The sequence below is a fragment of the Musa acuminata genome, chromosome BXJ1-4, assembly GCF_036884655.1.
Source record: "Musa acuminata AAA Group cultivar baxijiao chromosome BXJ1-4, Cavendish_Baxijiao_AAA, whole genome shotgun sequence".
Taxonomy (NCBI): Eukaryota; Viridiplantae; Streptophyta; class Magnoliopsida; order Zingiberales; family Musaceae; genus Musa; species Musa acuminata.
The window spans coordinates 3,717,735-3,839,630 of record NC_088330.1 but is presented as its reverse complement, the minus strand read 5'-3'; the positions used below and the strand labels follow the sequence as shown (position 1 = coordinate 3,839,630).

The window sequence follows — 121,896 nt, the reverse complement described above, 5'->3', positions numbered from 1 at the left end:
TTTACTACTTGTGAATATTACCCAGATATTTACCTTATGATCGGTCCACCCGTGGAGGCCACCTTTTTGTCCATAGCGATGCAGGTATATGAGGCGAGTAGACAGAAATGGTGGAAAATATGTGTCCGAGATATTTCTGCCCTTCGATCTAAGTGACTCCGAGTGTGTGCTAAACAGTCAGGATCCTGTCCAAAAATCCTTTCAAAGATAGGTTCGTCTCGGACCAGCCACATTCTAAATCGCTTTCTGAGAACCATCGATCACTAGTGAACCGTTTCGATGCGAGTTGATGCTCCACGTATTTTATGTATCATTTGAGAGGATCCGAAAGAAGAAATGGGTTCTTATCCCAACCATCAATTTATTAATCGATTTATTTATTTATTTTCGTGAGCGCCGCTCTCCGGCTTCATCCCCGTCTTCTCCGGCATCTCCTCGTTAGGGTTCCTTTATCGCCCGAGAATACTTCCTCTTCCTCCTCCGTCTTCGCTTCCCTGACATCGATACCTTCTTACGAAACCTGTTCCCCGCCCCAATTCTTTTTCTATCGAATGCGCTCCCTCTGATACCCCACCGGTTCCCGGCGGCCCGAGCGATGGACGGCGTCGGAGGAGACGGGGGCGGGACCCAGACGGCTGCGGCGACGACCGCGAACGCGAGCCTGAATGGCGGCGCTCCGCCCCCGTTCCTGAGCAAGACGTACGAGATGGTGGACGATCCCGCGACGGACGCCATCGTTTCGTGGGGCTCCGCCAACAACAGCTTCGTGGTTTGGAACACGACCGAGTTCGCGCGAGACCTCCTCCCCAAGTACTTCAAGCACAATAACTTCTCCAGCTTCGTGCGCCAGCTCAATACCTATGTACGCCTCTTTCTCTCTTCTTGAAATCTTCTGGTTGTCTCCTTCAATTCGTTAGAAATTTTCTTTTCTTGGTTGTTGGATTTGATGCGCCCGAGTTTGGCTGAGTCGATTAGGGTAGCACGGATTGTAAACAATCGATGGTTAAAATGGGATTTATGGATTAAGGCCTTATTTTGTTCAATGAAGAGATTATCCTCAGAACTCTGTGGTTTTGATACTCTCTGGGTGAATTGGGAGCAGCACAGGATGGATATGGAGAAAGCCTTGATGACTGAATTGAAGAGGAAGCTTAAGTTGATCCATTAAAAGGCCTAGGTAGAAGGCATAGATGCACAGGTGGATGCCTAAAGAAAAAAGTGCCTTAACTAAGTCTAAGAAAATTACTTGACTTATTGTACTACTCAAAATGATTATGTATCTTACTTGAAATACTTGAAGTAATTTCCTACTTAAAATGACAAGTTTCTTAATCATATAATGTTTGCCAAGGTTAATTGGGTTAAGCATTAATGACTGCTTATAAAAAGTAACAATTAGATGGCTGTTTAAGAGAATAAGAAGATCTGGGGGTCTCAGCAGCCACCTAATCATCATCTAAGTGCTCCAACCATCACTTGGCATCAACTCAAAAAGCATATGGAACCTAGCTGGTGAGGTAGTGAAAGTGATTACATGGTTCGCTTAGCTTTCAGATGAATATACATGATAATTGTTTCAAATTGTTGTAAACTTAATTAGTTACTTGTTATAGAGATACCATTGGGTGTTGTATTCTTTTTCTGTTCCTTTTAGATATTTCTGTAATCTTGTTCTTTTTCACAAATCTGTTGTTTCTGATCTTATCACTGATTTCTATCTATAAAAATGTTATCTGTCAGTGATAGACTATTAGACTCCTTGAGTAATTTTTGTCTTCTTCTTAATGGTGCCAAATGAAGGGTTTCAAGGTGATACAGATAGCAATTTAGCCAGATCTACATGCTATATGGAACTTCTCAATGGTGTAGATATTTGTAATTCTTTCAAATTTGACACACAAGATATACTTCTTGCTTTGCCTCTGAGAATCTTTATAGGTTTTATTCCTCTTCTTAATGAAACTATATGATACATAGTTTTTCTTGCCATAAAATATTCTCCTGCTTGTGTTAACTAAACATCATTGGTATCTTTAATAAAAGAATTGACCAATTGTCGAGGGTTAGCGAGAAATACTACATCTTGGAGGTGCTCGCACATGCATGGCCAAGTTAAGATGAACTTTCCTATTATTATGCTTTGTAGAAAAGCATCAATCTTGATTTTGTGATGGAAGGAACTTTTTGGTTCTTGTTTCAGATTTTATATTATAACAATGGTCAATTTTTCAGACCTTGTAAATTAACTATGGAATGAACATGACTGGTGACCTGCTGTTACCAATCATCCATTAATTCTCTAAATGGACACCATCAATCATCCAACTTGCCCATCACACTAAATACCAAGGATTGTAATTTCGTACCGTACCGAAGTTTTAATCTCAGCTCGATATGGTACGGTACGCTTTAGCGTATCACTCGGTGTGTGTGCGTGTGTGTGTGCATGCGTGCGTATAGTGGGCGGACCGGTACGTATCACGTATCGATTTGCTGGCGGATCGGTACGTACCGCCCGATACGAGCAGTATTATTCGAAATTAAAAACCTTGCTAAATACTTTGAACACTTATCCATGACCTGTATAAACTTGGTCAATAAATTTTCTTTGCTCTGAATCTTGTTCAATGATAGTTACAGGGTATAACCAACCTATCTTATACCGATCTTAGGTGTATTCTTTAGAATCCAACCAAAGTCTCAGCATGTTGGCTTTGGATTGTTCCATCTCATATCCTTAAGGGTTGGGCAAGAATGTTTTAATCATCATCATCTGGTTGGGTGAATATTGTTGGAGGGGAATTTCTTGGTCATCTATTGGTTTGAAATCTTTGTGATTGTCTTTCTGTTTTTACTCTCATTGTTCATCAAAGCATTGGATTGAAATTGCCATTCTATTGGATAATGGTGACACTAGAGAGGTTAGGTAGCATTAAGGAGACTCCATGGGGTCACTTTAGATGATCCCAAATCTTTTACTGGTGGAGAGTTTAACCGTCATATGGTTGGTTGAGATGACTACCTTCAATCAGCTGAACATCAGGAAGTCGAGATCGCATCGTAGGTCAACAGTGGATTGTCAACTAAGAACTTATATTTTTTACGGTGTTTGTTTTAAGAGTTAACTTTGTAGTCACAAGAAAATCGATCATATTGTGGAGTTGGACAAAATCTTGAACGAATTTGTTGGAGGAAGTCATCAAAGGAATGAGCTTTTCTAATATGGTCCAGCCTGAACAAGGTAAAGGTCAAGGAACATTAGTGAGATTTCATCGTTGATCAAGGTTCTTTTTACAAAAGCATTGGAACTCCATAATGATGCAACTATTGACATCCTTACTTGAAGATGTTATTAGGGTCACTCTCTAGCAAATTGTTGTGGTTAAGTTTGTCTTGACTCTCAAGCTGGAAATAAGAGATGCCTAGGGTTTTCATTTGCTAATCACGTGCACCAATGTTGGTCTTGTAGGATGGATAGATTGGTGCCAGAGTTTTCTATGTTCCTAGTGGAGTAGCTCTAATTTACAGGGAGAATGCTGGTGAATCTGTGTAACTGTTCTTGTCTTATATAGATGGGTCTTGTTTGGTGAAAGAAGTGTCTAGGGGGTGGTGTCCCATGTGTCCTTGAAAGCTTCGTCATGTTTGGATGTTCAAGAAGTACATATTATTTTCTCACCAATAATAAAATGGTAGTGGAGGACATTAGTGGTGACCAATAAGGTGTAATGGCCCCTTGTCCATGTAATTTCCTTGTAGGATTCCAGTTTGACATGAATTTCTTAAAGAAGGCCATGTGGATCTCCATGAAACTTGTGTATGTATCACAAATAGCCCACATCTTATCCAAACAAATTGCGATAGGTTTAGAAAGTGTTCCAATAGAAAAGGTGAAGTAATCAAACACTCCTTTTTGGGAAAAAAAGTCTTTTAGACTTGATAAAGACATGCCAATTACATATATGTTTGTATCATATTATGTACACCATGGTTTTAAATCTCAGTAGTCAGTACTAGACCTGGTTTGGAATTGGTATGAGTCCGATACATACTGATGAACTAACGCAGTGTATGCTGGCATATATGTTTTCATCAATGAAAAAAAGGGAAGGTGGGGTGGGGGGAGGAGAAGGAGAAGAGGAGTAGGATGAGAGGATCAATGTAGGAGGTGTAGGATATTGTTTCAACAGGCTTATAACAAGGTCCCTTTGTCTACAAAACATATTGTTATGTGGTGTCATTTGTTTCAACAGACTTAAAACAGTTTGGTGTCTTCTTAAGGCTGTAAATGTATGCACTTTTTTTTTTTCTGAGTTTCATTTGTATAATAAATGGTATATAAGGTGGGTTTTGGGACTTGCTCAGATTTTTGCATGTTGTTATGTTCAAAATGGTTGGATCCAGGGGTTTTAATCTCATGTACCAGTCTTGTACTGGTCTGTATCAGTGTACATGGCGTGAGTTGAGGGACAGTATATGTACATAGGTGCATACTGGATTTCAAGGTTAGCCTAAAAAAGGACTGGAAATCAAGAAAAAAACCCCATTTTTATGGCTATTTGCAATCAAATTAAGTTGCTCGGACTCATATCGGTACATCCAGTATCGATACGGGTCTAGTACTTCAGATTGAAGTCCTTGTGATGTTCCTACTACCAAAATAAATGACGTGAGTTGATGGACAGTGGTTCGGGGTTCTCGATCTGATGTGATTTATATTGATATAATGCATTTGTAGGACTTTGCAGGAGTCAGCATGAAACAGCTCACATAACATTCAATACTGTTTGGGTGCTTTTTCTAGCCTCCTAAAACTCCTCCAACGGGTTACCCAATGGTTAGTTGGGTTGCCTCATTACTTATGTATGGTTATCCCCTGGTGCAGACCTGTACAGGGTTCTATCCAGTTATTTAAAAAGCGTTAGGTGCCAAAAGGCACCAAGATCCCAAAATGCTCAAGGCGCTAGGCGCTTGCCCGAGCGAAGCGAGGTGCTTTGATAGTGGAACTTTCGAACATGGAGAAAAGAACTATTAAGAGGGGGAGAAAAAGTTACCGACAGTGGAATTTTTGGACGACAGCGATGGTGGTGGAGGAAACTGCAAATGGCAACAGCGACAACGGTTGATGCTAGCCGCGACAACGAAGGAAGCCACGAACGGTGACTTCGTGGGCGGCAGAAGCTTCAAAGGTGTCCGTCGGTGGTGGAGGAAGCTGTGGTTCTCTCCCTCAACGGTGGAAGGAGTTGCACATGGAAGCAGCGACAACGGAAGGAAGCTGCAGATGAAGGCAAGGTTGTCGGACCTGTCCGTCGACAACAGAGGAAGCCTCAGTCTGCTGTGTCCGCGGCGGAGGCAGCAACAAAAAGCATTGGTGGCGGAGGCAAAAGCTACGCTAGGGTTGATGGCTCGAGGTCGTGCGGTGGTGCGGGAGGCGTCTTTTGCGGGTAATAAAGTGGCTAATTGGTTCGATCGAACCAACTAGCCACTGTTGAATCGAACCGGACTTAAAGTCTAGTTCGGTTGCTCCATTTGAACCGGGCGCCCACTTGAGGCGCCTGGCGCCTGGGTTTAGGTGAGCGCCTAGGTAGCACCTCACTGAAGCACATCGCTTGGCCCATCCTTGAGGCGCTCGGGCGACGAGCACCTGGGCGCCTGGGTTCAGGTGAGTGCCTAGGTAGGACCTCACTAAAGCGCATCGCTTGGCCCATCCTTAAGGCGCTCGGGCGGCGAGCACATGGGCGATTTAAACCGTTGGTTCCATCGAGTGGTAAGCTTGGTACCCCACTTGTATCGGCGGTACCAAGTTGGTAACAGTCAGTATCATGTATGCTGGCCCTGTATAGGTCAAGTTTGTCTACCCCATGTATCGGTCCTCCATTGGAGTGGTGAAGACTGTATGTATCACATTGCTGGATGGTTTGGTTAGATCGTTTTTAAGTCCTCATGGCTTGTTGTTGTTGAGAATGTTGGATCAGGGTCTACTTGTGAGTGTTTATGCATTAAAGAACTAAAAATTGTTTTTTCTCACTCCTTTTATTGCTTATGCAGGGTTTTAGAAAGGTTGATCCTGATCAATGGGAGTTTGCCAATGAGGGGTTCCTGAGAGGTCAAAAACACTTGTTGAAGAACATCAGTAGGAGAAAATCAACCCATCCACACAATCAACAACAACAGCCTCAAACACAGAGTAGCATTGAGGTGGGGAAATTTGGGATCGAAGAGGAGATTGAGAGGCTCAAGAGAGACAAGAATGTACTCATGCAGGAACTGGTTAGGCTGAGGCAGCAGCAGCAGGCCACTGATCAGCAATTAAACACCTTAGGTCAGCGCCTTCAAGGTATGGAGCAGCGGCAGCAACAGATGATGTCATTCTTGGCAAAAGCCATGCAGAGCCCTGGCTTCTTAGCCCAGTTGGTACAGCAAAATGACAGCAATCGACGCATAGTTGGAGTAAACAAAAAACGAAGACTGCCTAGGCAAGAAAATAAAGTGGATGGCGAAAGTGCTGTCCACGATGGTCAAATAATTAAATACCAGCCCTTAATAAATGAAGCAGCAAAAGCAATGCTGATGCAGATTTTAAAGTTTGATACGTCTCCTAGGTTGGAATCTTTTGGCAACTCCCAGAACCTTTTGCTTGAGAATTTTTCTTCACCTGTGGAAGCTTTTGATGGCAGGAGTTCTTTAAAGAGGATATCTGGAGTTACTCTATCTGAAGTGCCTGCAAATACGGGCTTTCCATCTTTGCCTACGAACTCTGGGTATTCAACAATGCCCTCTTCTGTGCCATCTGACGTTCAATCTTCTTCCGTTGTAGCAGATATGGTTGCAACAACTGAAATGCCTAGTATGAATACAGGGGCTGGGTCTGTTGCTCCATCACATACTGCTAATGGTACGTTGAAACTTTCTGAGGGGCAGTCTGCAATGCCTAATGGATTACATAGCTACGTAGGACCTACTGGAGGAAACATTCCTATGAACCCGGAGTTCATGGATCAACTGGCAGGAATTGATACTGAAAAGTTTTCTTTTGATACCGATGTGGATATCTTAAATGATGATGAGAAGCTTCCAAGCATAAATGATCCTTTCTGGGAGCAATTCCTTACTGCCAGCCCACTATTAGGAGATGCTGAAGAGGTAGACTCAGGCATACATGAAACTGAGGAAATGAGGCTAGAATCAGGGGATGACTGGGACAGTGCTCCCAACATGGACCACCTCACAGAGCAGATGGGACATCTCACATCGGAGACGAATAGGCATTGAGAAGGCATGCCTTGGTGTAGTTGGTGGTGGAAACTGGGAAGCAGTTGGTAAGTTGCATAGCTGTTGCTGCTCAATAGCGAGTCAAACAGACGTGTAAGAGGCTCTGTTCTACTTTGTATTATCTTTAGGCAGTTTACTATCCTGTTGCTTTTGCTGAAGAGAATTTATATAGAATGTAAACTTACGTGTTGGATCACTCTTTGTCTTATATATGTTCTTCTGTTTTGAGGCCTCCTGGGTCCTGTATAGCATCACTAACCTGCTAGTACCAATTGGTCATTATTTTGTACTGTGCTTCTCCACGGTACAAAATGGACTTCTATATTGGGTTATGACTCGTGAAAAATACATCTCCAACATCTGTCTTTTATATTGATTATATCTTCTTTGTGAATCACCATAGCTCCTGTATAACAATTCGGTGTTATGGATCACTGCTACTCCATGATATATCCATTTCTACTCTTAATGCTAACTCAGCTGAGCTGCCCTCATGAAGAACAGGTATGTTTCTACTGGAGCATCCAATGCTTCAAGTGGTGTGGGATCAAAGACAGATTATGTTGCTGCCTAGCAAGAACAAACAATATGATCGATACCTCAATTGGGCCATCTCTATAAGACTTTAGATCACGTCCCAGTATTAATTCTTTGATATTCTAATTTTCATGGAGTCACACCATCTACTTCATCAAACACCTCCCCGGTAATGCATTCGGACACTCGAGAAAGAATTGGATTATTGTGTCATGCATCCTCTTTGTTATGTTCTGCATAACTATGTGCATTGAGGTCTTCTGAAGGACTCGATTCTTCGATCATTTAACTGCACATACAATATTTAACTAAATAGAAAGTATATGTTGTTATGATCATTATAACGGGTGATCTATACAACATAGATATAACGGACGATATATTAAACCATCAAACAGAACTTTGTTGGTGGCATCGGGGCAGGTCTGGAACTAGACGACAGATCCCGTTCGAGTCATCAGTCGCCGCCGCCGCGCCGCCGCCCAGTTGATTAAAGCGAAGAGGAGAACAAGGAAGTCACGAGAAAAGAGGAAGAGAGCAACGGAGCGGAGTAATAGTGGAAGGGGAAATGGTGTTGTGGGAGATGACGGTGATCACCGCCTACTTCTTGGGCCTCAAGCGAACCTACCGGCTCGCTCTCCGAATCCAACGCCGCCTTGTCTGCCCCAACCATCCCAGGATCCGCCAATTCCTCTACAGGTTCTCTTCTTTTACGTTTGTTGTAATCGTTCTTTAGTTTCCTCCGGAAGATTTAAAATGAACAAAAATCTGTTTCCCCCCCCTCTTTCTGCGGCTATTTCGGAATACCAACCATGTAAGGGATGGCTGTTGATCGATTCTTTTATTATATGAACAAGAAATTTTTTTTAGATTACAATTGTTGTAGTAAAATGATGTCGTCTTTTTGCTTAAAAACCTTGACTTTTGATGGATGGATGGATGTGAATTTAAGGAAGAGTAAGAGATGATGTAAGTGCTTAGTCTTAGCCGTGGTAGTGGTTGATACATGTCCTTAACAATAAGTATTGCTGTAGACGTCGTCTGTTCAGATGCACATTACTTCTTGATGGGTCTCCAACTGAGGTTATCAAATTCTTTGAGACGTATAGTTCGCCAATTATAAGGTTTCTCCTGATCATGTAGGTTTCAATTGAGAACACAAGTCTAAGGTTTTACTCCAATAAATTGATCGTGTATTTGAATGTTGGTGTTCGGTGTGAATCCAACAATAGCTATTAAAAGGATTATGGTTAGGTTGAATAAGTGGTGTAGATTTATGCTATGTCATTCTCTGCAAACTTAGGACTCTGCATTTTAGCATTGCTGGGGAGTTCAAATGGTTGAGGGTAGGTTTGGTGGTTAGTATGGGATATGATATAGCCAACCCCTCATTCTGAAAAGGAAATCAAGGAGTGTACTTTATGGTCCTTTTGAATGGCCTTGCTGATGACTCATGCTTTCTCTTTAACTTTAAGATGGTAGCAGAATCCTGCCTATTAGGATAAGAAATCATTCAGATTCTTTGATACATAATTATTGGACTTTGTTAGGCCTTTCATATTGGTGACAAGTACATCTAAAATTATCAGTAAATTCATCAGTTTAAGAGTCGTGCAGTAGTTCAGGGGCACTAGTAATGAGGATTGGTGACATACTGTATTTGATGCTTTTGCTTTGCCAATTGAGTCAAATATGCTTCTTGCAAAATTATATATCTCTAATGGTTGAGGTAACTGCTAATAGGCTTGCTCCGATATTTGCATAGAAGATTGTTCTTTCTTGGTCATTCTAGTCATTTTTTGGTTTCAGAGTTGTTAAAGGTTCAGTGCATATTGAGGCTCCAAGCTCTCTTACAAGCTAGGCATGAGGCCAAGGAGAGGAATGCACCTTGGTTAAAGGATGTAAGTTACCAACTTCCTAGTATCCATATTAGAAGTTGGGGACTATAGGATTTGGACGCAGGATTCGACTAGTAGTTCAATTGTAGGTCGCTAAGGTCAAATGTACAAGGAAGACATGCAAGACTATACAATGCAGGTTTCAAGATTTTGCTTAGCTGGAGAAAAAGTTGACACCATAAGGTAGAATTCACTATCTGAATCAAATTATGAATATCATTAGGTAGATTTAGCATCGAGAAAGGTTTAGTTTAGTAAACTGTAAAAGAATTTTGTAAAGATCTTAATTGGTTGAAGGGAATATTTTGTAGTCACTTATTTTTCCTTCACAGTTAATATTCCTTTCATCTTCGTTACATTTCTTTACTGACCATATAAAATCTCTTTGTTTTAAGATTGTCTTTCCACTTAACAAAATTTATCAATTGCAACATTCTTTTGCTGTTAAATGTTTCTTATGATAAATTTCTTTCAGCAATTTACTATTATGAAAAATTCCATAGTTAGGGAACCATCACAGGGAATTGACAAGGGCCTGAACTTGAGAAGGTGATGACAGTTCAGGAAAAAGCCTTGCCTCTTCTAGGGCTCCAAACAATTATCACATTAGTGAGAAATAATTTCCAATGTCCGTCTTGTCTTACTTCATGGATTCAGTTTGATGGTCATTTCTGAGTTGCAAAATTTACAAGATATTGCCTTTCCTGATAAAATAATATTTTTTCTTAAAAGCCTAGTTTGCTCACTGAGTGGTAAATTAGCCAACTAGATGTTCTTGAAGAAATTGCATAATGTATCGTTTGTTTGTTCTAATTGTAAAATCAGGATATTTCTTTCTTCCCAGAAATTAAATTTTTTTCAGGAAGATTTTAATCTGAGCTTTTTGTTGATTCTTGATTTTCACTGCAACAATTAATCTTAATTATTTTCTTGTATAGTAGGGTAAAAGAGGACTGATATTGGTGTATTTTTATTCTTTCGAAAAACGTATTAGTGTATTTAGCAATATAAAAGGAAAACTTGTAAAGTGAGATATTAAGAACAGGACAAGAGTATGAATTGGATATTAGGAATGCCCTGTGTCATTTGAATAATATGCCTTTGATACTGAAGTTCTGGTCCATCTGCAATCTCATTTAATTAAAACCTAGAACATCCAATGAATGATATTGAAGTTCTAGTTTGACAAAATCTTCTAGATGGAATACTGTTCTCCTTTTTCCCCCATTTGATGGTGGCAAGAGTTATTCATATTTTCATTGAAATGCAGTTGTTCAAATTTCCTTAGTCTCTAAGAATGCTATTGAGCATGCTAGCAGGCACTCGCCTTTGTTGTTTGTAGACTATAGGAACTATCTTTATTGTGCCTCTTCTGAATAGTTATTAATCGAAAATCATTTTTATGACGTATCATAGTTCCCAAGTTTGTCTTTTGCTTTTCTCAGGCGCACACGAAGTGTGTTCGATGTGGCAGTCAAAGTTCACAAAAACATACAGCAAAGGGACAAAGAAGTAGGTAGGAATCTGGGGAACTGGATCCTCCGTTGGCTCCATCGCATGAAACCTTCAGCAGAAATATGTCCACCAGTTCTGGAGGAACTTACCAGCACGAACAACATTTCAAAGCATGCTGCAAGTTCTAGCCAGCCTCTTGGGGCAAAGGAGGCCAACAACAAGGGCCCAAAAAAATTTGATGGACGAGTGCTATTCACTCCCTTGAACTCAAGGTCGACTTCCTTTCCATCCATGTCCATGATGCTGCAGCCGAGAAATTCCATGGACTGGAATTGCCAACAGAGGCACATATCCCGCTCCACACCTTATGGTATATCATTCCAGCAAAGAAGAGGGTTGGCAGGTGTTTTCCGAGATGATATTTCTCAGTGGATGCTGCACTAGTAAGAAGCCTGTCTCCCCTTCCACCCTACCATGGTCAGCATCCTGTGGCTTAAACTCCTCTCTACATGATAAATGCCCGGTGGATGATTGAGCAGGGTTACTGTCCATGCTTTCAACAGCAAAAAACATCAAGCAGCAGCTTTCCATTAATATAGACACAACTGGTACCAATTTTTTGATGTTGGTTTTCCTGAAGACATTTTGATCACAGATCATCTGTGAGTTCCTGATCAATCCATTGGTTTTGCTCGGTGAACAGTCATGATGTGATACACTCGTTTGCTGCATAGATTTCTACATCTATTAGTTTCAAGCTCTCATGGTTGCAATTCTCTTCATGTTGGTAAATGCTGATATTTTTCTATAATTGTTTCGTCAAATATATATACCTCTTCTTATTACTATGTCTTAACATTGAATTGTCGGTATAATTCTGGCAAGAACAGCAGGATTTCAGGTACAAACAAAGAGTGTTGCCATTTGGTCTCAAACAGTGACGATCTCTTAAAATTAGGCTCTTAACAGTCTCCTTTCAGTTTGAGATTGAAAGGAAAGTGATGGTCGAGGATGAGACGACAGTAAACGTCAAGCAGATTCTGGTACTTCAACTCACAAGTGGTTGATAGCTCAGTTGGCATCCATGGAGGATGCAACAGTTTCAGATGCCAGTAATGAAGTAGCTGCTTCATCACTTAAATTCTCTATCGAAACATGGATTAAGCTTCTGCTTCTGAGGAGGATTCCGTCGAGCATTCCAAACCTCGCTTCTACAAATTCCGTGAAGTGAGGAGGATCACTTGTCTTGCATATTATGTATTATACTATCAGATCAGATTTTGTTTCTACAAATTTTTCGATTAAAGTAACAAATGCTGCCACAATGTGTGACTTAAAAAACCTTGCTTTCTTTTCTTGAGAGCTTTTTTCCTCACTTTTACATTCATTTATCACTTGCTCATCAGGTCGAAAAATAGAAAAAAAAATCAATATAATTATCTACTACACATTAGCAAATAATAATAATAATAATAATATTTCATTTTTATGATCTACGTAAAACTAAGTTCCCATCACACCGGATGATGACATGTTCGAACGACGGCACCGCTAGGTCCAAGGAGCACATCGGACACGTGAAGTGCCCGACGAGCCATGGGTTAGTGCACCCGACGAAAACCTGTGGCCACAGCTCGATAGCATCTGGAGGGGGTCGTCGTTGTCAAACTCAGTCAGGCACACAATGCATTCTAGCCCAACCATCCCCTCTCTACCACCTGTGGCTTCGATGTGCCTCACTACCGACAACATCACCAGCGCAGTCGAGTCAAGCCCCCTTACCATCCGCTGTTAGCATAAAAACCATCTTAAGCTTCTGTAATACAAAAAAAATTTAATTTTAAAATCTGAAATCAAATAATAATTTATCATATTTATGATATATACCTTTTTGATATCATTCAAAAATTTTTTATTTGATCTATAGGTGCACGATTGTCCAATCCCTTATTTGATCTAAGGAGAACTAAACTCGTATTATTTTCTCTTCTTATCTTGATAGAACCGTTATGAACGATGGACAAAAACAAATGGGAGATGAGAGAAGATCAGAAAGCTATAGCGATATCGATCTAGAACTAGACATGTCTTCTCCTCTCTTCTTATTTTTCATAGGATCACTATAAGCTATTGATTAAGGACAAAAGAGAGATGAGAGAAATGTAATCTCTTGTTTGCTAGTTTACATGACTAAGGAGAGATAAGAGATTCATAATCTCTCAATAATATCACATATCCCTATCTCGTCTTATCTGCATATCTACATATTTATGTATCTACCTCCACATTAAATCCCTAGGAGATCTTGTTCTTCTATAGTCAAGAGCAGAGGGTTTAGGATAATTAAATAGAAGAGTTTCTTACATCAAGATCATCTCATCTCTTAAGGAATTCTGCCATAATTAAACTTTTTTTTCTATTGGTCGATTACTGTAATCAGAATCCAATCATATCTATAATATATTTTACCTAATTAGATAGAGTAACATAATTTAATAATTTTCCACTTGACTTATTAATTGGTAAGATCAAAATAAATAAATAAAAAATTATTTAAAAATAATTTTATTTAATTAGATTCTAAAACTTTGAAAAAATATTTTACATGTGCCCATAAATTTTATAACAAAGGCCAATAAGCCTAATAAACATAATACTATATTAAGTCTTATTACCAATATGAGTCATTAATTGATAAGATGAAAAATAATTAAAATAAAAATTTATTTAAAAATAATTTTTATTTAATTAGATTATGAAATTAAAAAAATATTTTACATGTACGTACGAATTTTTATAAAACAGGCTAATAAGTCAAATAAACATAATAATACATAAGTCTAACAACTAATGTGAGTATAATGATTATATATCATTGATACCATATTTCTGTATTATAACACTGTTAGTCCTTCCGATTAAAAATGACCCTTATAATTTATCTTGTTAAGAGGTTTTTATCTAATCTATAAATGCATCGTCATCAATCCAAAAGCTCTAACAATATTAATATGGAGAATCAAACTCGTCTTCTTTCTCTTTCTATCCTTTTCCAAAACTGTTTTGAGTAATGAATTAGGGATACTGGGAGAGATAGAGAGAAAATTTAATCAAATCTATAATAGATCTTAATACGATATAATCTAATATTTTTTCTTTCTTTTATCTCTCCTCCTCCTCGTAAGATGAGTCGAGCGGGTGAAGGGAAGAATGAAGAGGAAAGTATCTGCCTCTATAACGAGTCTCGAGTTCCCAGGAGGTTCTATACTTTTATAAACGAAAGATTTAAAATAAATAATTAGAAGCATCGGCTAACTAGCGGGCGAGAATGAAGAGTGAGGTGAGGACCAAAGAGCATCTGACGAAAGAGAAAACATGGGGATGGATTGGTCGACATAGAACAGAGGCTTGCCATAAGGGACGGCCGGAGCCGTCGTCATCGCCGGGGATGGCCGGCGACAGGGCCGTCTCCGGAGAACCAGTCATGGCCGGCGCCATGGTGATAAGCGTCCTTCGTTTCGGCGGCGGGATCGTCTCCAAGCGCGGCCCTTAAATGGGACCCACTGTCGTCGACCACTAACCCCGCTCGTCGGGCGTGGGTCCCGTCAGGCGCCGGCCGGCCTCAACCAAAACCACACTATGCATGTGTGGGAGGCCAGTAAAGACCACAATGGGGCCCGCAACTCCTCCTCCAATTAGGAAGGGTACGTAACGGCGGGCGATAAAGCAGGAAGTCACGGACTTCGTCCATCGACACTTGCAAAGAGAGCGACATGCAAGAGTTACCGATGCGTGCCATCTGCCGCTCCTCTTTAATCCCAGCCTTCCACTCACACAACGTTCATCACACGTACGACTCCTATAGCTACGTCAAAGGATCGAAGTAAGGATCAAGATTAAGATCACGTAACTCTTTGGATGCTGTATGTTCTTCCTTCTTTTGCTTGGACAAGGAGTCGAGCTAAAGGGAATAATAGAAAGTCATTAACTCTATAACAAATAATAAAGTGTGAATTATGCTAAATGACATGAACTCTTGCTCTCAGTTACCAAGACGTAAACAGAAGAAAGAAGAGATTAGGTCGAACACATTGAGGAAAGGCTTGAAACAAACAAATCACTCCAAGGAGACGATGATGCCGTGGGCGATGCTGGCCAACCTGCCGAAATCCTTGTCCACTGCGGCCAAAGTAAAGGATCCCTTGGCATCCTTGAAGGATTCCTCGCACTTGTCCGCCGCGTTGACGGCGCCGCCCACCAACGCCGACGCCCTCGGATAGAGCCGGTTGGAGAGGTTGTCGAGCGCGTCCTTCATGTGCTCGACCGCGTCCCCGTACACGTCCAAGCAAGCGCCGAAGCACCGTTTCACCTTGGGGTTGGTCTCCAGGTCCATCAGCTCCTCGATCTTGGCTTCGGTGCTGGCCGCGTGGTCGACGGCCAGCCTCGTCGCGACCACGGCGATCTCTCGCAGGTCGACGGACCCGGACAGCGACGTCACCTTGCCGAGCGACTTCACGCAGAAGTCGTAGCCGACGGAGGCCTGCTTGCTGGCGACGAGCTTGCAGGCGTCCTCGACGGTGGCGGGGCTGGTGCAGGTCTGCTGCTGGACGGCCGTGGGGGAGGCACCGGAGGTGGTGAGGAGGACGGCAAGGTAGAGGGAGAAGAGAGGTCTCATCTTGCGGAGAGGTAAGAGGAGAGAAGGAGCTGATGAGGAGGGGAGGAAAGGGTAGAATGAGGTACTTATGAAGAGTGTGGTGGAGACCTCTTCTTTGTGGGGGGAGAGAAGAGCATTGAATCGTTCATAACTAGCGAGTCTAACGTTCGATGAGTGAGGGTGAGAGAGAAGGAATTGAAGCTCGTAGTGGCCACTCATGGACGCCATTTCAGCAAATGCTTGCGCGTGGAAGCAAGTTTCTGATTGGGTTTTAGCTACATAAATGGCACATAATTGCGGTGATCGGTTTCATGGTCGTAATATAATATGATTCGCATGCTTTAGATATTAGTAGTTTAAGAGATAGGAGAAGAGGCAGAAAGACTTTAGTGTATAATTGTATTATTGACTCATATGATATCGCACGAAGTTGGATTGAGAGCTTCGTCGGGCTCGTGATTTAGATGGATTGGGTCAAGCCGAGCTCGGATGGTTCTTTCCCTGTGGCCCAATTGAGGGTTCCCATGGGAAGTTATTATCGTTAGCTAATACATGTCGGTTATCTAACGAGGAAAAATCGATGGATTTTTTTTCTAGTATTTGATATTTTAATTGTCTCGTATATTAATTATTTGGATCAGAAGACTCGAGTAGTGGAGACTCGATAGGTTTTCTTAAGACGTACTCGATAAATATTCCTCCAATGCTTAAGTCGATAAAGTTGAAAGAGTTGATGTTTTCAGATAGCCTAAGGGTTAATTAGCTACGGAGACTAGCGTTGAGCCTTAGGTTACAGAACAATCTCATCTGAGTGATATTATTTTTACTTTTGAACTTTAAAATTATTTAATTATTTAATCATTTTAAGTCATACCTACATGAAAAAAAAGAAAGTAAAAATAAGAGAATATGTATACCTATAAGAAAAATAAGGTCACATACATCACTATCTATACATATCTCCTAAAAAAAGTCAATGATATTTTGTAGCTAACATAAAACATGTATGGATTTAAAAAACATAAAGAGAAGAAAATATTCAAATAATTCCTAACACTTTCCAAGATATAATCGAAGATTGTGCATGAATTTTGAGACAGATAATAATGATCTCAATATAGGAATTAAAAGATGAAATCCTACCTCAATCATGTGCAAGAGAGATTTATATGAACTTAAGGAACACAAAAAACATATGGAGGCACATTGATTACCAGCATTAATCCGACTGAGATTTCTCATCCATGGAGAACTTAAGGAGCAAAGTCATCACAACTCAAGACTTTATCCAAAAATAAATTTTATTTTTTTTAAATTAAACAGCAGCATCATCTAATGCTAAAAAAGCCAATTGATTAATCAGCACTATCTAAAATTGTGGTCTATGAATCAGCAAAGGCTCAAACTGAGTTGCAATGGCAAGCAAAATAGGTGGATCAGTCAACCACTGTTGTTGCTATCATACCAACAGTTAGGTGTTGGAATCAATGCAAACAAGGACTGACTTCTTCTTGGGGCTGGTTGAGGAAGAGTTGAATTGAGGTTACACCAAAAATTCATGACGAACAACTCAACACATCATCAAAGTTTTGACATCAAGGAAACGGGAGAACAAGTAGTTCATGCATTAAAGAATGGGGCTTAGATTCATAGAACAATGTTTGACTAATTCGGTTCCAACTCGATTCTGGTTTAAGCCGAAGTTAAATTTATATTCACTACCTTCCGAGTTTATATTTTGTTATTGATTATCTTCATGGTTCTTTTAGTATCAACATCTGATCTTATTTTACGACGAGAAAAGTGGCTTAAATACTATTATTCTTAACGTCAACATCTTCATGCATTATGAGAATGATTCGATATATTTTGTGGGAGGCCATCGCTACTTCTCACATGATAGCAGATGGCGTAGGAGTGCAAGGAACAACTATTACACGGTCAAGCTTGTATGCATGTCGACCTCAACCTAAGAAGAGCCAGGAAGAACACAGTACAATAATGGAGAAGATAAAACGATGGTGTCCGACGACAGCCGCATCCAATGCGTGGCCTAAATAAGGCCTCGATTTCAATTATGAGCACCTTTAATTTTGGAAATACTTAAGGATCCAAAGCTTTTGGTGGTCAATTCAAGATATTGGGTGAAGGACCAATCAACGTCGTCCAAATTGTGAATAGCAAAAGGATTATAAATGTGTTCATATGTCAATTCTTTCGTTTCCCCATTAATCACTCCATTGAGAACCACCCAAAACCTATTTATTCAGGGGAAATAAATACAAAACAAAAACGTCGGCAGAAAAATTTCTGCATATATAATTTTTTTCGTTATTGAATTTATATTCCACATGTTAGGTTTGAACTATCATATCATGATAGGATAATAAAGAGATTTATTAGTTTGTGATTTATACACGAGATTGGATGTATGAATATGTTCTTTACGTATAATCATACAACTCGGCTCATATTATTAAGTTATCTTTAAGTAAATCCTATTTTTCCCAGAAAATTTTCACCCATCGCTTCTCTTTTACCACTGCATCACTTGCACATTATTTTCTGGTACTTATCTTTTGATTGAACCTTAATAACCCTTATATAAGGTTATTTTTCTCAAGCGATAGTTCAGATATTAATTTATATGAAAAATAAATTATTTTGTTGATGCTATGTTAAGTTAAGTTTTGGTTGTTCAAATTGGATGTTGATTCACTAAGATCTTTCTTTTGCACTTATCTTAAAATGATTTCAACTAATATCATCTTACTCTAATCTAATCGTGTCGAACCCTTAAAATTACATCGGGTACTTCTAATGCTACTCCTTTGATACCTAAGTTAATAAAAACTCTAAGAATTTGAATTATATTCTTAAGAAAGAGAGAGTTTGCTTTCGGAATGCACCTAATGAGATTTTTTATAATAAATTTTGAATATCATAGATGATATATTTTTGTAGAGTTAATTACAATCGTAGTATGTCAAATTTAAGATATAACAACATTCGACCCACTCGACCTTACACTAAGGTGTGATTGCACGATGCTAAAGAGTCGGTCACATAACAATGAGGTGTTAGTTACGTTATAAGATGTGTCAATTACATAATGTCGATCATATGTCTACCCTTATATCATATTGTAATCAGAGTTTTGATGGTATAACGAATCCCTAATCGATGTGCCCTAACAATGCCGAAGCCAAGTATGTCAATTAGATATTTAATAGATGGAATGATTAACTTTCACTATAGAATGATTTGTCTGAAACAACGACATCCATGCTTAGAACACATAATAGATTGTGTAGTTCATCATTATTTGGTTGATGCAGCTGTGTATGTGGGACCGGAGATGAGATTCAAAAAATGATATGACTATTTTGGGTAAATGTTCATGTAATGGATTATATTCTATTTTTTCTTTTAGTCTAACTCTATTAAAAGAATATTCATGTATAAAATGGACACCAAAAATAGGACTAGTCTCGTCTTGCTAAACATTAAATGAGCCCGATAATATATATTAGATTTGATCTATGACTTAATGGATCTAATCAATTTGATCAAGCTGGTCGTAGATTATAAGATCTTCAAAGTAGAAGAATATGACGCAATTATTATACTTAAGAGATCAAACAATGAGGACATTTTGACATCAACTAGATTGAATTGAACAGTCGTTCCAGGAGATTCACAACTCTCCTAACCAGAACTGAAATGACAATGACACCTTTGGTGATGATGATGATGATAACAATAGAAACCAAACACACACCGGTGTGCCAGTGGTTTCGCTCCAGCTTGACCGATCTCTCATCTTCGAGATCAAGGATGAATTCTCTTCGAGTTCAAGGGTCACACGCAATGTCACTAATAGCATTCAATGATAAGTTCTACCTTTTGAGATTTATTTATAGGTGTTTAAATCTTTACATATTATAGATTTTATTTGTTTCTCAAGATATAAGTAGTATATATATATATATATATATATATATATATATATATATATATATATATATATATATATATATATATATATATATATATATATATATATATATATATATATATATATATAGGGGAAGGCAATTTACTTGGTGGTTTGCAAAGATTAGGAAAAATTAAAAGAGTTTATTATATAAATAAATATATCATGTATCGCAAGATTTTGACATGAGATATGAAGACAATTTTAGTGGTCGTATAGCGTTTGTATAGCGAGAAAAAAATTTAAAGTTTTATATGAGAAAATATACAAGAGCCTTAGCCTACGTTTAATCTAAAAAAAAAATCTTGTAATTTATGATTCTCATATAGTAATAGTCATGAGTTTTCTTTATCAATTTTATTTATTTTTTATTAATTGTTCTTTTCGTATAAAAGTATTCTTCCCCTCACCTATAATGTTTTATTGTATGAATCTTGTTCCATGGCATTCCTCCTATACAACAATGATCTAAAAAAATATCAATTTAAAATCATAAATAAATTGCTAGGTAATTATGCAAGTAATTTTAGATCTTGGACATTAATCAATAATTTTTTTTATTATTGTTGCAAATAATATTGATGTCTTATATCATTGTAAATTATTAGATTAAACAGAACCCTTTTCCTCCCGGCACACATTGTGATAGGGCGTATTTTGGGTCCGTCACAACCGATGTCACACGTCAGGTCAGAATTCGTACTAAGCCGTTGCTCAGCACATCTCGGGAATCCTGAGACGGCGTCGCCCCTAAGACACAACAAGTCGGAATCCGTACCAAGACATACTTTGACACGTCCGCCATGCCAACCCATGTATGACCGACCCTCGGACGATAGTATAAAGACCTCTGGTCGACGTCCGACTCAGGGGAAAAAAAAAAAAGGGAGACAACTGACTTACTCGTTGGAGGGGCCAAAGTCGGGGATCACCCAACGAAGGCTATTTTTGCAGGAAGGCAGCCCAACCTCGAGAGTCGTGGACTGGCGCCCCATGGCAAGCCATCGACCAACCCACCCCCTGATTCAAGGATCTAGTCGGCTTCGACAACCAGCTCAACCGATAGGAGGCTCATGACATCGACCCGTGGACCTAGTGTCATGCTGACTCATCAGTCACGACATATTGGTTCACCAACATACTATACTGTCTTAGATACAGCCTTTGATGGTAAAGCAAATTGTGGTCGATGACATGGTTTTGCAAAGCCATCGTGATGCTTATTAATGTGATTAGGTCGTCAAATGGACGCTCTACCTGTCATCCAAATTCATGTCCCACTCGAGCAAAATGATACTGCATAGTCCATTGTCGATCGAACCCCGCCACCTAATTAATGCAGATGACTCCAAGCATGCCAGGAACTGTGTGGGTCATCATCAGCCATGCAAGCAAATCAAGAGACGTGTGTAACACGCAGCGTATACTCTTCCACAGTCTTACATGCTCGAGATTAACATCTACACAGCAAGGGAGCTCTATGATTTGGACACGAATTATTATTAATAATACTAAGATGGAGGGATAAGAAATCTTAATAAAAGAAAAAAATGGTTTAGTAATTGAATAAATATCTCATGTATTTTCTATTTTCTAGTGGAAGGAGGAATACAAATTTTCAAAGGATAACTCAAAGGTCATATAATTAATTTTATATGATGAAGAACTTGATTTTCTCCATAGATTGTTGAATCACATTAATTTTACATTGACTTTTTGATGTATTATTAATCATAAATCTTTGAATATTTTTTAGTTTTTCAGTTCTCCTCTACCTGTCAACAGTAAAGGGGAAGAGAAAGTGATGGCGATGTCAGCCAAGGCAAAGACTCTCTCGTGTTGTGGTGCAGCAAAGGGAGGAAGAAACAGTAGCAGTAAGCTGGAAGAAGTTGAGGGTGTTTAGGTAGTAACTCGCTGCTCATTTAGTGCTGAGAGTGTGTTCCGTCCAATGATCTTTGCAGTCTGCTTTACCGTCTCACAAGTTCTTCAAGGTCGGGCCGGCCATATGAAGACAATTAATATACTAGGAGAGAGAGGACCACTCGGCGCTAGATTACGAAATGTCAGATAATTATCAGGTAAGACCCAGAGAAAGTAATTTACCGATGAAAATGCAGGAAATGAATGAGATAGAGGACCAAGGTGTGAGGTTTGTTCGGGCATCAGACACCGGCCCCAAAAGGACAATCTACTTTAATACACGCTTTAATGAGGATTAGTTGGGACGGAGGACCACATCTCTCTCTCTCTCTCTCTCTCTCTCTCTCTCTCTCTCTAGTATCAAAAATATCTTGAATCCCAATCTCTTGTTCCTTCTTCTGATCAAATTGTGAAGAAGGCCAACAGAAGCCATCTGAGAAAAGAAGCATCGAGTGGAGGAGAGAGAAGGAAGGGAAAGAAGATCTCGTGGTAGGAGCCGAAGGGAGAAGAGATGTGTTGAGTGTTGTAGTAGTAAGGAGGGGAGAGAGGAAGGAGTCGGAGAGGTTTACATGTCAGTCAGAGTTAAGGAAGCGATATCTTACGTACTGTTTTCCTTTTCCTCCCCTTGCTTCTTCTCTTCTTTCCTTGTAGTTCGAAGAGAACTATGATCTTTCATTCAGAATAATCTAACTTGTTGTAGAGGAGACACGCAAAGGTTGAGATCTGTTTATGAATCATCCGTAGAACTTCTTCATCATGGCTCAGGAATACAGTCAGTTCTTGCTGGGAATCAATCCCTTGATACAGGGCTTGGAGCATAACCATGAGCTCTTGGGCATCCAATCAGGCGTGGAGATGCTGGGGGTTCCATCCAAGCGCCAGGGTTCTCACTTCATGAAGAACTTCGTCCACCGAAACCTCCCCGAATCGTCCAACGGGAACTTTGGGATGGGGTCTGCAGTGAGCACATGGCCGGTGGATGATTCCTCGTCGATCTCCCTTTTTAATTGCCAAGAGGGCGAGCAACTTGACAGGAAGCTTTCCTTGTCCCACTTCAGTGTGAAGTCTCCTGATGGAATCGGGCTGCCCGACTCCTTGCAGCAGCAGCAGCAGCAGCTCTTCGTGCATGCGAGGAGGGAGCACTACTTGAAGAAATCCAAGTACCTAAAACCAACACAGGAGCTTCTGAGTGAATTCTGTAACATACAGGAAGGACATAACTCAAAGGAGGGACCCAAACAGGGAAGCCGCCGGGAGGAAGGGGACCCTTCTTCGTGGCAACAGTCTCTATACTCCATGAACCATTTGGAGCTCCATAAGTTGAAGGCAAAGCTCTTTTCCATGCTAGAAGAGGTAGGTCGCTTCTTCCTTTTTCTTCTTCTTATCATTGATTGTGATCTCTACATCAGTTATTATGATCTTAGTGATCCAATTAATTCGTCTAAGAACTGGAAACTGTGAAGCTCGATCATGTGGGACTGCACAATTAAATGGATCCCACCATGCTTCTCACAGTACATCTACTACTAGTTTCTTCTCAGAAGAATTGCTTACTCCTATGATGTGTTATTTCTATTAGTACTACTCTTTTGTGCCTCTAAATCGCGTCGCCGATTTGGATTCAGGTGGACAGGACGTACAGAAAATATTGTGAGCAGATGAAGGCCGTGGTCTCATCGTTCGAGACGATGGCCGGGGAAGGAGCAGCTGATATCTACTCAACGCTGGCGTCCAAGGCTATGTCGAGACACTTCAGGCGCCTCAAGGACGGCATCGTGGACCAGATCAACGCGGTGAAGAAGGCGATGGGGGAGACGGACCCGAGTGCACCAGGAGGAACCCGAGCGGAAACACCACGGCTGAAGCTGCTCGACCAGTGCATTCGACAGCAGAAAGCACTGCAGCACGGCATGGTGCAGCAGCTGCCATGGCGGCCGCAGAGAGGCCTCCCCGAACGCTCTGTCTCTATTCTTCGGGCTTGGCTCTTCGAGCATTTCCTTCACCCGTTAGTCCTCAAACCCTTAAATCGCTCATTCTCTGCTGATGATAGATGATGAAGTTCTAATGTCTTTCTTATCCTACTCTGTCTTCCCTCTCTCACTAGCCTTATTAGTTGTGCTTAATTAAGAGAAAAAATCTGGAACATTTGTTCTCAGGTATCCAAGCGATGTTGACAAGGTCATATTAGCTCGGAAAGCTGGACTGTCACGAAGCCAGGTACATCTACATGCATTTCTTTTGGTTTTCCTTTTCTGTTGATGCCACATTATAAGTGCATATTCATCAGCATCTGTGCATGGTTTGGATTGCAGGTCTCCAATTGGTTCATAAATGCAAGGGTGAGGATATGGAAGCCAATGGTGGAGGAGATGTACTCGGAGGAGATGAAGGAACTGGACGCCAAGTCCAACCAAAACCCTAACCCTAACTCTGCCCTCAGCCTTGTCCATAAGCCTTTCCTCAACGACTCGGAATCACTCTCATCGATCATAAATAGCAGTCACCATGGAGTTCATCAACCTCAGCAGCAGCGGGTCTCCGGCGCAGACCACTTTGGAGTCGTCGACTACGACGTCTTCTCCTCCTACGGCAACTTTGCGAGTGACGACTTGAGGAGGAGCGTGTCGTTGACGCTGGGGCTACAGCAGCACAACGGAGGAGGCATGAGCTTATCCTTCTCTGCAGCCTCTCAACAGCCCCTTCACCATGGCCGACAGGGTGAGCTCTCCATGTTAGATGGGGAGGCACAAGGCGTTCCCCGCAGGAACTTGATGGGGACTCAATTGCTGCATGATTTGGCAGGATAGAAAGAGGAGGAGAGTACTACGATATGTTGTTGAGGCTAACTGAGAGCAAGAATCGATTCACTGCAAGTAGTATAGATTATATATATGGATCGTATCGATTGATCCTTACATGTTAATGCCAGTGATTAGGCAGGCCTACGTTGACTATTCTTATACATCAATATCTCTTTTGACATTTGGAGATTCACTTACAAGAAATCACTGTCTTATATTTATTTTTACATTAGCATCATATTGATCGATACGATTAGGCTTTGTGGTTTCATACAACTTTTCATTGTGTCTGTGTTCCTTTTTCTCCATCCTATACGTACATTTTGGTTTCTTTAAGCTTAGTGCATGGTGATGGTTTGTTTCTCTGCCTCTCCACCTTCACTTTCATTTCTTTTCTTGGCCTTTAGCCATTTCACAGCTTCACTTGGGCATACATGAAGCTAACAACCAGAAGAAGAGAGGAGGCAACTCATCCTTTCATGGTGTGCTGTTGCAGCATCACCATCTCCACCAGTACCTTTTCACCCAATTCCATCACGGCCGACACATGCAGCAACTTCTTGTTGAGTTAAAATGCTGGGCAAACACAAGCTGCAAGTACTAGTGATGACTGAAATGGTGCCAAAAAAGCCATGTGCTCCAACCCCACCATGCATGTCCCCATTCTTTGTGGCCATGAATGCTGTGTATCTAAGTGGTCATGGACCCTCATTAATTCCATAGTTAGGTTATGCCATTCTGTACTACTTGGGGTTGTGCTGCAAGCCATTCGTGTTCATCCTAGATTCTACCTCACTCCAAAGCTTTGGCCTCTGGTGAAGACATGCCAGGTTGGAATGGCCCAACATTGTCTAGAATTAATGTGAGATGTGTACCAACCTTAAATATTCCTGGCTAATCCTCCAAAACCTATTGTCACTGCACTTTCCAAGCTTGAGAATTTTGTTTTTGTAAAAGAAAATCTTCAAAACAAGTACACAGAGATTATTTGTGGTATAGATTTGGTGAAACTTGGCTCATTCATTCTCATCGGTACCACCAACAAAGTAATGGAGATTGAAAGAATGTGAAAGCCTGATCACTATGCCAAGCATCTGTTCTGGAATAGTGAGACCCAGGTGTTTTTTCTTGCTTCCAACAAGTAGATAAAATGAATGGTATGAATCTAGTACAAATATTGACAACTTAAACATGGCGGAGAAGATAAATGTTTTCAGTGCATGAAAAAGTAATAAAGAAATCACCATCGAAAGATCCACAAGATTTAAATGCTTAAAGATCAAGCAAATAGAACACATAAAAAGGATTTTTAAGACAGATAAATACAAAAGCTAAGACATATATTAGTTTCATACTAATATTTTAACATAAACAGTTATATTTTCAAAGAAGATTCGGGGAGAAAGATCTAATAACAACTGCTTCCAAGTAGTTGACAAAGGAAGATAGCACATGAAATAATCTCCCATGCAAACAGCACAAGCTTCTCAAAGAATACATTTCCGAGTAGGCAATTAAAGCACTTTTTTGGATTCAGGCTATCCAAGTTATCATATTTCCTCAAGCCATGAATCAATTTGCAGAAGTCCAACGAGTTGCCCAATGATTAGACTTCACTGGTTTAGCAGGCTTCATTTCAAAGATTGGTTCCAACTACAAATGCCAACGGCAAATATAGAACATACAGAAAAATTCTAGCGCACTGGATCTGGATTGAACTTCAATGATTCTCTCCAAATAAGTTCTTTAATATCTTCCTCAGTATTTGATGGATGTTCAAAATCAAAACTGAATGGAGTTGGGCAAACAGGTTCATCATTAATGTCATGAAGCGACGCTAAGTATGGATGGTGCAGAGCTTCGTCAACTGCCACAAGAACATACACGAAATGGTAGTCTCTCTTGAAAATGAAGACAGCAGTCTAAAGCTCAATCAAAAATCACTTCAGCTGCATACCTGTAATTCGCTTGCTTGGATCAAATACAAGCATTTTCTCTAGCAAATCAATGGCTCCATTAGACATGGTGGGAAACTTAGCATGCAACTGTTGCTTTGGGTATTGAGGGAATTGTCTCACATATCGTCGGGCATTGTCACTTCGGAGAAATCCAAGGCTCGAATCATCAGGTGAACCTATTAGCTTTCATCATGAAGAATTTCAATGTCATGTCAGATTATTGGCTACAAGAAGTTATCAATTAATTCTACAGGACCATAAGACGCCAACTATAGGTGCTTAAGTATTTAAAAATGATTGAATTTCAAACACAAGCTAAACTGATTTTTCAGAAGCACATTATTTTTCTGCAGTTGTCACCAATAATATCAATTACACCACATCTACCATAATGGAATTTAACTGCAGCTAGATTACCAGAAGGAGTACACCAAGTGATGTAGATATTATGAATATGAGAAATTCTTCATAAAAACAGAGACCAAGAACTTAACAGTATGCCATTGGTTGGCTGGTGTTGACCAGTACAAGTCAATTACACTGCCATGGGCGTGTAAGCACACTAGGCTTGTTACAAATAAATAAAAGTACATGACATTGGTATACTGCTTTGGTAAACATTCAGCCACGGATATGGTTGCAAAAGATGGACTTCAGGTACTATCAAAGAAGTGCACTTGTCCAACTGAATAAAAAGGCATATATGCCTGATGGTTGCATTTCAGATGTTAATAATTGTTTTTGACCTTGTTATCAAGAGTTAAATAACCTTAGCTACATATGATAGCATCAAGAAAAACACAACCACCAAAATGTGACCAATGATAAACTTTCTATCAGAAAGTTTGGAGTAGAAAATAAATTGTCACTATGGTTAACGTGTTTACGTGAAGATAATTCAAACATATGCATACTTTCCTGGTTTTTCTGATGTACATGAATATGCACAAACTGCAAACAGGAACAGTCATGGCATATCTGTTAAATAAACTAAAAATGAACAAGCACTGCAATTGGAGGTAAATGGTTCATTAGTTGAAACTAATCAAAATACACAGTCAATGTTTAGCAACCACTTAATCATTACAAAGAAAAAAATTGCTCTTAGAGAGTCGAGGCACTGTCCTGACTCAGAGAGAACTTTTGTTGTACAGTGCACTAACACTCTAACAATATGAGGAAAGTTAAATACCAACAAGAACCATGACCTTTATCACTATGTAAACCATTATCTGCAATAATATTAAGTTGGTTGATAATAAGCATATCATAGGAAAAGGTAAATCATCTCCAAACATTCAAAGCAAAAATTTTATTCAACCATGGAATACATTCAACGAGTGTACCTCGGTTATCAGCCTTAACTGATGGACATAGTCTTTTCCAGGAAATAAAGGTTCTCTAGTCACAATTTCACCAAATATGCACCCAACCGACCAGATGTCAATAGCAGCAGTGTACTCTGAACAGTTCAGCAGCAGTTCAGGTGCTCGGTACCATCGTGTGACAACATACTCAGTCATGAAATCCGTCTCAGAAGTTGTCCTTGCCAATCCAAAATCTCCAATCTTAAGGTCACAATTTGCATTTATAAGCAAATTGCTAGGCTTCAGATCACGATGCAAGACATTCGCTGAGTGCACATATTTCAGGCCTCGAAGTAATTGATAAAGAAAGAACTGCCAAGGATATTTAAGTGTCATGGAAGTCAAGATACTATTAGATAAGAAAATCCGTGTGATATATCAGACTATCATGCAGCACATGTAAGAAAACTAAGGTTCTTTGATACTGTGAACAAAACTATTTACTAATGAAAACTAAATAGATGGTTGGTAACTGAAGTTTGCATTAGCAATTTATTTTTAGAATAGCAAGCATTGTTACATCTCGAGCCTAGAAAAAAGATCCGCTAAGGAATTCTAGGTTAACAAGCTAGAAACCTTGAACATGTCAATAACTGAATTTTGACAGTTAATATTACAGTAACAAACATGTACTCTACTATGCATTAGAAAACTTTTCAAAATGCAGTACAGGACAAAGATTCAAGAAAAGTTCATGTAAATTCTACCAAAGTCACAGACAGATCTAACGTAAAAAGTATCATCTGTAGATTAATTAATATTTTTGTCAATGGGTTTAGGTCATTCAAGAGAGCCATTGAGGTTTACATCTTATGTTTCCACAGATACCCGTCATCTCATTATGCATCAAAATACCATGTCTTTTCCTTGACCTTTAAACAGTTTGCTACAAGCAAGAATAAAGTCATTGGAAAGCTGTAGAGATGACACACATCATTGGATTCTTAAAGTTACCAGAGATATGCACTCAATTGATACTTCATAGCATAAATTATGAGATTTAGCTCTATAATATATGCCATAATCATTCTGAATAGTAGTTATTAGGAGATTACCATCTCTGTTTGATGTTATAAACATTCCAAAAAGTAGTTCTCCATTTTGTGTAATACTTTCGGTACAATGCAAGTTTCATTTCATCCTGCATGATTTCATCAATATTCCATTTGACTATATTATTCATGAGAAAATCTGAAATAACTAAGCTTATTGAGCCCGTGAAATTTTTTTTATTTAGTAATTCATCTAATGTTGCTTTTTTTTGTCTTTTTGTCCTTCTATGTGAGTTTCTTTTGACATCCAATTAATTTAGAAATTCGAGCTTTGCACTTCACATAAAGTTTATAGTTTCTTTCCAAAAAGTTACATATGGACAACAACAAAAAATTGAGAAATATTAAAATCAAGGGAAAAACACTCGATGACAAAATGGATTGAGATTACAAGTGAAGGAGACTAATAACTGGAACAATATGTCCATCCAAAGTCCAAACACAAACATTAGGGCTCTGAGAAAAACTATATGTAACCCATTAGAGGATCAAAATATAAGATTCGCTCAAAAATATTGGCAAGGAAATGTTTCACTTGATATCCATACATGATATTTAGACATTCACAATAAGAAAAAACATTAGAATATTATATAAAACTCATGAAGAACTGCATTCCTTATTCAAGTTGGTCCAATCCGCAGAAATTGCTAGTAACAAACCTGGCAATGGTTGTCAGTCAATGGTTTGCTGGAACGTATTATCTGATGAAGATCAGTATCCATTAACTCGTAAACAATGTATACATCATTGAAATTTTCCCTGTTTGGAGGGCGTATGATGTCCTTTATTGCAATAACCTGTAATGGATAATAGTTATCACAATGTGCAAGTACTATAAAGTATAAACTATAAAGGCAACGCTGAATGATAACAATTCCATCAGTCAAACACATATGCTGTCTCAAAAAAATTAAATACATATGTCCTGGAAAGATGAAGATCCTCTTGGGAAACATTGAACTTCATTTTAAAAGTGTCAGATCAAATGCAACTATTCAAAGCATAAGAGAAATCTAATCTGACCAAACTGTAGCAGTAAGTAATAGTACCAAATGAACAAGATTTGCCATAACCATACATTACGCATAATTGTTTCCTTTCTTAAACTATATCCTCCAAGAAAACAGATAAATTATATGTATCATATTGAATAAAAAAAGATCCTCTTTGTATTTCCATCATGACTAATAAAAACAATAAGAATTCCACATTTTTTTCTTTTTAGTTTTAAATCTTTTTTCAGTAATTGAATTTTTTTATTACCAAGAATATTACATGAAGTACAAAGTTAAAATACAAAAAAAAGGGAAAAGAACTCAAAACTCTAACACAAGGATTACAATTCCCTCTATCCACCAACAGAAGCTACCAAAGATAAAGGCAATCAGAAGTAGCTCCCACCCAATAACATAGCAACAAGCTTCAAACAAACATAATTCAGAGTCTATGATTACAAAGTCTCATGTTCAGTCTGTTATCTTCAACAGATTCATTGGAGAAGCTTTTTTCATCCTCATTCATATCAGACATCCTGGTAAACTTCATTTTCTACACATCAGTGATTCTCTGAATAATTTGTATCTCAGTGCTTCTGCAATCAGAGAAACTAGCATTTCTTTCAGACAATATCAGATGGCCTACACAATTGCCAGTGCACATTGCTGCATCCCCTTGCTTTAGTGTCTTTTCTTTGATGTTTCTTTTATATCAGAAAAATCTGATCCAAACTCATGATTTATCTGCTATGTCCCTCTATTCTAAGATTTCATTCCAAATTTTTAGCTGAAATATTAACATTGAAAGCTAGATGCAATCTTGTGAGACAAAGTTTCATTAACCTACCCAACAGAGCTTGTGTTACAAAGGTATGATTTTGAAGCTTGAACCGAATCATATGATTTTGAAGCTTGAACCGAATCATATGATTTTGAAGCTTGTGTTAACAATAATTAGTGGCAACTTATTAGGAATTGAACAAAGGATAATTTTTTTAAAAGCTGAAAATTGTGGAGCTCCATAATTGCAAAGAAAGATAATGACTGAAATCCATAGACAACCTGATGGAAAGACCAAGAAACATCTGACCATAATTATTCCTGGGTTGTAAAGATTGGGCATCATAAAATAAAACCATAATTATTTCTGCTGGTTTTATCTGAAGTGCAGAATTAAGTCATTTCAACGATGGACAACAATTATGACAGGGCCATCCATCATCAACCATCACAAAACCTGTTTTACTTATAGATAACTTGTAATTGATATTAAGGAAAAATGAATGAGGAACAACAATGCAAATTAATGAATCATAGCATAACTAGAAACAACTTCAGAGAGAAAAACTAAAATCAAGGAAAAATGAATGAGGAACAACAATGCAAATTAATGAATCATAGCATAACTAGAAACAACTTCAGAGAAGCTAAAGGAAAGTTGAAGTCATTTTCATGCTTAACTTACATTCTCATGGTTCATATGACGAAGAAGCTTTATTTCCCTTAAGGTTCTTTTGGCATCAATTCTGTTATCAAATGCATTGCTAATCTTCTTTATTGCAACCTCTTCATGGGTCTGAGAATTCACTGCAGCACTAGAGACAAGGGAGAAATAACTCCTATTTAGTCTTGGAAGTACCAAATATTGATTAGAAGAATTAAGCTAACAAAGTCTTCAGCAAAGTAGATGGATTATCCTGTGCTGGCAAAATGAAAAAAAAAAATCTAAATTAATTCAGAATTATAATTTTGATTCCAACTTGGTTGAAGGGTTATGCAAAGTATGTCAATGTAAAAAAAACACTCAAAAGCAAATAAGACAAACAAAGTTTGAAACAATGTACCACTTCTAGGGAAAAGCCAAAAGGTAAAAGAATGCTGCAAAAAGGTACCATTTATGTCTGCAACACAATGCTTTTTCTTCCATGCCCATGTGATGAACATCTTACCCACTTCAAAACTGTAGCCTGATCGGTCATGTATATACACATTAAGAGTAGTATTTCACTCACATTAGATGGCTAACAAACATTTGGTGTATACATGCAACAATTAACAGTATCACCCTCTTTCCCTATTAATATCAATTGGTATCACAGTATTACGGCTATACACTCCAAGTTGTTAGAAGCTCAAATCATAAAAAGCACCTACAGTCTCTTGGAACCTACAAGTAATGTGTAAGTACAGAAATGTATCACAATGAGATATTTTGTGTAGAAGTAACAATAGAGCCAAGGAGAAATCAAGCAGACGTGGAACAAAATATAGCAGCATAAATAAGAAAATTAAGATCACCCAAACATATGGCTACTTTGAAATGCAACAGTAGTAAAAAATGGAACAGAAAAAGAAATGGAACATACAGAAACAAGAAAAAGCCACAAATAAACATTAATTTTTATGTTTCAAGTTTGATATTGAAGATGACTGAATTGAAAATTTTTTGGCACTTATGCAAAATAAAAGGGAGAGGGTTGACAGCAACAACAGCAGTACAGCCAAGCAGAATAGTTGAAGTGGTATCCAGAAATAGCAGCATACAGCAAGATAGGAACAAAGCAGTAGTCAAACAATAAAAAAACAAAAAAGAGGAAAAAAAGAAAAGGCCATTAATAAGCAGATCCTTAATTGTATTCTGTTTCAAGTTTCATTTTGAGGATGACCTAAGTACAATTAATTCTGGCACTTCTGTGATTATGGGTCACAACCAGTGATTTCGTTTCGGCCATATTAAATAAAAAAATGACTCTCAGTAAATAAAGAAAAAAAGAAAATATTTTTTATGCATCACAGGACGTAGAGATACCATTAAGCAGAATTCTACTATTTTGATTATAATTTATGAACACAAAAGTATAAATGAAAATGAAGCATAGGGCAATTAAAAATATTACAATAGGATAAGTGCCCAAGTTGTCCACAAATTCACATGAGGTGTGCAAAGGCATCCAGGGGTTTTGGAAATGAATTAAATGATTTGGCCAGAGATGCACATTGGATGTGTATAAAATTGTTTTTTGTACACATACTTATGGAAATGGATTTTTGCATGCAATAATAAATCCACATATATTAACCTTCCCTAGTCTCCACATTTGATAAAGCCTCGTGTACCCAACAGTCCTTTTAAGAGGGTGAAGCTTGGTGTCGATGGTAAGGTTTCTCATTTGTTGTACATATAATACTGTTACAAATTCAAGGCTGCGGCATCTTTATGTCTTCTATCTTGGAAGTCTTAGGAGAAGAGGCCAAAGGACGAAATATATTATTTGGATTTAGAAGGAACAAAGTTTGGAAAGGATAAAAAATTGGAAGAAGCATGGAAGTATTTGTGTGAAGGTAAACATCTTGTCCTTGTCCCATACATCAATCCAGTTCTGAATTCAAGCTGTTGATTAAACTGATACATTTTCAGTTTTAATCAATGTAGCCAACCAAACATTTCCCTGCTTTGGCTTTGAACTTGAGAGAAACATAATTGAAGCTTAAAATCAATTCCAAAACGCAATGCCAGTAGCCCTAGTGATAGAGAAGAATAAAGAAAAAACAGAATATGAGAGCAAAAGAGCAGAGAACAAAAGAATGAACAAAGCTTAGTAGAAAGTAGAAACAACATACAAGTGCAGTGAATTCAGTGGCAATGCTAGATAAATCACCTAAAATTGAAGAAACTGAATCTGGAAACCAAGAATCACACATATTTTTTCCTCCATCAAGCACATGGCACATTATTCAAGCATGCCATAGAACCTGATACACACGGAGTGAGTCAAGTTGTAAAATGTGTGCCTTGTTGTGAACACCATGTGCCTACCGCACATTGCTCATGGTCGTAATGGAAAAACTTGTACCTCATTATCCATAACTTCCACTCAAGGCACATGTCAGGCATGTCTCTCATTAGACAACAGACTGGTCTTCGTGGTCATCACAGATTTCATGTCAACATAAGATCAACTACGAGCTCAAATATTCCATGGTAAATGATAGCAAATTTTCAATAGGAGCAATTCAGGTAAAATCAAGCAAAATGAGTTTCCTTTCATACTTTCATTTTAAAAGCTTAAATTATATTTTGTTTTCTTGAATATATATATGACAAATTGGGAAAAGAGTGCATTGGCTCTTCCACAGGCTGACCTCGCATAACTAAAGTAGACAACATAAAGCTCAGGATCAGGATCCACTATAAACATCAGTCAACTAAAAGCAGCAAGGAGCACTAGCGGGATCATGAAGATGGCATGTAATTAACGTTGCAGTAAAGGTTTGACATTGAAAAGCATACCCCATAATATAGGTTGCCTTATAAAAGTGTGATCTAAACGAGAACCCTTTAAGCAAACTTCATTCCAATCATCTCAAGACTCAAGGTCATCTTTCTTGTCTTATAAAAGTATTTTCCTATGGGACGATATAAATTTCAGATCGCCTCAAGCCACTACTAGTTTAGTGTCCATCTCTCTGCTACAAGAAGTTCTGCTCGGTCTTTTTGGATGTCTCAGACATGATGATAAGTCGGAACTCCAAACCGCTGCGTCAGAAATCATTCGGAACCCTACCTATTCTTCTTTTTTTTCCAATTTCAATCCAGCACAAAGTAAACACAAGAACCCAATTGGAACTCGACGCTTCTCCAGCATGTGCCCGCCAAAAGCAATTCGAAACAGATGGAAAACTACAAAGATGGAAACTTTTTGGCTCACCAGATGATGCCGCAGGCGCCGCGAGCGATGGAGCGGAGCGGGGGAACGTACTTGGCGGTGACCTCGAAGAGGTTCCCGAACACATTGTACTGCACGTAGCGGCCGCCGTGCGTCGAGACGCCCTTGATGTGCCCCTCCCCGGTGGAACCGGACTCCATTCCGAGGATCTCCTCACTGGGCTCCTCCTCCCCCTCTTCCTCTTCCTCCGGAGGGCTTTAAAAGGGAAGAAGAGATAGAAGGGATGGTAGAAAGGGAAAGGTAGGATCTTGTGAAGAAGGAGGAGAGGAGGAGGCAAAAGGCGGGAGGGAAGGAAGGGGAAACCCGTGAAATGGGAGTTGAGGAGTGCTTTCTTCTCTGCTTCGGTGGCTGCCTCTTCTTGCGGACGCTTGTCATCGCCATCGAAGATATCTCTCGCCCCTCTCGCTCTTTGGGCCTCACGGTGTACGCCTGAGACCAGTTGTGAGGAAGCAGGGGAACGTCGTCTTAGTTAAGTCCGTTTGGGGCTTTTTACACGCCTATCCTTATCCATTGCAAAAATATCATACTTGCCCCTGAATTAATATCATACATTGAATTCATCAAATAATAGTCATAAAATCCCTCAAATATTTAAAAAATAATGTAATGAAATTTAGTATGATGTTGGAGTACTAATAAGAAAGTTTAAGATGGTTTGGACTTTGGAGCAAGTTTATTAAACAAAAAAAAGGATTCGATGACATTATTAAGTAAAACAACGAGAATCAAGGAGGTCTTTATTGATTACTATTGCATTTGTAATAGCTCGCATAATAACATCTTTATTCGATCACATAATCTCTCCCATCTTATTATTGTAAAACAAAATTTTTTAAGTAATATTGTATTTGTAAATTCTAATCAAAATCGATGAGATCTTTCCTCTAATCAACACATTCTAATCAAATGTCAAAGGGACTAGCATTCTTCTACGCTCCATATAGATCATGACGAATTTTGATACATCAATATACTTTAAGTCAGACGATACATCGACTACCAACATTGATCCTTATAATTTATCATGAATCACCTCATTTGCATGTATGTGCTTGCATAGTTTGAGATGAATGACAGTGAATTGAATGGTGACATCATTGCAACGAAGGGAAGAAAACTAGACACTCCTTCCTCTCTTCTTAGATGTCTTATTTATTTATAGACAAAAACAGAAAATATATGATAAGTTATTAGGAGAGTTCCTTCGATATCCCATAAGGAATCCTACTATAATATAAACTTATTTTCTATTGATTAATATTTATCATTAGAATCTAATTAATTATATTATATATCTTATCCAATTATAAATGATCATATAATTTAACATATAGAGCTCAACTTGAAATTTAGAAATGCCATACCGTCTTGAAGAAAAAGAGACGACATGGAAAGAGTGAACAAAACAATAATAAAAATTAGAGCGAAAGAAAGGATTATTTGAAGCGGTGAGTGAGTGAGTGTATTTTAAGGAGAGGTCAGAGCAAAAAGATAAAATAGTTAGAAGGACGAAGAGACGAGGGATTGATTTGGATTGATTGATTTATTTGAATAAATTTAGAAATTTTTGAAAAAAAAATTAGTTAGATGGAATTAAATATAAAACTAAAATTTATTAAAAAAAAGATAAATTCTGAATAAAGGAACCTAGTCCACTAAAAATAAATTAATGGGAATTTTCTGGATAAATATTTAAACACCAAAAATTTCATATTACTTGTATGGAATCCAAAATGATACAAAATTACCAAACAATATTGCTAATACCATATATTTAGGTTTTACCATGAGCTTTTTTTTTCATATTATTACTAAAATATTTTTTGTAAAATAAAGAAAAATTAATCGATGTTTGTTAAAATTGATTGACTCTTGGATCGATTCAATAAAAGTTTAAATATTTGATTTATTCCTCTTAAATCCTAGATTATCCTTTTTTTTTCCAAATTATATCCTGCTACCCTCATTCCCAAATTGCCTTCATCTCCTATTTTTTTTTTTCTGCTCCTCCTCCTTATACTCTACTAGATTAGTCGTTATACCGTACAGTAATTCACTGAATATAATAAAACTTGTTGAATCTCGTATTTTGATGATGAAACTACTAGATATATGTTTATGATTTAATCTGCGTTTTGAGTGACGCAGGATGCTTTGATCAGGATGAGACAATTAAAGCAGGAAAATCATGTTGTGCCGGAGGAACATGTCAGAAGATTGGACGTCGGGCCGGTGGATCGGTCGACGTATCGACAGAAGGCTTCGGGCCGTGGACTCGGGCATCGGGCCAAGTAGAGCGGGTATTGTGCCAAGGATATCGGAGTTGCGGAGTCAACTGGCCGATTGGGCAATAGGCCGCAGGAGAGGACGATGCGCCGAAGAATCAGACGAAGCGTCGAGGGACCAATGACATGCCGGACAACTTGGTTAATTGCTTAGGATTAATTGTCTCGATCGAAGTTTTGTTTTAAGTGTGCAGGATTAACTACGATGAAAGATAGACAAGCAGCAGGAGTTGTGCCGGAGTCAAGTTCATGATCACGTTGGGAGTTCGAGAGTTCGACGGAAGTACGGACGGTCGTCGGAGGTTCTGCGAGAACAGATCCGAGAAGTCCAGAAGCTTGCCAAGCGAAGCTCGTCGGAACTCGCCAAGTGGATCGTCGCAAAGTCCAGGAGTTTGCCGGAAGTCCGCAGAAGCATCACCGAGGGTTCATCGGATGATCGACGGAAGTTCGCCGGAAACTCGCCGGAAGAAGCGATTGACGTACCGAAGCAAAGCTGCAGAAATTGTCTTAGATTTAATCGTAGTTAGCACGGTGATTAAGTTAGAAATGGGAGGTGATCCCATTAGCTTAATCCTGGGGCAATTGGGCCCCTGAAGAACTCAAGTTGGGTCGAATGGTTCAACCCATTCGAACCCAAGAAGCTGTGGGAGGTGCAACCGCCCAGGCTAAGTCTCCCAGCGAGACTGGGAGGTGCAACCGCTCCAGCCAGGCGGTGCAACTGCCCAGGGCTCAGTCTCCAAGCGAGACTGGGCGGTGCAACCTCCTCTGTCAAGCGGTAGCACCGCCTGAGCTCAAGTTTCGAGCTCTGCCTGGTGATGCGATCACCGAGCTCAGTCTTCGAGCTCTAGAAGAGAAGTACGACCTCTCTGGCCAGGAGATGCACAGCCTAAGCTCAGTCTTCGAGCTCTGGCAAAGAGGTGCAACCACCTCTGGCAGAGAGGTGCAACCACCTCTGGCAGAAAGGGGCGATCACCTCTGGCAGAGAAGAGAAACTTCTCTGGTCAGGAGATGCACCGCCTGAGCTCGGTCTTCGAGCTCTGGCAGGAAGGTGCAACCACCCCTGACAGAGAAGGTGCAACCGGCTGAGCTCAGTCTTCGAGCTCTGCCAGGCGGTGCCACCTCTCCAGTCGAGAGGTGCAACCGCCTGAGCTCAGACTTCGAGCTCTGCCAGGCGGTGCCACCTCTCCAGTCAAGAGGTGCAACCGCCTGATCCCGGAATTCCGGGATTTGATCATTTTGAGCTCGAAATTTGAATTGGGTTGGGGCCTATAAATACCCCACCCATTCAGCACTGAAAAGATACAGACCTACATCGAAATCCTGATCTTTTCTGTGATTCTAAGAGCTCAAAAGTGTTGTAAAGCCTTTAAGTCTCCTCCTTCTGTTCTTCAAGTTTTCAGTTGTAAAGTGAGGAGAGAAAGGTCTGTAAAGGTTGTCTCCTGAGCCTGTCAAAAGGAGAGAAACTGTAAAAGGGAAGTTTGGCCTTCGCCTATTGAAGGAAGGCCCCTAGTTGACGTCGGCAACCTCGTCGGTGGAGGAAGCCAAAAGTGGAGTAGGTCAAGGCTGACCGAACCACTCTAAATCTCTGGTTTGCGTTTATTTTTGAGCACTTTATCATTACTGCAAACCTCCTCCATTACTACTGCTCTCTGCGCTCTCACGAACAAGTTCTAAGTGCTGTTCTTCCGAATCTGCATTCAGACGTAAATTCGTATTTTCGTACATTACAGTTTACGTTTACGTTTGATTCTGCAGAACTGTCTTCCGTGCTTTTACGAAAGAGTTTCTTTGCAGTTTACACTTACATTTTGATCCTATTGATAACTGCAAACTGTCCTCTACAATTTTACGAACGAGTTTCAACATTTAGACGTAAAACTGCATTTAGACGTAAATCGGCTTTCCTCTCACAATCATCAGTTCTCAGTTCACGTTTACGTCTTGATTTCAACTGCATACTGCCTTCTGCGAGTATACAAACGAGTTTCAAAGTTTAGACGTAAATCTGCGTTTAGACGTAAATCTGCGTTTAGACGTAAAACTGCGTTTAGACGTAAATCTGAGTTTAGACGTAAACTGCGCTTAGACGCAAAACTACGCTTAGACGCAAACTGTGTTTAGACGCAAACTGCGCTTAGACGCAAACTGTGTTTAGACGCAAACTGCGCTTAGACGCAATCTGCGCTTAGACGCAAACTGCACTTAGATACAAACTGAGAATTAGCTTTTGCATCATAATAGCTTTTATTGAACGAACGCAGCTTTTGGTTTTTAATCGCTGTAAGATTTCCGCTGCACTAATTCACCCCCCCCCCCTCTTAGTGCTCTCGATCCTAACAATTGGTATCAGAGCGGGGTATTTCTCATTTCGGATTTACACCCGAGAGAAATGGCCCTTCAAGAGGGCTTTTCGGTCTTTCGTCCACCGTTCTTTAACGGATTGGACTACACTTACTGGAAAACTCGAATGAGAGTTTTCTTGATTTCTCTAAATCTGGATTTATGGAATATCGTTGAAAATGGTTTTCAACTTCCCTCTAAACCGACGAACGAATGGTCGGATTTAGAGAAGAAGTATTTTTCTTTAAACGCAAAGGCTATGAATGCCTTATTTTGCGCTTTGGACAAAAATGAGTTCAATCGGGTTTCTTTGTGCGAAACGGCTTTCGATATTTGGCGCACTCTTGAAATCACGCATGAGGGAACTAGTAGAGTCAAAGACTCGAAAGTTAATATTTTACTGCATGATTTCGAGCTTTTTCATATGAAACCAAGCGAAACCATTGTTGACATGTACACCCGTTTTACGGATGTCGTCAATGGTTTAAATTCACTTGGTAAAAGCTTTTCGGATTTTGAACTCGTTAACAAAGTTTTGCGCTCACTTTCTAAAACTTGGGATTCAAAAGTAACTGCTATTCAAGAATCGAAAAACTTGAACCAATTTCCACTTGAAGAACTAATTGGTTCATTGATCACATATGAAATGACGTGCAATGCACGTGAAGAACTTGAGAACCACCTTCCAAAGAACAGGAAGGATTTGGGACATAGAACATTTGAAGACCACTCGAGCATAAGCTCAAGTGATGGTGAACTTAAACTACAAATGAAACGAAAATTAAAAAGCAAAAAGAATCAAACTACTTGCTTTAAACGCAAGAAGAAGAACAAAAACTGGGATGAATCGAGCTCCTCCGAAGAAGAGAAAGTCAACAAAAGCAAGGCGGCAAACTATGCCTTAACAGCCTACAATGATGAGGTAATCGAAATCCCCCTAATTTATTTTGAAATTACTTGATGCTTTCATGATGTATCTTTCTCTTTTAGTTTAGAATTAATTTTCTTAAAAATTACATGTTTAAAAAAAAAATTATTATCATACTAAGTAATTTCAAAAATGATAATATTGCATATTTTATGATAAACAAATAAAATGATCTTGATTGAAAATATGAAATCATGGTTAAGAAGTAATAATGTGCATTACGTTAATTTCCATTGTTATTTCTCGATTTTGATTAAAGATCATGTTTGATTTGAAGAAATGCATAATGATGAAATTAAATATTTCGATTGACAATTTCATGCATGAGATATACATGATGATTTTTGTGATTGATGGTTTTATGATGAAATTCATTTTACGATCCTAAACGTTGATGCATGTTTTCATTTGACATAAATGAAAAGGCATGCTAACATGAAATCGATCACTTAAGATGAAACACTTAAAAAAGGGGAGAAATATATGAATTGATGCTATAAACACTATGCTATGATTATCCCATGCTTGCATCACCAAGAAATATATGATTGCTATCATTGCTATATGTCCTGTATCAAGATATCAAACAAAATCTTGCTTCACAGTTTTACGCATTGATATCTTACCACATGATGAAATGCTACAATTGATGAACACTTGAAATGTAATCCTCTATCTTATTGATTTTTCAATAAATCTATGCTTGTCATACATGAATTTATTGAATGTAATTTTGAGGATGATTTCAGATTTGACAAATGCTTGATTCGTATTTACGATATAAGATACACTTTAAATATGAATCATGCATCAATCATGTTAAATGCTTCAATCATTTTCTATCTCTAGAGTTCTCGATTTTGATGAAATACAAGTGATAAATTCATTTATGATATCTTGTAAATCACTTGAATTATGAATGAGTTTTTTTTTATGATGCGTTAAAAGAATCACTTAAAAAGAAAATGCTTTTCCCATCTGATCGAGATTAATGATTTCATGATATTTTGTGAATCTCGAAATTAATTTTAATGACTTGATTATGAATTTCAAGTTAATGATTTGATTTGAATTATAATCTTGATCTTGCAAAATTGAAGTCACAAATAATATCCTGTGGTATTCATGAATTGATACTCACAATATGAAAGCATTGATATTCATGACTTGAATTGGATTGAAACATTGTATGCTTAAATTAATCATTCTCCTATGTTTCAAAAATTCCTTAAATGCCTTATGTGATGATTGAAAACTAACTTGCTTTATGATGAATCACGAATCATAACTTGATCTATGATGCCTTGAAATGATTAAAATATTTAATACTTTTATGCTCTACCCCCTACTTTCTTCTTGTTTTCAATGATAAAATGGGGAGAAGTTTTGATCATGCATGGTAGGATATAATTTGACAAAATTGATACCATCATGATATGAAACATTTATGATGTGCAATTATGCATGCAATACTTGCTTTCTAATTATGATGTGATGTATTGCATATGATGTAAATCATGATCTAAAATGCTATGAGTGCCAAGTTACACATTTTGAGAAGAAATTGCTATATTGAAACATTAATGTAATTATGAATGGTGATATGATATCATGCATGTAATACTTCAACTTATGATAATGATGCATGCAATGATAAAATATTCATGATGAAAAATTGTCTTGACATTCATAACTTGATTATTCATCCTTTGTCATGATTTTGAAATCGTTGTAAAAGGAAAAAAGAAGTACAAAACTGTATTCTCTCTTCCTTTTTTTACAATGACAAAGGGGGAGATAGCTAGCTTGTACAAGTCAAGAAGATGCAAAAACTTGACTGCTTGCTTGCCTATCTTAAGTAGCAAAGATTGCTAACTTGCTCATTTCAAGAAGAAAAATTGTCTTCTTGAACGTCACTATCTTGAATATCCTAGTTGAAGCAAAACTTGCAATTTGCACATTGCAATAGGAAGCAAGAATCATGAGCTTACACAAGAAAGCTATCTTGTATTTGCTTTCGAAATTTTTGCTAGCTTATATATTGTGAAACTTGTATATCGTAAAAATTGCTAGCTTGTTGGTCTAAAGAGAAGCAAAAAGTTGCTATCTCAAAAGAGGCAAAAATGCTAACTTGCGCATCTAGCAAAGTGAGCAAAATTTTCAAGAAGCAAGAGTTGCCTTCTTGAACATCTCTAATTTGCTAGCTTACATGATGTAGAACTTGCTATCTCATATGCTATAAAACTTGCATATCTAAAACTTGATAGCATGAATGTTCTAAGCATGATGAAATACTTGCTAAATCTTCTAGCTCCAAAGATTGCATTATGATAAAACTTGATACTATGTTTTTCATGCAATGAATTGAACCAATATCACAAACACTTGATTGTGGTACTTCTCCTTTCTGTTGATGACAAAGGGGGAGAAGTATGTTGATGACATGACATGTGATGCATAAGTTTATGCATATGTTCATGTTGACGTGTTGCAAGTATTCATGATGAATATTGCAATGACTTGAATTCAGGTTGAATTCAAGGTTCTATCAATATGGCATATTGATAGGGGGAGTTTGTTTAAACTCCGGGAGTTAAGTTTAACTCCGTCATCAAGTGGTTGTCATCATCAAAAAGGGGGAGATTGTTGAATCTCGTATTTTGATGATGAAACTACTTGATATATGTTTATGATTTAATCTGCGTTTTGAGTGACGCAGGATGCTTTGATCAGGATGAGACAATTAAAGCAGGAAAATCATGTTGTGCCGGAGGAACATGTCAGAAGATTGGACGTCGGGCCGGTGGATCGGTCGACGTATCGACAGAAGGCTTCGGGCCGTGGACTCGGGCATCGGGCCAAGTAGAGCGGGTATTGTGCCAAGGATATCGGAGTTGCGGAGTCAACTGGCCGATTGGGCAATAGGCCGCAGGAGAGGACGATGCGCCGAAGAATCAGACGAAGCGTCGAGGGACCAATGACATGCCGGACAACTTGGTTAATTGCTTAGGATTAATTGTCTCGATCGAAGTTTTGTTTTAAGTGTGCAGGATTAACTACGATGAAAGATAGACAAGCAGCAGGAGTTGCGCCGGAGTCAAGTTCATGATCACGTTGGGAGTTCGAGAGTTCGACGGAAGTACGGACGGTCGTCGGAGGTTCTGCGAGAACAGATCCGAGAAGTCCAGAAGCTTGCCAAGCGAAGCTCGTCGGAACTCGCCAAGTGGATCGTCGCAAAGTCCAGGAGTTTGCCGGAAGTCCGTAGAAGCATCACCGAGGGTTCATTGGATGATCGACGGAAGTTCGCCGGAAACTCGCCGGAAGAAGCGATTGACGTACCGAAGCAAAGCTGCAGAAATTGTCTTAGATTTAATCGTAGTTAGCACGGTGATTAAGTTAGAAATGGGAGGTGATCCCATTAGCTTAATCCTGGGGCAATTGGGCCCCTGAAGAACTCAAGTTGGGTCGAATGGTTCAACCCATTCGAACCCAAGAAGCTGTGGGAGGTGCAACCGCCCAGGCAGGGAGGTGCAACCGCCCAGGCTAAGTCTCCCAGCGAGACTGGGAGGTGCAACCGCTCCAGCTAGGCGGTGCAACTGCCCAGGGCTCAGTCTCCAAGCGAGACTGGGCGGTGCAACCTCCTCTGTCAAGCGGTAGCACCGCCTGAGCTCAAGTTTCGAGCTCTACCTGGTGATGCGATCACCGAGCTCAGTCTTCGAGCTCTGGAAGAGAAGTACGACCTCTCTGGCCAGGAGATGCACAGCCTAAGCTCAGTCTTCGAGCTCTGGCAGAGAGGTGCAACCACCTCTGGCAGAAAGGGGCGATCACCTCTGGCAGAGAAGAGAAACTTCTCTGGTCAGGAGATGCACCGCCTGAGCTCGGTCTTCGAGCTCTGGCAGGAAGGTGCAACCACCCCTGATAGAGAAGGTGCAACCGGCTGAGCTCAGTCTTCGAGCTCTGCCAGGCGGTGCCACCTCTCCAGTCGAGAGGTGCAACCGCCTGAGCTCAGACTTCGAGCTCTGCCAAGCGGTGCCACCTCTCCAGTCAAGAGGTGCAACCGCCTGATCCCGAAATTCCGGGATTTGATCGTTTTGAGCTCGAAATTTGAATTGTGTTGGGGCCTATAAATACCCCACCCATTCAGCACTGAAAAGATACAGACCTACACCGAAATCCTGATCTTTTCTGTGATTCTAAGAGCTCAAAAGTGTTGTAAAGCCTTTAAGTCTCCTCCTTCTGTTCTTCAAGTTTTCAGTTGTAAAGTGAGGAGAGAAAGGTCTGTAGAGGTTGTCTCCTGAGCCTGTCAAAAGGAGAGAAACTGTAAAAGGGAAGTTTGGCCTTCGCCTATTGAAGGAAGGCCCCTAGTTGACGTCGGCAACCTCGTCGGTGGAGGAAGCCAAAAGTGGAGTAGGTCAAGGCTGACCGAACCACTCTAAATCTCTGGTTTGCGTTTATTTTTGAGCACTTTATCATTACTGCAAACCTCCTCCATTACTACTGCTCTCTGCGCTCTCACGAACAAGTTCTAAGTGCTGTTCTTCCGAATCTGTATTCAGACGTAAATTCGTATTTTCGTACATTACAGTTTACGTTTACGTTTGATTCTGCAGAACTGTCTTCCGTGCTTTTACGAAAGAGTTTCTTTGCAGTTTACACTTACATTTTGATCCTATTGATAACTGCAAACTGTCCTCTACAATTTTACGAACGAGTTTCAACATTTAGACGTAAAACTGCATTTAGACGTAAATCGGCTTTCCTCTCACAATCATCAGTTCTCAGTTCACGTTTACGTCTTGATTTCAACTGCATACTGCCTTCTGCGAGTATACAAACGAGTTTCAAAGTTTAGACGTAAATCTGCGTTTAGACGTAAAACTGCGTTTAGACGTAAATCTGAGTTTAGACGTAAACTGCGCTTAGACGCAAAACTGCGCTTAGACGCAAACTGTGTTTAGACGCAAACTGCGCTTAGACGCAAACTGTGTTTAGACGCAAACTGCGCTTAGACGCAATCTGCGCTTAGACGCAAACTGCACTTAGATACAAACTGAGAATTAGCTTTTGCATCATAATAGCTTTTATTGAACGAACGCAGCTTTTGGTTTTTAATCGCTGTAAGATTTCCGCTGCACTAATTCACCCCCCCCCCTCTTAGTGCTCTCGATCCTAACAAAACTAAGAAACTCAAGTTATCCTAAAAAATATAATATATATAAAATTATCCTTAATCCATCATAATTAAAAATATTATGTAAAATATCTTATAATAATATGCTAGTAGTTCTAGATAAGTTTGGATTATTTTGTTAAAAATTAACTAAATTTATACTTGATTACATATTTAACCAAAAAAATATCATTCTTGAAAACTTATCGCCCAACTCAAAAGAAATAAAAATAAAATTATTATATATTTTAGAATCAAGTACTAGTAGTTCTATAAAAGTTTAAATTGACCAGATGAAAATTAACTTGATTAAAATTCAACATAAAAATATTATATTTTAAAAATTAATCATCCTAAATTCATACAAAATAAAAAAATGGTAATAAATGTATTAGCATCTTACCCTAGTAGTTTCAAAAAAAATTGGATAAATTTGATGAAAATTCAAGAAGTTATGCTCGATCATGTATTCAAAAAAAAAAAATCATATTTCAAAATTTAATCATCCTAAAATTATATATATAAAAAATAAATTAGCATCTCACCCTAGTAGTTCTAGGATACTTTAAATAGATTTGATGAAAATTTAACAAGTTACATTCGATCACCGATTTAACCAAAAAATACCCTGATATTCACCCTAAAATCATACGAAATAAATAAAATAATGCTAAATATCTTAAAATGACATACAAGTAATTATAGAGAAGTTTGAATTGATTTAATAAAAAATATCTTGGTTAGCTGATAGATTCAGTAAAGTCTCGACCTAATCTATTATCACTACACTCGACCGGATATAAAGTGATTTGATCGGAATCACTTAAAACGAATTGGCTCATGGATTTGTGACTTGAAATAGCATAATTCAAGGGTATTAATAATTTTTTTTAAAATTTTTTTTAGTAAAAACTAAATAAAATGGGTATCATCTGGTAAAAGCTTAATATTATAAGCTTTTTCTGGTAAATTGTCACTAATATTTAACATTCCAGGTATCGGACAAAATAACATTCCGGGTTTATATTGGGCCGGGCTTCATTCTCTTTTTCACTTATTGGGCCTCCATACATGAACACTTTGGGGGTTTATTAAACGCCGCTCGCCTTTTCCTCAACCCATCAGACTTGGGGGTTATTTTGATCTGCCTTCACCGGCGCTGCTGTACCCGGCGAGCGACTTCGGGAACCCTGACGCCTTTTCGAAATGATGCAGGTTGGTTGGAGGCGCTCCGGGCGGCGATTCCAAGAGAAATCGCCCGCTCTCTCGACCTTGAAATCCATCTATCCTTTGTCTTCGTCTGGTAAACTCCATCGATTTTTTTTCTGGATATCGCCCTCCTTTAATGCAATCGTCTCTGCATTGTTGATTCTTTTTTATGGGGTCAAAAAACGTAAAAATTGGTACCATTTACTGAAAGATTTGTGGGTGTAGAATGTGGAGTCGATCGCCCTCGTTATGGATCTACGGTTGCTGTGAAGGGAACGGGTCATCTCATCCGCAAGGGAACCGGTGGACGATCTTCTGTCAGGTAAATCATGCGCTTTCGTGTTCAATCTCATGCGGTGTAGAACGATTTTGGTTTATCATCTAGTGATTGTTTTTCCGGTAGTTTATGAAGTGGATTGACCTAAATTTGCTTCATTTCATGATAATTATGGTGATCCGGATAACGTTGCTGATTTGTAATTGTTGCGTTTGTTAATGAAACTACCTGATTGAGTTTTTATGATGTTTATGATTGATAAGGCCAAAAGTATCCTTTGTAGTCTGCAACATTGTTCTTCTGGAGTGCAAGTTGTACTGGAATTTTACTCTGGATAGTTTGCTGTCTTGTAATGTCTATTCAGTTGTTGTTTCATGATCTAATTTGATTGGCCATCATGGCAGTGGAATTGTTGCTACTGTGTTTGGAGCTACTGGATTTCTTGGCCGTTATGTTGTCAGCCAGCTTGGTGAGTTCTGACTTGATTTTCTCTCTCTTCTTTTGATGGTACATCATTTTGGTTTTCTTTTCATTTGCTGGACCGTGTAATGTCTCAACGTGATATGACTAATGGTTAAAGATGATCAATATAACAAAACATCATTACAATTCTTATTAGGGAAATGGCTGATTATTGTGGTTCAGACTATTATGCATCTTGACTATAGGTTTTCTAGGAGTCTTTAAGATTTTTGGGCCATTACTGTCACCTTAAGAGGTGGAGACCAATAAGAACCCTTCATTAGTGCCTATCATGAAATATGTTTTCTTCTTCCATGTGCAGCTAAAATGGGCTCACAAGTGCTGGTTCCTTTTCGGGGATCTGAGGATTCTCACCGGCACCTCAAATTGATGGGCGACCTTGGTCAGGTATGAGAGCTTTCAATTAGATTATCATAAAATTTGCTTTCTACTTAACATAATTATTTGCTCAAGATCTTATTTCTGGATTGTTTCATTTTGCTCCCCAGATTGTCCCTATGAAGTACAATCCAAGAGATGAAAATTCAATTAAAGCTGTAATGGCAAAGTCAAATGTGGTCTTCAATCTAATTGGTTAGTATAACTTGTGCTTTCTGTGGTGTTAAGATCATGTTGGAGGTTTAAAAATTAAGCAATCATAGTGGTCATTTGATGTGACAGGAAGAGAGTACGAGACTCGAAACTACAGTTTTGAAGAAGTGAACTATGCCATGGCTGAACAACTTGCATTGGTATGTTTTTGGAAAGATTTTTTTTTATCAATTATAGCAATGTATTCTCGACCATTTCAGGCTTTAGCTTGGTTTTTTCTATGCAAATGGTCTTTGGTGATTGGTCTACCTTGTGAAATTGGGAAGAGATGATCTAGATCATTTGGGTGGCTGACAACTGATTAACAATTTTCATTTTGTTATGTTAACTTTAAATTACGATTAATGACACCGAAGAACATTTAGGATCAATTTTTAGATGGTATACTAACTTCTATACTTCAGTATTATCAAAGGGAATCTTACAGAGCTAAATCAGTTTGTTAAAGGTAGTTTGCAACTAGTCCTAACCGATTTTTAGTAAAAGTAAACCAGATTATATCAAATCTAGTTAATTTCTTTGGTTTGTTGATGTTAGATATATGTTCCCTTCTTCATATGTTGGTTGATGCTCAAATCCCTTCCCCGAGGCCTCAGTTTGGACTCATCTTGGTTACAGCTTATGTTTGTTGCCAACTACTAGGACCAAGAGCATTAGACTATAGCCGTTGCTAATGACATTTCTTATTTTCTTAAATGATACTCTGTTTAGGGTTTCCTTTTTCTTTTCCCCTTGAAAATGGATGAGATCTGCGGACACCATCATATGCTGTGTTAGCACTTGTGACTATGTTGGGTTGTGCTGTTATAAAGGCTGGGCAGTGTGTGTAATTCTAGGAAGACTCTCACGATTCTATGTACTGAAATTCTACAGTCATCAAACTAGGTGGCTCTTTGATTCCCATATCATTTTGAACTTCAATCAGCCGACATTTTGCTTGATTCATAATTATGATGTTGGTGTAGGAAAGTCTTAATTAGGGATGTGGTACTAATCAAAGGGGTCATGGGTGTTATTCTACTAATGAAAATCTTGAAAGGCATGCTTATCATCATAGAAGTTCACGTTCAAGAAATATTTGCCACAATGGAGAACATAGGTTGCAATCGGCCAGGATGATTGATGCGTTGGCTAAATTGGAAATTTTGTTTCCAGTGTGACATTAAACAAGTTAGTGAGTGGTTTCTTGTTACGGGTTTGTTGAACCATGGTAGTGTATGGGCCTAAATTTGTCTCAAAAGATCAGAAAACGCAAGGTTTTCTCATGTCTTAAGATTGCTGAACTGATATGGTACTCTTGTATGTAGGATTTGGTTTTAAGGGTCTGTACTCATTCTAAATGAGTTATTATAGGACAGTGGGTGTTTATCTTGCAGGTTTTAGGATCTTTGTAAATGGGTTTGGGTGGAATTAAGTAAATGACTTGAAGGAATAACTGACTAACTGCTAGATAAATATTGTTGATCCTCTTCAGGGGTCATTCAAGGGTTTATTAGGCTATGATTTCATCGGGATAAGGTCACTCAGGGATGGAACATGTTTTGGAGTTTGGTGGTGCAAAAGAAATCCAGCAATGAAAAAATTGATGCAAACCATAGGCTAATTATTTTTGAACTCCATGGTACTGTGGCCTCGTTTTAACACCAAATTTTTTCAAAAATCTCATTTTTGAACTTTGATTCCTAGTGATTTAATATCTTCCAACCTATAAAATAGAATTCATAAATAAGTTATGAAGCACAGACACTTCAAAGTGATTGTTTTGTCCATGTTGTGTTTGACAGATAAATTGGTACTTCTCAGATGCTTTGTGACACTTATCAGATGTTTCCATGTATGTATGTTTATTGGCTTCTGAGGTTTACCTGCACCACTATGTTCTCTCTAAGTTCAATATTCTTGTTGCTTCTCTTTGTGTTTCGAACATGAGTTGTATGATTATGTTTTATAATATGCTTAGTCTTCCATTTTTGACATTGCTTCTTTGTGGTAAATCGTAATTGCAATATAAAAATAAGATGCTACTTAAGTTTGTCGTGGACTGAATTTTTTTTCTTGTGCAGATTGCTAAAGAACATGGAGGTATAATGAGATTCGTACAAGTTTCTTGCTTAGGGGCATCTTCTTCATCTCCTTCCAGAATGTTGAGGGCAAAGGCTGCAGCAGAGGAGGCTGTACTTAGACAGTTCCCAGAGGTAATAATCATACTATGTCTTCAGTTAGTTTTAATAGTTAATAGAAATGTGTGATCATACAAACATGAAGTCTCAGATGCAACATTAAATGGTTTTCCTTGCATTGTCTACCTTTGGTCGTCTTGTTTTTCTTTAGTTTGTTATGGGCTGCTTCCTGTTGTAGGGATATTATTGTGCCTGATAATGCCAAAAAACTCAATCTAAGATTTTGGCTATGAACTAGGATAGGTTGGGTATGGATCTTGTGTGATTTGTCTGTATATAGTTGATTATGTGTACAAATCATATGACCAAATATTAGAAACTAGCTTTCTAGGATATCTTCGATACAAAATATGATTGTTATATTGTTTGATATTAAAACCACTGAAGAGTCTGATAAGCATGCAACTTCTGGATACATAGAATACTTTAAGAATTTGGTTGATGGGCATAAATTACAGATTCCAGACTGTTGAAAATTTTTGTGATTTTTTTTTAATGGTTTATAACTTGCACTAAGCTTATTGGTTATTTGGGTTCCTTTCTTCAATTTTGATAAATTTATGATTTCTTGTTGGATGTATGGCCTGATACTTTTGTCCCTTCCTATCTAGTTTTATGTTTATTAATTTTTTTTTCTTCTGAAAACAACTAAAAGTGATGTTAAGTGCAAAACTTAGTTTTTCTTGACTGAGTACTCTTGTTGTCATGACAAAGCATATATTAGTTTTTAATATCACACTTAGAATGATATAATATGGAATGTTATCTTATAAGGATTGTTGTTTTACAACTTGGGGCTGGTTTGCTGTGTTTCTGGTGTGATCCATTTATGCCTCTTGCACCAGCTGATGTAAATCAAATATTGGCCAGGCTATGTGTCAGTGCAACTGGCATTTGTCAGCATGATTTGGCATTTGGGAGCCTGTGCAACCAGGGTCCCGATGCTTGGCATCTTCCTTTATTTTTCATTTAAAATTTTTATTTATGATTGTTGTGTTATTTGAGACAGATTCATGTTTAGCTTTTAGCTATTGGATGTGATGTTCTTTTTTTGATCAAGTTAGGAATGTTTCTTTGACAAGTATATCAGAAATTGCATGAAATTCTAAAGGTTCTTTTCAAGGTCGTAATGTTTCGATCTGTCAATTAGTTCAGCTATAAGAGTTGGCAAACTAGCTTAACTATGTTCTGTCTTATAAGGAAACCTGAAATTTATTTAGCAATTTAAATTATTTTGGGATAGTTTTCTTGTACTGATGTGTTTTTCTTCATACGAGTTAAAGTTTTGGAATTTTTGATGTGGCTCAATTGTAATTAAAGAAGAATAATTAATATGGACAGTTGTGCATTCTTCACATGGTTTTAATTCTTGTTCTGTTGTAGATGATGATTAGTTTATTATTTCAATCTTATGCCATGATAAATGGTATTGAAAGTTTATCTCTAATCTGTGTTGAGGTTCCTAATTTTTTCAGTGGGAGAGAAGGCAACTCTCATTATTCATCGGATCGCATCATACTTCATTTTGAACTAATAAAGTTATGTTTTATTTTCAGGCCACAATTATGAAGCCTGGAATTATGATTGGTACAGAAGATAGGATTTTGAATAGATGGGCACAATTTGCCAAAAAATGGAGCTTTCTTCCACTCATTGGAGATGGATCTACAAAGTATTTTACATATCTTATTTCAACTGAATTTTTTTATGGAGATAGCTATTGTCATGAATTATAATTTTTTTCCCATAACAAATACAAACTTCATTATGCCTGTGAATTACATCAGGTAATCAATGTCTGCAGGATTCAACCAGTTTACGTTATTGATGTGGCTGCTGCAATTATGGCTTCCTTGAAAGATGATGGTAGTAGCATGGGAAAGGTTTATGAGCTTGGTGGACCAGAGGTTTATACTCTACATCAACTGGTAAGTATTCTGCATAAGTTTTTAATATTTTTAGATGCATTGAAAAGATGTTATGGCCTTTCAATGTGACATACTATAAAAGAAAATTCAAAAATACCTGTTTGAAATTCATTCCCCCATAATTCTGTTACTTCGTTTGAATAAACTACAATCGAATTTATAGTTAATACTAAGATTGGAGTGATTGCAGGCAGAACTGATGTATGACATGATACGGGAATGGCCACGATATGTGAAAATTCCTTTCCCTATTGCAAAGGTATGAAAACACTAATGTTGATGCGTTCCTTGTTTTAGAAACTTTTTAACCTCATCTTTAAGAGAGCTGTTATTAAAATGTCTTGATTTGTCAGAACAACCAAATGAGCAAATCTTCATATAAGGTATCTGCTTAGGCAATGTTTGGGTAATCTTAGGTTGCACATGGAGGTCTTAAGTTTTCTTCTTTTGGTCCCTGTAAGACCACTTAATTGATAGCAAGAGTATCATTTGGTGACTAGTGCTTTTCCATAGCAAGTAGTATCTGGTAAAGGACTAGAGCATATACCAAGATTTGGAGTACTCCGTGGAGTATGGGTTGCTATAATTACATAATATCAAAGCCAGTTGAGGCTTAGGGAGCTTTTTTAAAATTATTATTCTTCCATCATTTGAATCATATAATCTTGTGAAACACATTACATTAAGAGCTATAGTCTTCCATTGTGGAGTTGTTTCTCATAGATGTGAACCTTCTATCACAGAAATTTTGCTTTCTTCTGCTCTTTGTAAGTTACAAGTAATTAGAATATAGTTAGCTGCTGACCACCAGAGTCACACTAGTGTTCTTAGTGAAATATTCAGTGGTCTTAAAGGTTTTTGAGCATAGACATGGGTTGTCAAAACCTGTCTGGATCCCTTGGGATTTAATGACTATAATGAAGCTTTTATGTATTTAGATAATCAATTGAATGCCATCTCTGAATATCTAATTGCACAACAGCGTGTCAATCTAGGCCGATAATGCACAGACCAAAGAATGTAGCTTCTGAAATTGTGGGTGACAATGACCTAGAATGTATAGACAATACGTGCAGACCAACATGAGAGTGACATGGATGGTCATTACACCTACTGTGTGGTGGGATCAAGGGATTAAAGTGGACGAGGGAAACTTTTTGGAAGTATGTAAATTTGCAAACCAGCAACTGTGGTTGCTGTTTCCAACACTTAACAAAGTTACCTCGAAGTGGAAGTATCCAATCCTTTATCAGCCGTTTATTTTCAACAAGTAGAACATCAACAGATATTTTCCTGAAATTCATCCTTAATTGCCTATGTGATCAATATGCTAAAGGTACTTCCATTGGTTGTGTGAGGCTGTAAACAGTTGATGCCATTGCTACCAGAGATTAAAGTATTGGCTGAAACTTAAAGTTTCGGCTAATGCTTTTCTTTCGATCAAAGCTTTGGGATGTGGAACAATTGTGTACTTCTGGGCAATGCATTAAGGCTGAACCAGATGGTGAATCAATCCTGCTCAGTAATACCCAGTCTAGGTTATCGGAAGAGGTCAGGGGCTTCTATATTTTCTGAGTCCTAGACCCTTAATTCACTGCATGCAGCGCCCTACTTAGTACTATACTGCAGAGATGGCTGCCGGCATTATTCATTGTGCTTGCCAGAACTCACTGGACCTCTCTAAGATGGGGAAGAGATGGAGACAATATTTTTGTTTTGGATCGAGATTTAGCTGCATGAACTTTTTCTTCTTTCTTGCCTTTCTTTTCATGGTGGCACAACAATCAGGCAAACAGAGCTGACATTCTGGCTGCCAGTAAACACCAACTGTTTGATTGATTGCTCAAATTGCAAGTACAATTTATTGGGCCTTTTTTGTTATAGCTTGTCATTTTCTCTTTTCTACAAGTATCTATGAAATTCAACTCCAACTGAATCTAACATCTGCCTGCTACTACTACTGATATTAACTAAATAGAACAACATGGGCATTTAAATATACTAAATACACATGGGACAAGTTTAGAGATCATAAATGGAGGTACTATCTAGCTACGTTAATTGGTCTTTAAGGCAACAAAATGTATTATCAGGTGCATAAATTCATGAATGTTAAGCTTGTTAGGAGTCGAAATATCATATTAGTAAAGCCCTTGCTAGGTAGATACAAATCGACACAGTAACTTGACTTAATACATTATCACTTCTGCAATTCTCATCACACCAGCCTATACAGCTGCCCCAGTCACAACTTTATGCTTGCAGGTATGTATTTTTTTGTCTGACATGTTTTCACTGGTTACAGGCAATTGCAACTCCTCGAGAATTGTTGTTAAAGAAAGTGCCATTCCCTTTACCCAACCCAGACATATTCAATCTGGATCAGATCAACTCTTTCACTGTGGACACTGTAGTCTCAGATAATGGTAATATTAATATTATTAACATTAAAGCCATAACTGCCATCATTCTCATACATGACCATCTTGTTGTCTTACAGCTTTGACATTCAAGGATCTCGGTATTGTTCCTCACAAACTGAAAGGCTACCCTGTAGAGTACCTGATATCGTACCGCAAGGGTGGACCATCTTTTGGCTCTACAGTCAGTGAAAGAGTAACAGCAGAGTAAAATTGACCAGCTTTTGTCAATTTTAAGCCTTGGTCGAATTGACAACAATATATAAAGGATGAAGATTGTTGTAAGAACAATTTCTTGACTTTGGCTGTCGTCCAAGTTACCTATTTGGTGAGATATATATCAAACTCAAATCAAGCAGTGACTTTGCCGCTCATCGCTTTCCGGGAGTGGTGCTTTCATTAGATTAATAAGTGGCAAGGGTAGTTGTCAAAACTTCATTCCTTTGTTGCAGAGAAGATTACATATTTATAACTTCTCGTTCATCTTGTTTTACCCTTTTGAAGCTTGTACGCCAGTGTTTAAAGCCATTCTAATCAGCATCATCAGCTTTTACACATTTCGTTAATTTGCTGGTGTGTGTTGGCAACGAGTGGATCAGCATCATTCTCTCGATTCTTTATGCTCTTTAATCGCCTGTGTCCTGTTCTTTTCTTGGCAGTTTCCATGTTACGCATCATCTTTAAATATAAAGCACAACGAAGATTTCTAATTAATGTAAAATAGAGTTAAATGTTGCTGACGAATCCCTAGTTTGGACTGAATCACGATTGAAGTGATCCTCAAATGATGTTTCATGAAATGACGAGGCTTGGAGTTTCAACGTTGTTTTACTGACTGGCAATTTGATCGAGATCAATTGCACCTACATATTTGTTTGTGTTTGCTGTATAATACAAAAATTAGTGCAAGGTATGCATATGATTAATTCTTCTTTTTTATGCTTATTTTACTACAGCAAGCATGCCTGTCGAACTTTTCGAACAGTTAGTAATCAACTACGTATAGCACCCTAATAGCCCTCCAATAACCACTGCTGTAGAAGGTTGAGGTTGCTCTGTGGATTAGATTTGCACAAAAATACCCGTCACTTACACTCCAGGCTTTAGAGGCCTTCGGTTCCATTGCGCTCTAACGTAGATTTCTGACGAAGACGGCATTACCGTGTCATCATCAGTCTCACTCTACAAATTAATGGAGTTCACAGATATAAAGCGACATCTCCCCCCAAGCGGCAGAAAGCTCTCCTGATGTACTGTATTTGTTCTTTGGTGGCTTTATCTCGTTACAGGAGATTGTGCTGCTGTGGCGTGGTTGTAGTGAAAAGATGATGAACAAAGTCCGTTTCTCTCTGTTATTTAGTCCCACATCCAGAGAACGGTGTGGTTGAGGTAGTGAAACGAGTTTAAAAGGAGACCTGTGCCCGTCGTTGGAACATACTTACCTGGACGGGGTCTACGGGCGATCAAAAAGGCTCGTGGCTTAGGGTAGCGGTCTCCATTGCACATGGGAGGCGCGCTGCTCTACCATCTCCCCAAAGAGGGAGAGTGGACGTCATAATTTGTGGTAGCGGGGGTACGCGTTCGCGCGGCCCCTCCCCAATCTAAATGCCAAATATTCTTAGTTGTTATGCAATTACACATGCATGTTAATTTAATCAAAATCCATCATTTTTACTTGAAGTAATAATCAAAATAGATTGTAAAATATTGTATTGTTCGTGTTAATCATTAGCTAAGTTGTTTAAAATAACATCATTGTCTCCTCGAAACATACGAAGCATCTAGCACCTTCTTGCAACGTGACTTTTATGGATTGGAAAGGTTGGTTCCCAATCAACCAATTTCATGAAAATGTCATTACCGTATCATCAGCAACGATCGATGTGCTTTTAGTCCCACATCGACTGCAATAGGTGGGCAGGGGAGGCAAGAGGTGTAGAAAAGAAGACTCGTGGCCGACGAAAGACCATACTTACCTGGACGGGGTCGACGGGTGATCAAGAAGATCCGTGGCTTAGGGCAGCGGCCTCCACTGCACTTGGGAGACGCTCTGCTCTACCATCTCCCCAAAGCGGGAGAGTGGACGTCATAATTTGTGGTAGCGGGGGTACGCGTTCGCGCGGCCCCTCCGCAATCTAAATGCCAAATATTATAAGGTTCGTGGTAATCTTTAGCTAAATTGTTTAAAATAATATCATTGTCTCCTCGAAACATACGAAACATCTATCACCTTCTTGCAACGTGACTTCTATGGATTGGATTAGTACAAAATCATCATGCAGTTAAAACTCCAGACTTGGATGCCTCCCGTAAGGTAACTGGGTTCCCAATCAACCAATTTCATGAAAATGTCATTACCGTATCATCATCAGTCGTCTCTGTGTCAGATTTGTGATCGTAGCTAAGAGAGTGTGCGGTGAGTCCGAAACATAACCCAAAAGCAACGCAACGATCGGTATGCTTTTAGTCCCACATCGACTACAATAGGTGGGCAAGGGAGGCAAGAGGTGTAGAAAAGAAGACTCGTGACCAGCGAAAATACATACTTACCTGGACGGGGTCGACGGGTGATCAAGAAGATCCGTGGCTTAGGGCAGCGGCCTCCATTGCACTTGGGAGGCGCTCTGCTCTACCATCTCCCCCAAGCGGGAGAGTGGACGTCATAATTTGTGGTAGCTGGGGTACGCGTTCGCGCGGCCCCTCCCTAATTTAAATACCAAATATTCTTAATTGTTGGGCAATAGCACATGCATATTAAATTAATCAAAATTTATTATATTTTACTTGAATTAGAAGTCAAAATAGATTGAAAAATATTATATGGTTCGTGTTAATCATTAACCAAATTGTTTAAAATAATTTCATTATCTCCTCCAAACATACGAAGCATCTAGCACCTACTTTTTGCGTGACTTTAATCAGATTTGCCTCTAAATAATCAACATCTACTATAATAGTATATGATTAATATACACATACAAAAATTACTAGGAGGTATATAAAATTAATTTTTGCTTATTTGTGCTTGTGTTACTACAACAAGCATGGTCATCTTTAAACTCTTACTAACCATCATCTTGGCACAGACTTCATATAGTACCTCAATAGCCCTATAATAACCACTGTTGAAGAAAATTAAGATTGCTCTATGGATCGGATTTGTACAAAAGCACCATGCACTTAAACTCCAGACTTGGATGCCTCCAGGAAGGTTGGTTCCCAATCAACCAATTTAATTAAAATCAACGATCGGTATGCTTTTAGTCCCACATCGACTGTAATAGGTGGGCAGGGGAGGCAAGAGGTGTAGAAAAGAAGACTCATGACCAACACAAAAACATACTTACCTGGACGGGGTCGACGGGTGATCAAGAAAATCCGTGGCTTAGGGCAGCGGCCTCCATTGCACTTGGGAGGTGCTCTGCTCTACCATCTCCCCAAAGCGGGAGAATGGACGTCATAATTTGTGGTAGCGGGGGTACGCGTTCGCGCGGCCCCTCCCTAATTTAAATACCAAATATTCTTAATTGTTGTGCAAATACACATGCATATTAAATTAATCAAAATCCATCAATTCTACAGTAATAATCAAAGTAGATTGAAAAATATTGTATTGTTCGTGTTAATCATTAGCTAAGTTGTTTAAAATAACATCATTATCTCCTCGAAACATACGAAGCATGTAGCACTTACTTGCAATGTGACTTTTATGGAATGGATTTGTACAAAAGCACCATGCACTTCAAACTCCAGACTGCCTCCAGTAAGGTTCGTTCCTAATCAACCAATTTCATAAAAATGTCATTACCGTATCATCATCAGTAGTCTCTCTGTCAGATTTGCGATCAATTGACTTCGTAGCTAAGAGTGTGCGGTGAGTCCGAAACATTACCCAAAAGCAACGGAACGATCGATATGTTTTAGTACCACATCGACTGCAAGAGGTGGGCAGGTGAGGCAAGAGGTGTAGAAAAGAAGACTCCTGGCCGGCGTAAGACCATACTTACCTGGACGGGGTCGACGGGTGATCAAGAAGATCCGTGGCTTAGGGCAGTGGTCTCCATTGCACTTGGGAGGTACTCTGCTCTACCATCTCCCCAAAGCGGGAGACTGGACGTCATAATTTGTGTTAGAGGGATTACGCGTTCGCGCGGCCCCTGCCCGAACCAAACATCAAATCTATGTCGTCGTTTATAATGCATATCCATTTCGAATCTTTATAGTCTCTCAATGGTAAGTCAACTCTGGCCCTTGGATTTGTACGGCGCCAGTCCTTCCTCGACTCCAGGAAGTGTTTGTGCTTCGTCTCGCAGCAGGAGGTGTCGGTAAGGAATGCGGCGAAGTCGGTGTCTTTGTACAGCTTCGGATGGTCTTTGTCGACGAGCTCTGGCGACAGGCGGACCACTCTGTCGAAGGAGACGCTGTGGAGGGACGCCATCGACAGCCGCGACTTGGATGTGTTGACGAGTGCACGGTGCAGGACTATCTTGTACCTCCGGTTGCTATATATCTGAACACATGAAGCTAGTTGACCTAAACGAGACTGCGATAGGAACTTGTCAAGCATCGGTATTGATTACATACCTCCAGGTGATCGCCGACGTTGACGATGACGGAGTTGGGGAGAGGCTCGACGGTGATCCACTCGCCCCTGTGCAGCACCTGCAGGCCCTAGAGCTCGTCCTGGAGGACGAAGGTGAGGAAGCCATAGTCGGAATGGGGTGGCATCCCGAGGGTGAGATCGGTCTCAGTGCACGCCGGGTAGCAGTTGATCGCCATTAGTTGCGATCCATCGTCGAACTCTTTTAGGATTGCAGGATCCGCACCGAGGCTCTCGGGGACGGCCGCCATGAGGACCAAGAACAAGGACTTGATGTGCTTGGCATATGAGACCACTGCATCCCTGTCATTGACTGCGTCAGATTAAGAAGCAGGTATGCAATCCCTCTCGTTGGCACCTTGATGAGAAAGCAAAGTGACGCAGAATGTAAATAAAATAAAAAATTACTATTAAAAAAGATGGTAGTAAACTGACTGACAAAGAAGAATGAGAAAAATTAAGTGGAGAAAATTTTTACAATATCTGAAGATATTATTTTTTTGATAATTTTATAGACTTAGATAGATCTTTTTTTATACTAGTTCTATATCTTAAAAATTAACTAACTAACAATGTGAGATTATTAAAAAAAATATAAAATATAAAAATTAATAATATGAGATTAAAAAATGATAAGTGATAACTTTAGACTCTTTTGAGAATAGTTTTCTTCTGTTTGTTCTGCATTAATTCATTCCATTTGAGAAAAACTCATCATCGAGTTTACGTTTGGATATAATGGATTCTCACTTAGAAAGTAATCATATAAGTCTCGAAGGTTTTTGAGATTCCTAGGGACCATATAACAATCACATAGATATAACAATCACATAGATATTGTTATTGATTTTTTTAAGACTTTATAGGGACCATACTTCTTCGGCTTTGATTTTTTATAAATACTTAGGAGAAATCTCTCTTTCCGTAAGTATACCATAATCATATATCCTTTTTTGAACACATTTTCTCTCATATGCTTATCAACTACTTCCTTGTACTAAACATTAGTAGCTTAAACTTTTCTTTTTTCAAACCGTCAGTGATAAGAGCAACAATACTGTTAAAGTTTCTAATTACAAAGTAGTAAGACTATGAAAGCTCTTTACATATGTGACAATGGGTAGGCCACTCTTGAATGATATGAATCTTTTCTTTATCTATATAAATCCTATCAACACTCACAATGAACACTAAGAAAATTAGTTAATTTGTCAGGAAGTCACACTTCTTCAAATTGATATATAACTTATTATCTTGAAAAATAGTTAAGACTTGTCCTAAGTGGTCCATATGTTCTTCTCTATGTCCGTAGGTTAAAATGTCATCAAAGTAGACTACTATAAATTTTTCGATGAATGATTAAGCACATGATTCATAAGTCTCATGAATATACTCAATGTATTGGACAACCCAAATGACATAACTAACTATTCATATAAGCCTTCTCTTGTCTTGAATGTAGTCTTCCATTCGTCTCTAGGCATTATACAGATTTAATGATATCTATTGCGGAGATCAATCTTTAAGAATATCTTAGAGCCTTGTAGTTAATCTAACATATCTTCTAGTCAAGGCATGGGAAAGCGATACCTAACCGTGATTTTGTTGATGACCTCGCTATTTACGCACATCTTTCAGCTTTCATCTTTTTTGGGTGTCAGCAAAGCTAGGATAACACATGGGCTCATAATTTCTCAAATATGTTTCTTTCGTATTCCTTTTTGGGTCCATCCGATAAGGTAAATTTGGTAGACTTACTTCTATAAAGTCAAATCAATTTAGTGTTGAACATCTCTCATGGATAAAAGTCCATCTAGTAACTCTTTAGGGGTGATATCTTTGAATTCTTTCGATATCAATCTTAACTCTTTTATAATCTTTACGACTCTTATTCCTTTGTAATAAGAAACATACTTTTGTTTCTTAGTATTAGCAATGAATTTCTTCAATAAATTGAAAATCGATAAGAAAGACTTCCCCTCCACTTTAGAAGTATTAGATTCATCTAACTTTTTATTAGTTGAACGAATGATAATCTTTTTCTCGTTCTACTAGAATACATAAATATTCTTTCTTTCAAGATGAGTTATATTTAGATCATACTACTATGGCCTTCTAAGTAGTACATGGCATATATCTATATCAACTACTTCATATATAACTTACTCCTTTTAGCTTTTCCTAATCGAGAGAGTAACTCTACAAATCTTAATTACAATGCTTGTATGGTGTTAGATAAGCTTTTATTTATAATTTTCAACACCTTACCCTTGATTTAGATATAATATTTTTATAAATTCCATTGTCTATGATCAATGTACAAATTTTTTTTTATTAACACTATATCGAGAATGAAATATTTTCTTACGTCGATATGGATCTTCTTGCTTTGATATGAGTAATAATCTTTTTACAACATATACAACGTGTTCCCCTTCTCTGATATTTGTGCCATGTTTTGTAGGTTGCATTGATTTATTCATAACTTGCTTCTCTTTGTTAAGAATATGTCATGTTGTCAAAGTAGAAAATTGCCAGGTAGCAATTGGAGGTCGAGTCAATAATATCTCAACCTTTAATGTCATATTATGAGCTTCATCTACTATCTATATTAGACTTAAAAACATTTTATTTTTAATAATAAATTTCAGTCCTACCTTGTTATCTGTTGGTGTTGATATGTAATATTTGGTTGAAAGATATAAGAATTTATCAGCATACTCAATTATAGATAAGTGCCTTGGATATAGTTTTGATATCGTTGGAATAGTAGTTATTCTTTAGGGTAATAATCTTCCTTTAAAAAATTACTTCATTTTTTAGAATTGTTCAAATAATGTATCTCACCAAATTAGATACCAACTAAAATAGAACAAAAATAAAATAATAAATTATTATTAGAAAGGATTCTAGTAAAATGACCTTATAAAAGAGAACACGATAAATCAACTCCATGAAAGAAATCTTTATAATACTTAGAGAGGTGTTTATTTATACTAATCGTAGATCTTGAAAATTAGCTAACTAATAATATGAGATTATTGAAAAAAATATAAAACATAAAAATTAATAATATGATATAAAAAAAAGATAAATGATAACGAATAATTTTCTATTTGTTCCGTATTACAAAGGGGTGTGGGGGCTATGACCTCAAGTCCATGGGAGAAGTAGGCCACCATGGAAGAACACTGTCGAGGGGATGGCAGCTGAGCTGCAAGAAATCCCTCCAACAAAACACGCGATCCTTCGTCTGGTTGAAGCTCGTCCCGTACGTCACTGGCCCCCTTACGTCGGTCTTCATATACTTCGCTCTCTCCTCGAAACGAAGCTCGAAGAATCTCTTCCCCACGTCGATCATTCTCCTAGTGACTTCACCGGCAATGCTGTGGTTCACCGTCTGCATGCAGTGGTTCACCACCACAAACTATTCACGTATAGCTGCAAATTAAAAGGTCATTACCTGAAAGAAGCCATACTCCTTGCAAGTTCGGTCTAACGTCGCGAGAACTTCGGTGCGATCGGGCGAAAGCAGCTGACCGACATCGATGACAGGAAGCTTCAGACTTGGCTTACGAGCTGCCGGGGTGAGTTGAGGCCGGTCGGGGAGGGGCAAGACGTACTTGCTGGGAACCTTTGTAATGCCATTGTCACAGAGGTGCCTCACCCGCTTCATGTAATTGGTCTCGCATCTCGCCTCCCCTCTTGCCTTGAACCGCCATGTCCATTTGTGTTTCCTTTGTATTGATGGTGTTGAGAGTGGTGGACTTGTTTGGTATATAAGGGAGAGGAGGAGAAAGGAATGGAGGTCAACCACAGAGGAACGAAGACAACTGTTAGAAATGCGGCTTTTGGGGACAGCACAAACAAATACAAGTCACCTACACATTTGACTCGTGGATTTGTCCTGCGCTGGATAGTGATAGAACTTAAGTCTTCACAACGTACAAACATCGAGGAACAGGAGATAAAAAGAAGAGATTGCTTTGGGGGAAATCCTGCAAGAAACAACAGTAAGCCTGTTCTTCTAAGGTTGCAGTGGGAGGATCATCCACCTTTGTTATCACACTTCCAGTGTAAGTTCTTGACATGCCAAGACTTGCATGCAATGTTAGAGTTTGACCTGTTCTTTGTAGTAAGAGCTTTATTTTGAGTAATGTCACAAACAACCAACCAACCAACCACTGGAGGAGACAAAGGAAGGAAGACAACACATTATGACTTTGCTAAACTAGTATATATATATATATATATATGTGTGTGTGTGTGTGTGTGTGTGTGTGTGTGTGTGTGTGTGTTTTGAATGAAAGATTTGCATTCTAATGGGATGTGAAGGATTCATGAAAGAAGTAGGAAGGAGTTGACCTTTTAGAGGACCATACAACACTGTCGTCATGCTTTGAATTGACCACATCCATATCCCATTATTCAAATTAATGGCTATCAATCTACATGAGCCTTCTAAACTGGCCTTTTGGCATTAAATGGAGCCAACCCATGCTGATGCTTTCTTCTTCCATGACCAGAGACAATGCATTATTTTAACATTCTTTTCATAGTAGGATCAGAAATGTTAGTGGCTGTGAGCCAGCAAGGCTGTGTGAGAGTAGGATCATTATTTCCTTATAAAAGATTGCACTAGATGTTTATTTGGCAAAGCCCGTTATCTTAGTATACGTTCATTTGTCTTATAAGTTTGGAATAAAAATATATATGAAGAAATTACTTTATATATGGCTGATTTTATCGAGGAAATATTCCTTTTATGTGTTATGCTATTATGAATTACTTAGTTGATTTTGACTGCAACTTCATGTGTCTCTACAGATTGACCATAGATTATTATTCTTAGTAACTCTTGTTCTAACATAAAATTTTGACATGATAGTATCATACATACACACACTAGAGGTATAATTTTTTTGTTGGGGCATATATGATATTTAATATGACTTGGATGTCACTATCTAATTTAATACGATTATTTGAGAATTATATATATATATTATATTTTTCACGAAAAATATAACAAACATAGAGACTCATAATTTTTTAAGAAAGAAGTGAGATGCGTTTAATATTAGAAAACTATTTTTCTAATTTTGATATCTATTTCCAATTCAATTTTACATGGAAATGCAAAAGGAATGTTCACATTTAATGGTAACAACAAGTTAGCACTCGATGATTAGTGTTTTAATTTAAATTAAATTAGAGTTCTTCAGGTCAAACTCATATTTCAATTGATTTAAGATTAAATATTCTTGATTAGTGGTTAAGATTAAAAAATATATAATGAGTCCAACATCCTGTATAGTTAGTCATTAGCATAAAGCCAACCTAGTATTAAATATAATAAAATACTAAACATAATAAACGACTAATAAGAAATGATTGAGTATAGATAGAACAAAAGATAAGTGATATCACAAAGCCATCAACTAAGTCTCATATACATATGAGATTTGACTTTGGGTTTGAAGACTTCAACTCGAGTTGGCTGATTATACGTAGTCCCATAATACGAGCGAGAGAAAAATTGATTTGACCTGAAAAATCTTAGTGATATTTTACTATTAATTGGGATATAAGAATTGTGAGCTAATGCTTCGTACCTAATAAGAATAATGATTGAATTATTTTATGTCATAACAAATGATATCTGATGTAACGAGAGTTTGAGTAGAAAATAATTAGGTAGAAGATATTACAATTTATTCTCTCATGCACAATGTTAGATTTTGATTTTGATAATAATTATATTTATTTTACGATAATATTAAAATATTTAAAATAATTAATAGATGTATTGTCACTAATTTGAGTGTTCGAATTCAATAAATAATTATTTTATCTGATTAAATTATAATAAATAATATGAGAGTCGATATAACTATATCGATAGATTAAGTAGAAATTATCTATTTATTTATAGGGCTAGAAGGAATGTTACAACTTAGCCTCGTATGCACAATAGATTTTGCCGCTAATTATATTTTTTTGATAACATGTACTATCATTAACTTCAACTAATTATGAGGATAATGATAGCACTATAATTAACAAGTTTGGATCGATTAATCCATCGGGGTCGGATCTAATTGATGGATTCCTCCGTCCCTAATTTTGCCTTCTCAAAGCTTGAGCCGATGAATCGGACGGTGAAAGGTGATGGAAAAGGGTATTAATTGATTTTGAATTCGAGTCAAACGTGGGTCGAGTGACAGATGACTGAATACGGTATTGGTTCAACTCGGTGACCGGAGACTGGGGATGTCCGTTGGATCCACCGGGATCACAACAACGGACGGAGGAGATACGCCACAACCGAAGAGATGGAGAGTTTAGATGAGACGACTAAGTACACAAACAATACTTGATTACCCCGCAAACACGAGACCTACCATCCGCGGGCCCCATCCAACACTGGTTCGCTAAGGGTGGGTCCCAAGTCCCATCGACGACCACGGTACCCGTTTCCACCCACCATTATATCGTAAGATCGGCCAATACTCTTATTTCCCACATTTATCTTATATATATATATATATATATATGTATATATATATTATCCTTCGCGTCACGAGAGGGTTCCCCTCAATTTCTCTGAGCGGCTTCTGATCTCCCTCGATGAAGAGCAGATCAACCCTGGTGTTCGATTCTCCTCTGGTACCGAAGAGCAGCCGGCGACCGAGAACACGTAAAGCCCGCAGGAGTCCTCTCCAAGGTTCACCCGCCTTTCTCCCCCTTTCTTTTCCCTTGGTTCTCCACTTCCATGATGTCAATTCCAGTTCTTCTCATCGCATGTCATGGATTCTCCTTGATATTTTGTTCGGATTATTCGAAAGGTACTAGTTTTAAGCTGGAGTTTGATGGATTTTGAAAGCTTGGTATGGCTTTGACAGATTTTGGAGGAGCATGATCTCTTGGATTATTTGTTAATTATATGAAAAAAGTGTAAATTAATCTATACGATTATTATCTGAACTCGCTATTTTGAACAGAAAATGCCAATCAAATAGACTCCAATTTTTTTTTTTTTTTTCAGAGGATACAAGTTCTATTAGTGCAGGAAATACAGTGTGATGCTTCATTTCGATGTTATAGCTTGGACTTTGGAGTGGTAATGTGATGTTGCATAAGTTTATTGGAAGTCTTTTAAGTGGTTTCCATTACAATTTAGATCTAAATGTTTGTAGGTTAGAAGAGCTTTGATATATACCCCACCTGGTCGCCTAAATTTTGGGTTAAGATGATCTTTTGACATGTTGTCGGTGTCGTATGGCATCAAGTTATGTTTCTTTGACAAAGTATTGGTATTCCAAATGTTCTTACAGTTCCTCTTTTTCTCATGAACAACATACTTGCTCGTACCTTTGTTTAACAGCCATTGCATGAATCTAGAGTAGTGTCTTTATCATTCCTAATAATTAGCTACAGGCCATTCGGCTAAGTCAACTAAGCGCTAATGCCTTCATTTCTTCTTTGTTGTTTCATGAAGTGTTATTCATCTCTTACCTTTGTTTAATAGCCATGGCATGAGTCTAGGGTGGTTACTGCAGTATTGCCTGATTATTAGGTATCAGGTTCGAGTTTGTGTAAGAGCATCTTGTAATGGAAAAAAATTAATTTTGAAAAAAAGAGTTGCTTTTTCTTTTGTTGTTTTTCAAAATACTTTATTTCCTGATTTGTTAGTATGTAACTGTACATTTATTTTAGCATTCTTTTATTGACCTGTCTACTCTATTTTTTGCTGGAAAAACATTGATCAACCATCTACGGGTTGCTTATATGTCAAAGAGATAACCAAAAGTCAGAATTTAGTTTTTCTTGTCTTTTATGCATTTTTTATTCATGAATATTTGTAACTTAAGTGCCCTAAAGCTCTATAAGGTGTTGTGTCTTTCTTTTGCTTGGTAAGTCAGCTGTTGTATCATCTTATAATTTTAGAAGAACCTTGGAAGAAAAAATATATTAACTTTGTATTTTGATTGACAGGTTCTTTATCTGAATTATTAAACAGCAAGGATGGTTCTGCCAGTGGCATGACAGATATTAGCCTTGAAGCCAGCATTGGACCTCTCTCTATTGATAATGAAAAAATACCCAACGTATTGAAATGTAGCATTTCATGGGATGGAAAAGATAGAGAGACAATTTTGGAGTCTGTAGAAGTACCAGTACTTGAAGTTGAATCAGTTGATCAAATTTCTTTAATGGATACCTGCAAAACTGTTTTTGCACGTCAAGCATGGTAAACTTTTGTTTATAATATGACAGTGTAATTCTTCTGATTGAATACCTTCTTAACTTATTGCCAGTTCTTTCTCCTTCTAGTTGCTTCTCATCTATCAGATATAGGGGTAAGATCTTAAATTTTTTTTCTTTTTAAAGAATTATAATGACTAATAGGCCCTGGATGTGTAAAAATGAGTTCTTTTACACTTCTTATTTCATATATTTTTCTTGACATGTATGATTTTGTCATTGATCAAGATTTTTCAGAGTTTTTTATTTTTTCATAGCTTAATAATATTTTGGCTCTAACGATGTTCAAGTTAATGTGTGATTTTTTTTAAAATGCTTGTTTACTCCAATTTAATAAGATGGTGTACCGTTGCTTTTACTGTTTAGCATATTTGTAATCTAAAGTTTCCTCTTTGATGCAGTAAAAATGGATTGAATTCAAATGATCGTGTTTTAACCCACTCGTTAGCAGGACCGGCACCATTTACTGTAGATGGATCTTTGTGCCCAACTGGGAGGAATGGAGATTCTTGGTTAGCTCCAGGAAGTACCGTATGGGCTAAAACTGCATATCATGACTGGTGGCCTGCAGAGGTTCTGATATGTTTACTGTTTATTTTGATGGACTCTGATTCATTCCTCTTTTTCCTGCTTTTGTTTCTTTTCTATAGTCAAGCCTCAGTAATATTCTTAACTACTTTCTTAAATGCAAATACTTAGGTCATGGATGAGAGATCTCTTGAGTGTACTAAAAACAATCATATTGGACATATTCTAGTGCAGCTTTATGGGAGCAAGGAACAGTAAGTACAGTATTACCAGGTGTAGGTAGTTCAAGTTCAAAACAATTTGCTTTGGAATTGTCTTAATGATTGCTAAACTTTGAATCTGCTTATCTTCTCTCTCTCTCTCTCTCTCTCTCTCTCTCTCTCTTTTCAGTGCTTGGCTAGAACCAGCTAGAGATCTGTCAGAATTTGATTATGTGAGTACTTATTCTTCACAAATACTTTCTTAAATACCGCTTTGTAGTTCATCTCAGTATCTCACACTATCACAAAATTTACCTTCTGCTTTAACATATACATCCATCTATAAGAGGATGTGATTTTGGATCTTCAATAGCTTTAGCCTAGTTGATAATGGTCTATATCAAGTTTTCTTGATAATCGTCCATATCAAGCTTTCCAATTTTGCATGCAGGTGAGAACCACTATTTTTGAGTTATCCTCAATGCAAAGTTTGGAAATGAGGCCTTATTTGACATGTTCATGATGAAAATTGATCATGTTACTGTTAAATACTATGAGATGTTCCTGTGATATTAATGCTAAATCCTAGTCTTGTGTAGATAAACTTTTGATAGTTTTCCTCATTGATATTTGCACCAAAAATGTTTATATGATGCTTACATGGTGCATCATTGTTGCTGCAGATGTTCACTGTTTGACATGCATATCACTGATAAGTTATTCAATCTAAATCAGGTAGAGAGATGAAGATATTTTATCCTCAAAATGAGATTTAATCATTTTTCATGCTGCATGCAGACGGGCTAGCTAAATGTAGACATGAAATTGAATGCTTTATAAGGGACCAATTGACTCCAGTTTTCTTCCATAACCCAAAATAAATAATGAAGTAGTCCACCTGGAAAGCTGATAACATCAAAACTGAATGGCGCTTCCATGTATAGTACTCTAAAACTGATATATGATCATTTAACTGATTTTAGCTGGCAAATGAAGCAGTGATTTAAAAAGGCACTTGGGCGCTCGGGCGAGGTGAGGCCAGGCCGGAGCGCCTCGCTTCACTTCCAGGTGGCGTGCTTCAAAGAGGCGTCGCCTGGGTGCTCGCCCGAGCCCAGGCGCTGGCTTCGGGCGAGCGCTTGGGTTAAACCAGGCGACCGAACCAGGATTTTAGGTCTGGTTCGGTCTCCGGTGGTTAGTTGGTTCAATCGAACCAACTAAAACCGATATCAGCTGTCGTTGCCCAACCCTAACCCTGCTCGTTGCCGTTGTCGCTCCCGCTGCTCGCCGTTGTCGCTGCTCGCTACCGCTGCCGTTGCCTCCTTACACTCCCGCTCCCATTGCCGCTGCTGCTACCGCTTCCTCTTTTCTCAATCAGCACCCCCTTACACTCCTCTTCTTTCTCCTTCTGTATACTGTTAACAGTATACAATATATTGTTAACAGTATATTAATAATAGTATTTATATTTATTAGATTAATAATATATTATTTTGATTTTAATACGGTTAATTTTCTTAATTTAATAGCATATTTTTATTTAAAATTTTAAATAATTATATTTATTAATTATATTATATATTTTTATATTTTAGCGCTTCGTTTCGCTCGGGCGAGCGCCTAGCGCCTCGGGCGTTTTTGGACCTTAGCGCCTTTTGGCGCCTAGCGCTTTTTAAATCACTGAAATGAAGTAATGAACCAAACAAAATCAAGATAACAAACTGCACTGACAAGTTCAGTTTGGTTTTCATTCCTTATTCTGTGGTTCTAGTTACAATCAGTTTGGGAAGCGGAAAACCAAACTTGGATCTTTTCCATTTGGAATTTAAGAGAACTGTCAAAACCAACAAGCCTGCTATGATATAATCATATTGATCTGTATATGTATAGATTTATATTTTATGCTTATATGCTAATGTTTGTATAAACATGACATTTTTTAGCACTAGCAACATGACCAACCTAAGCCAAATAGGTGGTTTAACTTCACCTATTTTTCCTTGGTCTAGTTCAGTTCAGTTTTAAAATTCTGCAACCAAACAGATTTGGTTTTAGAGTTCCTCTAATCCTAAGTAGACTGAATATATATACCAAACAGGTGTAAGCATACTAAGTTTCTGTTATCTGTTCCATTTTTGGGCTTAGAATGGTTGGTCTTTTTTCAGCCTCAACTTTTTTTATCCCACATTTCTTTATAGACAAATTGCAACTTTTGATATTCTTATATCTAGCATAGTTTCTCCTACTCAAGTTTTTATGCTCATTGGATTATGCACTGTTATCTAAATTAATCTTCATTCTGTTCAGTGCTATGAAGAAAGAAGCAGGAATCCCTTGCAAGCATTTCAAGATGCTCTTAAGCAGGTTAAGATTTATCCTTGTAGCATCTTCTCTTATTTGGATATTTGATCCCATCCTGGTACAAGTTTGATTCTATCAATTATTCAGGCCTTGTGCAAACATGTGCACACAAGCCCCAGAACACTGCTAGAAAGATGTTTAGACAACCCGAAAAGTTCTTATCAACATGACAAACTTGGTATATTCTTTTTCCCTGTTCTTATTCATTCATTCATCAAAGGACTAGTTCTGAAATCTCATATTTTCCGTGTCATCATCTGATCCATTTGCAAATAATCTGTTAGGTACATGGCAAACTTCAAGTAACACAAGTAATAACTCTGCCGATGAAGGGAGGAGCCTAAGGAAAAGAAAAATGAAGGTCCATTTTGATGTAAGCTGGAATCCTAATAATTATTTTTGGCTCATGAAATTGTCTTAGTGCAAAGCATGTCCTTCATGCTTTCTTGTTGAGACATTGAAGAAATGTTTAGCATTTATGTCAAAATTTCGTTCCTTTTTCTTCAGGAGTTAACATGTGCAGAAAATCCAAAGAGAAGAAATCGACGTCTTCGAATAATGCGGTACCTTGGACTCATGGCTCCTGTTGGATCTCCCTTCTCTCTTCAACATTGAGATGCTTGATAACTAGCTTGTCCATTGATTTCTTTTTGTTCCTGTTTCAAGTAATGCTTGGTCTGGTCATCTTTACCACGTAATATGACGCGGCAAATATCTGTTAATAGGCAGAGGTCCTTTTGAGGTCCATCGCCTGTTGTGAGGCTTGTAGTGAGATTGATGCATTACTTGATCTTTGATATTTTGATACCGAATTATGTATCTATAGCTCAAATGTTAGACATTTAGTTAGATCATGAAGAGAAATAAATGATGGTCACTACTTGGATATTGATTAGTCATCAGCTTGAGCAATCTTTGATCTGTGATGACATATTGGTGGATGTCGATCTCTCTTGAAATCTTATTGATCGCCGCAACAAGTAATTCTAGAAATCAGCATTGGGCACGATCTTAAATCGGCTTCCTCCCATTTGGCTCTTTCTACATCTTATGCTAATGTGAATAGTCTATTCTACGAGATAGTGGAAGTAATTACTTATCGAGGCATGTTATCAATGTTTTTTAAATTTTATTATTATTCTGTAAAAAATTCATGAGGATAATTTTTTTTCATGTATATATATATAGAAGGAAAGAAGTATGCTCTTTGGTTGGTCACTTGCGCAAAATTAATGTGGATTGTCAATTGGTTACCTGATATGTATGCACCGTTCTACTCAGATGATTGGTCAAAGTTATATTAGTACTGATAAGATCATTTAGTCCCACGTTGGTTGAGGAGTATGAGAATCAAGGGTTCATAAGTCCGTTATGTCTTCCTTATTGTTAGAGATAATTTTTGGAGTTCATATGCTCCGAAAAGATAAAACTATGCAGGTACGTCCAATGCCCAAATCAAACAATTCCTCATGAGTTTACGAGTCGCACTAATGGCATACCGACCAAATGGTCCATTCTCAAGTATTTATTAGAGTAATTGAAACTTTTTATTAAGAAAAATACATATCTAAGGCATATTGATAACTTCTTGTAATAGTTATGTTACCCAACATGTGACTAGGGATCGGAGTAAATCAAGATCTACTTCTAAGTCACCCTCAGAGTACCTTTTGGAGCTCACATGCTCTGAAAGGATAAAACACCATGCAGGTATGCCCAATGCTCAAATCGAATAATTCCTCATGAGCCTACGAGCTACACCAATGACCGACCGACCAAATGGTCCCTTATCAAGTACTTATTAGAATAATTTAAACTTTTTGTTAAGAAAAATACATATCTAAGGCATATTCTTCTATAGGATAAGTTCTTGTAATAGTTATGTTACCCAACATGTGACTATGTATCGGAATGAATCAAGATCTACTTCTAAGTCATCCTCAGAGGTGTCTTTTGGAGCTCACATGCTCCGAAATGATAAAACTGTGCATATACGCCTAATGCCCAAATCGAATAATTTCTCATGAGCCTATGAGCCACACTAATGGCCGACCGATCAAATGGTCCCTTATCAAGTACTTATTAGAGTAATTTAAAATTTTTGTTAAGAAAAATACATCTCTAAGGCATATTGTTCTATAGGATAAATTCTTGTAATAGTTATGTTACCCAACATGTGACTAGTGATCGGAGTAAATCAAGATCTACTTCGTTAGTTCTCTAAAAATATGTCAAGAATTAATATCGAGACCTTAAAATTCTATGTTATAGTGTACCTCTTTGATACTTAAATATAGAATGAATGCCAAAGTAAAATAACACTATATTCATTGGTTGGTCACTTACCTAAAATCATTTAGGTCAGATCAATTGAGAATTGTCAATTGGCACCTGTATGCACTGTGGTACTCGAATAAACTTGGTTAAAGTTATATTAGTACTTATTAGAGTAATTTATTTTTTTTTAAATACTTATTTAAGGCATATTCTTCTATAAGATAACATCTTATAACAATCGTATTACTTCACTTGTGACTAGGGATCAAAGCAAATCAAGGTCCACTTTTAAGTCTACCCTTAAAGGAGGTGTTGAGAATTGATGTTGGGACCTTCAAATTTTAAATTGGAGCATGTATCTTTGATACTTTTAAGTTAGAATGAACTCGTTGATAATCGAATCATATGCTAAAGTAAAATAAGATAATATTCAATCAAAAGAGTGTTTCGTTACTAAGAACACACTTTTTTATAGTATAATAGATGATAATTTGGGTTATGGTTATGATAAATATTGAGAATGGTTAACATTCATTTGGTCATCAATGAACTATAAAATCATACGTTAAACTTGAGGGATACAAGTAACAATACGTTAACTTAATTTTCTATATCATAGTTACAATTTGATTATGTCTGTCACATGTCTGAGTCGACCTTATGAGTCGAATTCATGATATAATTAGTGTCATGTTATTTGTCTTGTAGGGGTTATAGGGGTGATCTCACGTGATGTATCAATTAAGGTATCGATCAAATAAGAATGGCTTGAATAGTTGCTTAGTTGTCGTATCTATGTTGTTATAAAGTACATTTATTATTATTATAGTACACTAAGAGATTGCACAAGGATGAAAAAAAGATAGGTTGTTTATAAAAAAATAAAGAAAAAGAAACTTGAGTTTATATTAAGCTATGTCATTTATGGGGTGAAACGATGCTTTGGACGATAAAGGATTGCTTCGAGTTTGTGCCACCACCGATGACATTCTCTTTGCCTCCGAGTGCTAGAGCCTTGGATCCTCATCATAGGTGGCTTAGCCTTACTTGCTTGAATGTCTAAACGTCGACTCCGACTCTAAGATCAACGTAAATATTATATATTATTATTTTAATTATAGAGATATTAATTATATTAGTGATTATCAATATCCATGTCGGTATCTAATTTTTATTATTAGATTATATATAATATATATTTATTAATAATAATATAAAATAAAAATATTATATTTGAGAATTAAATCTAATACCAATAATTTTTATTCTAATATTAATAATAAAATAATTAAAAATTAAGAGAGAAGATATGAGAGATGCGATGGAATAAGGACGGCAAGCCCTCCTTGTCCCCGCTCCATCCGTTGACATATCTATCAAGAGTTCTTCGACAGTAGCCGCCGGGGATGCATCTCCTCGCCATGGCCGCCGCCTGCGCCAGTTACAACCTCAAGAGTTCCTACCCTGGGGGCTCTGTTCGGAGGTGGTTCACCACAGATCGGAGGAGCACACGAGACGGACGCCACTGATCTCTTCCCGTTATGCTTGACCGAGACTTGTCATGCTTCCTGTGGTGAGCAATGATTGGGCGGCATGCCGCTAAGCTGAACCACAGTACATATTTGTTCTACCTAAAGAACTGCACCTGTCACAAGTTAAACAGGACCCGATCGGTTCTGCAGCACGAAACAATTCAGGGTTCCTTCTCCACAAAAATGAGGTCATCGGTGGGGGAACGGCGGCTTACAGTTCCCATCACCTTTCCATGTCAACCCAACTCTTAAATTAAATGTCTTTTCATGCTTCATTCGCTTCAGCACAACACGATTTGACAGTATCCGCAAAATAATAAGAAACATGCAGACGTCATATAACATATGCATCAAATCGACGAAAATTAATTGCGTCATTCCCTTGACTTCAATCCAGGTTTAGATTAAGGTTAAAGAGCACGAGGATTAAATTCCACCAAAGGATACGGTGATGCGTCGACCCAAAAGTAAATAGACCCTTCCAAAGCCATCACTCTGACTCATCCAGATACATCGAACCCAAATCCAAGTCTCCTCTCTTTCTCTCTCTTAATCCCACGTAGAGAATCCTACAAAGCTCCTCCCTCGTGCGGGGAGGATTCCCTGCAACTTGATTCCCAAGTTCAGTCATCATCTTTGGATTTTGACCGTCCGATGATGAACGGGTCGAGGCAGTCGTTGGAGAGGATCCTGATCCGTCCTTCGTAGCCCACCACATCCCTCCCGGTTTAAATCCCCACGACGCCCCATAGCCGTCCTCCATCGCGCACTGTGATCGCTTCATGGAGGAAGGCGAGCGCAAGGAGGGGGAGACCAAGTACCGGGGGGTCCGCCGTCGTCCGTGGGGGAAGTACGCGGCGGAGATACGCGACCCCAGCAAGCACGGCGCCCGCGTCTGGCTCGGCACGTTCAACACCGCCGAGGAGGCCGCCCGGGCCTACGACAGGGCCGCCTACGAGATGCGCGGCGTGCTCGCCGTCCTCAACTTCCCCGGCGAGATCCATTCCCGACACGCGAGCTCGTCGACCCCGAGCAGAGCTCGCCAGAGCGAGGGCGCGGCCACCGGGAGGGAAGTGATCGAGCTGGAGTGCTTGGATGACAAGGTGTTGGAGGAGCTTCTGGCGTCGTCGGAGAAGGGTGACGAGAAGTGAAGCGAGAGATACCAGTCTTTCTTGTCAGCTCTTCTGCTGCCTCCGACAGCTTTGCTTAGGTTACATGAAGCGTGAGAAAGATCATGTTTGCATTCCATAAATATATGATTCAGATTCGAGCAAATTTAGCTGCTCATCATGTGTTTTCATCGAAGTAAGTCGAGGGATTTGAAGACTGGAAAAAGTCAATGGACTGTATTGACTTCTTCGAGAAGCAAAAGAGAATTTGGATGAGGGTTTCAAGGATTTAGGTTTGACGAAGAGGTCTTCGATGGTTTTGAAGAGATCGGATGCAGACAGTAAGTATTTGGGTTTGGCTGAGTTCAATCAGGAGTCTCTTGTATCAGTTAAACAATCAAAGTGAAAGCGACTACCACTCATTTGTGTAGAAACTAAAAGTAGCAGGCAATGATACAGTAAAGAAGCAGAGACTATAACTAATAATGCTTCCAAGTTCAAAAACAACACACCACAGCAGTCATCTCAATTCAATCAATTCATAGCTCATCCTTCAAATGGAAGAGTTTAAAGCATCGGATACATGCATAAAATGGGTTATTGCGTGTCCTTCGAAGCTCCCTTAGCAAGGTTTTGTATATATTTATTTACACGTCGGATCACTAATACCTAATACTTAATATATGCAACCAATTATTCGGGTCTCATTCTCAGTCGAAGAAGGTTCGCCACTGTAACATATTGCGAATACAAAGAAAAGGCTCTGACTTTTGATTTGATCTCTAAGAAGCACACAATTTTCAGGAGGGAAACTGTTGCAATATTGAATTCAACCAAATCATCCTTCGTCATTTTGAATGTTTGACCAACTTTTTCTTATACCCATATGTTTCTAAAGTCGACGCAACCCCTTCCCCTCTCGAATGTTCGGAAGCCAAACTTTCTTCCTTCGCCACTTCGAATGTTTGACCTCTCTCTCTCTCTCTCTTGGGGTGAAAAACCAACCAATCATCGGCAACAGGTACACATACCGCCCAAAGCAGTGCGCGTACCACACACGAGAATGACGACCCCCGACGGTAGTCAAAGTTTGACTTGTTGACCAGTTTAGGTCTAATCGTCCGTGACTTTATGATTAGGCCTCATGTTATATATACATATATATATATATATGTATATATATATATATATGTATATATATATATATATGTATATATATATATATGTACATATATAAATATATATGTATATATATGTATACATGTATATATATACATATATATACATATATACATATATATATATATATATGTGTGTATATGTATATGTATATATGTATATGTATATATATATATATGTATATATATATATATCTATATTCTTTTAATATTTGAAATAGAATTGTTTAGATTAAACCAGTATCTAGACTATGGGAATTTTGTAGAATCAATGAATAAAAGTATTTGCTTTCATATTTTTCCTAGTAACTTTACGTATCCATCTCAACATTTTATCTCGATAATATAAATTATATATATATAATTTTTAATTATCCAACATTCATATCTACAAAATACTATCAGTTTCATAATTATCTTATAAATTTTTTTTTTTAATCATAAAGGCATTCGATGATACACATGATTCATGATGTTCGCTCATCATTTTAACTATTTTATTTTTACTGTATGAATGATATCTTAATCGATCTTTCTATCTTATTAAATAATTGAACCAAGATACCTAAAAAAAATTATTAAATTTTTTTTTTATTCATCCAACTTGATTATATTTCTTCTATTTATTTATAGAATTACTAAAATTATAGTTTATATATTCAATTTTAGTCATATTCAATCTAACATTTATTTTCTAAAATTATCTCCATAGCTCAAACTTATATTTAATTCTGTCGGGTTCTCGTCAACTAAGATAATATTATTGATAAATAACATAACTTAAAGGGGGTCTATCATATAAGTGATTAATTAAGTTATCCAAAGTTAAGGACCCAATATATATCTTTGAAGTAATCCTACATTAATAAGAAGCTCACTAAATACTCTCTATAGTTCTAATGCTTATCATATATATCTTTAATAATATCAATATAATTAATAAATATATTCTTTTTTTCTAAAATCCATCATAATAAATCTCTAATAAACCTATGATACTTTCACAAAATCAATACAAATCATATACCATAATAATTTGTTATTAAGTTATAACTCAATAAATAAGTTATCGAGTTTTAAGTTATATCTCAATAACATAAAACTCATAAATGATAAATCAACATCATTAATCAATTGTCATATGTTAGTTAACTCATAATTAACTATAATGTTGCTTGAATCGATCCAACTGATTTGAACTAGACTCAGTTCAATCAGAACCTAATTGAACCAATTTATGATCCTTATAAGACTAATCCAGAATCACACTCAACTAAGTCTAACTTAGACTTAGTTAGGTCCAATTTGAGTCAAACAAGTTTAATATAGTTTAAATTAATCTGAAATCATCCTAAACTAAACTGATAAAAGACCCGTTGATGCTGTGGTGTTAGCTCTAGCCCACATCTTTATTGGGCCGCATCTGGGCCGCAGGCGCTAGGCCGAGTCATCTTTGGCAGGCTGCAATGGGCCACGCATGACTAGGTTGTGCCATCGACTAACTCTAGTCCGTTAGATTGAGCTAAGCCCATACTGCTACTGCACTCGCGTGAATCTTGTTCGGAGCTCGAGTTGAACCGATATCAAACCTATGTCGAACACGTCCACTGCAGGTCGTCGCCTTAATTGGGTCTAACCCAGTCCGACCAACGGTCTGACTTGCGTCAGACATGAGCTGATCTAATCAGATTACTGCCCTTTTGTTATAACAAAACTTTAAATTTTCAAAATAAATCATATAATAGCTCAAAAATTCCATAATAATCAACCAAGAATTCCAAAGATTATAAATAATTTAATTGAATATATAAAAATAATTTATAATATCATAAAACTATTTTCCATGAATTAAATATCCATAAATAGTATTTCCAAATTTTGAAAAATTAATAAATCATTAATAATTCAAATAAAATCATAAGAACATATTTCATGTTAGAGAAAAATATATCCTGAATTATTCAGAACAGATATATAGTCAATAAGATTCCAAAACTATTTTCCATGAATTAAAAATATTATTCAAGCTAGTAATTCCAAATTAATAGATATATTACTAAAAATTTCAGAATAAATCAAATAAAATTCTGGACAAACAAAATTGTTTATTCAAATAAAATGTAATAAATAAGGATTCAAAATCTATCTTCATGAATTAAAATTAATATTAATTAATAATTATATATAAATATTCCCATAATCATTACAAATATATGAAAAGCTTAGAGTTGCCGGAGGAGCTTTTAATCCGATACTATCATTAGTGACCTCTCTACCAATTACCAAAAAAGATAATAATATTTAGGTATAGAAAGCAACGATATTGTTTAGTGGACTGGTATTACCGTCAAAAGCATTCAATGATGGAAGACGAAAGTTGGTCGAGATCGACTCTTGAATGTCATTGGTGAATGATGATTGACTTGATGTGGGGTTGGTCGACCCTTCCTCTCTAGATTATTGGAATTCTTATCGCATTTCTTTTATGTGCTGATCCATTTGTCATAGTTGGATCCTCAATGAATTATTTGTCGAATTTACCAACTATATTTGAGATTCAAATGGAACAAAATGGTGGTGTGACGATCCATTGAATTTAGCAGTTGGGGAACAAGGTACTTGCTTGACCCCTCTCGAGAAAGTCTTATCTTGACCCACAATACTTTCACTTATGAGGGCAATAGCCAACCTTTCCATACATTGATGCATCAACCTTAGCATAAACGTCAATGAGATATTGGCATCTACTTAACAACTCGGGCGTAACCTTGAGTCATCTTCTCATCTCCCGTTGAGGTATTTTTAAACCTCACCCAATAAGTACAAACGCTAATTGGTATAGTGCAAATTGTTACTTTGCTCTTGCCACAACTAACCCAACAAGTGATGCTACCACTTCAACCGCAATCAGCAAATCAATTAACACCGGCACCAACGCCCATCGGGGTTCCCTCACCCGATGCGATACCAATATTTCAAGAGCGCTTGAGACTCATTGAGTGGTTGGTAGGTGGAGATTCCTGAGACATCAGACCTTTCTTCTAGCACAAAAATGTTGAGAGAAAATATCATTGACATATTGGTTAGCCCGATATGGTTTAAACCCATATGCATAGGATTGTCCAAGGTATCTCCGAAGTGAAAACACTGAGCTCCTTAGGCACCATTTGCACGAAGATCGATGATGGAAGAGGTTTTCCGATTTAGTCCCTCTAACGCTTAAATTAAAAACTTAAGGTATATAAATGCGAACATGAGTAGTCAAAGGAAGTCCCATCTTTTGCTTTTATATCTGATTGTAAAGAGTACGAAGGAAGTTTGTTGGTATCTTTCTCCTCATAAATAATAAGAAAAAAGTTAACGTCATAAATAGTAAGAAAAAAGTTTCTTCTTATCCTAGCTCATTGATCATTGGTGTCGTGATCTATCATATAATTAACTGATAATATATTCTCTATCAGATTAGACCTTCATCGTCTTTATCAACATACTTATAATCACTAGACGATGGATGGTTAATGATACAAAAATGGTGTTTTAAAGTGTAATTGTTATTTTATGGCATAGTGTACTATCATGGCAAATTTACTGTTAAGATGACTAAATTTACATGGCAAATTTTGTTTACCCCACAGCAAAAATTAACTAAGCAAAAAGTGAAAGTGAAATGGAGTTACAATGCCATCGGTGTCTTCTTGTTCTCTTTCTCGCTCTCCCCCTCTCTATCATTCTGTTTCCCTGGCGTCGGTGGACAGCGGCGGTGGCGCGCCAACAGTCGTGCCATTCGTGAAGCGCTGCAGCTGCAGCATTCGCGCGTAGCACCCATCCGGGTGGTGTTTGAGAACGTGCGAGTGCGACCCCTGCTCCACCACCCTCCCCTCCTCGATCACCGCGATCACGTGGGCGTTCCTTATCGTCGCAAGCCGATGCGCCACCACCACGGTCGTCCGTCCCACGCCGGACCGCTCGAGCGCCTCCTGCACGCTCCTCTCCGACTCCGCGTCCAGCGCGCTCGTCGCCTCGTCAAGCAGCATCATCGGCGCCTTCTTCACCAGCGCCCGCGCGATCGCTATCCTCTGCCGCTGCCCCCCTGAGAGCTGCACCCCGCGCTCTCCCACCCATGTCCGGTAGCCATCCGGCAGCCCTGATATGAACTTGTCCGCGTTCGCCATCGTCGCCGCTTCCACCACCTCCGCCTCCGTCGCTGCTTCTCTTCCGTATGCAATGTTCTCCAAGATCGTCGCAGCGAACAGACATGGCTCCTGCGGCACCACTGCGATCGCCTGCCGCAGCGACTTCAAGTTGTACTTCCTGATGTCCTTCCCGTCGATGAGCACACGCCCCGACGTGGGCTCGTAGAACCGCTGAATCAATGAAATGACGGAGCTTTTCCCGCACCCGCTCGGGCCGACAAGTGCGAGCATCTTCCCGGCTCGAGCTCGCAGGGTGAGGTCGCGGAACACAGGCATGTCCGGGCAAGACGGATAAGCGAAGTCGACATGTTTGAGCTCGACCTCCCCACGGAGGCGGTCGGAGACGGGAGCGGCGTCGGGATCATCCGGCTCTACTTCGGTCTTACGGTCAATTACTTCAAACACTGATCGCATGGCGCGCCCACCCTTGATGAAGTCAGGTGCCAGTGTCAGAGCCTCCGCAGCACCATTAGCTGACACCATGAGCACCATGAAGACGCGGATGGTCTTGGAGAAGTCGGAGAAGCCATGTTTCACCAGCCATGAAGCATACCAGAGGCCGAGAGCATATGAAGCATAGAGAAGGAACTGGGCGACACCGAAGCTGCCGCCTGCTACCTGGCCCTTCCAGAAGCAGCGCTGGAGCGGGCTTTGCAGGTTCGCTGCAAATAGCTGGGTGATCTTTTCCTCCGAATTGAAAGCCGCTACCGTGCGCACGTTGGCCACTGCCTCGCCGGCAATCTGCGTGGCCTTGGCGTGAGCCACTTCTAAGTCTCCCGAAAAGCCCTTCATGAACATTTTCTGCATCACAGTTTTCCTTGATTTAGTCTTGGACGTTCATATGAACTCTAGCCTTATATTCAGAGAACAGAGATGTTATACTACCTGCAGAACTGTGGCAGCAACCACGACAGGGAAGACGGCAATTAGAACGAGAGCTAGCCGCCACTCGAGGACGAAGCCAGCGGTGAAGGCAACAAGCATGAGCGAAGTGTTCTGCACGATGACGGAGATACGGTCACCAATCGCAGACCTCACGTTGTGAGCATCCGCCGTGAGTCTACCGGCGATCCTGGCGCTGCCGTTCTCCTCCCTGTCAAACCACGCGATCTCATTCCGAAGAACAGAGGTGAGCATCTTCTCCCGAACCCGTTTGGTCAAATTTTCCCCGACCACATCCCAGAAGAGATGCTGCATGGTGTTGAAGAGGAGAGCAGCAGAGGACACACCGAGCATGAGGTAGCAGTACTTGCCGATCTCCCGCCGCATGTAGTTGTAGTCCTGAGCATAGTAGGCACTAAGAACAGCACTGAGGACGTACGCAAAGAAGGCACTCATGGAGCCGCACACCATGGAGCCGATCGAGCCTAAGAGCGCGTAGGTCCATTCCGGTGAGTTCATCTTGGCGAGGCGCAAGAACGAGCTGGCCTGGTCTCGGAATGCAAGCTTCTTCGTCCGGTGGCTCGGATCAATCGAGATGCTGAACTCGGACGTGCTGAAGTCGGAGAGACGGCGGGAGTACGGCGACCGGCCGTATGATGAGTTCCGGGTAATGATGGGGGAGCTCACCGAGTTTCTCGCACTCGAAGGCCTAATAGAGAAAGAAACAAGGAAGTGAGCGGAGCAAGTTGATCGAGTTCACCTACAATGAGTTCGACGTACCTTGCGCTGCTCCTCCTGGCACTGATGAGGGCTGCCTCATGGGCCTGCTCCTGCATCCGAATTAGCGTCGCGTAAAGACCATCATCACCGTTCGCCATGAGGTCTTCGTGCGTTCCGATCTCGGTGACGCTCCCTCGCTGGAGAACCGCGACGAAGTCAGCCTTGCGGATGGTCGAGAGGCGGTGGGCAATCACGAGCGTGGTGCGGCCGATCATGAATCGATCGAGGGCCTCGTGCACGAATTTCTCGGACTCGGAGTCTAGAGCGCTCGTGGCCTCATCTAGGAGGAGGATTGCAGGGTTCTTCAGCATTGCTCTGGCAATGGCGATGCGCTGCCTTTGGCCACCGGAGAGCTGCAGCCCCCTCTCCCCCACCTGCATTTTGAATGAGAATGAGTTGGCCAGCCAGTCTTGTGGTGGCAGTGAATGAGTTACCCAGATTACTCCAAACAAGCAGAATGTAGGAGCATAAATGGCTGAAGACATTACAAGCAGAGATCAGGAACAGCAAACGAAGAAAGCAAAGCCTACACGAAAGGACAGCGTTCTTTTCCAGTAGACAGGAAACAGACCTGGGAATCATAGCCATCTCTCAGCTTCACGATGAAAGAATGAGCATTGGCAACTCTGGCAGCTTCTTCTATCTCTGCCTGAGTGGCATCTTCCCTGCCCAGAAGAAGGTTCTCTTTAATGGTGGTTGCAAAGAGGGCAGGCTCCTGGCTCACAAGCCCAATCTGTTGCCTGAGCCATCTCAGTTTCAAGGTCTTTATGTCATGCCCATCGAACAAAATTTGACCTAAGAGATGAGAATAATGAGCAGCTGTAGGTAGCAGATTTATGAATTTAAACAGTAGATTGAGGTTTTACCTGAAGTGGGATCATAGAACCTCTCAATTAGGGAAACCACGGTGCTCTTGCCAGAGCCGCTGCTCCCAACCAATGCAAGAGTCTTCCCCGCAGCAACAGTCAGGGAGAAGTTGCAGAGCACAGGGACGTCCGGCCTCGACGGGTAAGCAAAATCCACGTTGTTCAACTCCACAAGCCCCGTGATGGCACCCAACTCGATCCCGGTGTCGTTCTCCCGATCGATGCTCGGCTCGTGCTCGATCGTCTGGTATATCTTCGCCGCTGCCACTTTGGCCTTCGCAAATGCAGCCATGCTCGGAGCTGATTGCCCCAGAGCTCTGCCAAGCATTACAGTTCCATGATAAGAGCGTTTGCAGAGAAGCAAATGAAGGTAGGAACGCCTTTGTCTTACAGTCCTCCAATCATGACGGCGAACATGGTAGAGATGGCAAGCCCGCCATTGGTGTGGTGGTGGCGTACGAGATGCCCTCCGTACCAGAGCAGTAATGCATAGCAGCAGAAGACGGTGAAGTAGGTTGCTCCCAATCCCAAACCCTTGGCGAATCCACTCCGGTAGCCAATCTTCTGAGCGACCCTCAGGGCGGAAGAGTAGGCCTGGAGAACGCTCGACTCGCCGACGAAGGACTGCACCGTCCTGATTTGCGCCAGCGCCTGAGATCGACGAAGGAAATGAGGATCGCGTAGGGACCGATGAGCAAAACTCATCGAGAGGGATATGAACATGAGGAGAAGACCTGCTCTGCGATGTTGCTGGCTCGAACCAGAGCATCCTGGCTCTTGGAGGAGAGCTTGGTCAGCGTGAAGGTGTGGATGCCGCCGATGATGGCGATGAGGGGGACGACAGCCAGCGTGACGAGCGCTAGCTGCCACGCCGCGGTAAAGCCCACCACGAAGCCGGACACGAAGGTGGCCATGTAGTGGATGAAGTTCCCCAGCTGCAAGTAGACCACCACTACGCATATCAACATTTCGATAGACTGCAGACTATGTAAATAGACGCGCACCTTCTCGCTGATGGCGTCCTGCACGATGACCGCGTCGGCGTTGATGGCGTAGACGACGTCGGAGGTGCGCACCTCGGTGTCGAAATAGCGCACGTCCTGGTTCAGCGCGGCCTCGAGGTATTTAATCCTCATCTGTGTGGATTGCCGCTCCCCCGTCCACATCCAACAAGATATCTCTGTTAGCAGTCAACAGTTCCACCCTCATCAATCCACAGTCCATCCTCTTTACGGTACAGAAGGCGGTAGTATGAAAACTCACCAGCCCAAGAAGATGCCCATATCGCCGCCCCGACCACGAGAAAGTAGAAAGCATACTGCAGAATCGTCAACAAAGATCAGGCCTACGAACACAATCAAAATGAAAGGAACAGAGACGGAAGTCGTGGTGGAGGAGAGAGAACCTTGACGACTTCTCGAACCATGGTGTCGGGATCGCCGGCGTTGGACCCGAAGGAGTTGACGAGATTGGCGAAGAAGCGGAGGAAAATGGGGAGGGAGCAGCCATGAACAATGGCCCCGGCGGTGCCGATAGCCATCAGCAAGCAATCCAGCCCGTCAGCGAAGCGAAACAGCTGGCTGAATCCCACCGTCGGGGCCTCCGGCGCCGGCTTCACGTCTTCCTGCCTGCTAGCCACCGTTGCCGGTTGTGGGTCTTCCACCTTGACGTTACCATTAGCGGCCTCCATCTCACGGCCAGAGGCAGAAGAGCTACTAACAGGAACAGCAAGAGAAGCAGCTAAGCTCGTAGCATCAGCAGCGGCGACAAGCCCACCACCACCTCTTTCCGCCACTTCTATCACCAACTGGTTCGCCTGATGATGGACTTCAGGGTTGGCAGCAGAATGGGGAGGGGAGCACAGGTGGAAGGCCTGCAGCTCAGGTTGGCGCCATTCCTCCACCACCACCCTCCGCTTTATCATCTCCTCCTCATGCCCATAACCCTGCTGTGACATTGTTCGGAGCAGACGCTACATGCAATGAATTTGCCACCCCGACCTCTCTCTCTTTCCGCAGTATGCGTGTTTAGTCCCCTGTCTCTGCTGCCCTCTTTATTGCTGCCATGTTTAACTACCTTTCACAGATTACTCGAAACATAAATCTTTCTTTAATCAATCGTAACTTGCAGAAGAAGTGTGGAATGGCATTAAGTAATCTTCTGTTCATAATCCTTTTCCTACAACGAAGTTAGGGTGACTGTAGCAGTCAAAGGAACAGGCTGCGTGTTGTCCCGACACAAGGACTTGTGCGGCCTGAAATGGTCAGTAACTCGGGAGTGAGTGTTTTGACCGAAACTTGTGGGAGCTATTTTTCCTGTGTGTTTTGACTTCTGCTCGACCGAGGGCAACCTTTTCTTTAAGATAAGAAGACTAGGGATTGAGGAAGAACAGTGGTCTTAGTACTCACCATTGACTGTAAGCCTGTGTTTCTGCTGCCATGGGTCAAAGGAAGAGAGAGAGACTGAAGACATATGTGTCAAGCAAGCTCAATTAAAAACTGGAGCAGAAGAAGCGTGAACACTACTACTTCTCAAAGCTTCAGTCTTGTGCTAAGCATGCATGCGTTTCTTCTCCTCCCCTTAAAAGCGGCCATTTTTAATACTCTTTTTCTTGTACTGATCTCCCCTGCTTGTTTCCTGCTACAAGACTTCTTCTGTATAATTAACGATTTCGATGAGTGACACGTACATCATAACATAACAAGATTATCTGACCAGAAAAATGGGGAAGAACCAATTCTCTAGACTATGAACCAACATAACATGACCCTGATGTAATTGCATTATTTCATCATCGACAAATTACCACAATCTTTTCTTATTATCACAAAAAGATTCGATCAATTTTCCGGTTATAATACGATATATGAACCCATCATGTCCACGTGTACTAAATTGACTCGAAGGTAAGACGAAACATTGATAGCAATGCGAGGGTTGTCGGTGTTGCCACCAATGATTTGATGGCACGTACGTGGGAGTGGCAATCTCGTACGTCGAAGCCGTGATTTGTGGTATTGTTAGGCCCGACGTCCGCATCATGGCCTTGTGAAGATTATGAGAACAAGGATTCGTGACTTAGTTGATGATCGAATGCAAAAATTGTATGGCGAATCGATGACATTTTGAAGACTCGGAGAAGATAATTGAGATGGAGAAGGTGCATTGAACAAAGCACAAGTAATCTCTTACATTGGGCATGACAGGTTTGGATACAAGAAGAAGTTGGGGGATTGGAAAGAGGACATTCCATAGTGCTGTGCTGTACAAGAGTCAATGCATGTCCTGGTGGTATTCTCTTTCCTTTGTTGATCATCTTGTAAAGAGAAGTGATTTAGTGGTAATCATGGAACTAAAAGAACAAAAGTACAAGATGCTGCTGCACTGTGAATGGAAGATGATGCTCATGTGAAGGAAAGCACTGATCAACACAAGTAGCACTTAAGCAGTTGTAAAGCACAGTCAATAGATCCAATCTTCAAATTATTGCATGCATTAGCCACACTAATCTTTGATTAACACATAATTATCATTTTTGGCAGTACTTCCATCATCTTTGTGGTCTGGCAAAGAGCTCCAATAACAAGTCAAAAAGAGAAAAGGAAGATTTCTTCTCGCTGGAAAACTGAAGAAGAGGGCATGGCATCCACCATGTCTCCATTCTCTTGGATCTGAGGTGATCTCTTATAATTTAAATAACCAGCATCATCAGTGGGACAGCGCTCAAAGCACACTCAAAGCTTCTGAAGAAAAGTGCAGCACATGTGAAGGACACTATTATTTGGTAGCTTTGTCTTTCTCATGCATCAGTGTGCACAAGTCTTCACTTGTCTTTTGATTTCATGGTGCCTTTTCTCCATGGCTTACAATGATTACATGGTGAACTGACAGGGTTTTGTTCATGTGTGGGTGACCTAAAAGTCAGTATTCATGGATCAATGCAATTTCAGGCTGTTTGGTGTACTGGTCAAAGCATGTCATTTTCTCGCATGGCTGATATGTAAAGGTGCACGGCTATCATTCAGTCACATCAATCATAGTCCATAGGTTCAAACTGTTTTATGGTAGAGACAAATAGCAAGATGATTTCAGATGTAATGTGGGCCTGAGAGGTGAGAGATTGCTTCAAGTCAATATGAATCATCAAGTAGGAAAATATTTCTTACTCGGGGAAGGCAACAGTAGTCGTCTTCTTCCTTACGGACCAAAAAACACAGGCCATTTAGCAGTAGGATCATGAAAACAATCAATAAGCAGGTTCAAGATATAATACACATCAGTTCACTTCATGTCCTCATGACCTAACTAGGTTGAACTTAGCTCAAGACTTGGCCTTTCCTCTTAAACAAATGCATGATCACAGCTCCCACTGGCTTCATCCGACTCCTAAAGCTCATGAGACAAATGCCAAGTGATGCTGTTTTTCTTACATCATGTAAGCATGACAACCTTGTTTAGGTTGTGAAACCACCCCATTGCTCCACACTGGAGTGCCACATGACAGTCATGAAGAAGAAGGTTCTTTTCTAATGTGTGATTGACAGTGATACTAAATCCACAGAGACATCGTCTTTATTTACTTTAGCTGCAGCACATAGACCCTTAGCTTGCTCGACAAGGTGAGACATCCATGATGAGAGAAAATATATCGCAAGACAAAAAGTGCGCAATGTGATCAATGATGGATGATGGTTGTTTCTCTAGTGGAGTTGGTCACCATGTGAGTAAGTAGAGGCCACCATTGCACACCTTTAAAGTGCCTTTGGGAAGATGGGAGGGTTTTTGTCCCTTGCATGTGGACGTGTCATTTTATTCTTCCACTTCCCTTCACTGCTCTCCTTATCTTATGACCTGCACTGCACTGGCACGAGAGGGGATTGAGCTTTTAGGTGGAACTGCGTTACAGATCTAAAGTACTACAGTTCAATGGTAGCTTCTTCTTTTCTTTTTATTGTTTTCCCTTTGTTTTCTTTCCAATGAGAGTCTTTGGCCTGAAAGCACTTCCATTTCTTCTTATCTTTTCCATTCATGTTCTATATAGTCTTTGAGACATGTTTTTATGGGATCTGCAAACACAAGCTTGTGTTATAATAGGAAAAGCCTGAAAAGAGACTCTTTTATTTTATTTTTCGATGATTCTCTTAAAGAACTCTTTCGATTTTATTTTATTTTTTCCCGACGTCTTGGTTTTTTTGTTTTTCTAACAGAGTTCAATCATTTTTTTTTTTTTTGTGGTTGAAGAGAGAAAAATTAAAGTTAGTATACACATTATACAGTTCTATTTTTCTAACAGAGTTCAATCCCTGTGGTTCTCTTCTTTCTTATTATTTTTATGTTTGGTTCAAGAACAGTTCAAGAAAAGAACATATCCCCCATTCTTCTTCATGTAGTTAGTTCAAGAGAAAAAGGAAAGAAAGAGTGTGTAGATGTTCTTCATATCTAATGTTTTGTATTTGAGAATAGAACAGTTTGTTTGTCCTACTTAACTTTTTCTTAATAATTGAACGATCTTCTTTATCCTACTCAGCACTCATTCGTATCTATCCATGCAAAAGTTGCTAAAGATGGTTCCATTGTGTGATGAAGAAAACCAATCTTAAATATTCTATGATTGAAAAACAAAGTCATCTTCGAAATATTCTATTGCATTGAATAAGAGAACAATAAAAATTTATTACCCCTGAAAAATGTTGTTTAGCTAAACAAGAATCCATACACAATGGAAATGTAAAGAAGATTACCATATTTTTATAATGAGAGCAAAGTATTTTGATTTTGTTTTTTACTAATAATCTTTTTCAATATGTCTATTTTTATAATGAAAACAAAGAGGAATTCTTTGTTATCTTCATTCGAGGTCTTTTGATTTTTATTTGATCGACCTTATCTCTTACCTCTGGGATCATCCATTAATTTAAAGATCTGTTTACTTTTTATTCATAAATTAAAACCTAACCCATTAATTTATCAATAGATAATGTATTTGTACATTTAACTTCTTCTATAATAGTAAAAATCATATCAAATTTAGAAAAAAAAACTTCATAAAACCTTTTCTACTACTATTTGATATTTTAAGATTTTACTATAAAACCTCGTTTGATTCACAATAAAATAAACTTTTTAAAAAAAATCAATGATTGATTCAAAATCTTTCATCAGAAGAGTTTTAAATTCACAACAAAAGATTTGAAGTTTTTACCTTGTTTGTACCTCCAAGCACATTTTAATATTTTTTAAGCTTATGTTAATATTGATGCCAACATAATTCGAGAAAATATGGACTCATCTATTACTTATTATAATATATAGAGAGCTCTTACATCTTTATACATATTTTCATTCATTTGATCTTTTTAATCATTAGTAATATTGAGATTTTACATATCATACTCAACAAAACTGTCAAATACCAAATTTCATAATCCTTATGAAATAAACAAAGCTCATTTTAATAGTCCAGGATTAATTTTTTACCTTTAAAGATTGAAAAATAGAGCTCTTCTTAGATTTGATACCACGCTTGTTGATTTTCTTAAAAAATTAGAAAAAAAGAGAGAAGATAATAGAAAAAAATATAATTTATATTAATCTACAACTCCTTCGACTCATCCAAAAGCACGTATTTATATTAATCAAAAGGATAAATATAATTTTTTAAATAAGAAAAAAAATCAATCATAACCTAATAAACCTTCTTATCCTCATCTATGTATAAAAAAAACTAATAACTCATATCTTAATCTAAAATTTCATTTTTATTACTATTTAAATTAATTTTATAAAAAAGTGACCTCCTGAATCTAGCAATCATGAAATTGATCAAGAGTGAGAAAATAAGGCCCTCGGTTAGGGAAGTGCTTTGGGTTACCACCACCTCCATTTTGGGAGGGTGGTGAAGTAGGGAAGGTGAACTTGAGTCATTGTTAGCGGATTAAGGAGGCTAATATGGAGGTGTACATCTTTGACTGCAAGCCAACCAGCGTGAGAGCCAACACATCGAACGGTAAGAAGGTGTCAGTAAGTGGGGAGAAGGTGAAGCAGTCCGACCTGTTCGAGATCCAACACAACGCCTGCCAGGAACCTCACGGAGTGGGTAGTAGGTGAAGGAATGACCATACGTTGGAGATAAAGAATGCGCAAGACCCACTCTGCTCACCATCCTCGCCAGGTAGGAGGAGACGTGGAGAGGGGACGACCATGGGCAAGACTGCAAAACTCCAACCCCTGCATGTAGCTTCAAAGCAAACACGGTGTGGGATGGGAAGCTCTTCGCTAATCTTTGTCGAGAGATCTATTGAGAGAAATAAACAATCAGGGCTATCAATGATGGTTTCTGTCTTTGCTTGTGGCATTTCTTCTTGGCTTAGGAGAATGAAAGGCCTCCCGGAAGAAGAAGAAGAGATAACTCGCAAGAGATTCTTATTGATTTTTACTTGGGTATAAATAGACACGTGTATTAAATTTAAATGATATGTTGCCTAATATATCATTTATCTATTCACACTATGATCACACTTTAAATGATGTGTTCATTCTCAATCCAGTAATACTTGGCAAGGATCATCGGTTTTGGTATCCGACCTATTTTGATAATCTATCGAATCGGTACATATCGATCACAACTGATGTATCATATGTCGATATGCATGATATTTCGAAAAGGAAGTAAAAGAGAGATAAGAGGAAAAAACAATTGAGGTAGAAATACTAGTGGTGGAAGAAGTGATAGAGGAGAAGGAAAAGTGATGGCGGAGAAAAAGAGATAAAGAGTGTTTTTGGAAGAAAATGGAATGCAGTGACAATAATAGCAGTGTTGCAGTTGTAACGTCATGAAATAATGATACCAACAATAATAACGGTGAAGCAGCGATAGTAACAATAACGATAATGTTATACGTGCGAGCTCACGTTTAATTATTATTATAGATATAGATCAGATCGTTCAAACTAGTATATATCATCCATTTCGTATCATTTCAGGTGGTACAACCATCACTAATATTTGTAAGATAAATATTAAATAAGATCACCCAACGAACTTCTTTCCATGCTAGCTCTAAGATTAATGGTTATAATAAAATAGGCTCTAAAATTAATAGCCTATAATGGAGAGAATACAATCTCACCTCTCGTATATATAAGATTTAAATGATGTGTTGCCTAATGCAAAGAAAATATTTTCGCACTGTTCTTATGATATTCACATTATATTCATACTATACAAATATTCTTTCGTACTTAATCAAGATATATTCACACCTTGGTAACATAAATCTTTTCTCAATCGATCAACACCTTCTTTCTAATTGATGTTTCTATCTTAATAAGTTCCCATAGGTTGGTGCAACCATTGGAAAATGTGAATCTTAGAACGAAGTTGAAGAAACTTGTAATTATCTTTGTTTTTCTTAATTTATAAAGCCTTATATGCTACATATTTCACCCATCATTAGTTTTTTCCTAATTTATTTACCCTCGCTAGTCACTAAATGCTTCCTACTATTAAAACACTTGATATAAAATAATATTTTTAGAGTCTGGGAGAGATTATGATAGGTTATTTCTTCTCTTTTTAGGATGACGAAGAATCAATTATGAATTTTATCAAACTTGATAAATAACCTCAAAATGAATCCATCCGTAAAAAAAACTCATGGCATAAGTTACTTAAATATTGAATTGATAGGTAAGGCCTCTAAGTCTCTTTTAGTGAATTGGAATCCAAATGTGATCACAAGAATACGGATTGAATTCAACCAGAACTTGATTGACCCATCCGACAATCCTTATAAGACTAGTCTAGAATAATCCTAAATTAATTTAGTTTGGACATAGTTTCGTCTAATTTGAATCAAAAACTAGTTTAGATTAATTTACAATCATCATCAAAACCGATTCAATTTAGATTCAGGTTAATTGGGCTCAAACACATAAAACATGTTAAAACAGAGTTAAAACTCATAAATGATCTATTAATAACTTAAAACTCATAAATGATATATTAACATCATTAATATTCATAATCATACCTTAATTAATCCTTAACTAGCTTGAACCCTAATTGAATCAATCCAATTTATTCGAATTGAACTGAATTCAATTAGAACCTCATTGACCCATCCTACAATCTTTATAAGACTTGTCTAGAATTATCCTAAATTGATTTAGATCGGATATAGTTAGATCTAATTTAAGGGTCAATTGATAAAACATGTTAAAAGAGAGTTACTGAACGAACCAAAGCCTGAATACGGAATTGTAAAAACTTTAATGCTGCGAGCCAACTGATTCGGGTCTTATAGCCTTGGATTCGGGCTCAGTCAGTGTATAGGTATCGGGTCAAGTTCTCATCCAGCCCACTAAGACTCACACACACACAATGCACATGAACAGGGACTCGACAAGGACGACGATTGGGCTGGCTGTACGCTGAGCCGTAGTCGGAAGGCCACAAAGGGGCCACACCTGAATGGGTTGTGCCGTCAGCTCAATTATGGTTTGTTGGACAGAGTCGAGCCCGAATCGCTGCTACACCCACGTCGATCCTGTACTGAGTTCGAGTCGAATCAATGCTTAACCCACGTCGATCGTACGTCGAACCTATCGAGCCACGGCGCATATGAGTCTACCCACTAAGCCGACCACTCACCTTGACCCCACCCGGGTGAATAAGGTGCTGCAGGTCATCGACTTGGCTAGTCCTTCACCCGCACAACTTCACCGCCATCGCCCGTCGCTCGCCGCAGCCACTCGCGTGTTGCTCGCGACAATCGCCCACATACAACTGCACCTCTTCGCTCGTGAGCACCGAGCCCTTCTCCACCTTCCCTTTCTCCTGTAAATGGAACTTTGGAGAACCAGAGCAGGGTAAGCGATAGAGAGAAGGAAAAGTGAGAAGAATAGAGAAGTAGGGAGAAAGACGTTTGAATGATCGAGTCATAGCAGGATGTTGACTACATTCAGTGGCACCCAAGTATCTTCATCATCGCAGCGTTCGCTGCTTGTGCTTGAGCTGCCGCCCGCACGAGGGGAAGTTTCATGCTGCGTTCCTCATTGTACGGCTCCCACCGCTACCCGCGCCGCTTCACCGTAGTTGCCCTCCGTAGGCCGTAGCCGCTCGCGTGCTACTCGCTGCAGTCGCCCACCGCAGCCGCACCTCTCCGATCGCGGGAAGCGAGCACTCCACCTTCCCTCGCTCCTATAAATGGAGCTTCTGGGAACAACAGCAGGGCAAGCGATGGGGAGAAGGAAAGGTGAGAAGAAGAGAGGAGAAGTAGGGAGGAAGACGTGAGAAAGATCTCCCACTGCTCCAACCCAAATCCAACCAAGAATTACTCGACGTTGAAGCTTCTTCTCCGGCGAGACTCCGCCGGTCGGCCACTGTGCTCTTGGCAACAACCGCAGAGAAGAGGAAGTTGACCGTTGCTGTGGTCAACTGTGATCGACTCTGGTCAACACTAGTAAAAAATTGGTCAACAGGGGTAATTTTATAATTCTATGTTATTATCTGTTTTTGCTATATTTAGTAATTTTTTGGGATTTCTGGAAAAATCGTCTCGTGTTGACTTCTTTTTTGTACGATTTAATTTTTTTATTAATTATTCATAACCTACTAATCTTTTCAACATAATTTTTTTCAATTAAATTTTATCTATTTCCTAACTTAAAATGAGTTGATTTAAGTTTAAAACTCCTTTTTAATCATCCTATCATAAAATCCAATTAAAAAAATAAATATTCTGTTTAAGATGAAATATATTCATAATTCTTAATTAATTTTAGAATTATTCTAAATTTAGTGATTTTGGGGGGATTGCAATTAATATTATTTGGTTCTATTTGATCTTACTTTGGTTGCTATGGATGTTTTAAGGTCCCAATATCATGTGTTATTAATTACACTTTCCAGCATAAAATATATTGTATGGATGGACATCTAATAATGAATGTATCTGTATGGATCTCAGTTTGCTTGTTTTCTAGCTCTTTGTTGATGACTCCTTGTCGCCTTGCACATTAACTCAACTGTTCTTTATCACAGCAGCAATATTTGTGGGTAATTAAACACATCAACTATGCACACTATCTTGTGTTCTTTCTCGTTCTATGTGCTTCATAGCTGCGCGTAATTGCTCAGTAATTGTATCTTCCCCCGTCCAATGCTACTGTTCACGCATTGGGTGCCCGCGAAGAAAGGTTGCAGGCACAAAGCAGAAGTGTTGTTCTTCGTTTTGGGTGGGAGAGATGACTCCTCCCATTGTTCACCTCATGTCATGTCATGAATGATGTGAAATAATAATCTCGTGCCTCAATTCTCGGTGCTGTGCCCGGAAAAGCTTGTCGATACCCTCCTGTTCTTTCTGAAGGAACAGTCACATGCCATGAGATGGGCTTTCCATATCACTTTTGTTCTTCTCAAGAAAATGATGTTGGGAAACTAAATTTGACTGTATTTGTCGCCATTTGTTTCTCCTTTAATCTTACTACTGCTCACTAATCTCTCATCTTCTGTCATTAGATTGCTTCCCCTCATGTGTTATGCTTTTATGAGGAAGAAAGAACACAGAGGTCAATTTCTGGCGTTGTGGAGACAACATGAATTGGTTTCACTGCATTGGGAAGTTTTGCTTCATGGAAGAGGAGAACATAGGATGATAAGAGGAGGGTTGCTGCAGAGAAGAGGGGACCCAAAGCAGTCCACCAAAGCCTGAGATGAGAGGAGGGTTGCCGCAGGAACCCTGCCTCTGAAACCCGCGTCTTCCACTCGCTTCCTCTGTTCCTCACATGTCGTCTCTCCTTCCCCCTTTCTAAGAAGAACATACAGCCACTCTCTTCTGCAAGACCAATCCTTCTGCTACATCTACTCTGTTTGCACTTCTCCTCTCCTCTTTGCGTCCCAAAATGCCTCCTTTGGCTTCAAAAGTTGCTCCTTTTCCTCTGTTTCCTACTCTGGCATCCTCATCCATCTTCTTCTTTGTCTGCCTGTCTGTGTTCTTCTCCTTTTCTTCCTCAGAGCCGATCGCAGCCGACGTTATCCTCCTCCTCGACAAAATAAAGCCCGCCCTCCAAGGCTCTGCCGCCAACGCCGAGCTCTCCTCTTGGAATGCCTCCCTCCCCCTTTGCCTATGGCGCGGTCTACGCTGGTCTGCTGGAGGCGCCGCCACCGCACTCCGGTGCGAGGACGACCCGGCCGTCCGCTCCAACCTCAGTCTTTCCTCCGACCCCTCCCTCCACCTCCTCTCCATCCGCCTACCTGCTGCCGCCCTCGCTGGCTCTCTCCCGCCGGAGCTTGGCCAGTTCTCCTACCTCGAGTCCCTTTACCTCGGTGTCAACTCCCTGATCGGCCCCATTCCCCTCGAGCTCGGCAACGCCCCCGCCCTCGCCGACCTTGACGTCGCTGGCAACATCCTCGAAGGCGCCCTCCCGCCGTCCATCTGGAACCTCTGCGACCGCCTCGTCTCGCTCCGCCTCCACGGAAACAAGCTCTCCGGCGCCGTTCCCGACCCTGCTGAGCCTAGTACGAATTGCGACAAGCTTAAAATTCTCGACTTGGGCAACAACCGATTCCAAGGGCCCTTTCCTAAGTTCATCGCCGAGTTCCGTGAGCTGGTGGAACTCGACCTCAGCAGCAATAGCTTCTTCGGCTCTGTCCCGGGCTCGCTCGCTGGGCTCAGTAAAATAGAAAGATTGAATCTTTCGTACAACAACTTCACCGGGCCATTGCCAGAGTCCTTCCGGAAGTCCAGGTTCACGGCGGAGGCGTTCCAGGGGAACAATCTGGTGATCTGCGGTCCATCGACGGTGGGGAAATGCGGCTCAACTTCCGGTCTGACTTCCAGATCCATCGCCGGAATCGTGATTGGTTCGCTAGCTGGGGCAGTGGTCCTTGCGTCGGTGTCCTTTGTTTTGGTACAGGCGAGGAAGAGGAGGAACATGGGAAGGAAGGCGAACGGAGAGGAGGGCTTGGTGTTCGAGGAGGACGGGACCGACGGCGGGGATGGGAAGCTGATGGTGTTTCAGGGCGGTGAGCATCTGACGCTTGAGGACGTGCTGAACGCCACCGGGCAAGTGATGGAGAAGATGAGCTACGGGGCTGTGTACAAGGCGAGGCTGGTCGACGGAGGACACATTTCTCTACGGCTGCTGAGAGAAGGCAGCTGCAAGGATCAAGCTGAGTGCGTGCCGGTTATCCGGCAACTCGGGCGAGTTCGGCACGAGTACTTGTCGGCGCTGAGAGCTTTCTACCAAGGGAAGCGAGGCGAGAAGCTGCTCATCTACGACTACCACCGCAATAGAACCCTTCATGACCTCCTTCACTGTCTGTCCATTGCCGAAGATATCCAAGAATTACCTTCTTTCCGATCCAATGACATCTAAAGCTCACAACTTTGTGTTCTGCAGACTCTCGAGGGGGAAAGCCGCTGTTGAACTGGACCCGCCGGCACAAGATAGCGCTCGGTGTGGCAAGGGGACTCGCGCACCTCCACGCCGGTCTGGAGACGCCCATAACCCATGGAAACGTGCGGTCGAAGAACGTGCTGGTGGACGAGTTCTTTGTGCCGAGGCTCATCGAGTTCGGGCTGGAGAAGCTGATGGTTCCTGCCGTGGCCGACGAGGTGGTGTCCGCCGCGAGATCGGACGGCTACAAGGCGCCGGAGCTGCAGAAGATGAAGAAATGCAATGCAAGGACGGATGTGTACGCCTTTGGGATACTTCTGCTGGAGATCCTGATAGGCAAGAAGCCCGGAAAGGGGACCGGGAGGGACGGCGGCGGGGTGGATCTCCCGTCACTGGTGAAGGTGGCGGTGCTGGAGGAGGCAACGATGGAGGTATTCGACGCGGAGGTCTTGAAGGGGGTGAGGAGCCCAACAGAGGAGGGGTTGGTGCAGGCGTTGAGGCTGGCGATGGGGTGTTGCGCTCCGGTGGCGTCGGTGAGGCCGGACATGAATGAGGTGGTGAAGCAGCTCGAGGAGAACCGGCCCCGGAACAGGTCTGCTCTCTACAGTCCCACGGATAGGAGCGAGAGCGGGACACCATTCTGAGGCCAATCCAAGTCATTTGAGCTCTTCTGGTTGTCCTTCCAAAGGCAGGATTTTGATACGGTGTAAGAGACCATGGTGTTTTAGCTTGGCAGTGTAGCAACTGTGTTTATTTAGATGAGGGTAGGCATGCAAAATTATTAATCCGTTATGGTTCCTAATAGTTAATTTGGATCTTTAATATAAAGTTCTAATCTCATTATAAAAAATTATTTATCAGGAAAAAAATATCAATGAGTCTCTCGTACTAATTACTGAACAAGGAGCTAGTTCCTCGTTAGTATTGACAGACTACTTCCCTAACCAACTCGAGTTACTTTTGAACTTTCAAAAATTATTGTTAAGAAGTTATTTTTGAACTTTCAAAAATATTCTTACGAATATTTCAAAGAGGCTATTTATAATCTACCCAATTTGTCTCTTAGACTTTTATGAATATTTCATAAGAGAAATATAATTGATGTTCTTAAACTTTCATGAATATTTCTATGAATATTTCATAAGGGAAACATAATTGACTCGAACTGTCCTTAAACTTTCAAGAATATTCTACATGAGAGGTAGCTAAGCAGTTTGATAACTGACCTGAGCTATCTTTTGGACTCCTATCTATATGGGCAAGTGGGCTTTCTATGCCTTTATCTTCCTATAGGACTTATGTAGCATTGACATGACAAGTGATGGCTAGCTGATTATATATTTCCTATCATTTGTCTTATCCCAAATGTATAGTTTGAAGTTTTGGAGTTCGAAGCACATTGTTTGATTTTATTTTTATTTTTATGGGAGCATTTAGGATTTTCGTCAATCAATCAAGTTTTTTTTGAATTAGGCTTATCAGAGATATCAGGCCTTGCATCTTCGTCGTGATAGATTGTACTTAACATGAGTTAGATTTTTCTCGACTTATGCACCTTGGACGTCTTTTACAAATATTCGAGAGTATTCTTGCAAATATTAAAAAATATTCTTACAAATATTCTGAATCGGAGGTAGCTAAGCAACTCGATAACTGACTTAAGTTGTCTTTTGGACTCCTATCTATATGGGCAAGTGGGTGTTGGGTTTCTTAGGCCTTTATCTTCCTATGGGCCTTATGCAGTATTGACATAGCAAGTGATGGCTAGTTGATTATATTTTTTTTATCATTTATCAAGGTGTGCTTTGTAGCTTTTGGAGTTCGAAGCATGTTTGGTTTTTTTTCTTTTTTGGGGTATAAGAGCATCTAGAATTTCTTTCGACGGATCAAGTTTTTTTCGAATTAGGCACCTCAGAGATAATAGGCTTTACATCTCCATCATGGTAGATTATATTTTTATATAATCTACGGATTAGGATTTTCTAACTCACTTATCTTAGGCTTACTTTGTCATGTGCTTCTATCATAGTGGGTTTTACTTAGTGCAAGTTAGATTTTTCTTGACTCATGCGTCTCGGGCACCCTTTGGCTTGATCTTTTACTATAGTGAGTTTCTTTTATGAGTTGAGTTTTCTTGACTCACGCACCTTAGGTATACTTCACCTTGTACTTCCATTGTACCAAGTTTTACTTGGCGCAAGTCAGATTTTCCTTGACACGTGTGCTTCGGACACCCTTTGGCTTAATCTTCTATAACAGGTTTCTTTTTATGCGGGTCAGGTTTTCTCGACTTGTGAGTCAGATTTTCTTTGACTCATGTACCCTTTAGCCTAATCTTTCACAGTAGTAGGTTTCTTTTTTCATTGGTTCGATTTTTTTGACTCGCGCATCTTGTCGGAGCAATCTCACGTGGACACTTTGATTCAATCATGGAGAGTGGCTTCATCGTGAGAGGGCGGAAGATTGCTTTCCCTGATCGACACCACATGATCAAGGGTTTGATTCCGACAAGTAGGGCTAAGCATATATTCTTTACATCCTCCTCAATTAGCATTTCAATAATGAAAAAGAGAGAGACAGAGAGAGAGACGCTCGAGGAAGTCTCGGGTGCTTTAGCATCGAAAGAGAGAGGGAGATTTTCTCATATCCTCCTCGATCAATACCCTGACAGTAGAGGAGAGGGAGATTTCCCCATATCTTCTTCAGAATGGATGGGAGAGAGATTTTTTCCTTAAATGATATCTTAGTAATAATGAGGAAGTGTTCCTTTGATATGATCTATATGATTTTGAAAGGACACTTGCACAAATCTTGGGAGGAGAGATGTCATCCTTTGTCTATAAACCTCCCTTAGTTTATTTAGTGAGGCTCATTCAACTTCTCGAGTCCTAATTTTGGGAAGCTTTCTTTTCGGCTTCGATTCCAAAAGATAAGTTGATCCTTAGGTCATCTAGTGTATAGCTTTTGCAACTCAGGTCAGGATGTCTCTCTCCTCTTGCGAGAGTTCTTCTCAATTGTGAGGTTTTAGTATTAGGAGTGTAGCAATTGTATTTATTTAGATGAGGGTACACATGCTAAATTCTTAATATGATATGATTCATAATAGTTAATTTAGGTCTATAATATAAAATTCTGATATCATTATAAAAATTATTCATATATCCTATCAAGAAAAAATATCATTGACGTCTTCATTTGCACAACTTGACCCTCATCCGTATGCGAGGAGTCATTCGGAATAGAGCATGGTTTCTCTAGACTCGTTACCTACACACATACTAAGGTCAGGAGGAGCTTCCCGAGTAATCCCTCCGATACTTAAGTCAGTACTAAGGCACCTCTATCCTAATCAAGAGTTAAGGGTGCGTTTTTATACTAAACTTGAGGAGAAAAAAAATATTTCATAAAGATTCTACAAGGGAGGCTATTCGTAACCGACCCAAGCTGTCCCTTAGACTTTCGAGAATATTCTAATGAATATTCCATGAGGGAGGCTGTTCGTAATTGACTCGAGTTGCTCTTGGAATTTTAAAAATATTTCTATAAATATTCTATATGGAAGGCAATTTGTAAATAGTTCATAATCGACCCGAGCTATCCTTTAAACTTTCGTGAATATTTATATAAATATTCTACAAGGGAGGAAGTTCAACAACTCAGTAACTAACCTGAGCTATCTTTTGAACTCCTATCCATGTGGGTGGGAGGGTGCTAGGCTTCCAGGACCTTTATCTTTCTATGAGCCATACGTGACATTGATATGATTAGGGATGACTAGTTGATTATATATTTTCTATCATATCCAAAAATATTTATTAAATATGACCAATGAATTTAATGTCTCATGCCACAAATCTCTCAAGGTTATTTAATTGATTGATGGATTTAGAAATGGATTTCTTAAATATTATTTGATGCTTCATGACAAATCCCTCAAGGTAAGTTTTTCTCATGTCGCATGTTAAACTAGCGCTAGATAAATGCCCGATATGGTTAGCGAGTCCGAAGTTGAAAAGATTTATTTTAATCCTCGATTATATAGACCTCTTCTATTTGTAGAGTAACCAAATGAATATTTACAAATAAGAAATATTTTAAAAAATATTCTTTCCTTCTAATTTAATGTGTCATATATTGTAGTCAAAATTTTTTTATTTAACATGTGCATGGCATATTTTCGACAGGACAATTCAAAGCAATATACGTTAATTAAATAAACTTATTTAAAATAAATTTTAAATATTTTTAAAAATTATAAAATCTAACATTAAATAAATCAAATCATAATGGAAACTAATTGCCTCCTTGTAGCTCTATCTAATGGTAGCGAGTAAGAGCCTCCCAAACATTCTCTTAAAATATGTAATAATATTTTTAATATATCATATAATAAATTTAGTAATATTTAATATATAAATATCACTTAGTTATAATCAGTACCAAAAATATATAGTCATAAATATGAAGATAAGCCTTGATAACACAACTATAAAGATATTAATATCAAGTCTCATATTAGATCTCATAATATACTACAACATACTTTCGACAGTAAATAGTATACCAAGTGAATCAATATTACACTTCGAACAAACGAAGTAAATAGAGTATTGTCATTATCTGTCAAAGCGAGGACATATTCGTCCCAACAATAAATGGAGGAACGATGTAGTTGTTATGTTTGATAGCTCATTAATCCCCGAAGAGAATTATCTTTGAGCATACTGAATCTATATATAAGAATCATATAGATTTACTTATCATATTAATCTCATTTCTTATATTAGTCGTAGGATTGATCTACATCCATTAATAATAACAAATCATACTAAAAGGATCGGATTGGATCTAATGAATGCTACTCGCTAAATGATAATCACTTATTTATTGGGCAATAATAATTGAATTCATAAATCGATCTCAATAACTTAAAACTCTTAAATGATCTATTAACATCAGAAAACAGAGTGATTCAAGACCTTACTGAACCAACTTATCATTACTAGTATGGAATTATCATAAATTGATCTAACTTGGACTTGGTTTAGTTTAAGTTAGGTCAAACAAGCTTATACCAGTCTAAATCAGTTTAGAATCACTCTGAACCGATCAAAATCGATCAACTAATTCGATTCCAATTCAATTTAACGGTCAATTGAGCTCAAACTCATAAAATAAGGTTATCGGTCCAACTCATAACTAATCCAAACCATCGCAGGCCTGAAATCAGGTTGGACCGGATCAATACAGTGATGGGCCGATCGTGGATCAGCCCATTGAACTCACATGCTGGGCCGCTGGCCAATCGACGAGTGGTGGGCCTGGACGGTCCCAGCCTGCCAAGCCTTAGGCCTGATAGGCTGCGGTGGCCTGGGCCTGTCAGCCCGATAGACCTGAGTCGAACCAGGTTTGCACCCGGATCAAGCCTGTCTGCAGGCGGTCGGCTGGCTGGGCCTGATCAAGCCCGACGACTGGTCTGACTCAGATCTGACCTGAGTCAGATCAATTTAAATTTTGATTTTTCCTTTTTCTTTTTATTTTTCACATGGAGTTCTAAAATTTCAGAATAAATCTAATAAATAAGAGATCTAAATTCCAGACATGAATAATAATTTAATGAAAACGTAAACGTGATTTGTAAATTCCTAAAAAACTATTTTTCATGAATTAAAATAATAAATAACTAATAAATCTGAGCTAAAAATTCAATAAATCATGAAAATTCCAGATACAAACTTAAAAAATTAGTGGTAAATTAGATCAAATAGTATGATCAGATTTATAATAATATTTGGGTTTTTAAATAATTAATAATCCTATATTTCATGTATTGCATTCTAAAACTTGAAACAATTTATAGAAAATTTTAGAAAATTTATTACTGATCCTAAAACAGACTATCTATCTATAATATTAAAATAAAATTATAAATTTATTATTAAACTAGGAGTGTTACAAAATTTATTTCTCCGATAATATCCCACTCCTTTCTATTAGGATCGAGGGCTATCAATATTATGAAGAACACTAAGGAGTGAGAGATAGAGTCTTGAACCTTTAATAATAAAATTTTAACGTTCATATTTAATTAATTTTATTTTATTTATTTTCTAACTTAAAAGTATTTATTTAGGTTTAAAAATTCTCTTTAACTCAACTTATCATCAAGTCTAGTTAAAAAAGGATAAAATATTCTATTTGAGATGGAATATTCTTAATTTCCTATTAATTTGAAATTAACCTAAATTTAGGGTTTTTAGGGAATTACATGGTGTATTTGACCAACTAAGCTCTATATGTCGAGTGTCAATTGATCCAAAATATTGATCATATCATTTGTTTCCATTATGTTTGTACAAGACTTATATGTTATCAAAGTATAATATAAGTCTTGGGAACTCGATAATTGTAGTCTATACTAAAATTTACCAAAGGAATTGCTCTATAAGTTCTTGTTTGAGATAAATGTATTGGATATCAAAGATACATTGGTTGCGAGGGTCAGATTGCACATGTTGCACACTTTATCTGTTAAGGGCATGTAGAGCGTGAGGAGACATGTATGTCGTCAATGCTATATTATGGTGCATCTTACACTTTGTTCAATTAGGGTGCATGGGCATGCTTGGTCATGACGGTGCATTGTGTGCAAGTAAATGCATTGTCCATGAAAGCTGTATTGGTTGCATCTCACACCTTGTTGTATTAGGGCATGTCAAGCATGAGTAGGCATGTTAGCTGAGAAGGCAACATTGGGTGTGTTGAGCATAGGGAGATATATTGATTGTGAAGGTTGTATCGACTGCAAAGAGATGCATTAACCACGAAGACCCTATTGAGTAAGGAAACACAAGTTTAGACGCATCGAGTGAGAGGAAGACAAATTAGTTATGAATGTCGCATCAAGCATATTGCATGTTTTTCCTAGTCAATGCATGTCGAGAGCTGGGAGATGCATTGATCGCTAAGGTTGTGTTAGGTGTGGCTGCACACATTGTCTGGTTAGGGCACGTTAAGTGCAAGCAAACACATGGAGACGTGTACCGAGAAGGTTGTGTTAAATGCGTTATATAGTTTTGTTAGATTATATGATTCTATTTAATTAAGATATATTATAGTTTTGATTGGATTCTATTATAATTATTGATCAATAGAAATATATTTTAATTATAATAAAATTCTTTAGAAGATGACCTTGATGGGAGGGACTCTCCTAATTACACTACTTTATGCTCTCATTTATGTATAAGTAGGATCTTCTACGGATCATATCATCATCATAAAGAATTCTTCTCACCTCTTAAGATGTCCCAACTAGTCCTTAAAATAGGAAGAGATGACAATGAGAGTTTTGCTTTACAAATTTATGTCACAGATTGTGTTGTATCACGATATATTACTTCACAACATTTAAAGTATCATCTAAGGTATCCTATTGATTATCGTATATAAAAGGTATGTATCTTCTGTCTTAAATATATGATAGTTGATTTAATTATGATATTAAATTTTCATATAGTAGTCTTATTTCTTATAAGTTTACCTAGTAATAACTTATTGACCATAACAAGATATGTTTGTTAGATCACATTAGATAAGTTGTATACTTTAAGATGAGTGTATCGACAACAAAGATCGTATCATGGATGACTGACGATGTCGCACATGAGGGACTAAGCCGCACGCCTGGATGAGGCCATAGTCGTCAAAAAATGTCATAGACAATGTTTCGGATGGATGCATAGCTATGTGCGGCGAACGACGGACAACATCGTTTCCAGTGGATGGGTCATCAGGTGATGTTGCAGATACGAACGAAATTGAAGATGATGGACGAGGCCGTGTTCATCGGGCGATGTCATAGATGATGTTGTGGATGACGAACGAAGTCACACGCAACTTATGAAGCCATGCGCATGTGGTGGTAAAAAATGCCCCTTGTTAAAATCAAAGAACTCATTTGGTCTGATCAATTTGTTTTGCTAATAACCCCCAGCACCCAAATAAACTTATTATGAGAAAGCAGTGAAGTAGAGGCACAATCTATGTTTATATTACTCATAATTGATTACGTTTTAGAGTCTTTTTATGTGTTTTTCTAATTTCTACCGTCGCTCTTATTTCTCTCAATGAGAGTGCGTTAACTATTTGAGAAAGTATATTTTGGTTGGACTGTGTTTGCTATGATTATAGAAGCTCAAGGGGTATCCTTTATCAAGCATATGCTTCCTAATGAAAAAAAATGTATTTTTTGCTTCTTCGGAAAAATTATAGATCTTTTTTAGCAAGTTCTTACTTGGATTGAATTTTCCTATCAAATTTTATAGTGCGATCATAACGAGTGACATCCGCGATTCGTGATATCGACTGAGCAATATCTCACGATATATCATTCTTGATCAAAATCGGAAGCGTGGGTTGACAACATGACCCATTTGGTTAGCCAATTAATTTCTTTCGTGAACTTGAAAAGTGCATATTTTTAGTATCTTCATTTGAGTTTGTTGTGTCATTTATTGATAATTATTGTCTTCCATTTTGAGAGAACAAAAGCTCTTTTGATATGTATGTTCAAACATACATAAGGCACTTTGATCAGTTTTACTTAGCAAATGAATATAAGAATTAAAAATTTCATGGTAAAACAAATATCACAACAAATATTTAAAAAAAATAAGGATTTTAAGTCATTAAAAAAAAGAATAAATGAGACTTTGATTTGCTTAACAAGAAAATAAAATCTATATTTTAAGGTGATAAAAGTTAGGAAGAAAGAATTAACCAACCGGACTTGGACTTGGACTTGGTTGACTCTTCCTTGGTCTTAGAAAAAAATATACATGATAATATTCAATCAAAATAAGAACAAGAACATTAATTTAGTTTCCTTCGATCGTCAAAGAAATGCTATACCTAATAAAACTACGAGGCACAGAAAGTTTCCCAATTACTTGTCCCTAATAGTAGAGAACAAATTGTGAAAGTCTTGGATGCATGATGTCAAAGCAAAGTGTTGTTGCTGAGCCCTAAATGTCCATGCAACAATGTCTCGATAATAATGGCTTATAAATCGAAAGAAATATGGAAGTGTTGTTCTACATGGGAATTTTCCAAATATTTCATATAACACCATAACATTTTTTTCACCACAAGATGGATTTGTTCAAGGAGTATCCCAAAAATATCATCTTTCTATTTAGCTTTCATTTGTGGAGTCTATGTATCACCATGGATGGGAGGATGAAAACCAAACTCAAATTGCATCAAGTTTAAATGATTAAGCATCACAAAGAATTGTGGCTATCTGTATCATCCATTGTGTTTTCTTCATCTGATTAGTTCCACTGGTGATGTGTAAATCAACCTTATGATCCCAAAATTTTTTGCCTTATGTTCTATAAAAATATAATAAAGAGAGTCGATTTCTTCGACCCGAAACAAATATTTTCTTTCACAATTAAGTACATGCCAAAGGCACCAACTTCATTAGGCATCTCTTTGATTTGATTTCACATCTACATATTCCTTGGCAAGCTGACTTTGAATTTGAGCTTTGTAAGTTTCCTTTACAGGTCCCCTTAAAATGATGTCTGTGTGAGGATGCTCTCAATTCAATGACTTGGATGTGTATGTGTACAAGAGCAAGTAAGATTATAAACATGGCATAATTAGGTGGAATGGCATATACAAATCACCACCCTGGAAAATGATCTAATACTTGCCACAATTAGATTTTTAGGAATCTAATCAAGTAAGTGAGTCAAGTAATTAAACCAATTATTTTTCATACAATTGCAGATTTGATTCATGTTGGCATCACTGAACAGTTATGTGTTTAATGCCTTGCGCCAGAGGATTGAGTCCCAATTGCAAGAACCACCGTCTAGTCTTTTATTCTCTTTGTGGCAATGTTGCCACTAAAATTAATTACATGATCTCCAAAGCTAATTTGTGATGTTTATATAAGCCAAGCGTTAATAAGAGAACTAACGAAGAGTGGGAGGGGATGAATGCGATGTTTAAGGAAACAATGTTGTCTTTATTGTCATAAATAATGTCTATCGATCTCCTCCTATCGGTGCAAAACCTTGTAATCTAGACATGTTTGAGGGGTTGAAACATATCCCTTTTAATCTCTCGCCCACTGGTATAAAAGGAGACCAATTGTTCAGTCACAAATTGCATTGTTTTACGTCACCACAGGCGTAGCTCTCTTCATCTTCTTCTGTCCTTGATTGCGGCCCCATAACTCGCCGTGACTGTCTTTGGACTCCTTCACAGATCAAGAATGGGCGAGGAAGAAACGAGCGATGAATCGGTGCAGCAACCGGAGAAGAAAGTGGAGGAAGAGCGGACCTTCAAGTGCCAGTACTGCGACCGCACCTTCACTAGCTCGCAAGCGTTGGGCGGCCACCAGAATGGCCACCGGCGGGAGCGGGACGCCAAGACAAGAGCCGAGCACGAGGCTGAGATCTACGGCATGCAAGCAGCAGCGCCGATGCCTCCGCCTTCATCCATCCCGTTCTTGCACGCCAACCACTCGTTCATGCACGCAGCCAGACACCATTTCCGGCCGTCAGCCTATCCGCCATACCACCACATCCCGAGACATTCTCATCGCTACCATCCTTATCATTTGCCTCACAGCTTCAACAACAACGGCAGTGGTTTCTCAACATCGAGGTTCGATCAAAGGCACCTCCCCAGATTTGCTTCTCCCTATTACGCTGGACTTGCGCGAAGAGAGGAGGAGCTCCGGCGGCATGCGTACTGGCAAGGAAGCTACACCCCCGGTTTTGCAGGTTATCTGAGGGCACGACCACCGACAGCAACCATGTCAAGGCCATCAACATCCACAAACCCAACCCTATCACTTAAGCCACATGCCGGTGCGGCTGCAAACGATACCAATGCAAACCAGGAGGAGATAGACCTGACACTACGTCTGTGATGACAACAAGTATTACTGTAGCAGCAATTTGTTTGTCTTCATTCTTGCTATCATGGAACTATATGTGTTGGATAATAACATGTTGAATCAGTCATCTTACATACTACAAGAATAGTTTATATGTCCTTTGAGAATATATAGAGACGTTTTTGTGTGGAGAAATTATACTTGTGTAGAGTGAAAGATATATATAGTAGGGCTCTTCTTCTTGACCATACTCACCATCTCTCGATCAATCACTCTCCCCTCTGTCTCTTATTTGTTGTGTGAGTGAAAGAATCATAACTTGTTCTTTGTTATATGAATTTGATTTATCTTCCTCATAAATAGAATAAAAATATTGGTTGAACATTATCTTAAGTTAGGATTTAATGAATACTTATGGCTTTCTTGAAAGGTCCATCTGAGAATAAGAACTTAAAGCTTGTAAACAGGCTATTTAATTGGTCTGAATTATTTAAATTGACATCACATGAATTTTTTTTCCCTTCTCCAAATATTTTTTGAGGAAAAAAATCTTCCACAATATATGAAATGATAGAAAATGAAAGTGAGATATAAGAAGATGAACTATATATAGTGTTATTGGCAACTTCAATTTTGATTTGTTTATATCACTTACAAGATTATTGTTTTCAAAATTCTACAGTCCTCTATTTTGTTGGTGGATAAAAATAGGAATAAACATGAATTTAATCATATAAGTGGATCCATGGACAACCCCCTATCCTCACAAAATTTCTTTGTTTTAGGATTCTATAATTTTTTTTATGTAATTTAAAATATGAATATAAAAAGTTTTTAGGATGTCAGAGAATTAATTTGACTCTAATGATAAAATTAAAAATAAAATTATAATTACAATTCAAATAGGAATAAAATATTTTTTAGATAACATACTACTAAGATTTAATAAGTGAAAATTAAATTTTTATTTTTATAAAGAATAAATGATGAATTAAGTTAAGATTCGAATGTAAGACTTTACGATAAATAGTCAAAAAATTTACCAACTAAGATATATGGCATCCTCGAAATTTAGGATTCATTAGTGAACTCATCAAGTATTTTTTAGATCTTTATCAATTTATTCTTCAAATTATTGAAATATTGGCATCAAAAGACTTTAAGGTAATCATAAATTACACTTGGTAGTCCTTTCAAGTAAAAACTTGAAATATTTTAGGCTTAGGGTTACTATCTATAAAACCTTTCTTTTTAGAATCTTAAAGGGTTTTCCTTAGAAATTTATGGACCATATGTCATCTCTTTTATTATATACCATGAAAGTCAATCATATAACTAAGACTACTATAAATAATTACAATAAATTGATTTAAGATTTTTATCTATACTTGGGCATCAAGAATTTATAAGAGTTGGAAACCTTATTTGACAATTTTTTTAGACATATATTTACTAAACATTGAGAGCATAAAATTTTATCGAACAAAATTTTTTGGAATGTCAACATTTTCGCTTTTCATATGTTAAAGCAATGAGGCTAATATCCATTATTCCTCCTCTCTAGCTTTGCAGTTATTTTGTAGCAAAAGACATCATGTTTATTCTAGGCTAATTACATTAGATACTAAATCTTTATTCTAGGCTAATTACATGCTATCCTTTAGTACCTTTAGTATCTATTTTCAAAAAATTAATTTGAATTTTTATATTTATAAAAATAAAATATTTAATCATGTTTCTTCTCACATTATTAATTTTGCTGATAAAAATATCGTATGTGTTCAATGGTAAACTGAAGTGAGGCAGATCAACAAAGAATCGATGGCATGAAGATAAACAAATTAAATATTTTATTTTTATAAATATAAGAATCTTAATAATTTTTAAAAATATAGGAATCAAGATACGAAAGATAATTAATTATAGAGTTAATATATAATTAACTTTTTTTTTTATCTCATCCTTCGCATATACTATTTTTCGATCATAATTTTTTCACATGATCAGACCCTACAAGAAGAAATGACCTAAATCCGTCTTCTTTTTATCACACCCACATGGTTTACTTATGATATGGTATATTTTGGCATAGCTAGTGTGGCAAAGGGCGACAACCACCTCATGGCCGACATGGCGCACGTGCGCTGACAAAGCACTTCGGAATTGAGGGTGACGGGAGTCATACCTATGTCACCCGGATCTGTACAAGGTGGCACTGCTCTACCTCGAACCATCCGCAATGACACAATGTGACGTCGCATGGCGTAGAGCCATACAGGTCGACCCAAGCCACCCGACAAGCATGGATCGACCTCGCGAGGTACCATGGATCATTAATCCCCTCCTCATGGACAAAGGGAGGAAAAAATACTACCGGAGACCTAACTTACGCTTCAAATGAGTCGAAGTCGGAAATCCCTCACATCTTCCCGACCTAACCCAGTTCTGCCGCCACACCTTTCGGATCCTGAGCGATCGTGCCGACTCCTCTTGCATTAAGTTCGACAACAAATTCAACCCCCAAAAACACCATTTCTGTGATTTGAAGCTGGAATCAAGCAGCAGCTGCTGCTAAAAACCATTACCCATGGTTTGCGTTTGTGTTGATGTGTTCGCAAATGTCTATACAGACACACCTCGTACCTACATCTTGTTGTTGTTGGAGAATGTGATGCTGTTCTTGATCCCTTAATTTTTGTTCCCTTTTCCCACAGACTATTCATTTCATCTTTCTGACCTTTGGGATTAGAAGAATTAATTGCCACTTCATTTCAGACAATGAATTCTGTCCTTTGTTACGCCATGGATGCTGCCGGATTCCATCTTCTTCACCAAAAATGTCTCTGTAATTTCTGATCCATTCACATTGTCATTTGATGAATTATTGTTCACCAAAACCGTCTCAAAGATTCAGTTTTTGATTTTTGTTTTACATTTTATTTCTTTTAGGGAAAAAGAAGACTCCATTTCCGACGGAAACCCTAGATTTGAACCGCATCTTGCTCCGATCTAGGGTTCCAAGACCCAAATTTTTGCTCGATTTGGTGTCCTGTTGTTTACGAATTCCCATGATTTGATGTCCTCTACCCTAAGCTGCAATCGGAGGCCACAGATCCTTTCAGCGGTGTCGATCCGAAAGATACCAGTCGAAAGATCGTTTCTTGCAGCAATGCGCGATTCGTAGGCCTTCCGGTTCTGTCTCTCGCCTGTGGCATCCCCCTTCTCGAGTGCGTCTACTGCCTTGCGTACGGTCGCTGGGCCTGGAAGCGCCTGTTGCGCAGCGCCGGCCATGACAGCGAGACCTGGCGTCTTGCCAAGGCCGTTGAGTTAAAGACTCTGCCGCTACATCCTTGCGGTCTACGAGGATGACCTTGATAACTTCCGTTGGGCGCCACCGGCAGGGTACCGAATGAATCCTCAGCGGGTGGTCCGCAGGAAAACATACGAAGACACCCATGGCAATGCGCCGCCTTACTTCATCTACCTTGATCACGCTCATGCCGCTGTCGTTCTTGCTGTCTTGTTAGACAATAGGCTTGGGAAGAGGCAATTTGATGGAGGATATGTGCACAGTGGTCTGCTGAATGTGATGTCTTGAAGGAACTGTTGCAGAAGCATCCAGATTACACACTAACTTTAGCAGGACATCCATTGGGTTCTGGTGTGGCAGCAATGCTGACTACAGTGGTGGTGCAAAACAGGGACAAGGTGGGGATTGCAGATAGGAAGAGGACTGTGACAGCACCTGCAAAATGTGTTGTTTGTGGGCTTTAGAATATTATAAAATGTTAGGGGTAGTTTAAAAAATAAATTAAATATTGGCCAAGGTTCTTAATTTGTATGGTTATGGAGAAAATAAAGAGAATATTGCTCTAAATTTATGATTGTGTGAGAAGACCAAATGAAAAGAATCATATTCTAGGAAAGCCAAAGGCTTCTCTTGATCATTCTTAAAGACTCAAATTATAAGGAAAAAAAATCGGAGAAGATCAACTACCACAAATGATAGCAACTCAAACCTCAACCTACAACATGCAAGTATTCGAATTTTCAATAATGAAAACTATAATTTCTGATTTGTGAAGATGAGAACCTTATCTTTTTCACTTAATCTATGGGATTTGATTAAGAATGATTATAATAACACTAATAACATGGGAACATGACAAGAGATCAAACAATTCGATAAAAAAAAAAGAAACAATAAAGAGATACAATAGCTGTTGGAAAGATTCAATAAGATGTTTCAGACGCAATCTTCTCAAGAATCATGCTGTCTACAAAAGCAAATAATGCATGGGAGCTTTTGCAAAAAAGAGTTTCAAGAAGATATAAAAGCTAAGATTGTCAAATATTAAACTCCAAAAAGAGAGTTAGAGAATCTGAATATAAAAATAAATGACAAATTGAATAATTAACTAGTCTTGTTTTGAGCCTAGTTAATTCTTAATTGAGTCAGATTTCTTTCTGAATTAACTCAAATTAAAGTTATAATTATGATAATTAAGGTTAAAATAATTATGATACAAGTATTTTAAGTTATCTGACATGTCAATTGTTTAATCAAACTCTCGGTAAACTTCCAACATACTCTTGGCATTCTTCTGATCTTTTAGTGGATCTCCTAATTCATTTGGTATGATGTTTGATCATTGATTTCGATACAACATTTGATTATTCTTTAATTATTTTATCTTTTTCACGATCGTAGTTAGTCCTATATCACTTATCTCATGGATTATATCATTAATTCATCAATTAATTTTATCATCAAAATCTGATATTCAATAATAAGTGCATCTTTCTTAGTTATACATCATAATAGTCAATACATATATTATTTTTGATAAAATTATTATTTTGAATTAAAAAAAAGATAAAAATATGAATATGTTAAAATAATGTTACCCAGGTTCAAGAAGATGTAAACAATAGGGGTTCATCTTCGAATACGTCAAGTTCTACTGTTCAGAATCTCCCAACTCAACTCCAGTCAAAATGAGAAGTTTGAATGACAATTATCGAAGATGTAATTTCTGTATGTTGGTGTCAAATGGATTGATAGACTTTAGAAGATATTGATGTAATTCTAAAAAATAAGACTTTAGAACTAATTGATAGACCTCAAAGCAAATATATTGTTGGTGTCAAATGAATTTATAAGGTGAAATACAATTTACAAGATTCATTGCAAAGAAAGATTGGTGGTAAAAGACTACTCACAATAGTATAGGGTTAATTATGATTAAATTTAGAACTATTAGTGAACGTACGAGGTTCAAGTATAATCATTGTAACTCTTTATGTTAATGATGTGATGTTCACAAGAAATAGTAAAAAAATGATAGAAGAGTTCAAAAATGATTTGATGTGTGTATTTTTTTAGAGCTAAAAAAAATAGCAATCAGTGGCATAATCCTCTATAGAAGTTTCAACATCTATAGCTACTTCTCAAGCAATTTGGTTGAGAAGAATTCTAAATGATCTTAAAAGGAAAGCAAATTGAAGGAACACAAATCTTTTGTGACAATAAATCAATAATATCAATTGAGATTGTGAAATTCAAATGAAGTATTACAACATCAAATGATCAAATAGAATATATATTCACCAAGGCATTACCAAAAAATCTATTTGAATATTTTATATAAGTTATGTTGATCTTAATATGTTGCATGTGGGCTTCAGAATATTATGAAATATTATGAATAGTTTAGGAAATAAACTAAGTATTAGTTAGGGTGGGTTGTGGAGAAAACAAAGGAAAAAAAAAAGTTGTTGCAATTTTATAATTGTGTGAGAAGATTGAATGAAAAGAATATCTATCTTTCCTCCTCCCCTGTCTGAAATCAAATCTAACAAATTAAACCTTATAAATCTCATGCTCTGTCATCCTACAACAGCATGAGGGCTTGTGAAGTTGTCTGCAGTTGATTTTTCAGTTGAATTCCAAGAAAATTATTCAAAACATGACTTGAAGAATCCAATGTAATGTTTGTCTTCCACAGGCTTTTCTGAAGAAGAAGAAGACAGTCTTGGGTGTCATACCAAGACCCATGAACAAGCTATTGCACGTTTAGGACTCTCGGTCGGTCGCCGGCCATGGTTTGGTAGCAGCTGCCTGCACGCAAATGCCAGCTATCGTACGAGCTTCTACCGCGCCACGAAGCGGGCAGGTGTCACCACCGGCCATCGCGTTCCTCGCGACAGAGCCACCCCAAAACCACGCCTCTCCCCCGCCGTCGAATCAACATGCTTGGTGGTCGGCCCCGGCCAGCACATGGCGTAGCTCTCTATCAGATAACTCACTACTCCTGATTGTTTTCTATAGCTAATCAATATAATTATCAATTATAGCATCTCCATGGAAGCAGGTTTGAGCCGTACATCCCTCGTTGACATCCTAATATAAACACACACTTCAATCTTCAAACCTTGTCTCCCAAAACTCGCATGCTGCACATTTAATTTCACCCTGCAAACAGCACAAAGTATCTGTCATGTTGTGCGCAATGATCGGTGGCACCGACACAACGCCATCGCCGTCTCCAAATGTCTGTTTGATTCTTTGCGTGCTTCCTCACAATTGACATGCTCGGGTGGTCAAAGAATTACGATCGCATGTAATCACATTATTCACTTTAATCGAATGGTTATACTCAAAAAAAGAAAAAGAAGAAAAGGAAAAGGCAGCAGTATGAACTGATATGCGGTTTGAATATGCTAGTAGAATTCGAATCGGAAAATCTCATATTAATTTTACCAGTCAACGCAGTTTGGTACGAGGATTATAAATTCCTCGGATGTCATCAAGTAGGGATCCAAAATGTTACCAGTCTCAATCAGTTCTTTTGCCTGTGGAACCAAAAGCCCTTGTTTATTGTCAGTGCATCTGCGTCGAACGTGTTCCCAACATAGAGAACATCCACAATGTGAAAGATCAAGTTGTTCCACCAGCGCCAACCCAATTCTGAGATTTGCGTATCAGAAAGAAGGAAAAAAAAATGCAGATTGAATCAGCAGAAGCATTCAAACGATGATCCATAATAAATCACTGCAAAGAGAAATAATAATAAATGACAATAATTCAGAGCGGATTCATGTGGTCGTGTGAATTCAGGTCGCCTGAAACCGGTCGTCACGCGAATCAGACAAGGAAATGCGATCTGTGCTTTTGGAATAAGTTGATGGCACGAGACACGAAGGAAAAGAAAACGTTTCCGACGACCGAAGGCAGGCAGCCGCGCAGCAGTGCGCAGCGTTAGGAGGATAGAGAAGGCAGGAAAGATGGTGTTTGACCATGTAAAAGTCAGCGTTCAACCCTTGGATTATTAGTGCTGGGACGTAATGCGAGCCACCTTTCCACCACTATAAAAGGATGTCCCACGGTCGTCCTTCCTCATACGAGCATCCGAGTTGAGTCATGGAGTCGCTTCTTATCTCTACGCAAAGCTTGGGGTTGGCCATGGGAGGCCTCCTGCTGTTCTTGCTTGCCGGCGCCATCTCCGTCTTCTGGGTGTGGCCGGCGGGAACGTGGCGCCGGCTCCGGAGGAATGGGTTCGGTGGCCCTTCACCGCTTTTCCCCTTGGGGAACTTGATGGAGATGAGCAACAAGGGAGAGGCTCCTTCTCCGGTCTCCTCGAGCATCACACATGACATCCACTCTTCTGTCTTCCCTTACTTCTCTCGGTGGAGAAACGCTTACGGTAAGTGTGCTTCTGCTTTGCATCCATGCACGCATGCACAATGCTACTGTAACTAAAGAACACTCTATGTTACCGTGCAGGAAAGGTCTTCGTTTACTGGCTTGGAACAGAGCCTTTCTTGTATATTGCTGATCCCGAGTTCCTCAAGCGTGCAACTTCCGGTTCTATGGGCAAGAAATGGGGTAAGCCAAATGTGTTCAAGCACGACAGAAAGCCAATGTTTGGAAGCGGACTGCTTATGGTTGATGGTGAAGACTGGACTCACCGCAGGCATATCATCTCACCAGCATTCTCCATGACAAACCTAAATGTACGTAAGCTTCCGTGACCACAGTGTATCTATATGGTCTCTATAGATGCTCCTCTCTGAGTCCGAGCTGTAACATGCAGGCCATGATGAGGGTGATGGAAGAGACGACGTATAAGATGCTAAACGAGTGGAGCGAGCAGGTCGCCTCGGGCCGACGTGAAATCGATGTCGAAGAAGGCATCACCAAGAATGCAGCTGAGATCATCGCCAAGACCAGCTTCGGGATCAGGGAGGAAAATGGCAAAAGGGTGTTCGAGAAGCTGCAGCTCATGCAAAAGATGCTCTTCAAGTCGAACTGCCTTGTGGGAGTCCCTTTCAGCAAGCTCTTGTGCGCTAAAAGATCGTACGAGGCATGGAAACTAGGGAAGGAGATCGACCAACTTCTCTTCGCCATCATCAGTTCGAGGAAGGAAGAAGATAGCAGCAACACGCAGAAAGACCTCCTCGGGCTGCTCCTCGCCGCAAACCAAGAGAGCGCTCAACTTGAGAGGAAGCTCACGATCCGGAAGCTCGTCGACGAGTGCAAGACCTTCTTCTTCGGCGGCCATGAGACCACTGCGCTCGCCCTATCTTGGACCTTGCTCTTGCTGGCTCTGTACCCCGAATGGCAAAGAACTCTGAGAGAGGAGGTCATGGAAGTCTCCGGAGGAAGGCCCCTCGACCCATCCATGCTCTCGAAACTGACAAAGGTAAAGGCACTGCCTTCTTCGAGCAGTCATCTTTTCCATCATCCCTAGCTCAAGCTAAGGTTTAATTACTGGTGGGGGATTGCAGATGGGGTGGGTGTGGAACGAGGTGCTCCGGTTGTACTCGCCGGCGCCGAACGTCCAAAGGCAGGCGAGGGAGGACGTGCAGGTGGGAGACATGGTGATCCCCAAGGGCACCAACATGTGGGTCGACGTCGTGGGGATGCACCACGACCCTGCGCTGTGGGGAGACGACGTGAACGAGTTCAAGCCGGAGAGGTTCAAGGAGGATCTCCACGGCGGGTGCAAGCACCGGATGGGCTACTTGCCGTTCGGCTTCGGGGGAAGGATCTGCGTGGGGAGGAACCTCACTCTCATGGAGTTCAAGATCGTGCTGAGCCTCATCCTCCGCAGGTTCTCCTTGTCGCTCTCCCCGGCCTACTCGCACTCACCCAGGATCATGTTGTCTCTGAGGCCTTCCCATGGCGTGCACCTAATCCTCAGCAACATCCAAGAATCGAATTAGGTGAAGCCATTGTCGGCCGCCGAGAGATCGTTCCATCGATTCATTTGTAATCAATTTATTTTTTTTAATAAATTATTGAATAATTAATATGTCAATTTTGCTTGCTTTTCGATTTTATCCTTTTATCATCCTTACAATAAGAAGTTTTAAATGTTCAAGTAAGCTATTTGGATTTCAATTAAGAAACTAATAAAATATTTAAAATGATGAAACATGGGAATAAAGTTTAAAATGAATCATGGTGTAAGATTTATCGATATTTTTGCCTCAAGACTCAATCGATAATTTTGAAGAATTATTGAGTCAATTTTGCTTGCTTTTTTTATTATATTAAGTTAAGAATCAACCGATAAGATAATATCTTCTTCTAGCGGATCCAATAATATAATTAAATAATAAAAATATATTAAAATTAGAGAAGAAATTATATATCGGTATTATCCTTCCTATGGAATAACTTGACTAATCTATTTTAACGAAAAAGCGACAAAATAGAATAGCAAAAACATATTAAAACAAGAGAAAAAATTATATATATAATAAAACTATCAAAAAATAATTTAAAAATAGAATATTAATTACTTTTCGTAAAAATCAGGACGACTAGGCTTTCAACTATAATCGGTCAAAGTTGAAGTAAAAAAGCCCATCTATTCGTGCATATTTCTAATCTATTAGGTAATATGCTTTGACCACAGCCTTTCTTCAACGATTGAGAACTTGCAAGTGATTAGAACACGCTACTATGAACCTTTACAGGCTCGTGATCACCACATTTCAACTCCTTTTACTCCAACCAAACCATTGAAACTTCTCACCGAGGAGGTGAAAGTGGAACCCAACTGTTTGAATTCAACTACGTACAAATCCTTTAGGACGGCATGGGGTTGACCAAAGTCTCTTTCTCGAGTGTCAGACCTCCACAATTGACGTGGATAGAACTCGGAAACTTTGGAGTGCTCGCGATGATGGCTTTGGATGGTCAAAAGCGTGCATCGCGAGTGGGCGTCATCGTCCTCGTCATGGCCACCACCTTCTTCTCTTCCTCCGTCGTCCCATCTTTAATTTGGCGAGCAAAATTTGAGTTACTGTATTCATTCTTACATCTTAATTTGATGGAAGAGTGTTGCAGTGACACGAGGAGAGAAGACCTATGATGACCTTTCGAGATCTGTGTTCAAGATAAAAAGATTATGGGATTTCCATATTTATTTATTTTTCTTCTTTCATTCATTTTGACTCGGTATAATAACCCATATTTTTTTCTAGTATATCATCAATATTTTATATATATGAGAAAAGACAAGAAAGATGTCGAGTGATTTAAATCATCTAAGATGAATCAAGAAATTATTCATCGTATATTTTGGTTAAATAAAAGAAATAAAAGTCGGTGAAATATGCAAAAGGATAATTTGTAACTCTATATTGGTTATATTGCACGAGTGAAATGGAAAACAATTGAAGCTTTTAATTAAATACTTGAAGCAAACAATTTTTCCAAATGAAACAATAAATTAGGTTTTCCACGTATTATCTAATTGCTTGAATGACTATTTAATCTTTTTGAAATCTCTTTTTGGTTTCCTTAGCATGTTTACTTCAATCCTAACCTTCAAGTGATGTTTTCATCACTACTAACATCTCATATAATTAGATTTATTTTCACAAGATATCAGTTTAAGTCAGAATCAAATCTTAATACAATGTTACTTGGCTAAGTAATCATTTCACATCATTCTCTCCCTCAGCATGGATGACTCTATTGTAATCAGGTTCGATAAGTTTAAATTATTAATTCAAAATATTTTTATAAGTTAAATTTAACTATTTTTTGCTTCAAATTATAATTGGAACAACAACAATCACCTTCAAATGATGCCGTGGTTTTCTTCTGGTCAACATTCGTTGGTACGCTGCATCGCCAATGCACGTCATTGACTTGGGATGAGATCCTTTTCTCGCCGAAGCTTTTTGTTGGGGTCAAAGTCTATGTTGGACTTGGTTTAAGCTGCTGGTTTTGTCTTTGGGATACATAATATGCAAACTTGGTTAATGAGTTTAATTGGCATTATATGATATGCATAAATTTGCACGTGTGCTATCGATTGGCACCCATGTCAGCTTCCACGTCAATGATTGTCATAATAAGTCAATATTTGATCGTGTTGGATATCCTTATCGTATGGCGAAAACCCCCCTTGTCGACATTAATATGCCAAAGAATTGGACTCTATTGATTCTGATAGAATCATATAATTTTTCACATTGCATCGGAATTCACAAATGTTTAGCAGTGGAAGATGAGAATCTAGAAATCATAAATATAAACTTTAATGAAGCATTTGCATTAAGCTTAAATTATTGATTTGTACCGTTGATACAAATAATATCTAAATTGACCTTTGATAATATAAACATAAAAGACTTGGAAGATATCAAACCCTATAAAATTACAAACATTTTTAATAAACGATTCTCGGATGCTTAAGTTAGTTTTAGGTTTAGATGATTCGACCAATGATTTAAATAGTACTAAAAAAGTGTCCAAGAATATACCTAGGGAGCACTTTTATAATAGATTTCTGGTTTGTTACTTCTGTGATCGACATCAATTATGAGAGAGGAAAATGATTACTAAGACGTCTGTCAACCACATATCGATCATGTGATCCTAAAGGATCTCCATATGACACCAAAGTGGCAATTTATATGATGTTGATATGTTAATCATGTGGTGTCGAAGTACTGACATCGATGTACCGTATATATAGTGTTAATATGTTTAGTTACACGATACTGATGTACTTGGCATATGGTGTTGAGGTATCATCCACGTGTTGATGTATTGATCAGATGACTTTGCATTAAGAATCTCCCAAATCATCCTTTAATTAATGCAAAAAGAACCAATTTGTCAATAAGGTAATCGGTTTTCAAGATCGATGATGAATCAATTCATCAGTTTTCAAGATAGGACAATAATATAATTTTTTGTCTTCTTTAACTTCAAGAAGATATATGGTTTAGCTCCGTGAGCTGTGATTTGAACGAGGCTTTTGGGTTATTGAGTTTTCTTTTAAGTTCACAAGCATAGATATTATATTGAAATTTAATTTGGTCTTTGATTTATATAAATGAGAGTGCAAAGTAAGGCATGTGAAGATAAATTCTACCATTATCTACGAGGAAGATAAATTTTATCGTGTTTTCTATGTTTTCTAACGTTATATATTCTGATAAATTCTGAATTTATTTATTACTTAACCCTACGTAAACATGTAAAAATGATTTTATTATCTTTTTATTTAAAAACTATTCTATGTTTCTTAGTTTGAATCTTCTTTTGTGTAATTTATTTCTTAATTATTAGATAAAAATATTTGAATATTCCTTTTTTTTGTTATTTTATTATCTTTTTATTTTAAAAAATATTCAATAACTTTTTTCATGGGCAAGAAAAAGATATAAAAAAGTACCAAATTATTTGAATATTCCCTTTTTTTGTTGTCATCCTGCAATTAAAATAACATAATATTTTTTTAATATCCATATATATTCGACTCACTTAGTCAAATATTTTCCATTACATATTTGTTTTGACTATTCATGTATCCAATTGTAATCGGTTTCAGCTTTAGATTAGAGTTGAATGTCTAACTACTTTGTTGGATTCGGATCCAATCAAAAGCGTTATTCCATTTTTTTTTCGAGTACTATCACGTCTGTTTTTGAGTATTTGGAACCCGAAAGAAAGAAAAAATAAATTTTGAAGATGAAAAATATTTGTATCTCATGTTCCTTATCCCTCTTTCCCTCTTTAATTTGAGGGGAAGATACTTGTATATTGTCTTTTATGCAAAGATTATATCACAAATTTATCTTATGGTCAAGTTCGCATGTATCCAAAATTATCTAAAACTTATAAGTGCTGGTTAATTTTTGAAAACTTACTTCTTAATGTTGTTTTATGTAGCATTATTATTATTATTATTATTATTATTATTATTATTATTATTATTATTATCGATTTAGTGAGAAAATATTCCGATGACATGACTTGAGAAAATATTTCTCTTAGACATTAACGAGATTCTATGTGTCGAGTGATAAAAAATAATGATTATATCACTTAACAGTCTAAATAGCTTATTTTTATAGTTTTCCAATCAAAAAAGTATTGTTAAATTTTAATTAACTATTAGTCATCTTAATACTTAAGTTGATAGATAAGATAAGATTGATCGTTTATATTTTTGACATTTAACATTTGCCATATTAAGCACCACTGGCGCGAATTCATGTCATTTTGGATTTACATCTAAAAATAATTCTGTTAGCTCAAAATAGTCTATAATTATTATATTTTAAAAAGATAACTTGTGTTACACTCATGTAAATTCTAAGTATTTTAATATTCTTAGTAGATGATTTTTTCTCCCTTTGGAGAATTTTAAATAATTTTAGGAACGCTTTTCACTTGATTTCTACCATGAATGATTGTAAAATAATATATATATTGTGTAAAAGAAATTATTTTACTAATCAACTGACTAGTCGGACCGGAAAACTTTTTTTTTACCTTAAGAGTAATTTATTTCCTCTAGACTTAGATCTTTTGGTTTGCGTCCAAACGAATGAGATTACATCCTTTCGTTAATAAAATATTTTATTTTTTAATTACAAAAAAAGTTTTTAATATTGATAATGTCTCCTGTTGTATTAAGTTTGAACATACAAATTATATCATGTTTAACATTAATACCCCAAAAATAAGAATATTTTTCTTGAAAATTTTCAAAGTGGGTTCTTTCAATATTAAATACATACAAAAAAATTAAAAAAAAAATTAGCCAGTAATTAAAATATTTCGACAATGACATAGCAAAAAAGAATAATGGTAAAAAAAATGGTAGGATCATAAATAATTTGTGTCCATAAATGCATTTATCCTAATTGGCACCACAAAGACATTATGTGCTTAATGATTCATTCCAACCAAAATGGTGTAAATTCTCAAAAGGAAAATATTATTTGTATGGACCAAATCACCCCTAAACATTCTCACAAGCCAATAATTAGATGTGACATCACCCCCACATCACCCTTATTGTAGCCTTCCAACTCACCTACT

The 121,896-nt window shown here is 38.5% G+C and overlaps 11 protein-coding genes, 5 non-coding genes and 2 pseudogenes across 16 annotated transcripts; 15 read left to right on the top strand and 3 right to left on the bottom strand.

The window, feature by feature from the left end:
• Positions 1-380: 380 nt before the first annotated feature.
• On the top strand, positions 381-7,501 carry LOC103980598 (heat stress transcription factor A-1). Its single transcript, XM_009397036.3, has 2 exons — positions 381-862; positions 6,046-7,501. The coding sequence occupies exons 1-2, from the start codon at positions 596-598 to the stop codon at positions 7,267-7,269; spliced, it is 1,491 nt and encodes a 496-aa protein (XP_009395311.2). The 5' UTR covers positions 381-595; the 3' UTR covers positions 7,270-7,501.
• Positions 7,502-8,210: 709 nt separating this feature from the next.
• On the top strand, positions 8,211-12,004 carry LOC135642168 (uncharacterized). Its single transcript, XM_065158088.1, has 2 exons — positions 8,211-8,505; positions 11,150-12,004. Exons 1-2 carry the CDS (start codon positions 8,375-8,377, stop codon positions 11,601-11,603), a joined length of 585 nt encoding a protein of 194 aa, XP_065014160.1. The 5' UTR covers positions 8,211-8,374; the 3' UTR covers positions 11,604-12,004.
• A 10,121-nt stretch (positions 12,005-22,125) lies between these two features.
• LOC135642163 (homeobox protein BEL1 homolog) lies at positions 22,126-24,758 on the top strand. The gene is made up of 4 exons (XM_065158080.1): positions 22,126-23,083; positions 23,356-23,735; positions 23,887-23,947; positions 24,043-24,758. Exons 1-4 carry the CDS (start codon positions 22,487-22,489, stop codon positions 24,535-24,537), a joined length of 1,533 nt encoding a protein of 510 aa, XP_065014152.1. The 5' UTR covers positions 22,126-22,486; the 3' UTR covers positions 24,538-24,758.
• A 1,096-nt stretch (positions 24,759-25,854) lies between these two features.
• LOC135642159 (mitogen-activated protein kinase 2-like) lies at positions 25,855-35,053 on the bottom strand. The gene is made up of 6 exons (XM_065158072.1): positions 34,616-35,053; positions 31,372-31,501; positions 29,571-29,708; positions 27,836-28,168; positions 26,489-26,672; positions 25,855-26,398 (listed from the first exon to the last, which is right to left on the bottom strand). The coding sequence occupies exons 1-6, from the start codon at positions 34,771-34,773 to the stop codon at positions 26,226-26,228; spliced, it is 1,116 nt and encodes a 371-aa protein (XP_065014144.1). The 5' UTR covers positions 34,774-35,053; the 3' UTR covers positions 25,855-26,225.
• An 11,420-nt stretch (positions 35,054-46,473) lies between these two features.
• Positions 46,474-55,001, top strand: LOC103980595 (NADH dehydrogenase [ubiquinone] 1 alpha subcomplex subunit 9, mitochondrial). Its single transcript, XM_009397032.3, has 12 exons — positions 46,474-46,659; positions 46,791-46,887; positions 47,247-47,311; positions 47,627-47,712; positions 47,814-47,898; positions 47,986-48,056; positions 49,980-50,111; positions 51,653-51,768; positions 51,901-52,024; positions 52,215-52,283; positions 54,330-54,450; positions 54,525-55,001. Exons 1-12 carry the CDS (start codon positions 46,563-46,565, stop codon positions 54,653-54,655), a joined length of 1,194 nt encoding a protein of 397 aa, XP_009395307.2. The 5' UTR covers positions 46,474-46,562; the 3' UTR covers positions 54,656-55,001.
• Positions 55,002-55,878: 877 nt separating this feature from the next.
• On the top strand, positions 55,879-56,040 carry LOC135672738 (U1 spliceosomal RNA). Its single transcript, XR_010513093.1, has one exon. It is a non-coding gene; the product is annotated as a U1 spliceosomal RNA (small nuclear RNA).
• Positions 56,041-56,412: 372 nt separating this feature from the next.
• LOC135672696 (U1 spliceosomal RNA) lies at positions 56,413-56,574 on the top strand. Its single transcript, XR_010513055.1, has one exon. It is a non-coding gene; the product is annotated as a U1 spliceosomal RNA (small nuclear RNA).
• A 412-nt stretch (positions 56,575-56,986) lies between these two features.
• Positions 56,987-57,147, top strand: LOC135672695 (U1 spliceosomal RNA). The gene has a single exon (XR_010513054.1). It is a non-coding gene; the product is annotated as a U1 spliceosomal RNA (small nuclear RNA).
• A 636-nt stretch (positions 57,148-57,783) lies between these two features.
• Positions 57,784-57,945, top strand: LOC135672727 (U1 spliceosomal RNA). The gene has a single exon (XR_010513083.1). It is a non-coding gene; the product is annotated as a U1 spliceosomal RNA (small nuclear RNA).
• Positions 57,946-58,443: 498 nt separating this feature from the next.
• Positions 58,444-58,605, top strand: LOC135672697 (U1 spliceosomal RNA). Its single transcript, XR_010513056.1, has one exon. It is a non-coding gene; the product is annotated as a U1 spliceosomal RNA (small nuclear RNA).
• On the bottom strand, positions 58,583-65,534 carry LOC135672010 (probable 2-oxoglutarate-dependent dioxygenase SLC1; annotated as a pseudogene).
• A 94-nt stretch (positions 65,535-65,628) lies between these two features.
• On the top strand, positions 65,629-71,297 carry LOC103980594 (uncharacterized). Its single transcript, XM_009397031.3, has 9 exons — positions 65,629-65,771; positions 67,043-67,298; positions 67,714-67,885; positions 68,012-68,094; positions 68,231-68,273; positions 70,345-70,401; positions 70,486-70,576; positions 70,683-70,771; positions 70,906-71,297. Exons 1-9 carry the CDS (start codon positions 65,675-65,677, stop codon positions 71,011-71,013), a joined length of 996 nt encoding a protein of 331 aa, XP_009395306.2. The 5' UTR covers positions 65,629-65,674; the 3' UTR covers positions 71,014-71,297.
• A 3,692-nt stretch (positions 71,298-74,989) lies between these two features.
• On the top strand, positions 74,990-75,642 carry LOC135672321 (ethylene-responsive transcription factor ERF096-like). Its single transcript, XM_065180778.1, has one exon. It carries the CDS (start codon positions 74,990-74,992, stop codon positions 75,356-75,358), a length of 369 nt encoding a protein of 122 aa, XP_065036850.1. The 3' UTR covers positions 75,359-75,642.
• A 4,413-nt stretch (positions 75,643-80,055) lies between these two features.
• On the bottom strand, positions 80,056-85,337 carry LOC135642145 (ABC transporter B family member 1-like). Its single transcript, XM_065158043.1, has 10 exons — positions 84,621-85,337; positions 84,479-84,533; positions 84,220-84,395; positions 83,950-84,150; positions 83,607-83,866; positions 83,216-83,532; positions 82,921-83,144; positions 82,350-82,723; positions 81,573-82,278; positions 80,056-81,488 (listed from the first exon to the last, which is right to left on the bottom strand). The coding sequence occupies exons 1-10, from the start codon at positions 85,170-85,172 to the stop codon at positions 80,220-80,222; spliced, it is 4,134 nt and encodes a 1,377-aa protein (XP_065014115.1). The 5' UTR covers positions 85,173-85,337; the 3' UTR covers positions 80,056-80,219.
• A 9,378-nt stretch (positions 85,338-94,715) lies between these two features.
• Positions 94,716-97,440, top strand: LOC135642139 (putative kinase-like protein TMKL1). The gene is made up of 2 exons (XM_065158029.1): positions 94,716-96,536; positions 96,620-97,440. Exons 1-2 carry the CDS (start codon positions 95,120-95,122, stop codon positions 97,258-97,260), a joined length of 2,058 nt encoding a protein of 685 aa, XP_065014101.1. The 5' UTR covers positions 94,716-95,119; the 3' UTR covers positions 97,261-97,440.
• A 9,464-nt stretch (positions 97,441-106,904) lies between these two features.
• On the top strand, positions 106,905-107,567 carry LOC135672009 (uncharacterized). Its single transcript, XM_065180466.1, has one exon. The coding sequence runs from the start codon at positions 106,905-106,907 to the stop codon at positions 107,565-107,567; it is 663 nt and encodes a 220-aa protein (XP_065036538.1).
• Positions 107,568-110,606: 3,039 nt separating this feature from the next.
• LOC135672007 (uncharacterized) lies at positions 110,607-113,823 on the top strand (annotated as a pseudogene).
• A 1,128-nt stretch (positions 113,824-114,951) lies between these two features.
• Positions 114,952-116,857, top strand: LOC103981546 (cytokinin hydroxylase). Its single transcript, XM_009398299.3, has 4 exons — positions 114,952-115,240; positions 115,321-115,550; positions 115,631-116,239; positions 116,325-116,857. Exons 1-4 carry the CDS (start codon positions 114,958-114,960, stop codon positions 116,760-116,762), a joined length of 1,560 nt encoding a protein of 519 aa, XP_009396574.2. The 5' UTR covers positions 114,952-114,957; the 3' UTR covers positions 116,763-116,857.
• The last annotated feature ends 5,039 nt before the right edge of the window (positions 116,858-121,896 follow it).

Excerpts from the sequence above, each read along its gene's own strand:
- LOC103980598 (XM_009397036.3), top strand. The coding sequence starts at position 596 with ATGGACGGCGTCGGAGGAGACGGGGGCGGGACCCAGACGGCTGCGGCG. Across the intron at positions 863-6,045 it reads TGCGCCAGCTCAATACCTAT|GGTTTTAGAAAGGTTGATCC; the intron begins GTACGCCTCTTT and ends TTGCTTATGCAG.
- LOC135642168 (XM_065158088.1), top strand. The coding sequence starts at position 8,375 with ATGGTGTTGTGGGAGATGACGGTGATCACCGCCTACTTCTTGGGCCTC. Across the intron at positions 8,506-11,149 it reads ATCCGCCAATTCCTCTACAG|GCGCACACGAAGTGTGTTCG; the intron begins GTTCTCTTCTTT and ends TGCTTTTCTCAG.
- LOC135642163 (XM_065158080.1), top strand. The coding sequence starts at position 22,487 with ATGGCTCAGGAATACAGTCAGTTCTTGCTGGGAATCAATCCCTTGATA. Across the intron at positions 23,084-23,355 it reads TCTTTTCCATGCTAGAAGAG|GTGGACAGGACGTACAGAAA; the intron begins GTAGGTCGCTTC and ends ATTTGGATTCAG. Across the intron at positions 23,736-23,886 it reads TTCGAGCATTTCCTTCACCC|GTATCCAAGCGATGTTGACA; the intron begins GTTAGTCCTCAA and ends ATTTGTTCTCAG.
- LOC135642159 (XM_065158072.1), bottom strand. The coding sequence starts at position 34,773 with ATGGAGTCCGGTTCCACCGGGGAGGGGCACATCAAGGGCGTCTCGACG. Across the intron at positions 26,673-27,835 it reads AGTTAAGGCTGATAACCGAG|CTAATAGGTTCACCTGATGA; the intron begins GTACACTCGTTG and ends TCATGATGAAAG. Across the intron at positions 26,399-26,488 it reads TCCAAGCAAGCGAATTACAG|TTGACGAAGCTCTGCACCAT; the intron begins GTATGCAGCTGA and ends TTCTTGTGGCAG.
- LOC103980595 (XM_009397032.3), top strand. The coding sequence starts at position 46,563 with ATGATGCAGGTTGGTTGGAGGCGCTCCGGGCGGCGATTCCAAGAGAAA. Across the intron at positions 46,888-47,246 it reads GGTGGACGATCTTCTGTCAG|TGGAATTGTTGCTACTGTGT; the intron begins GTAAATCATGCG and ends CCATCATGGCAG. Across the intron at positions 48,057-49,979 it reads TGGCTGAACAACTTGCATTG|ATTGCTAAAGAACATGGAGG; the intron begins GTATGTTTTTGG and ends TTTCTTGTGCAG.
- LOC103980594 (XM_009397031.3), top strand. The coding sequence starts at position 65,675 with ATGAAGAGCAGATCAACCCTGGTGTTCGATTCTCCTCTGGTACCGAAG. Across the intron at positions 68,274-70,344 it reads ATCTGTCAGAATTTGATTAT|TGCTATGAAGAAAGAAGCAG; the intron begins GTGAGTACTTAT and ends CATTCTGTTCAG. Across the intron at positions 70,402-70,485 it reads TTCAAGATGCTCTTAAGCAG|GCCTTGTGCAAACATGTGCA; the intron begins GTTAAGATTTAT and ends TCAATTATTCAG.
- LOC135672321 (XM_065180778.1), top strand. The coding sequence starts at position 74,990 with ATGGAGGAAGGCGAGCGCAAGGAGGGGGAGACCAAGTACCGGGGGGTC.
- LOC135642145 (XM_065158043.1), bottom strand. The coding sequence starts at position 85,172 with ATGTCACAGCAGGGTTATGGGCATGAGGAGGAGATGATAAAGCGGAGG. Across the intron at positions 83,533-83,606 it reads GCCGTCATGATTGGAGGACT|AGCTCTGGGGCAATCAGCTC; the intron begins GTAAGACAAAGG and ends AATGCTTGGCAG. Across the intron at positions 82,724-82,920 it reads GAGATGGCTATGATTCCCAG|GTGGGGGAGAGGGGGCTGCA; the intron begins GTCTGTTTCCTG and ends TTCAAAATGCAG.
- LOC135642139 (XM_065158029.1), top strand. The coding sequence starts at position 95,120 with ATGCCTCCTTTGGCTTCAAAAGTTGCTCCTTTTCCTCTGTTTCCTACT. Across the intron at positions 96,537-96,619 it reads CCTTCATGACCTCCTTCACT|ACTCTCGAGGGGGAAAGCCG; the intron begins GTCTGTCCATTG and ends TGTGTTCTGCAG.
- LOC135672009 (XM_065180466.1), top strand. The coding sequence starts at position 106,905 with ATGGGCGAGGAAGAAACGAGCGATGAATCGGTGCAGCAACCGGAGAAG.
- LOC103981546 (XM_009398299.3), top strand. The coding sequence starts at position 114,958 with ATGGAGTCGCTTCTTATCTCTACGCAAAGCTTGGGGTTGGCCATGGGA. Across the intron at positions 115,241-115,320 it reads TCGGTGGAGAAACGCTTACG|GAAAGGTCTTCGTTTACTGG; the intron begins GTAAGTGTGCTT and ends GTTACCGTGCAG. Across the intron at positions 115,551-115,630 it reads TCTCCATGACAAACCTAAAT|GCCATGATGAGGGTGATGGA; the intron begins GTACGTAAGCTT and ends TGTAACATGCAG.